At 37.2% G+C, this 144,179-nt stretch overlaps 1 protein-coding gene across 2 annotated transcripts; it reads left to right on the forward strand.

The window, feature by feature from the left end:
• The first annotated feature begins 38,728 nt into the window (after positions 1 to 38,728).
• On the forward strand, positions 38,729 to 118,680 carry LOC131161059 (protein GRIP). 2 transcript variants are annotated; one of them, XM_058116889.1, is made up of 22 exons: positions 38,729 to 39,433; positions 42,750 to 43,240; positions 43,592 to 43,707; positions 44,168 to 44,337; positions 70,742 to 70,835; positions 72,136 to 72,222; positions 72,358 to 72,438; positions 77,360 to 77,485; positions 84,920 to 85,028; positions 85,354 to 85,433; positions 105,889 to 106,017; positions 106,127 to 106,227; positions 113,817 to 113,950; positions 114,351 to 114,448; positions 114,537 to 114,656; positions 114,769 to 114,796; positions 114,928 to 114,986; positions 115,978 to 116,049; positions 116,118 to 116,165; positions 116,848 to 116,953; positions 117,105 to 117,163; positions 118,163 to 118,680. In XM_058116889.1, exons 2-22 carry the CDS (start codon positions 42,838 to 42,840, stop codon positions 118,277 to 118,279), a joined length of 2,337 nt encoding a protein of 778 aa, XP_057972872.1. In that variant the 5' UTR covers positions 38,729 to 39,433; positions 42,750 to 42,837; the 3' UTR covers positions 118,280 to 118,680. The 2 variants fall into 2 exon arrangements, with proteins under 2 accessions (XP_057972872.1, XP_057972873.1); XM_058116890.1 differs by having other exon boundaries at positions 38,772 to 39,433; positions 118,005 to 118,680.
• The last annotated feature ends 25,499 nt before the right edge of the window (positions 118,681 to 144,179 follow it).

Consider the following 144,179-nt stretch of genomic DNA (forward strand, 5'->3'; position numbering starts at 1 on the left):
ATTGTTAAATTTCTAAGAATGGACTTGATTAACATACATTCCCCCACACACAAATTCATCATCCCTTTTCTCTTTTGAAATTTTAGAAGTTTGAATTCCATGTCAATAATAATAATAGTTCGGTTCCAAAACAAAATGGTAAACTAGAGCACTAGCGTTACATATTAAAACAAAATTATAATATTATTTTAGATCTATTATACATTACAGAACTAGAAAGAAAAAAAAAAACCCTCATTATATATAAAACCTTATCTTTTAGATTGAATAGTTCAAACATCATTAAAATCTATAACATCATGCCCTCAAATCACTATGAATCTATAAATTAGAATTTATTATTGTTCATATTGCATGAAATCACATAAAGAGATGGAAAGGGAGAAAAAAATTTCAAACACTCTAAACAAAAAAAAAAAAATTACATACTCGGCAGTACCATAAAAAATCAAATTCAAATACAAAAATAGAAATACTCATCTTAAATAAAAGCGCTTCCGAACGAAACTTTCAACACTCTAAACTCAGACTTTCCGATTATCAAAGGCTTTAGATCAAACAAAATTAATTTAAAAATTTATGAACCAAACATTGAAAATGTGTCTTATCCCATCTCGAGTTTATATAGCCCTCAACGGTTTGAACTCCTCGTGGCAACAGTCACCTGCGCTCCAGAGTCCTTCAACGGTAACTTGCAACGCTGCTCCTCCCCTTTGCAAAGGTACTGCTCTGTTCGCGCATGGAAGGAGGAAGAACGATTGAGATTAGTCTGAAGCAAATCTTGCTACTTGGAGTAGCGAGATTTACCACGCATTGATAGCCAGGTGGATGGGTATTTCAAATCCGAAACAAATCTCGCTACTCCAAGTAGTGAGATTTGCCACGCGTCAAACGCGCGGGATGACCGAGCATTAAGTATCGATAGAAAATCTCACTACTCCAAGTAGCGAGATTTGTCATGCGTCGACACGAGCCCTTCAGTAGCAATTATCTTTTAAAAAATATATATATATATATATATATATTAAATAATACCCCTTTCTGAGAAATATTTCTCAAAATGACTTTGGCGTAATCTCGCTACTTGAAGTAGCGAGATTTACTTTTGACTGAAGGGCTCATGTCGACACATGGCAAATCTCGCTACTTGGAGTAGTAAGATTTGTTTCGGATTTGAAATATCCATCCACTCGGCTATCAACGCGTGGCAAATCTCGCTACTCCAAGTAGCGAGATTTGCTTCAGACTAATTTCAATCGTTCTTCCTCCTTCCATGCACGAACAGAGTAGTACCTTTGTAGAGGGGAGGAGCAGCGCTGCAAGTTACCGTTGAAGGATTCCGGAATGCAGGTGACCGTTGCTACGAGGGATTCAAACCGTTGATGGCTATATAAATTCGAGATGGGGTAAGACACATTTTCAATGTTTGGTTTATAAATTTTTAAATTAATTTTGTTTGATCCAAAGCCTTTGATAATCGGAGAGTCTGAGTTTAGAGTGCTGAAAGCTTCGCTCGGAAGCGCTTTTCTTTAAGGTTAGTATTTCTATTTTTGTATTTGAATTTGATTTTTTATGGTACTGTCGAGAATATGTAATTTTTTTGTTTAGAGTATTTGAAAATTTTTTTTCTCCCTTTCTATTTCTTTATGTGATTTCATACAATATGAGCAACAATAAATTCTAATTTATAGATTCATTGTGATTCGAGGACATGATGTTATAGGTTTTAATGATGTTTGAACTATTCAATCTAGAAGATAAAGTTTTACATATAATGAGTTTTTTTTTTTTTTTTTCTTTCTAGTTCTGTAATGTATAATAAATCTAAAATAATATTACAATTTTGTTTTAATTATAACGTCAGTGCTCTAGTTTACCATTTTGTTTTGGAACCGAACTATTGTTATTATTGGCATGAAATTCGAACTTCTAAAATTCCAAAAGTGAAAAGAGAAAATAAATGGTGAATTTGTGTGTGTGGGGATGTATGTTAATCAAGTCCATTTTTAGATGGATGAACTTCCTATACGCGTGACTCATTGGGAAGAATCCTCTGAGTTGAGTAAGGGGATGCTCTTTGGATCGAAAGATCATCTGATCGTCATAGTGTGAATAAATCACGCTTGCACCCACCATGACTTCCACGTCGTGCGATCTACCCTTGATTTATGGGTTACTAGGTGTAAGGACCACGATTCCGCGTGGAGATTGCGTGTCATGTATAAGATGATACATCGTTTATTCGAAATCATCCAATATGGTGGTCCGCACACATGTCTGAATGAACTTCTGTCGCAAGATCATAATCAAATCACGTCGTCCCTCATTGTTGGAGAGATAGTGAATATGATAAGGGGAGATTCGTCGACGTCGATCGCTACATTGAAGGAGTTCATAGATCGTCGATTCAGGTTTCAATTTCTTATAAGAATGTTCAGTTTGGCAAATAGAAGGCAATAACTCAAGTATTCGGTAATTGGGAGAAATCCTATAAAACGTTACCGAAGTAGATGGAAGCGATGCGCGCGTACAATCCTATGACTATAGTCAGGTGGAGGTTGATTCCTGTTCTAAGTAGTGAGAACAGCGCAACCTTCATATCTGTATTTTGATCATTTGCAGCATCTATTCAGGGTTTTCGTCACTGCCCTCCCGTTATATGTGTGGACGGGATACACTTGTACGGTAAGTACGAGGGCAAACTCCTTATTGTGACGTGCTCGGATACAAATAGGTAAATATTTCCCCTTGTATTCGCTATTGTGCAAGAGGAAAGCCTCGACACATGGAATTGGTTTCTGTGTTGTCTGCGTTCCATTACCGATAGGGACGACGTTTGCCTCATATCAGATCGGCATCCAGGGATTATCGCTGTGGTGCAGTGCAATCATAATTGGCAACCACCACGTGCGCACCACCGATTCTGCCTTCAACCTGTGGTAAGCAACTTTAATACGAAAGTGTGGAGTGTCAATCTGAAGTGAATGGCTGAGCGAGCGGGAAGGGAGCATCAGGTGAGAAAATTTGACAAGTGGATGGAGAGGATATTTGATAAGGGTGGAGAGCCAACCAAGTCGTTCTTCGATCAGATCCCTCCTCATTTGTGGATTCAGTGCCACGACGGTGGGAAGAGGTATGAGAACATGACCACTAACCTAGTCGAATGTTTCAACGCCGTCATAAAAGGCGCTCGTAGCCTTCCCATAACGACCCTTGTGCAACTAACATTTTATCGCGTTGCACATTATTTTAATAGTCGACGGGAGGCTGCTCGTAACGCAATATCTGGAGGAAATACGTTGACTTCACATATATTGCTAGCGATGGAAAGAAGGAAGCTAAAGGCGACCGAACATCGAGTCATGATGTTCAACCGGTCTAGGGGAACTTTTAGCATCACGATGGCGCAATTGAGACCCCATAAAGGAAACAATGTCCAAACTTTTAGCATTCATAGGCGCGAATGCTTCTGCGGGAAGTGACAATCTTTACACTATCCCTGCTCTCACCTTCTCGCAGCCTATGCCGAGACACAGCTAAATGCAAGCCAGTATGTTAAGCCATATTGGAGCAATACCAAGCACTATGCGACATATGCTGTGGATTTTCATCTGATTATGCATAAGGCATATTGGCCAGCTTCCTCATTGTCGAATTTGCAGGCAAATTCTGCATATGCTCGACATAAAGGTCGGCCTTGGAGCTCACGTATACACAACGAGATGGATGTCCAGGAAGGTTGGAAAAATATCACGTGTAGCATATGTCGTCAAGAAGAACATAATCGCACAAAATGTCCAAGAAGGACACAACCTGGGGATGCAACTGGACCTTCGCATGGACCTATCACTTATAGGTTCAATGACGTGTCCTACACATTTAATTGCCATAAGAGGGGCGAAAGAATGATTATGGGTGCTGTCATACTACTTCTATTTTTTTGTTTCACACACGTTCCATATGCAATAGATGAAGAAATTTGCCTACTTGTATTCCCATAATTTCAACAAGTTTTCAACTGTCATACTACTTCCTCCTTCTAAATAAGGCGATTATAAATAAGTCAGCCGCATCCATTTAAACGAAGATTCATGATCTTGGGCTCGGGTAAGGAGAGCCTTATTCTTAGATTCCAAATCTAAGATCCCCAGGTCGCCTTCCTTTTTTGGTGAACACATCTTCCATGCTATCGATTGCCTTTGAGCAATTTAGTCACTCTGTTCATCAATGGGGAATAGTGCATCTTGAGAAAAAAAAGTTAGGTGGGATATTTTCAGTTGTACACATCTAGAATAAAACCTGAGATTTTCGTTCGGTTCCACCGTACAAAGCAGCCGTGATAGATATTCAATTCTGATGATTTTTATGTTAACGCTTTAACTTTGCTGTCTTGTTTGCAGGATCGATCTAGGGCCGTCCGATCCTAGTATACTGACTATGGGCGATCGTCACCGGTTCAGTCAGGCGTGGGCTGATTCGCATGTTGACGTGTTATATTGCCGAGGGGGCGGTCTGAGCGTACGCAAAGGATAGGCGTGGACCCCCTCATTGTTGATTGGATACGGGACGCGAGCTTTTATGGGATATATTAGATTGGTAATATCCAGTTGGATCGACATCTCGTGACCGCGTTGGTGGAGAGATGGAGGCCGGAGACACACACGTTCCACTTGCCGCACGGGGAGGCGACTATCACCCTACAGGATGTCGCGGTGTTGTTTGGGCTACCGATTGATAGGTTGCCCGTCACTGGTTGTACTGCTGGAGTAGTATAGGAGGGAGGCACCGGTCGGGGGGGAGCACTCCGCTGCATGTGCGAGAGATTGTTAGGAGTGGTGCCTCTAGATGGTGAGCTTGTTGGTGTCCGCATTCGCATGCGGTTTCTTAAGGGCGAGCTATTTCGCCAGCTCCTGGCAGCTGCCGATGATCACACGGTAGCGTGCCACGCACGTGCCTACATGCTGTGATTGATATGTGGGACGCTGTTTTTGCGACCTTTCGGGGAGTTACATGCACTTGATGTTCCTTCCACTCCTCGCGGAGCGAGTAGAGATACGCCAGTATAGTTGGGGCTCTGCGACGTTAGCGTGGTTGTACCGGGAGATGTGCCGCGCTGCTAACGTTTCTCACTCACAGATCAGAGGAGCACTCCGCTTACTGTAGGTTTGGGCATGGGAGAGATTCACGTCGTTAGCTCCTACGTGCCGTAGTCTCCGACGTCTTATTTAGAGGGACGAGGACGGACGCCTGATTGACCCAGCTCCACTCGCGTGGAGGTTAGTAACTCCACTTATAATCCTTTCCTTGTATAAGTGCTATGAATATTGAGTTGTACTACGTACTAGTTGTTACACCTTTTTCACTTACATTTTATTTTGTACAGGTGGAGGGATCAGTTGTTGGCGCCTAATGTTGCACAACACATGCTGCTCTGGTACAGATTCGAGCTGGACATGCACCGAGAGCATAAGGTAGTCTCGGTCATGTGTGTTGACATTATTTTGCATTCGTTGCAGATATCCCTACCCACCTCTTACATTTACCATATGTTTACGCGCAGTTTGTATGGATGCCATACACGGATGACATTTTAGCGGACCTACTGACTCACTATGCAGTTGGGTCCGACCTCTGGGTTGCCCGAGTGCCACTCATATGTTTTCATATTATCGAGCGGCATCTCCCAAACCGAGTGATGCGCCAGTTTGGCTTTCTCTAGGGCATCCCAGACCGCTTCTCTACTTTGGGGGTCGATGTACGTGGGGACGACCTGCATGAGATTGATGGTCGCGGTCGGGGGAATACAGATTGGGCTGCCGAGCACGCGATGTACGTGAGTATGTGGGGACATAGGCGGGACTACATCGTACAGGGAGTGGAGGCGAACGGCCCAATAGGTCCAGAGGATCCGTATTACACGTGGTGCAGGTCGATCACACGTCGTTTCGTAGATAGGACCGCGGTGGTCTACATGAGCCTTGTATGCATACTCAAACACATACCTAATTTGTTACCATATGCATTAACAGTTCAATGTCGTAAACACTATTTTCGTATGCTGCAGGCTGACGTATTATGCCAGGTTGACGTACTATCATCAGAGCTCGCTGTGAGTGATTTAGCGAGAGCTGGTTTGGACATTGTCTACAAGGACGGGCGACGAATCCCTACCCCACGTCGGCCCCCGGCACCACGAGGTGGTCGAGCAGCTCTAGTACGAGGTGGTCGAGCAGCTACCTCCAGTCATCCATTGAGTCCGGCCTTCTTACCGCCCATTGTACATGAGGAGTACGTATTCGGGCCGTTCGCACCGTATGCCCCATCGACAGACGCTGATATTGCAGGACCCTCCGATAGACCGGCGGATTATCAATCTGACTTTGCCGCGACCCCATCGATGTCGTACCTACTAGACGACCCTCTGGATGCGAAGGGGGTGGACGCACTCTGGCTGCCACCTTGGACTCGTCCAAAGACTACATACGACATAGCTCCTTGTTCGCTTCACCTGGAGATAGATTATCTAGTACCTATGGGCGGAGATGACATACATGCAGCACATCGACGTGACCGGAGGCTAGACAGGGACGAGCAGGTAGGTGAGGGCAGATGCAGACGGCAGCCACCCCGACACCGGAGACGACCTCCCTACGGCACCGAGTAAGGGTTGATCGTCGTATTATTTCACTTCTACAGCATGTATATGTTCATTCTTTGATTTGTACATCATATATATGTTTACAACTTCATTTGTACATAATGTATTTGTTCATTACTTCATTTGTACATAATGTATTTGTTCATTACTTCATTTGTACATAATGTATTTATTCATTACTTCATTTGTATATAATGTATTTATTCATTACTTCATTTGTACATAATGTATTTGTTTAGAATATATCATTTGTACATAATGTATTTGTTCTTAATTCTGAATCAATAGAGGGCCCCTATGTAAAGTGCCAATACTGGTATCAATTATATTTGAAAAATGTTTTCTTTGCACAGGTGCGTGTATGAATATGCTCAATTTGTAAACAGAACTTTGTCGAAATTAGTACAGTATTTTGATGGGTTGAATGCATACGAATCTTGTGAATGTAACATTGTGAACATACTGGTATCAATTTTATTTGAAGAATTTTTTCTTTGCATAGGTGCGTGGATGGATATGCTCAATTTGTAAACAGGACTCTGCCGAAATTAGTATAGTATTTTGATGGGTTAAATGTATATGAATCTTGTGAATGTAACGTTATGAACATATTGGTTCATTTAAATTTGAAGAATGTTTTTTTTCTACAGGTGCGTGGATGGAAATGCTCAATTTGTAAATAGGATTCTGCCGAAATTAGTATAGTGTTTTGATAGGTTGAATGTATACAAAACTTGTGAATGTAACTTTGTGAACATACTGGTTCCATTAACTTTTACTGCAATTCCATTTCATGAGTCATAAACATAATTGCAGAGTAATTAGTACAACTGTAAATATATTCTTTATTTTTGTTGATAGGTATTAAAGTGTTTTCCTCTATTTGTTTGATATCTTCTTGATTTTTATAATTGTGTTAAGTAAATTAGATAACATATAATTTCATATCATCTAGGCGTTTCCAAACTTCGATGTCTTCATAATTAATAATCTTAGCTACCAAGTCCATTAGTTTCCGATGTCTTCATGTTTCTAAGCCTCTTCACTGTGTTGAGAAACATCCTATACACAAATCAACAAACATATGTTTACCATCTAAACATCCAAACACAATATTGTCTTTTCCAACGACATAGGCCTCTGCCTGTCCAAAGTACCTAGGAACTTGAATGAAATAGGTCTTAAAAGCATGGTCCAAAATGTTTAATATTACATTACTAGTAGTGGAGCTACTGCTCCTACACCTTAAAATGTTGCTCGAAATAGACCAACTACTCTTCCACATGGCTAATCTTGTCATTTGATGGGATGTTATTTAGGGCTTAGTAGTGCATATACAGACATCAGTCACAAATATGTGCATATATACACACAAAGACTCATTCACAAAAACATATATACATAAGTATAAATATATTGCACTAGTATAATCATTTAAAACGAAATGAAAGGTGCATACTCCCAAGGAACATCTCATACGAGCATCAAGTCCCCCTCCTTATCTTCACAAGTGAGCACAAATTCAGATGATCCATTTAAAAGCTTGGTGGCCTTTCTTGATTGCTCACTCTCTCCACTCGAACCTAGTTACACAATCATAATTACATTTTAAAACTATAAAGGAATTACTATGCAACTCATTACTGTCTTAGTCCTACTAATTTGACCTTGATTATCAAAATGTTTATGTCATCTTAGACCACTTGGTTCTAAAAGTTAGTCGTTATATTGAGGTGCAACAATGATTTAACAGTAGTTTCACATCAAAACATTTAAGATCGAATTTATAGAAAATAAGTAAATTATACATTACTAATAAAAAAATATAAAAAAGAAAGATTACACTCACGAATGGAAGTGATGCCTGTGGTTGGATTATCCAACATGTCCTCCCGTGCTTGGGCTAAAGTAGCATATATAGAAGAAGCATTTAGATCCACTTTCCTCCCTATTGACAATCCATCCATGTTAACCTTAAGAAACCCAAGATGTCTTTTTTTCATAGCAACAATATTGTTCTTATTGCTACCATTGTACACTTTTCTTTGAAGTTTGCTTCAATTTATCATCCTCGCACGTCTCATCTTCCTTACCTGGTTAGCCAAGCAAGTTATTCATCCTATAAACCATATAGACGGTCATCCCATAACCTAACTGCTCCCAAGGAACAAAATTAATTATAGTAATGACTAATGAGTAACACATTAGTTGACACATGGAGACACAAAATAATGGAGGCACCCATGATCCAAATCCTTTAACAATCCAAATTAATGGAGGCATATCCCAATCTTTTAGTTATCCTCATGATCAACATTTTATTCTTGACTCTTCATCATTCCAATTTAAAAAAAAAAAAGCGATTAACCCTTAACAGAAAAAATCGAAACACCCACATCAGCAAAATAAAAATTACGTTAGAATTTATAGGAAAAAAATGGTGGAACAGAAACACAGAGAGAGAGAGAGAGAGAGAGAGAGAGAGAGAGAGAGGATAATAAAGGAACAAACACAAAATACGAAATGCCAGAAATGCGGAAATTAAAATCTTAACTCCATCAAAAGGAACAGTATGATAAATTGATAGATCATCGACTCTCTTTGTGCTACAGATAGTGGCAACAAATGAAACATGTTAATATTTAAATATTTCCTACTCAATAAAATATATAAAGATTTCCCTATTTAATTAAATATAATTAGTGTATATTTATAGTGTATGACTGTTATATTTTTTTTTTTTTATAAAAAAACATTTTTAACTAAATTACAAACTGTAAATTATAAGTAAAAATTTTAATTAATAATTGATTCTTCACTCAAATAATTTAGAAAACAATTTAATTAATAATGAAAACCTAGTGCATAGAAAATCTCGTTACTCCAAGTATGCGTGATTTAACTAAATTAAAATATAAGTGAAAATTTAAATTAATAATTAATTCTTCACTCAAATAATTCAGAAAACAAAATTAGGTGTACAACACAGAAAATCTTGCTAAAGCGAGATTTAAGAAAATTTCACTACTCGGAGTAGAAAGATTTAAATGTCAAGCCCATTCTCGCAAAGACGCGTGGCAACCAAATCTTGCTACTCCAAGTAGCGAAATTACGTCAGAGTCATTCTTGAAAATATTTCCCAGAAAGGGGTATTATTTAATATATATATTTTTAAAAAAAGATAATCCAGGAAAAAACTCCACATTGTTGAGCACATTGTTTACACACTTATACAGGCAGCAAAACACACCCTTAAATAAACAATAAAACACCACACGCCACTAGCTCACACCCACACGCCACCAGCTCACACTTGAACACACTGTTAATACACTCTCACACACACTTTGTTAATACACTCTCACACATACTCTGTTAATACACTCGCACTTACACACACCATCGCACACACCTGCAGACACACACTACCCACACACCCATTAACACAACATCACTATACACACACATGCAATGATTGGTTCTTGCATATATCCACCTGCACACACCAACTCATGTGCACGCACACACGACCCATGCACTAACTCTCACACACACATGCATGCACATGCACTCACGCACTCACACAAGTACATCTGTATTTGTTCATACATTCTAACACTCACAAACATGCAACGTTTTCATAAATTCAAACATGCTCTCACACACACGCTCATATATCCATACACTCATGTATGTACACTACAGTCTTGCACACACGTTCACCCGCTCGTGCATGTACATGCATGCAACATATACATTCACACACTTATGCACATGCATGCTACGTTCATTCATGAACTTGCACTCGCACCATCCACGTGCACATATACACATGCATGCAGTTTCACATAGGTGTACCACTCATGTTACCGCGTGTGTGTGCGGGCATTCACACATACCCACACATTCATATTCATGCACATGCATGCATGTACTCACACTCGAAAGCACACATTCACGTAGTCATGCACTACATGCGTGTCGTCTCACACATACACACTCACTTATGCACTCACGCACACCACGCCTGCATGCTCATTCATACAGGTGCACATGCTCATTCGCACGCTCATTCATGCCCTCTAACATACACTTGAACATACAACCCACGCGGAAGACAACGCATGTTGACTTGAGACTGGTCTTGACCAAGACCTTAAACTAGTTTTCCCTCAAACCGGTCAACGTTTGACCAGTTCATCATTCCAGGAACCGGTTCACCCCTGTTCTCTCCATTTCACCTGTATACTACTATATATCGAGAAAATTCACAAAAATAATAACATTCTCAAAAATTCCAAAAATATTTCAACACTTTGATTTCCATTGATTTTATTTGTGTTATTTTGAAGTTTGGGAAAAATTACAAAAAATCACCAAAATGTTTTCACACTTAGGAGAAGTCACAAAAATATTTCTTTAGGCACAAAAAATCATTTTCATCCCGAACAAACTTCGAAAACCTCTCAGAATAATATTTTCCTACTTAGAAAAACTTACAGATTTCAAAACCCCCGAGAGCGTATTTTGCATCCTTTTTTTTATTTTCCTTCCTAATGATTGCAACTAAGGGCACGAACTCTTTGGAATATTGATTTGCCCTGGTTCTGAGGGAATACCTATATGGTATTTTCATTCTTTTGATTTTTGAAAGGGAGTAATTTCGACAGACTTATTAAGTTTATTTCAGGGGTAATTTTTTATTAATCTGGTACCGTTCGTAAGAACGGGCGCGTAGGGGGTGCTAATACCTTCCCCTCGCGTAACCGTACTCCCGAGCCCGACTCTGGTAGCGTAGACCGATTCTATCCCTAATGGGGTAGTAATCAAGTGTTCTAACCACACTCCAAAAGGTTAGTGGCGATTCCATCACACATTGTTTTTCCAATAAAATCACATTTTCAAAATCATACATCCATTTTTTCCCCTATTCGCAGTCGTACCCATTTTTTGCCCAAGAGAGAGCGGTTCTCTCTGCTCCAGGTTTGGGACATCGCGACAGCATGCTTGGCGACTCCGCTGGGGATGCTTGAGAGTCGAGGCAGTGATTAACTGAGAATCATCTCGATCTAAAATCTAAATAAGTCTTCCTGATTACTCCCTTTCATTTTCATACAAATTGATAACTTGGTTGCATATACATGAATAATTGTGAATGACTTGCTTGCTTTGGTACATGAATAAGCATGTGTTTAGTTCCGCTTGTTTTAGCTAAGCATGTGATTAGCAGTACTTTGAATAAGCATGATGTTTTGTTTCCCTTGCTATTTTATTAAGCATGTGTTCTGAATAATGGATGGATGTGGGGTAAAGGGTATAGGCTGAAATTGTTAAACTCACACACTCTCACAGCTCTATACCTGGACTTTCCCTTATTAGGATTAGAAAGGAGTGTAATAGTGTCAGTTCCCATGTGGCATGACCTATAGGGACCCGCGAACCACTCCGCTCAGTGCGAGCTTCGTCCGAACCTCTGCAGTCTGAGAACCTTTTTCAATACGGATTAGAGCTCAACCACACATGATTTTCCATAATCCCTTGCCTAGGGTAGAGCCTCAGAGAACCCTATGTACATACTTACCCCGGGGTTGGGACAGGAGCCACATCCTTCTCCACGGGTGATAACTTATGTCTGTTGTACATATGTCTAGAAAAATGCTGTGTATTGTACATCCTGCATCCATGTTAGGCATTTGTATCACTTGGCCAATCTTTCGGAAAGTGCCCAAATTATTTTTGGAAAGTTAAATTTCGTAAAGTACCCTGCCAAGGGGAAAACATATTATTCCCGAAATCACTAATCAATGTGGTTTTTTCCTAAAACCTTGGCCAAATGATTGTGTAGGTTGCATTACATGCATACATGCATGCATGTTCTCCTCCGATAAGCCGGTAATCACGTTCCGATTTCCTGTAAAAATCATATGGCGGAACACATAGAGGCCACTTCTACCCACCCTTACAATACTAGAGGCAAAGCAAAAATCATATGGCGGAACACATAGAAAACTAGGTCCTAGGCATAGAGCAAGGACAAGAAGAACTAGGCAATCAGATGAAAAGAATATTGGACTTACTGCTAAACAAAGGAAAGACAATCCAGAATTAGGATCATGAAGAAGAAACATATCCTATCCATCCATCAGGCTTCACACCGATTCATGGGCAATCATCAGGACCACCACCATTTACCTCGGAGAGAGCACCGCCTGACGTGCCCCCCTTTGTTCCAGCAGTGACGACTCCAGAAATAGGAATGCCTTCATCAGTAGTTGTGGGAACAATCAAGACTACAACAAAATACCACTGCGATGAGCTTGAAAAGCGGTTGAGGGCTATAGAAGGGACCCAAACCTCCAATATCACTAAACCCTCAAATTATTGCTTGGTGCCCAATGTTGTACTCCCTCCAAAGTTTAAAATGCCAAACTTTGAGAAGTTTGATGGGACTACATGCCCCCGGACCTACATGCGCCTATTTTGCTAGTCAATGGCCGCTTTCATTGACAATGAGAAATTGATGATGCATTGCTTTCGGAACCGTTTTACGAGAGCAGCAGCTAGATGGTATGTCCAACAAGACAGGGCCCGAATCCGCACGTGGGGGGATGTGGCAGATGCTTTTGAGGCACAATACCGCCATGTTCTAGAAATGGCCCCTGATAGAATGACTTTCTTCGAAATGGAGAAGAAACCCACAAAGACCTTTAAGGAGTATGCCCATAGGTGGAGGGATGCGTTGATCCAAGTGGACCCTTCGGTAGGTGACCGGGTAGCTATTATGATGTTCAAAAATACATTGAAAGACCCCTATCGCAGGCATCTTCAAGGAGCAACTCCCAATGACTTCATGGACATCGTGGCCGCGAGAAGTAGGATTGAAGCCGACATCAGGGTAGACCTGGTCAAAGACAATGAAAATGAGACTGATTCGGACAAGATGTGGACTAACAAGAAAAAAGACGAAGAAGCCCACATGGTTCAGGGGCGTTATCACCAAGGCAACCAGAATAGGGAATTGAGGAGAGATTTTGTTGCCAAACTCACCATTAATCGGCTTCCTTTCCAAAACCATTGTCGGTTTTCTAGTCCCTCTAGAAAAGCATCGCCAGTTTTCTCCTCTTCCAGCCAAAAACCTCTTTTTCTAAATTATTTTTATTATTTAATTTTTTCGAATCTCTACACTACACATGCACTCTCTCACTGTGACTGCTTTACTTGCATTATCTAGAGAGTAGTTATGTAATCTTCATTGAGCTTATAATATCGTATCATATTGAAGTGCATTGGTTATATTGGTACAAATCTGCTTATTAGAGAAGCACGTATATTTTACACAAAATTTGTATTTCATTATCTGTTGTATTCTAAGCATAGCCTAAAGGGGTGTTGATTTAGCCCGTAAGGATCAGGTTGTAAAAGTTGAGGTCAGCCCTGGTAATTTAACCTGGCGTTGTAGTCGGTGCCGCTTCACCCGTTAAGTGAGCATTAGTGGAATCCTCGGACTTGCGAGCTAGAGGTGAGGACATAGGCGGTATTCATCGAACCTCGATAATATATCTTGTAGAGACCCAAAAAATTTAATTAATGAAAGTAATAAAAGAAAAGAAACGAAAGAGAGGGGAAAAGGAAAAGGGGGATCAGTAGGGATTCGTCAACGAACCCAGAGTCTTCATCGACGAACGTCCCCATAGGTCTCGTCAACGAAGTACACGTGTCTCGTTGATGAGAAGATACCGAAAGTCAAGAAATTTTAGGGAATTTTAGGTTCATCAATGAATCAGCCTCCTCATGGACGAAGTGATTTCGTGGGCTCATCGACGAATCACTTGAACTTGTTAACAAATCACTTGAACTCGTCAATGAATGTTGGCCTATAAATAGGCAAACCCTCATTTTTAGCGAGTATTTTCTCTCTCCTCTCGCTCTCTCTCTTTTTTTGCCCTACGATTTTTACTCTCTCTCTCTCTCTCTCTCTCTTCGATTTCGGCTTCGTTATAGCACGGATTAACGATTAGGAACTTCCACGAGGTTTATGGGGAGATTCTCTACAACTTAGCCGGAGCAGTTTTCAATTTGGAGTTCTGGGGCACCATCCCAAAATCAGGGTAAGTGAAGTATTTTAGGGTTTAATTATTTGGAGTATTTAGGGCCTAGGAAGAGTTAAATGATAATTATTCTAGGAGATGAGTTGATTAATATGGAAAAAATGTGATTTTCAGGGTTTTGAGTTTTGGACGCTGTGGGCGTAGGATTTAGGTTTTTATTGGACGACGCTGTGGGCGTAGGATTTAGGTTTTTATTGGACTTCTCAGTAAGTTAGGTAAGGGGAATAAATTATTACAGTTATTTTGAGAACTACTGGTTGAATTAATATGTGAAAATGAGAATATGATATTTTGTCTGAAATTATTATGATACAAATATTAGATAAATTGTGTGGCATATGGGTAATACTGAATTGTGATGTTTTGGAGTATGAAATATGATTATAGAAATGTTTTCTATAATAAATAAGAAAATATGAGAATATGATATGTTTTATTGAGAAATGTGGAAATTTGCAAAATGAGATATATATATATATACTATTATGAGAATGGAATGGGTATTGAAAAAATGAGAAAGAAACAGAAAATGATGCAAATATTGAAATGTGATATATACCATTATGAGATGAGATATGAATACTAAAATATGAGTATGAAAATGTGTATATTACAATGTGAATACTGCAATGAGAATGTTGAAATGTGAATACTGAAATGCGAATATGAAAATATGAATTTTGCAATGTGAATACTGAAATATGAATATTGCAATGTGAATGCTGCAATGTGAAATGTGAATGCTAGAATATGAATATTGCAATGTGAATGCTTAAAATGTGAATACTAGAAATGTGAATATTGCAATGAAAATACTGTAATGTGAATAATGAAATGTGGAAATAAGAACCCTGATGGACGAATGTTGATAAAAAGCACGATATCGTTGCTAGTGAGGTGTTAGTGCAACCACACGGTCTCATGGAGAGTGTGGCGTGACAGTAAATTGGGCCTTCGAAGAGATGTTGATTCCCCCCTGGGTCCAAACCAGGGATAGGCAGGCCAATCGTATTATAGACAGACAGGTAGAGTTCTTATTTTGATCTAACCGGGTCGGCCAACCGCAGTTAGATCCAGCCTTTGGGCTGCACAACCTCGACCATTGGGGGAAGCATGACTTGGAGAATATCCTCAGGGCAGCCATAAGTTACAGATGTGGATGTATTGGTTACCGAAGACACTTATGTGCTAGATGATAAATGGAAATGAAAGAGAAAAGAAAGAGTGTGAGTTTTTTAACATAAATAAATAAGGCGAAGTAAAACTCTCCACCTGAGGGCTTACTGAGTAAGATGAGTGCGCTAATAAGTATCAGTTGTAGTCGTACCTGAGTTAATCGGGTAGGGTTACAAACGATATCAAAGCTGAGGGGAGCTACATGTATGGGTGTGTAGTCTCCCCTATCCTCAGGAACTTTTGTAGATAAATATGGGTTGCATGTGAATCGGTTGAAAAATGAAATTAAAGATTATAAAATCTTGTGTTTTATATCTATATGCTTATGAGTGTAATTGGTATATTTTTCTCATATGGTATTATCACTGAAATGAGGATATTATGATATAACGAAACTCTTATTGTCCCACACTGTAAATAATTTATTCCGTCTTACTGAGATATGTCTCACCCAATATCTAAATATTTTAGGGAACTGTGACAGACCAAGAGATAGAACTCTGAGATAGAGGGGAGTTGGTACCCTGATAGACAGGGTGAGTGTTTTGACCTAGGGATGTATGTTTTCCCTAGAGTTTTGGTTGATTTTTTTGGGGATGTGTTAGATATGTATGTATATATGAATATTAATGTTTAGTACTCTGGTTATTTGTATTCTAGATGGTTTGTAATTATTAACTTCCGTTGTTAGGATTGTTTATATAAGTTTGACTAATTACCCGATACCCGTTTCAGGTCGTGTTATGCTGATACGGTATCAGAGATTTCTGATGTGGCCGATGTTTGAGTATTATGGATTATATATATATATATGGTATGAAAATCAGGACGTCACATATCTGGTGTCAATTTTATTTTTCGCAATTTACTTTCTGCACCTGTATGTTAATATTTATTGTTTTGTATGTTTGATATACTAAGATCGCTTTAAATTGATTATATATCTGCTTAGTAGTTTATCTGTTGAATTGGTATGTGTTTTAGACAAACCCTAGGTTGTTGTCTATTGTTGTTGGATTAGTTATACCTAGGAGAATTTTTAAAAACCCAATTCACCCCCCTCTTGGGAAGACACCAATTTCAACATAAAGGATGTGATAGATACAAATACTCTTTGGAGTATAAGAGCTAGCTCTATTAAAAAGATAGCCAAAGTGATTTTAGGTGAATCAAGGAGAAGATTCTCAAATAGTAAAGAAAGTTGGTAGTGGGATAAAGATGTACACAAACCATAAAGACAAAAAAATTTGGTATAAAACGTGGCAAAATGTAGAAACGGGGATAACTTTGAAAAGTATAAGGAGGCAAGAAAAGATGCAAACAAGGCCATTAATGAAGCTAAATATAGATCATTTAATAGTTTGTATGATAGATTTGGTACAAAATAAAGGGAGAGAGATATATTTAAACTTGCTAAAGCTAAAGAAAGGAAGAGTAAGTTAGAGTTATGGTGTATTCTTAAGAGGGGGGTGAATTGGGTATTTTAAAATTCTTAGGTCAAGTATGTCCTATTTATAGATACACGACCAATATTACACAACCTATGGTCTTTCTAAGCAATCATAAATCCCAACAGATATTCATGTATACAAATATTTAAAACATGCTCGACACATCAACTATAAATTTAAGTGCGAAAAATAAATAGCGATGAGAGAGAAAGAGCAAACACAATATATTTTATGAGGTTTGGCAAACCCTACCTACGTCCTCGTATCAAGACAACCCGCTTGAGGATTCCACTATTCTGCTCACTTAACCGGGCGGAGTAGAAAACCTTTTTCAACTCCTTACAGAGTGGAGTCCCCCTAGCTCACTTAACCAGGCGGAGCCAAACCGTTACAAGTTCTCCTTACAGGGTGGAGTCCCCCTAACTCCCTTAACATGGCGGAGCCAATCCGTTACAATTGCTCCTTACAGGATAGAGCTCCTCCTAACTCCTTTAACTGGGTGGAGCCAAATCGTTACAATCTGCTCCTTACAGAATAAAGCACCTCCTCCTCAGGCGATACCCCACGCCTAGAACACGGTTCACTACCTGAATCGCAGGGACACAAAATATGAAATAAATTTTTCGTACAATATGAATGCTTCTCAAAATAAGCAGAGATGTACAAGTTAAAACACTATATGCACTCTCAAACGATAGGATTTAAAGCTTAATTTAGTATGTGTTTCTTTCTAAAACTAATTTTCCAAATAAAATTGAGAGTGTTAGAACGATTTACTCAAATAATCTTTGAGGTATGAAATATGAGAAGCCTCTCAAGTAGGTATATATGTATAATGAATATATGCTCAGGGCTCTCTTCAATAACCCAAGGATTTTCTCAAAAATGATTTTCAAAATGAAAATAGGAGAAGCTAGTGTTTTTTCTTAAAGATAATTTCTTGCAAATGAAAAGAAGAACTCTTGAATCTTGCAATGGAATGCTCAAAGATTCACAAGCACTAAATGTTTCTCCAAAAAATATTTATCAAGAAAATGGTGGGAGAAACTCAAGATCAACTCTCTAAAAATATTTTTCAAATAAATACAACTGGGAGAGTAGTTGATCTTATGATGTGAAAAATAAATGCCCGAATATAATGTTTCTTCAACAACCCTTAAGAGCAATAAACTTGCAAATGAAGGGAGTGAAAGAAAATCTAAGCTCTCTTAAAAATATTTTTCAAATGAATGAGTAAGAGAGTAAGTTGCTTGCTTGTATGTGTAAGGATGAGAGAAATAAAGCACAAAATTTTCGAAAGAATTTTCAAGATAATCAAAAAGTTATTAAATGAGTTTTGAGTGGGTTATTTATAGAGTCTCTCAAAAAATGACCGTTAAGGGAACTATTGGGTAATTATTAATTTATTTAATTCAAAATTAATGATTGTTTTAGACTTAAAACTTGCCCGACTCAAGAGGTCCAGTTGACTAGGGACTGCGCTGGTCGACTGGCCTTAGGTAATTTTCAAATTCCAGAGAGGTTCGGTCGACTAAGGAATGCGCCAATCGACTGGCCTTTGGGCGATTTTCCAAAATCGCGAGAAACGGCATGTCGGGCCTGATGATCCGGTTAGCTGGGCTTGAAGGTCAGTTGACTGGGCATTTGCAATTCATTTAGAGCTGGTCGACTAGGCATTTGTAGTTCATTTAGTGCTGGTCAGCTAGGGCTACTCAATACATGCCAAATGAATGGGCCGGTCAATTAGGGCTTATAAAACATAAAGGTGTCGGTCAACTGGGCCTTTGTAAAATGAGGTTTTGGCTATATAGGCAAGGTCGGTTGACTGAACCTTATAAAACATGAAATGATCAATTGACTGGGCATAGTTAAAATCATGATTTTGGCCCTATTTTTACTTTAAAGTCATTTCAAAAACCTTCGTGTGAGTTTAGCTTTTATGTAAAAGGTTTTTCATTAGAATATTTGTTCCCTAAGGTCTTTCTACGGTCCATTAAGCTTTAGCAATCATATCATGTAGAGCATGCATTTACATTACAAAACTAAATGCAATGATAATTGAAATATATGTCTTCTCTTCTTTGCTCTTCAATCTTTTATGGAATATGCCAAGTTGAAATGGTTTTTAAGTCCCTCATGGCTTCCATTTTCCTTTTCCTTATGTGTGAGCTGAATTACGAACTTGTGCAAACACTAGGCACACACATGAGATACTTGTACTTTGTCATTATCAAAATAGAGATTGGACTCAAAAGGTCAATAGTAAGGACTTAGGAAATGTAAAATGTGTAAAAAGTGAGGATGATATTGTCTTGGTTAAGGACGAAGACATTAAAGAAAGATGATGAAGTTACTTTAGTAAGTGGTTTAATGAAAACCAAATAGAAGACTTAAATTAAAATTGCAAATGAGGAAAAGACTAAAAATATGAGATTTATTCGCAAAATTAGAGTTAACGAATTTAATTTTGCACTAAAAAAAATATGAAAAAATAGGAAGGTTGTGGGACCAGATAACATTCCAATTGAAGTTTGGAAATGCTTAGGTGATAAAGGAATTATATGGTTAACTAATTTATGTAATACAATTATAAAAACCAAGAAAATGTCAGATGAATAAAGGAAAAACATTTTAATACTTATATACAAAAATAAAGGAGATATTCAAAATTGTAATAACTATCGTGAAATTAAACTTATGAGTCATACAATGAAACTATGGGAAAGGGTGGTTGAACAAAGATTAAGGTTAGAAACGAAAGTCTCAGAAAAGCATTTTAGTCTTATGCTTGGGAGATCTACCATAGAAGCTATTTATCTTTTAATAAGATTAATGGAAAAGTTTAGGGAAAAGAGGATAGATGTAAGAACTCAAACCGTGATATATGGATTAAATAAGTAAATAGAAGGGTAAAATGGTAATTGAGCAAGCTTTGTCGATGAAGCCAGAGTTCGTCGACAAAGGCCCTTTTCTACTCGGCAATGAATTTCGGTGCTCGTTGACGAGAAGAAGCCGAGAGGTTTCGGAAAATCGAGAATCTCAGGCTCGTCGACGAGGTCACTGTCTCGTCGATGAATTGTCTTTAGTTACTCGTCAACGAGGTTGACCGAGTCAAGGGGCTATAAATATCAAATTTCATTACTTCTCAACTAAGAAATCTAAAATCCTCTCTCTATCTCTTTAGAAACTCGAAATACTCTCTCTCTCTCTCTAGATTTCTTCGTCGTACGTTGCTGGAATCATCGATCCGACCTTACCATGAGGATCAGGGAAGGATTCTCTACAAGATTTGCGGATCGGATCTTCGTTTGGGGCGTTTTCGAGTTTTGGCTCAAAATCGAGGTAAATCTCAGTTTTCAATTCTGTTCTGGTAGTTTTGTAGGGAATGGAATTGTGAGTATTTTCTATACTATGATTTATAGGTTTTGAGAACTCGGTTCGCTATTTAGGGACCGTAGAGTTCGAGATTGGTCATTTGGGGAAAGGTAAGGGGATTCTGTTTATGTCGGTTATTTTCGAAATTGGGCTCCGTAGAATTATGGTTCACTGTCTTGTGTGTGTTTTGGTTACTCATTTGTGGAAACCTGAAATTCGTCGACGAGGGTTGAAGTTCATCGAAGAACTTTCTATAAGACTCGTCAACGAGATGACATGGCTCATCGACGAATCTCACAGTATAAATAGGGTTAAATGTGATTTTCACTTCATTTTCCTACACCAAATCTCTCTCTCTCTCTCTCTCTCTCTCTCTCTCTCTCTCTCCTCACACGGTTTCTCTTCCTTCTCTCTTCGATTTCGAGTCGGATTTCCGCTAGTTCGAGGATCTAAAGCCACCACGACGCTCCTGGTAAAGTTCTCTACAAATCTGTCGGAGCGGATCGTCGGTGGGACTAAGGTGGAAACCATCCCAAATCCAAGGTAAGACTTTCTACTCAATATTTGGATTTTTGACAGTTGAAGAAAGTGTAGTATGCGTAGGAATACTTAACTTTAGTTTTATGAAATTCCGTTTTCAAGGTGTTGAACGGGGAACCCTGAGGGTGCGGGACATATTTTCTTAAGGGTTTTTCAGGAATCAAGTAAGGGGATAAACTAAGCTAGTATTTTATGAAAAATATGTATATTATTATAGCATTTGATTTCAGGAAAATAAATGTATTTATATATATGATTTATATTTGGGAAAATGCTGTTGAAAGTGATGATATGTTAAATATACGAAAAACCTATTTAGTGTGGCATGAGTAGAAATTAATATGAAATACTGTTTATGGGAATGTGTTAATGATATGGATTTTTATAATAGAAAATCGGCATACGGGCCAAGATTTTTATATGTTTTGTAGGTGTATGAGTCGTGCTATGTGTATGATTTGCCAACGTACAGGCTGAGCTATGGATATATTGTACCAACATACGGGTCGAGCTATGGATGTGATTTTCTAGCATACGAGCTGTGCTTTGCTATGATTTTCCAGTGTACGGGCCGAGCTATGGTAAAATGTGAAATACCGACGTACGGGCCAATGATTTTTCATGATATACGTAAATATGCAAAATGATATGATTGATCTGATAATTAATGATATGAGATATCCATGTATCACAATTTCAGTATATGTTATATGATATCAGAACCTGGTTGGCTTGGTCTAGGCTAGCACTTGCACGGTACCGTTGCTATGTGTCCATGGTCATCATGATCATGATATTTGTGTTAACGCTACTGTACGGAGTGGTGTGAGATTGGATGGTCGATGTGGCTTTAAGAAGTGTGTGAGCGCCCCTGGTGTACGGACTAGGTCAGGCAGACCCATCAGACTTACAAACTGTACTTTTGACTTGGCAATGGTCGGCCAACCATTGTCAGGTCCCACCTTTGGGCCACACAACCTAGTCATGTGGGGGTAATACATGACAATAGCCAGCTAACCTACCAAGAATGTGATTGTATTATTATTATATGAGATGATATATGTTTATGAAAATGCAGTATGTTCTACCATGTTTTGATGATATATATGTTTTCCCAGATCTAACATAACAGTTTACTGAATATGTTTTGTACGGTATATGTATAACACGAAATACTCATGTTGCCACACACTAGTATTAGCTTATTTCCCTTACTGAGAGGTGTCTCACCCCAAAATTTTATAAACTTTTCAAGAGCCCCTAATAGGAGAGCGGGAAAAGCCTCGCTGATCTAGTGTTGTTTATCTGCCCTCTTTGAAGGGTAAGTTTTAGTAGGGACAGTTGGATTTTATGGGAAATGTCCCTAGATCTTGTTTTTGAGATATATATACTGCAATACAGTGGAAATAGTGACTCTGGTATTTATGGTAACGTGATGGATGTTTTCGTTATTATGATATTGTGATTGTATGTTTCCTGCTGCTTAGGCTTCCGTGATGTGTTTTTGATGTATCCCTGGTATCCACAGGTCTAGGTGAATTATGATATGCTGAGATTTGTGATATTGATTTTATTATATTTTAGAAAAAAAAAGAAAAATATGGGGAAATTAAGCAAGTCGTCACACATTGGGTTGCATCTCTAGTTTTGTTGGAAAACAGTGAATATATTGTGATATATATTGTGTTATGGAGATGGTCGTGCCTTGACTTGTTTAAACTGTATATATATTTGGAAAATCATGGTTTTAGATTACCAAATGGGTGTGGTTTGTTTGGTTATATAAGCATGCATGGTTGTGTTTTGTTGAAATGCAATAGGAACTAGGTTTCGAATTATTTCAGGTACTAAAAGAGTGTCTGACTCTATATCGGAGGGCGTCAAATATCGTCTGCTATGTTTGGGAAGAGTGTCCGGCTCCATATCCGAGGGCGTGAGCCTTACCGGCTGATCACTAAAGGGTGTGGATCCACCAGTCGTACCGGTACAATGCCATGGGAGCCTGGGGCTACACCATGTGCCGGGGACGCTGTGTAATGCGGGCCGGCTTCGGGCTGAAGGGTGCGACGACACCGGATTACTTGATCATGTGTGTGTGCGTGTATGCACTATATTGGAACTATTTTGTGAAAATACTGAAATTGCATTTAACTGTATATGTTTTGTGTTATGATAACACTCAAATGCCACACACTGATATAACTTGAATCTGCCTTACTGAGAGGTGTCTCACCCTTACTGTATGTACTTTTTTTTTAGGTCCTTCGAGTAATCGAAACTAGTGTCCTTGTGTTAGGAGCGTAGTGGTCGGTGTACTGCGGGAAGTACTTGGGTAAGTACTAGAACTGTATCGAGTTGTCTTTTGTGGTTTTGGGCGGACACCCGAGTTTATGTTTTGTATTATGGAACCTGGATTCCTTTTGTATAGACTCTAGTATGGTATCGAATATGTATAGAAAGACCTTTTTTCGCTGTGTATCTATAATGTATATGAATGTGTATAAGGTGTACGGGAACTTCACAGGGTCGGACCCTCATTCATTGTGTTGTGTCATTGATGATTGTATGATACATGGACGAGTTAGGTTACTAATTCACCCCTAGGTCCCATTTCTGGGTTTGGGGCATGACAATAGACTTGTATATGATATTTATTGACCTTAAGAAAGCATATGATAGGATACCTAGGGAAGTTCTATGGTGGATTTTAGAAAAAAGAAAAGAAAAAAAGGTGTATGTAGTAGGTATACCGATATCATTAAGGATATGCACGATGAAGTAATGACTAGTGTAAGGACTATAGATGGAGAAATTAGAGAATTTTCAATCACCATAGGTGTACATTAAGGATCTGCTTTGAGTCATTATATTTTTGCTTTAGTAATGGACCAATTGACTAAGAGTATTCAAAAGGAGGTTCCATGGTGTATGTTGTTTACAGATGAGGTAGGTTATGTAGGAGATCAGACGGAGTGTTAGGATACGCGAATGTTCTCCTACGGCTACAGAGTGTACCATCGAGAGGTTCACACGTATGCACCCTCCGACGTTTTTTGGGGGACCCGATCAGATGATAGCAGAGGATTGGGTCGAGAAGACCGAGAGAATTTTGGAAGTCCTCCACTGCACAGATAAGGAGAGAGTTCTCTACGCTACCTTCCAGCTGTCTTGGGAGGCGGGGCGTTGGTGGACTGCAGTGAGTCTGCTGGAGAAGCAGAGAGCCGGTGTTACAGAGATGACATGGAGCCATTTCAAGGAGGTGTTCTTTGAGAGATACTTCCTGGCCTCCACTCGCGATGCTAAGGCAGATGAGTTTTCTGCTCTGTCATAGGGAGATATGACGGTGCAGGGGTATGATGCTCGGTATATAGAGCTATCCCGCTTCGCGCCGTGTTTGATCTCAAGCGAGTATGAGAAGACTCGGAGGTTCGAGAAGGGTTTGAGAAAGGATATCCTTAGGCTAGTGGGTATGCTTCAGATTCGTGAATTCTCAGTTTTTGTGGATAAGGCTACGATGATCGAGAGACATCCGAGAGGATGAGGTGGATCAGGAATCGAAGAAGAGGTCAGTACCTTCTGGTCCTCAGTCGGGATCTCATCAGGGGTCATGGAATAAGAGGAACAAGGCCTCGAGTTACCATCAGAATACCGAGCATTAGGGTTCTCAAGTGAGCCAGTCGAGCGATCGTTGTATCAGGTGCCACAGATGGCATAGCAGTGAGTGCCAGTCGTTTGGGACTAACTGCTACAACTGTGGCCAGTCAGGTCACATGGTTCGGGATTGTCATGCACCAAAGATGGGTATGCCCGTTTCGAGTTAGAATCAAGGAATTAATCAGGTAGCCCAGGGAACTTATTAGGCGAACACAGCTCCGGTAAGGGTATACTCACTTACTCTAGTGGATGCTGAGCATTTGGGGAATGTGGTGACAGGTACTATGACATTACTTTTAAATAGAGCTGTGGTTTTATTTAATTCGGGTGTGACCCATTCTTTTATATCTGCTAACTTTGTAAAATTGTGTGGGGTTAAGACTTGAGTTATGAATGAAGAGTTGTCGGTAGCTACACCATCTGGGAGTGTATAATTCTGTAAGAGGATGTTGGAAGACTGCCCAGTAGTAATTCAGGGAAAGTTGCAACCGGCGAATTTTGTGGTCTACGATATGTCAGGGTTTGATGTCATACTGGGGATGGACTGGTTGTTCTCCAATTATGATGTGATCGACTATCGTGGAAAGGTGGTAGTATTCAGACCTCTTGGGGAGCAAGAGTACGAGTTTGTAGGGTTGTGTGTGCGTTCGACACCACAGGTTCTATCGGCATTATAAGTGAGGAGGCTATTCTTGGACGGATGTCAGAGGTACCTAGCTTGTGTGAATGAACCACCGTGGGATGAGTTGAGGATCGAGGACATTCGAGTGGTTAGCGAATTCCCGGATGTGTTTCCAAAAGATTTACCTGATTTACCTCTAGATCGTGAGGTGGAGTTTGCAGTAGAGTTGCTGCCTGGTAAGGCACCAATCTCTAAAGCTCCATACCGGATGGCTCCAGTAGAACTTCAGGAGTTGAAGGAGCAATTGCAAGAATTACTGGACAAGGGCTTTATCCGACCAAGTGTTTCGCCCTGGGGAGCTCTAGTTCTATTTGTGAAGAAGAAGGACGGGTCGATGCGTATGTGCATTGATTACCGTGAGATCAACAAGGTGACGGTGAAGAATCATTACCTTTTGCCTCGTATTGATGATCACTTTGACCAACTACAGGGGATGCAGGTCTTTTCGAAGATCGACCTACGATCAGGGTATCATCAGGTGAGGGTTCGATCAAAAGATGTTGCGAAGACTGCTTTCCGAACCAAGTATGGCCACTATGAGTTCTTAGTCATGCCTTTTGGGTTGACGAATGCTCCAATAGTGTTCATGGATTTGATGAACAGGGTTTTCCATGAGTACCTGGACTAATTCGTGGTGGTGTTCATTGATGACATTCTAGTGTATTCAAAGAGTTTGGAAGAGCATGAAAACCATCTAAGGTTGGTACTACGGATTCTGCAGGAGAAGAAGTTGTATGCCAAGTTGAAGAAGTGTGATTTTTGGTTGAATCAGGTCTCGTTTTTAGGCCATGTGGTGTCTAAGGGTGGTATCTCAGTTGATCCTAACAAGATTGAAGTTGTGGTCGACTGGGTGAGACCGAAGAGTGTTCAGGAGGTTCGGAGTTTTCTAGGACTGGTGGGTTACTATCATCGGTTCGTGGAGGAATTCTCTAAGTTGTCTGGGCCTCTAACACGTTTGACCTAGAAGGGGGTAAAGTTTGATTGGACAAAAGATTTCAAGTAGTGTTTTTAGGAGTTGAAACACCGTCTGGTTACTGCTCCGATTTTGACCATTCCTTCGGGGGATGGCGGTTTTGTGATCTATAGCGATGCGTCTCTAAAGGGTTTGGGATGTGTGCTTATGCAACAGGCTAAGGTAATAGCTTATGCTTCTCAGAAACTTAAGGATTATAAGAAGAATTACCCTACGCATAATCTGGAATTAGCTACGGTAGTTTATGCTCTGAAGATTTGGTGACATTACTTGTATGGTGTGCAATGCAAGATTTTCACTGACCAAAAAAGCCTCAGGTACTTTTTCACGCAGAAGGAGCTAAATATAAGGTAGAGACGGTGGCTTGAGTTGATTAACAACTACGATTGCACCATTAGCTATCACCCGGGGAAAGCTAATGTGGTGGCTGATGCATTGAGTCGGAAGTCAGAGCATACGGTACTATCTACAATAGTAGCTCAGCATCACATCATACGGGATCTGGAAAGCCTTGGTATTGAGTTGGTGGCCAGTGATCATCAGGCTTTCATTACTAGCTTGGTGGTCCATCCAGCTCTGTTTGAGAGTATTAAAGCCGCGCAAGCTAGTGATGCGGAGTTAGTTGAGATTGTAGAGAAAGTGTAGCAGGGGTTGGTTGTGGATTTTAACATCTTTGAGGGAGGTGTGTTGAGGTTTGGAACCAAGTTGTGTTCCAAATGATGACGAGATCAGAAGGGCAATTCTGGAGGAAGCACATCGTTCTTTATATATGGTAGATCCTGGTAGCATGAAGATGTATTGAGATTTGCGTGAGACCTTTTGGTGGACTGGTATAAAGAGGCAGATTGCTCAGTTTATAGAGCAGTGTCTGATGTGTTAATAGGTGAAAGCTGAACATCATAGGCCGGTAGGGCCGTTATAGCCCTTAGCTATTCCGGAATGGAAATGGGAGCATATTTCCATGGACTTTGTGACCAAATTGCTGCCAGCGCTTCACGGACAGAATGCCATTTGGGTGATCATGGACATGTTGACGAAATCTGCTCACTTTTTACCGATGAAGGTTAGCTACCCTTTGAGTAGGCTAGCGGAATTGTATGTGCGTGGGATGGTGAGAATGCACGAGTACCGGGGTCCATTGTGTCAAATTGAGACCTGAGGTTTACCTCTCATTTTTGGAAGAGCGTGCAGGAAGCACTGGGGACGAAGCTTACTTTCAGTACAGCGTTCCACCCCTAGACAGATGGACAGTCAGAGAGAATAATACAGATCTTGGAGGATATGTTACGGGCTTGTGTGCAAGATTTCGGTGGTAGCTGGTTGCAGTTTATGCCACTGGTAGAATTCGCCTATAACAATAGCTTCTAGACTAGTATCAAGATGGCACCGTTCGAAGCTCTGTATGGTCAAAGGTGTCGATCTCCTCTATATTGGGATGAGGTTGGTGAACATCAGGTGTTAGGACCTGAACTTGTGTAGCAGGCATCTGAGAAGGTGGGTTTGATCTGGGATAGGATTAAATTGGCTCAGAGTCGGCAGATGAGTTACACAGATGTTCGCCGCCGTGAGTTGGAGTTCGAGGTGGGGGAAGGGTAAGATATTCCTGAGAATCGCTCTAATGAAAGGGGTGATGAGATTTGGGAAGAAGGGTAAGCTGAGCCCGAGGTACATCGAACCATTCGAGGTTCTTGAGTAAGTGGGTCCGGTAGCCTACAGGATTGCACTACCCCTAGCACTCTTGAGGATCCACGATGTGTTTCATGTATCCATGTTGAGGAGGTACATGTTGGATCCATCACATGTTATTAGTTACGAGGACTTGGAAATTAGGGATACTTTGGCGTATGAGGAGGTACCTGTTCGGATTCTGGACTGTAAAGTTCAGAAGTTACATACCAAGGACATACCACTAGTAAAGGTATTGTGGCAGAATCATGAGATTGAGGAAGCTTCTTGGGAATTGGAAGCATAGATACACCGGAAGTATCCACAATTGTTCAGAGTATATGTGTATTACCCTACATTGTATGGAATAGGTGGTTGGTTTTGGGAGTGTGTGTTATTATGAACTCCTGAGACAGTTTATGTATGTAACTACGATATTCCTTTATCATAATTGAGGGTATGTATATGTATTGTGACGAGGCTGCGTTATAATAACCACTGGTTCTTCCTAAAGTCGAGCGCGTGTTTAATTATTTGAATGAATTCATGAACGAGAGATTGCAAATTTTGAGGACAAAATTTTTGTAAGGAGAGGAGGTTGTAAGAACCTGAACCGTGATATATAGATTAAATAAGTAAAGAAAAGGGTAAAATGGTAATTGAGCAGGCTTCTTCGATGAAGTTAGAGTTTGTCGATGAAGGCCCTTTGCTACTCGGCGATGAATTTCAAGTGCTCGTCAACGAGGAGAAGCCAAGAGGTTTCGGAAAATCAGGAATCTTAGGCTTGTCGACGAGGTGTTGACAAGGTCACCATCTCATCAACGAATTGTCTTCAATTACTCGTCGCCAAAGACGCCATCTCGCCGATGAGGTTGGCCGAGTAAAGGGGCTATAAATATCAGTTTTCATTACTTCTCAACTAAGAAATCTAAAAACCTCTTTTTATCTCTATAGAAACTCGAAATACTCTCTCTCTCTCTTTAGATTTCTTCGATGTACATTGTTGGAATCATCGATCTGATGTTACCACGAGGATCAGGGAAGAATTCTCTACAAGATTTGCGGATCAGATCTTTGTTTCGGGCATTTTTGGGTTTTGGCTTGAAATCGAGGTAAGGCTCGACTTTTAATTCTGTTTCGGTAGTTTTGTAGGGAATGGAATTGTGAGTACTTTATGTACCGTGATTTATAGGTTTTGAGAACTTGGTTTGCTATTTAGGGACTGTAGAGTTCGGGATTGGTCGTTTGGATAAAGGTAAGGGGATTCTGTTTATGTCGGTTATTTTTGAAATCGAACTCGGTAGAACTGTGGTTCACGGTCTTGTGTGTGTTTTGGTTACTCATTTGGGGGGGATCTAACGGGTAAAATTATGGGGTTTTCATATTACAGTTTTGGGAAAAAGGAGGCATTAGGTTGCATATCGAGTTTTGTTGGAAAACCGTGAATATGTTGTGATATATATTGTGTTATGGAGATGGCCATGCCTTGAATTGTTTAAACTGTATATATTTGGAAAATCATGATTTTAGATTACCAAATAGGTGTGGTTCGTTTGGTTATATGAGCATGCATGGTTGTGTTTTGTTAAAATGCAATAGGAACAGGGTTTTGAATTATTCCAGGTCCTGAAAGAGTGTTCGACTCTATATCTGAGGGCGTGAAATATCATCTGCCATGTTTGGTAAGAGTGTTCGGCTCCATATCCAAGGGCATGAGCCTTACCGGCTGATCACCGAAGGGTGTGGATCCACCAGTCGTATCGGTACGATGTCATGGGAGCCTAGTGCTACACCATGTGCCGGGAACGCTGTGTAATGTGGGCCGGCTTCAGGCCGAAGGGTGTGACGACACCGGGTTACTTGATCATATGTGTGTGTGTGTGTGTGTATGCACTGTACTGAAACTGTTTTGTGAAAATACTGGAATTGCATTTAACTGTGTATGTTTTGTGTCATGATAACACCCAAATGCCACACACCGATATAACCTGAATCTGCCTTACTGAGAGGTGTCTCACCCCTATTATACGTTCATATTTTTCAGGTCCTTCGAGTAACCGAAACTAGCGTCCTTTTGTTGGGAGCGTAGTGGTTGGTGTAGTGCGGGAAGTACTTAGGTAAGTACTAGGACTGTATCGGGTTGTCTTTTGTGGTTTTGGGCGAACACCTGGGTTTATGTTTTGTATTATGGAACCTGGATTCCTTTTGTATAGACTCTGGTATGGTACCGAATATGTATAGAAAGACCTTTTTTCGCTATGTATTTGTAATGTATATGAATGTGTATAGGGTGTACGGGAACCCCACGGGGTCGGACCCTCATTCATTGTGTTGTGTCATTGATGATTGTATGATACAGGGACAAGTTAGGTTACTAATTCACCCTTGGGTCCCATATCCGAGTTCGGGGCGTGACAATAGACTTGTATATGATATTTATTGACCTTAAGAAAGCACATGATAGGATACCTAGGGAAGTTCTATGGTGGATTTTAGAAAAAAAAAAAAAAGGGTGTATGTAGGTATACCGATATCATTAAGGATATGTACGATGAAGTAATGACTAGTGTAAGGACTATAGATGGAGAAATTAGAGAATTTTCAATCACCATTGGTGTACATCAAGGATCTGCTTTGAGTCCTTATATTTTTGTTTTAGTAACGGACCAATTGACTAAGAGTATTCAAAAGGAGGTTTCATGGTATATGTTATTTACAGATGATATTGTATTAATTGACGAAACTAGGGACAGAGTAGAGACTGAGTTAGAATTATGGAGAGAAGCTTTGAAGTCTAGAGACTTTAGGATAAGTAGAAAAAAGACAGTGTTGACTTTGGTGTATTCCCAAGAGGGGGGGTGAATTGGGTATTTAAAAATTTATCTCCTAGGTCTAATTAACCAGCAATAGTATTACACAAACTTAGGGTCTTTCTATATAATCATAAACTCAATCAATACATATACAACATATAATGAATTAAACATAAAACATACATATGCTAAAAATGAAAGTACGGAAAATAAATTACGGAAATATAAAGTACACGCACGATATGTTATCGAGGTTCGGCCAATACTGTCTACGTCCCTACCTTTAGCTCGCAAGCCCAAGGGTTCTACTAATGCTCACCACCGTTTACAACTAGGTCAATTAATGGGGTTGACCTCAACCTATAACCACACCTTATCAGGATGGTGCACCTAGCTTTCCTAACCGGGTCTAAGTCAATCTGAGACTATTCAACAAGGCTAGTATCCCTCTTCAGGCCCATGCATGGAGTACAAAGGATATAAAAATTTGCGTACAAACAAATGCTTCTTACACAAGCAAATATGTATCACTACGTACAAGCACTAATCAATGCACTTCAAACAAATAGGAACTATAAGCTCCGTGCAATAAGTATCCAACTACACTCTTACAATTGTCAATATGCAATAATCACAAAGAGTGTACAATTAATCTATCTTTAAAACCAAGTATCAATATTGATCAATCATAGCAAGGGTTTCAAAGATTTGCAACAAGAGTGTTCAAAATATCTCACAAATGATTTTCTAAAAAATATAGCTCAAGAGATATTTGAAAAGTATGCTTGTAAAAATGTATTTGCACAATCAAAATACAAGCTTAGTGAGTCTTACAATGGTGATGCAAAGACCCACTAGCTACAAGGTTTTCCCACACAAAGAGTATAGATTATACTGGGGAAAAAACCTTAGCGAAAACTCTCCAACAAAATCAAACAATCAATCTCAAGTAAGGAGAATTTTGAGCAAGTGTAGCTACTCAAGATCACTCAATAACACTCTCAATAAACTTGGTTTATAAAAAAAAATAACAATAGGAAAGTGTATTGGGTTTGTATGTGAAAAATAGGCACTTAAAATTTCAAAGGATTTTCAAGATAATCTAAGTGCTAATCCTATCTTAATTTTGCAAATGAGCTTGTATATATAGACAGGCAAAATTATAACTGATGGAGACTCAATGGGTATTATTAAAAATGTTTAAAAAGAGTTTAAGAATTTAACCCTATTTAACCCCAAATTATCGAGGTAAAATTAAAAATAACCTATGAGTTTTAGGTGCTCAAGCTGAAATTCAGCCGCCCGGACAGACATAGCATGAAAAGGTATTTTTCGAGGTTCGGGTGTGTTAGCTTTGGTGTATTCCTAAGAGGGGGGTGAATTGGGTAATTAAAATTTCATAGATTGATTTCAATTCCACAACCAGTAATTCCCAACCTAGGGTCTGTCTAAACACATACCAATACCCCAACAGAATAATACTGAGCAGATATATAAAACAGATGCGGCAGACTCAGTATTTCCAAATCATTCACAATATTTAAAGCATGCACATCATTCATATAACTATTCAAATATAAGCATACATGTGCATAAATTAAATTACAAAAATATAAAGAGTATAGGGAAAGAGAAAGCTGACACAGAATATGTTATCGGAGTTCGGTTAACTGTGCCTACGTCCTCGCCTTGGCTCACCAGCACAAGGATTCCACTATAAGCTCACTTCATGGGTGGAGTGGCACCAGTTACAATCAGGTCAATTAACGGGGCTGACCTCAACCTACACCTTACCAGAATGGTACACTTAGCTTTCCTAACTGGGTTTAAGCCAATCCGAGACTATTCAACAAGACTAGTCTCCATCTTCAGGCCCACATCTGAAATACAATAATCAATATGAAATTTGCGTACAATTTAAATGCTTCTAACACAATTTGATATGTACCACAATATAACACAGTAAACAATGCACTCACATATGATAGAGAATTAATGCTAAAGTGAGATTTGGTCTAAACAGGGTATCTACTCATAGTAAGATATATATATATATATATATATATATATATATATATATATATTCAATGTGTATACGTGTGAGTGAGTAAGGTCTTTGATTATAGAATATGTTATTCACAATATAAGCAATCACGGAATCTAAATAACCTTAAGCTAATACCTCAATAATATTTTTCACAAATTAAGCACAATAGAGGTGTTGAATTGAAGCTTGCAAAAACAATATCAAAGCTTATATGCAAGCTTTCAAGTCTTGCAACTTGAATGTCAAGACTAGCAAGCTAAAAATAAGATCATCTCATCAAATATTAATATATGAAATATTATGGGAAAGATCAACTAAGCAAGAACTCTCAAAAAAAGTTTTCAAAAATGTATGAATATGTGAGAGTGTTTGCCAAGAAAATAATGTGTAAAAATGTATACAATGAGCACAAACAAACTCCCTTCAATCTTGCAATTGATTTGCAAGAGAGGAAAATAAATAACACAAACTCTCTATTTTCAAAAGGACGTTTGCTAGTGAGTATCTAAGAGAGATTTTGAAATATATGCTTGGAATGTGAAAGATGTAACAAAAAGGGATATGAAAATTTTGAGAGAGAATTCCTTAATCACTTTTTGCCAATCATCACTAATTGAGACAAATGAAATGGTATATATAGGTGGGACTCAAAAAGTGACTGTTGGGACACAAAATTTGAGATTTAACCTCAATTTCCCTTAATTACCGCAGTAAAAATAAAGCAACCCAAGAGTTTCGATCGACCGAGCTATAGGTTCGGTCGCTCGAACACTCACATACAAAAAAGCTACTTTTGAAGTTTGGGTGCCCAGGGTTAAGTTCGGGTGGCTGAGGTCAAGGCGATTTTCCAATCGCTCGAGGTTTGGTCGCCTGTACATATTTTCGGTAGCCCAAAAAACAACATTTAGTCGCCCGAGGGCATTTTACAGGTGAAGGTTAGGGCGCCCGAACAATTGGGGAAAAGTCAGAAAGGAGTTCGGTCGACCAAGGAAGATATGCTCATTTCAGTTTGGTCACCCAAAGTTAGGTTAAAGATGCTGACTTTCCACAGTTCGGTCCACCAAGGCAAATAAGCTTTGCCAAGTTAGGTTGCCCGAAACCTCATGGTTTTTGGGCTAAGGTCCTGATTTCATTTCAATTGTTTCCCTTGATAATATAAGTGATTATGTGGACTATCCTAAGTGCTTGTGTAAGGATTTAGGGTTTTTTCTAAGGCCTTTTTGAGCTAACCCTAAAAAATTCAGTGTCGATCGACCGAAGGGAGATCCCTAAGGTCATTCTATGGTTTTGAGCATTTAAACCCTATCATGCATGCAGATGTGTTATTACAGACCATATTAAATATTACATACCCAAAAGAATAAATGCAAATACAATAATCAAATGGTCTTCTTTCTTTTTTGATCCTCAATCTCTTTGCTTTTCAAATGCCATATGTGATGTGGTCTTTGCGTTCCTTATGAATTCCTTATGTTCTTACCCTCAGTGCATGCAAAGGATGATCATGTTTCAAGAGCTCAGTGCACAGGTAAGAACCATTAGATTTGTCATAATCAAAACGGGGAAGGACTTGTAGAGTCAACAGGGTGCCTGAATTATAGTTCGGTTTGCTGAACCGGGTGATTCTCCAAAAGACCGCGATTCGGTCGCCTGGTCCTGAGTTCAGTAGCCTGAGGCAAATTTGGATGTGGGAGTTTAGGCTGTCGAGTTGTTGGGAAAAGTCAGAATTGTGGTTCGGTTGTCCAAGGACGCTACGGTCATTTTTTGTTCAGTTGCCCGAAACCAAGTCAACTTTCTAACTAGTTAAAGGTTCGGTCGCTCGAGGTGTTTTGAACACCAGGGGTTCGGTCGCCCGAAGCCTCACTAATTTTGCCCTATAAGTCCATTTTTACTTCAATTAATTCCCCTAATATTATAAGTGATTTTGGGGACATTTTATGTGTATGTGTAAGGACGTAAGGTCATTCTAAGGTCTTTGAGAGTACGCCCAAAAACCTGGTCTCAGTCGACCTTTGGTTGATTGAAGTCTTGTCTAAGGTCTCTCGATTTACAAGTGATGTGTAGAGACCTAGGGTCGTTCTAAGGCTTTTGAGCTTGTAGTTCCTACATGCATGATATGCATATTATTACAAACTTTGAAATTATAATTACAGACCCGAATAAAGCATAATATAAATTTTAAACTTGACGGACATTAAATACTAGAGTATTTGTCATGATCAAAACAGGATATGACCTATAAGGTCAACAGACAGAATATATGAAATGTAATTTTAGTAATGATAGGAGGAACATTGGAGACAAAGTTAAACTTGATGATGAAAAAATAAATAGCACTTGTAGATTTTGATACCTTGGATCTATTATGCAAACTGAAAGAAAAATTGAAGATGATGTAATGCATAGAGTTAAAGCAGGTTGGGTAAAATGAATAAGTGTTTCAAGTGTACTATGTGATCGTAGAATACTCTTAAAATTGAAAGGGAAGTTTTATAAGATAGCTATGAGACGAGTTATGCTATATGGATCAGAATGTTGAGCGACGGAGAAACATAATATCCAAAAAGTAAAAGTTGTCAAGATGAGAATATTTAGATGAATGAGTGGTATAACATTGAAAGATAAATTGATGAATGAACATATTCATGATAAGTTAGGTGTAACTCTTATAAAAGATAAGGGAGGGACGACTCAGAAGATATGAACACTTGCAACGTTGGCCACATAGAGTACCTGTGAGGAAGAGTGAGTAAGTTACTGTGGGGGGCAGTAAAAGGAGTAGGGGTAGACCTAAAATAACTTGAGAGAAGATAATGAGTAAGGATTTAACATCCTGAATCTATTAAAAGAAATGGTCTATGATCGTATAAATTAACGAAAAAAGATTCATAGAACTAACCCACCTAGTGAGACTAAGGCTTGATGTTGTTGTTGTTATTGTAGTGATGCACAAACCATTTAAACTCTTCCTCTCTTATCTTATGTTTTATAAGAATTACCCATAATTTATTATCAATATGTTAATTTCTTTAGTTATTTTTTAATAGTAAAATATTATTTATTTATTTATTGAATCCAAAATAGTATTTTATTGTAAAAATACTTAAGAGTATGAAAGTTTTTATACAAAATTATATATTAGAGAAGTAATATTTTATTGAATAATTAAATATATATTTATTAGTAAATCTAAAATCAAATTTAAAAAAACAAAATTAAATTTATCACTTAATTTTTTATAATTACAGTTCTCTTTCATTTCACAAAGTAAACATGACACAAATGCTGCAACCTAAAAACTTTGAGTTTTTTCTCGTTTTATTATTAAAAAGAAATAAAATATTAAATAATACTCTTATTGGGAAAAAATTTCCCAAACTGATGGCTACATAATCTTGCAGCACCAAACTGCGAGATTTAAAAGTCCAATAAGTGAGAAGCTGACGCGTGATACGGTTGTAGAGAAAATCTCGCAGCATGAAGCTGCGAGATTTAAAGGTTTAGACCAATAGGGTGGTGACGCGTGGCACTGAACAAATCTCACAGGTTAGTCCTGTGAGATTTACGACTATATTTATAACATAATATTTGAACTTTCCTTCTTTACAAATTTAAATTTAAATAATATATTATTGTGATATTAAAAAGTACTTATTAATTACAAACATGTATTTTATTATGGAAGTGTTTGTATACATTTAATTATAAGAAAAGTGATTATCCAATAATTAATTATTGCCAAATGCAGCCTGATCAATAAAATAAAAAAGCCCCCAGGGCTGAGCTCAGTTGGCAGAGCGGACTTCGGGCGTTTCCTTTCACGAGGTGAGCCTAATCCTGGCACCCCGGGTTCGAGTCTGCTGCTGGGCGCCTGAAATTTACATCTCTGTGGTGTGTGGGGCCGCACTGCAGGGCGTGGGATTAGTCACTGGTCGGTGCGACGGACCGTAAAACGGACGTCGTTGACGGTAGGTGGACACCCGGGACGAACCCAAAAAAAAAATAAAATAAAAAAAATCCTCACTTAAAAGAAATTATTGATTATAAACAAGTATTTTGTCATAAAAATTTGGATAAAATCCAAAAAAAATTTCAAAATATGACTTGAACCCCTAAATTTTCAAAAAAATACTAAAATATTTCTTATAATTTAATTTTATTGACGGAATGAATATTTTGTTAGTTAATTATTAAGTGCATGTGGAATAACAAAATTTGTCCTTAATAGAATGATATTTTAAATTGACATTAATTTAGTAAATAAAAAAAAATATATGATTAAAGTCAAATAAGTGGATTAGGGACCGAACAAAAATTTCGAATTGACTGCTTTGATGTTTTGGGTCATCTAATTATATAAGTATGACAAAATAATTTGTATTATTTCAAAATTTTTTAAAAATATAATTGGAAAAAATAAAATTTCTCAATAAATTCTAAAAATGCCTAGTAATTATAATGCTGCAAAATGTTTATTGGATCTAATATTTAAAATTAACAATGTGTTTAATTGTTTAATTGTTAATTTTAAATATTACATCCAAAAATATTTATTTATTTTATTTATTTTATAATGTGTTTAATTGTTAATTTTAAATATTACATCCAATAAATATTTTGTAGCATTATAATTACTAGGCATTTTTATAATTTATTGAGAAATTTTATTTTTTCCAATTATATTTTTAAAAAATTTTGAAATAATACAAATTATTTTGTCATACTTATATAATTAGTTGACCCAAGGCATCAAAGCAGTCAGTTCGAAATTTTTGTTCGGTCCCTAATCCACTTATTTAACTTTAATCATTAAATTAATCATATATATTTTTTATTTACTAAATTAATGTCATTTTAAAATATCATTCTATTAAGGACAAATTTTGTTATTTCACATGCACTTAATAGTTAACTAACAAAATATTCATTTCGTCAATAAAATTAAATATAAGAAATTTTTTAGTATTTTTTTGAAAATTCAGCGGTTAAAGTCATATTTTGAAACTTTTTTTGGATTTTATCCAAATTTTTATGACAAAATACTTGTTTATAATCAATAATTTCTTTTATGTGAGGATTTTTATTTTATTTTATTGATCAGGTTGCATTTGGCAATAATTAATTATTGGATAATCACTTTTCTTAAAATTGAATGTATACAAACACTTCCATAATAAAATATATGTTTGTAATTAAAAAGTACTTTTTAATATCATAATAAAATATTATTTAAATTTAAATTTGTAAAGAGGGAAAGTTCAAATGTTATGCTATAATTATAGCTATAAGTCTCGCAGGACTAATCTGCGAGATTTGCTCAATGCCACGCGTCACTACCTTATTAATTTGAGCCTTTAAATCTCACAACTTTATGTTGCGAGATTTTCTCTGCAATCGTATCACGCGTCAGCTTCTCATTCGTTGGGCTTTTAAATCTCGCAGCACCAAGCTGCGAAATTACGTGAGCAAAGAAATTAGTATTATTTAATATTTTATTAAAACGGGAAAAAACTCTAAAAATTTTAGTGTCCTTTCTCTCATCCTATTTTGCCACGTATTTTCTTCTTTCTTTTATTTATTTTCATTTTTCTTTTTTCTTTTTAAAAATTGCAGCCCCGGTTCCGAATCGGTTCTGGAAATCTTTCAGCCTGCATCTTCTCATCTTCTGGATTTTGATAGTTGAGACTTGAGAGAGACAGACGAGCACTTCGGCGATTCTCTCGTGGACACCGACTAATCGCTCTGCGATAAACACCCTCCGCACTTCGACTTACTTGTGCCACTGCTGATTAACGAACACTTAGGATTGAGAATCGCCGGCAATTCTGTCGCCGACACCGTGCAATCACCCTACGGACAGACCTTCTTCCACCGTCCCACAGGTCGATGCCCCGATGGCCGTCTGATCATAGAGTTCTAGGGGTTGAGAGGTGAAAGCGGGAGAGGGGCAACACGCGCGGGTCACGGGGTGGGGGCAGCACGTGCGGTTTACCCCGCGCCCGTGATTCTCCCGCGAAGAGTTAGCCCGTGATAGTTGATAAACAGCATTTTCCCTGAATGAAATACGCGTCGTTTCACAGGCGGCGGGCTGCGCTTGTTCGTTCGTTCAGTGACCTTGTAGGCCGTAGATAGAGAGATCATCTCATCTTCGCGACATGCTATCTCTCCTCTACATTTTCATCGGAATCTGTAATTTAGATTGGGGACTTATGATTGCCCTCGGATCCGCTCATATATCGGAGTCGATAGATCTCCTGGTTTCCTCTATTCTTTGATCACGTGAATTCGCAGGTCAGTCATTAGTTTGGTTTTCTTCTTCGTTGTTAAAAGTATTTATTTAAATTTCCATCAATTATTGGCGGTTGATGCGACGCCTGCTATGAACTTTTAGTGAATTTTTTTTGTGCTGCATAGTGAGATTTACAAAAATGTCTTCTGGTTCGCAATTTGGATCCCAAGATCAAAATTGTGAGTTATATTCGCTGAAACTAAACATTACTTGAACATGTTGCCATTAGTTTTAGTACTACTGACTAGGGTACCCCAAGTTCTTAGCTGAAGAATGTATCTTTACGGTGCTTTTTAATGGCGAGGTTCATGCTGCTTGAGGTAGTGTTAGTTTCATGGGTGGAATTAGAAAATCTGAACTGGAGTCATAATTCATCAGATTTGGAAACAGAATGTTAGATATTCCCTCGAGTTTGGCTCCACACAGAATCAGAATGTGAGTTGCTCCGTTAGTGTTTCATTGTTCAAATTACTATTACATATAGTGTAAGACTGGCGGCATGTGATTAGAATCCAGAGCTAGTTTGGACTCTGTAAAAATAAAAATTCAGCTGTTTTGGGTTTTCCTGCTGAATGTTGTTGCTGTCATTGTAATGTGCAGTGGCAAAAATTCTGAAGATTAGAACTGTGCCAAATATGCCCCTCCCAAAACCTTGGATGATTAGACCATCACTAGCTAATGGCCTTTAAGCAAGATGAGAAATCAAAGAAAGCACTGCTTGTTTGTTGTGGATCATTTCTAATGGGCCCCATCATTAAACCCAGATTGCCATTTGCTGAAATCTGGGGAATGCCAATCTGGGTATGCCTCAAAATGGCAATATCAGTCTTTGTTACAATTATGAAAATAAAAATACCTTGTACATCACAGTGAATTTGATTCCTACTCAGATGATCCAAATGGCGAATGCATGAGCAGAAATAAGCCATTCACATTCTAGAGAATGAAAATGAATTAATGGTTATTGTGATAAAATTGAGCATTAAGTGATGATTGCTGAATGAAATTAATGCAGTGTATATCTCTATGAAGCTTGAACCTATTTCCATACTTATTTGGTTTCTAACTTCTGAATGTATCGACAACGTCCATTTAACCCTCTGAACTAATGAAAAGAAAACTGTTTGATAAAATGTTGGTAAAAAACAAAATAATAGCTGAAAGGTTTTTTTTTTTTTGTAAAATATCATCTTTAAAATCATATGGGAGATGCTTCATTCTCCTCTTTTCTCTCTTTCTAATGAAATCTCTTCTTTTGTAAAATATCATCTTTAAAATCATTTTTACAAAATAATTTATAGCAAAAGAAGAGATTTCATTAGAAAGAGAGAAAAGAGGAGAATGAGGCATCTCCCATCAAAATTATGGAAAAATCCAGAGAAAAGAAACTAGAAGCACAGAAAAAATACATTGAAATGTCAAAGCAAAATATTCCTCCAATCTTGCTGAATTTCTGAAAAGATTGCTCCCTTAGAACATCCAAAACCTACATGCTGTGAAGAGGCCAAGTAATGAATCTTTTCCCAAACCAGCTAGCTATTTAATTTTCTCCCTGAAAAAACCAATGCATTGTGCTTCAACCATAAACACCACAGCCCTTCAAATATTCCACATTTCCAAAGAGCATCCTATCCTTCCATCTTTAAAATCCTTTTAAAGAAAATTAAGAATTATAAAGAACAAGAATTTTTTTAAGAAAAAAAGAAATTTGTCAAAATCTAAAACTTTATCATTAAGAAAAAAAGGAAGAAACACAGAGTAAGGAATAAGGATTTAGGTTCATTCTAAAACCGTCAGGTAATGCACAAAGCATTTTTATTTTGTATACAGCATTTTTATGGTAATTTTAGTTGTTCGTTGGGGTGATTTTGCCTATAGATTTCATTTCTCTTAATGGAGTTCTGACTGAAATAAGAGGTGTCTCCCTCTTAATACATAAGAGATAATATGAGTACATTAAGGTGTATAAGACGTATTATTGACTGGTCCCTTAATTGGTTCAGGATCAAGATATTGGTGTCCATTAAGAGGCTATTAAGAGAAAAACAAACTGGCCATAGACTAGGGATTCTCAATTCCATTAATTCCCATGCCATGTCCCAAATGGGCTTGTGATTCAAGTGTTGTATGACAAGCATTACTTTAGGGAAGTGCAGCTTGGTGATCTTAAGACCTTTCTTGCTCTTTTGATGTGTTAGAACTGCTAATGTGCTACAACTTACCAACAAGGCATTGGCTGGAGTGCTTGACTATTTTTGTTGTTTTCCTCCAGCAGTAGAACTATTTAACAGAGCATTGATCATAGTTGTTAGATTTACAGTTTGAAATTTGATTCATATGGTATTTGTCAAATCTGCACCAAATTGATTCAAATCTTACTAGCGAATTAAAAAGTAACCGAATCATTTTTGAATATATTGATTCGTCCCATAAATCTAATGAATAATATCCATCAATTGACACGATTCTAGACCTATGATACCCTCATTGATCTGACTGGTTTAAAACACTGGGAGCAACATTTCTTTTCTTTTGTTTTTTTGTTTTTACATGATTACCTTCTATTCCTTGTTTATGTCAGTTTTGTGCTAAAAAAGAGGAAAAAATAGAGATTTGGGTCATATGTTGCCTTCATAGAACCATTCTTCACTCTAGGAGGAATATAGTGTTTTGCCATTAAGAAGAAAGGGGCAGAACACTCATCAGCTAAGGTGGTACTGATCTTTCATTGTGTCGTTAAGATTCAAAAGTTTGTTTTTTTTAGTATTCAATTAATATCAATTTTTAAGTTATTTGCCCTTTTTTTTTTTTTTCCTTTTTGAATAGAGAAATATGATGCTTTTAAGTTATTTTTTTCTTTTTAGTATTATATGATATTTTTCAATTGTTGATATCACCAAAACTTCAGTTTTTTTATTATTTTTCTTGATTCCTGCCACTAAACAACATAAAGTTTATTTTTTTTAATTAATTTTCTTGACTCATTCCCTTACTTCTGCTGTCTAGGGAAAGCATACACGTGAAATATGGTTTTTAATTGTCAAAATTTTAGATGCATTTTACTATTGTGCTTGTTGTTCACTTATCTATATAAGCATGTCATTTGGAATTGACTTTGGGAATTTGTACCAAATCTTATGATTGGATTTAAATTTTGATTCTCGATTCCAGAAGTTGGAATTTCAATCCACGATTGGAATCTTGATTTGACAACTTTGGTATTGATAATGTTTATTTTTGCACTTATAGTTGGTCTACCTTCATTGCGCAGACTAGTCATTGAGCATGTTTTTATGCTTTTCTTTGTGTGTTTATCAGTTTTTGGTTGATGGGAACCTCATAGTGATTCCAAAGAGTGGCAAAGTCAGCAGAGGGAGTGGTTTTTAGTGGATTTCCAGAAAGTCTAATGGAAGATTCTGAAGAGCCCAAGGAACAGTCATTTAACATGAGTGAAGAAAATGATGGAAATATTGTCAAAGAAAATGGTTTTTCTGACAAAAATCCATCTTCTAATTGTACTCATGATCAACTTGTACAAATGGTTATTGAATTAAAATTTCAGAATGAATACTTGAAGTCTCAGTTTGCTGGCTTGGATGATCTTCACTTGGAAAAAGAAGCCTTTAGACAGAAAGATGGGGCGTCTGGGGATGCAAAAGCTCTCCATGAAAGTATTGAATCCCTGAATAAAGAACTTTTTCAAGAGAAACAAACACGTGGTGCTGCAGAGGAGGCACTGAAGCATCTACGGGCTGCATTTTCAGAGGCAGATGCAAAAGCACAAGAGCTTTCTGTCAGGCTGGCTGAAGGTCAGATATTAGGTGTTTCTTGCCACATTTTGACTTTTGTTCACTCCATCAAATGTTGGTCTTGCATGCATCGATGGATTCCATCTTATTGTTTCACACCAAAAAAGTTTTTCTTTCTGAAATTTCAAAAGTAGTAAAACTTGTTTAATCATATTCAGAAGCCAATGCTGCTTCTAAAAAGCTCACGTTTCTAGCAGTAAACTGTGGATCTAGATAGTTGGTTTGACTTGTGAATATTGAAAATGAATCAAATGATGTATTGCATTTTGCCTTTTCATTCTTATCTGAAATTATTTTTGTGTATTCTATGAATTTTGTAATTTGAACATATTATATGATTTATTTTTGTAGCTCAACAGAAAATGGATCTAGAATTAAAAGAGCGTGACGAGAAGTACTCTGAACTTGATTCCAAGTTTAGTAGGCTTCACAAAAGAGCAAAGCAGCGTATTCAAGAAGTTCAAAAGGTAAATTCCACCTTGGATTCCTTGTTATTTTGTTACCAAATCTTATGAAATTTTGTTGCAGATAATGCAGAGCTGCAAGAAATATTTACATAACATAATAAAATTCAAGTACCCAACTTAACCAAGCCTTTTTCTCAACAACTTGGGGTTAGGTAGATGACTTTTTTTTTTACAAAGTGCAATCATTATTCAATCCTTTTTTCTCTTTTCTTGCATTAAAATTCATGTACCTTTTCACATTGCACTTGAACTAATTTATTTTATTTTATTTTTGTAAAAGACTCATTTTTTGAATCATGACATAAAAGGGCAGTAAAATCCTGCTTGGAATTTTCCTATTTTGACTTTTAAATATATTTTCTTTCATATTGTCGACTTTCATTTTCTTTCTAGAAGAATTGAACTCCTGTCCTTAAATAGAGATTAAGTTCAAATGATGTTTCAAGATTGCTATCTTCAGGAAAAAGATGATCTTGAAGCCCGACTTCGAGATGTCAATGAAACTGCAGCGCGTGCATCATCTCAACTGCCATTGTTGCAGCAAGAGCTGGAGCGCACACGACAACAAGCAAACGAGGCATTGAAAGCAATGGATGTAGAGAGACAACAATTGCGAAGCGCAAACAACAAGTACAATCTTTGACTGATTGCATATATGAATCATTTTGTAAATAAATTTGGACATTATACTGCATTACTTATGCATAAGGTAAACAACACAAGGTATTATTGTTAGGTATATGCGCTAAAAATGGAAGTAAAAGGGTAACTTTGATCAATGTCAGAGAATTAGGTGGTGGAACTGAAAGGTAGAAAATGGAATAAAATTTAAAGATAAAATAATCAAAGAAGGTGGTTTGACAGTGGGAGATGACATAGACACAAACACTCTTTGGAATAGGATTGCTAGTCATATCGGAGAGATGGCAAAAGTGGTATTTTAGCTGAATCTAAAGGAAGTGAATGACTAGTAAAGAGATGGGAGATGGGATGAAGACATAAAAAAAGCTGTTAAAGGAAAAACAATTTGGTTTAAGACACGACAACAAAGTTAGAATATGGACAATTTGAAATGCATACAAAGGCAATAAAAATGGGACCAAAAAAATCTATTAGTGAGGCTAATCTTATAGCCTACAATAATTTATATGCTAGACTAGGTACTGGAGAAGGGAAATTAGTCATATTTAAACTTGTTATAGCTAGAGAAAGAAAGAGCGGAGACTTAGGTAATATCAAATGTAAAAAAAGTAAAAGAGAATGTTGTTGTTTTAGCTAAAGAAGATCTTTAATGAAAGTTAACTAGAAGGCTTAAACTTAGAAACAGCGCTTGAGGAAAAAGCTAAAAATTTTAGATTTGTTTGTGAGTGAAATCAAAGTCAATCAAATTAAGTATGCATGAAGAAGTGAAAATGGTAAAGCTATAGGACTAGATGACATCCCAATTGAACTTTGGAAATGCTTAGTAAATAGAAGTAATATAGTTAACTAGTCTATTTAACAAAAATAGAAGGGCTAAAAAACGTTAAATTACTGGAAGAAAAGCACTTTAATACCGACGTATGGAAATAAAAGGGATACCCAAATTTCTGATGAAATTTTTAGGGCTAAGAAAATACCAAATTAGTGGAGGAAAAGCACTTTAATAGCTACATACAAAATAAAGGAAATATCCAAAATTGTCACATCTATTGAAAAGGTATGAAAACCATTCTTACGACCTTGCCTAAAACCTTAATCTTTTTGTTGAATCGGTTTTTTGACCTAGTAACAGAGACTTTATGACCAAAAAGTTTAGAGTTTGTACATCACTACCTCCATTCTTCTTACTAAAATAAAAATTATAGCACAAGGTGACATGGGCCTTCAAGCACAATGGGCTTTCAAGCTCAAGGGCATGATAGGGAGATTAAAAGTTAAAACCATTTTGGGGCTTCATCTACAAGCTTTTGCTTTTAGCTGAAACAGTTTCTTGACTATAATAATTGTGAAATAAACTTGTGAGTCACACAATAAAACTTTGGAAAAGAGTTATTTAATGAAGACAAAGAATAGAATCAACTGTTTATGAAAATTAGTTTGGTTTTATGCCCAGGGGTCCTATCCCTTTTAGGTTTGAAAATATGTGGTTGGACCATGCGACCTTCTAGCCTTTAGTTAGGGATTCTTGGGGAGAGGAATTGGAAAGGGGTTTGAGAGGCTTTAGATTCATGTGAAAATTGAAACGGTTGAAGGAGAAGTTGAAAGTTTGGAGTAAGGAGGTGTTTGGCAAAGTTAGAATTAGAAAATCAAACATTTTGGGTGAGTTGGCTTCATTGGATAGGAAAGAGTAGGAGTTTAACCTTTCAGAAAGTGAGGAAATACAAAGAGTTTCCTTGAAAAATGAGTTGGAAGATGTGATCTTCTAGGAAATGAGGAGTTGGAGGCAAAAGACCAATTTCAAATGGGTCAAGGAAGGTGCTTGCAACTCTTCTTTCTTTCACAAGCTAGATAATGGGAAAAGGAGTAAAAATTTGATTGGCGAGTTAGATGTGGGGGGTCGGAGAGTAACTAATAACCAACGCTGGATTGCTTCCTTTATTACTAACTTCTTCTAGAGTTTGTATTTGGAGGAGGGCCACAATAGACCGTCTTAGAGGGATTAGATTGGAACCTTATAATTGTTGATTAGATGCATTGGTTAGAGAGACCTTTTGATGAAGAGGAAGTGAGGGGGGTGGTTTGTGGGATGGAGAGGGATAAGGCTCTAGGCTCGGATGGCTTTAATGTTGCTTTCGTCCAAAATTGTGGGAAGTAATAAGGGCGATAGGGTGAAAGTTTTTACTAAAGTTCTTTGGAGATGAAAATTTGAGCAAGATCATTAACTCTTTTATAGCCTTGGTGCCTAAAAAGTCCAGATTTATTAAGGTTGAGGATTTTGGAAATATTAGTCTTGTCTTTAGCGTGTATAAGATTATCACTGAAGTTTTAGCTATTAGGTTGAGTGCAGTGCTTGTTGATACTCTCTTTAGCGCTTAAAGTGTGTTTGGGTTGGGGGGGAGGCAAATAGTGGATGCTAGTAGGAATAAGAAGAGGGATTTCTTCTTTAAACTAAAGTTTGAGAAAACCTTCTGTAGAGTGAGTTGGAGCTTCTTGGACTTTGGGGGAAAGGGATTCGGTGAGCTTTGGCGTTATTCGATTAGAGTTTGTTTGTCTAACGTGTGGTTCTTGGTGATTGTGAGTGGTGAACCAAAACCATGGTTTAGTGCTTTGAGGGGCATTAGACAAAGAGACCCTCTACCCTCTTTTATGTTTGCTCTTGTAGCAAATGTTTTGAGTAGGATTGTGGATAGGGCAGTGGAGGGGGCTGGTAAGAAAATTAGAAGTGGGGAGAGAGGGAGTGGTGGTATCTTATCTCCAATTTGCTGACAATGCCTTTTTTTTTTTTGTCGATGATCATAGTCTATCTTTTAGGAGAATCTTGGGTATTTTCTATATTTTCTGTAGTGTGTCAAGGCTTAAAATTAATAGTGGCTTTGAATGTGCTCGTTGAGCATGTTAGGGAGTGGGCTATTGAAGTGGGGTGTGGTATTCTGGATTGGTCTATGACTTACCTAGGAGTCCCTTTGGAGGGCAACCCTAGAGCTGCGGATTTGATGTGGGACGGTATTAGAAGTTAGGGATAAGAGAGAAGAAGAAGAATAGAGATGGGGAAGGAAGAAATAGAGGTGAGAGAAAGAATTAGAAGAGTGATAAGAGAAGAAGGAAGAAGAAGAAGGAAGGAGGAAAGAGAAGAAGAATAGCAAGAACTTGTGGGAGGGAAACTACAATATGATTCAAACAATAACTGTACATCAACTTGCGGGGAAGGAAGAAATAGACGTGAGAGATAGAATTAGAAAAGAGATAAGAGAAGAAGGAAGAAGAAGAAGGAAGGAAGAAGAAGAAGAAGGAAGGAAGAAAAAGAAGTAGAAGAGTGATAAGAGAGGAAGGAAGAAGAAGAAGGAAGGAGGAAGAAAGAGAAGAAGAATAGCTGGAGCTTGTGGGAGGGCAACTACAATATGATTCAAACAATAATTGTATATCAACTTGTTGGGAAGGAAGAAATAGAGGTGAGAGATAGGATTAGAAGAGAGATAAGAGAAGAAGAAAGAAGAAGAAGGAAGGAGGAAAAAGAAGATGAATAGCAGGAGCTTGTGGGTGGGAAACTACAATATGATTCAAATAGTAATTGTACATCAACTTGCATGTCCAATACTTAAACCAATAAAGCTATAGTTCATACTTTACAACCAACAATCCACATGTACAATTCTTGTTTGTTTAATATGATAGACCTCCTGATGTAGGATATCAAAATCTATATATATAGATAGAATTGAGAGAATTAGAAGAAGAGGGAAGAAAAGAGATTCAAACAATAGCTATACATCCACTAGCTTGTCCAACACTTAAACAACTAATACAACTAACGCATATTTACAAATAGGACCCTACTAAACACATAATTATAGATACTGAAAGAAGTCTCTAAAAAAATACAAAGAGGTCCTCTATACACATCTTTCCTAAACCTACGCCTAAAATGTGTGCTGAATGGGCGGCCTAGGGGGTATAGGTGGGCCTTTATTCTCCCTCGTCTGAAAGGAACTCTGCTCCGTAGGGTGGGACAGCAGATATGACTCCAACAAGTCAGCAGCGCTGTCACAAACATCATCCTTGGCAAGTCATGTAGCATCTGACTCGGGGCAGCCTCTCAATTGAACCAAGTAGTGATGAAAACCATCATGAGGAGACATCACGAACTCGTCATCCAAGATAGACTCCACTGTTTCATGTAGTTGAGAAATAGAGGAAGGTTGAGGAGTTGCTGAACCTGCATGGGCATCAAATGCCAAACCAAAAGGCTTAAAAGTGCGTTGGTAATGTGTCAAATCCTCTACATTAAACACTGGACTAATGGCCATATGAGTCAGTAAATCTAGTAAATATGTATTAGGTCCAAGTTTTTTAAGGATGAGGAAAGGGCCAATGGCACGAGCATGGAGCTTTTTAATTGAATTTCTAGGGTAGGGCTCATGTCTTTTGTGAACCATGACACTAGATCCTGCATTAAACTCTTTAGCTCTATGATGTATATCTACAGCAAGCTTATAATCAATATTACTTAGCAAGTTTTCGCCTAACCTCAGCATGCTACTCATGAATGTGATGGAAAAAAGACTCAGTAGGTTCAGAAATACAGGCATTTGGTGGCAAAGGAACAAGATCAATGGGTGCACAGGGTCTGTAACCAAATAAGCGTTCAAAAGGACTCTTACCTGTGGACCCATTCACATAATTATTATAAGCAAACTCAATAGTAGGTATCACCAAGTCCCAATTGCCCTGTTTTTTTCCCATAACACACGTAAGTAGGTCACCAAGACTATGATTCACAACCTTAGTCTACCCACTAGTTTGGGGGTGGCAAGCAGAAGAAAATAGTGAGTGAGTTCCACACGCTTTCCAAAGTGTCTTCCAAAAGTAGCTAGAGAACTTGATGTCCTTATTAGACACCATGGATGTTGGCAACTCATGCAATTTGACAACCTCTTTAAAGGACAATTTAGCTACATGAGATGCATCAAAAGTCTTATAACATGGAATGAAATGTGCCAGCTTGGAGAATCTGTCAACAACAACAAATGTGGAATCATGTCCCCGTATAAAAGTCTTGGGCCCAACTTTGGTGAGGTATTGTCTGCTTTGACCCATTGGCCTCACGAGTTTGTCTTATAAAAGGCGCCTCACATATTTGGAGCCCAAACTATCCTTACGAACTTAAGATCTCCCTAATACACATTCAATGTGAGACTATGACATGCTCTCCCGTTCGATCTTTGATGCCATTATCTGAGTGGTTTACACCTCTATGTCGGATCCACCCACATGATAGTACCCCTGGGGTGACTTTGATACCAAACGTAATGGTCTTGAGCCCAACATCGGTGAGGTATTGTTCGTTTTGACCCACTCGCCTTATGGGTTTATCCTATAAAAGGCGCTTCACATAGTTGGAGCTCAGACCATCCTTATAAGCCTAAGATCTCCTTAGTATACATCTGATGTGGGACCGTGACTTCCTGAGCTATTTTGGGGAGCCCAATTTAAGGAAGGCCAATAAAACATATCCTCAACTAAGGCAATGGTTTTATCTCCCTAGGGGACCAGCTAACCTTTTGGCATGCAATTTCCAAACTAAAATATCTCTAAAGGAAGTATGGGGAATGCATATCCTAGAACCTTTAAATAGGTATCCTTCCTAGATGATGAAGTTTACAACCATCCTACTGTGGTTCTCACTCACTTCTTGAAAGATAATCCCAAAATTAGGATAAGTGGAGTACTCATCCTTTAGATGATCAAACCCAATGACCTCGACTCTCAAGATATGAAGAATAAATGCTACCCTACTAGGGCTATTAGCCACTTTATTCCAAAACACCGGAACGATGCTTAAGAATAAAAGTGTACTTGTTGAGGAACTTTGCCCAAACAACATGTTTCGTACTAAACTTCTTCTCTGAGCTCAGATATTGCAAAGCAAGGTGGTCAGAGAAGAGTACAAACTCTTAGGGTAACAAATAGGATCTCCAATGTTGGAGTGAATCTCATTACAACATAAAACTCTTTATTATATGTGCTATATCATTGTTTGGTATGTGTGAGAGTTTTTCACTGGAAAATGTTATAGGATGTCCCTCCTGACTCAAGACCCCACCTATACCTATCCTAGAGGCATTACAAGCCACCTTAAAAACTATACTAAAGTCTAGATGCCTAAGTATAGGTGCTTTAGTCATCTTTTGTTTGACCTCTTTAAAAGCTCTTGCAGTTGATGGGGTCTAATGAAACTCTCCTTTATTTTAAACACTCAATTATAGGAGCCATGATGGTGCCAAAATGCCCTATGAATCACCTATAGAAAGTAGCGAGGCCATGAAAACTAGGACTTAGTAATAGTTCTAGGCTTAGGCCACTCTCTAATACCTTTAACCTTTTATGGCTCGGTGGTTATTCCCTACAAAGAAATCACAAAACCACGAAAGAGCAGACTAGGCTGTAGGATGCTGCAGTTCTTGAGGTTAGCAAACAACTTTGCTTTCCTCAAGGTGGCAAAGACCTCATAAAGATGTATCAAGTGCTCCTCCCTTGACTAACTGTAAACCAGTATATCATCAAAGTAGACCACTAGGAACTTTACTATGAATGACTGCAGAATATGTGTCATAAACCTCACAAAAGTGTTGAGCGCATTGGAAAGTCCAAATGGCATGACCTAACACACAAGTAAACCATATCGGGTCCTAAGGTCGTTTTCCACTAATTTCTTGGTCTAATTCTAATTTTTTGATGCTCACTACGTAGGTCAATCTTGGAGTACCAACTAGTGCCAGCTAGCATGTCAAGCATATCCTCAAGTCTATGGATAGGGAACCTATAATTGATGGTGATTTTGTTGATGGCTCTACTATCCATGAACATCCTCCAAGATCCACCTTTATTGGAGTTAGAAGAGCTGGTACAGCACATGGACTAAGACTATGTCTTACAAAGCCCTTGTCAAGGAGTTCTCTTACCTGCCTATTCGATTTAGCATGCTTTTCATGGTTCATCCTATATGTGGCAAGTTAGGTAACTTTGAACCTGGAATGAGATATATGGCATGCTGAATGTCTCGCATAGGTGGTAGCTCACTTGGTAATTCACTAGGTACAACATTAGTGAACTCAACTAGCAACTCTCCTTACTTAGGTGAGCATTCACATGAAGATTCTTGATCCTCGGAAGAAAACTTATGACTGATGATTGCTAAAATGCACCTCTTTTTTCTAAGCTCTCTAGCTCAAAAGTCCTATGATCAAGCAAGTGAATATTTCTTTGAACTGGGGCTTGACGAACTATCTTGTTCCTTAACTTAGTATCTTTGGGGTTGGGCTTGGTAGAGATCAAAATGATGATCTTATCTTTGTGCCTAAATACTTAAGTTGTTTTCCTTACCATGATTGGTTACATCATGATTAAATAACCATGATTGCCCTCACAAGACATGGGCCACATCCATCGGAAGTACATCACAATAGACCCTATCCTTATCATCTCCCATTTGGATGAGTGCAATGCACCTCTCAGTAATTGGTAGATTTGTTTTGTTTACCCAATTCGCCTTAAAAGGCTGAGGGTGTTGGTCTCCTTTAAGGTTTAATCTTCCTAGAGTAGCCTTGGAGATTACATTCATGCTACTACCCCCATCAATCTCCACAACATATGAAAGTGTGGAAAATAGTGGCTTGTTTCCACTTCTCACTCTCCATAGTGGATAAGACACACCTAACCACACTAACGTGGTGGTCATCCTCCCCAAAATCATCTACAAGCTCAACCTCATCTCTTGAGTACTCAACAAAATCTGCAGCCTGATCCTCACAATTGGGCAGATCATCAGTCTTATGCTGTAAAGCTAAAGTTTGTTGGGGACAACGGGCAGCAATTTGACCTCTAGCATGGCAATGACGACCCTGCATAAATAAGCTACTAGCTTGAGGAATACTAGGTGTTTGGGTCCACTAGAGCGAACAACATAATGTGACTCTATCTGCTTCTCAAAACTCTCTTTAGGGGTAGATTGAGGGATGGTAGGCCTAGGGTGAGGAAAGGATTTGGATTGACGTGATTCACTCACCTGAGATGAGGACCTATGAAAGCTCTTGAGGTCCTTTCAATGGCAAGTGCTTTCTGATGGTCTGTCTCTAAAGACTAAAGAGAACAACTCAACCTCTTGCCTAACATCCTCCTTAAGACCATTCACAGACCTAGCTATAGTGTGATTTGTGACCTCAATGACATCACTCCTAAGCATCGATTCCTTAAATCATCAATGGAGCTGGCTACATTAGTGGTCTGTTTATGGTTCGAGAGCTCACTAAACAAATGGCTCTTAAAGGAAGGAGGGATGTACTTTTCTTTCAATCGTTGTCTCATCACTGCCCACCGGGTAATAGGAGGTTAATCCCTAACCGTTCCAGAGTTTGTTGTACAGTTTGCCAATATTTCTTTTTTGGTCCTACAAGTTTCATCTTGGCAAACAAAACTTTATTGTCTCCTTGGATACGTTACCAATTAAAGAAATCCTCCATCTGCAATACCCAATCTAAAAAAAAGCTCGGGTCGAGTTTCCCATCATAAGCACACACATCCACCTTGACCTTTTTTGTAACATCCCATAGTCTTCCCAACCCTGCATAGGGGAATGTGGAGCAGGCCTAGGGTTAGGTTGGTAGCCTACATCATTAAACTCATCAAGGTTACGTTCCTCAAACCTAGACTCTTAATTAACTTGAGGCTGCAGGGGCTGAACAGGTCTACCTGTCTGTTTTGGAGCTTGACTCGTATTGTTAGGTACTAGAGGAACCTCGGGAGTAGGAAGGATACCTTGGGCTGACCCTACTGAATATGGGGGGAGTCATTAGGGCACCTAACAGATGGCTCTCTGTCTTCCATAACAGGGCATTTACCTAACTCTTTAATACTTGGTCAAACTGCTGTGTAAGGTGCTTAAACTTTTGGTCCATGGCATAGTAGTTAAAAGTGCGCCTAGGTGTGAGGTGCACTAAGGCGACCAAGCTAGCGCCTCATTCTTGTTCAGGCGAGGCAACCTTCAAGAGGAGCAGGTAGGTGCACTGAGGCACACTGATTCTCCAGGCACAGTGAGTTGTGCCTTGAAAGTTTTGAAGTTGTTAAGAAATAAAATGTAGCCAGAACCAGCCCTAGCCCTCTTTCAGCAATCCAGCCTTCAACAGTTCGACTCACACCAGTCCTAGCCCTTTGTCTTCAACCCTTTCGAAGCAGCACGAAACCAGCTGGAGCTGTCCGTCTTCGACCCTTTGAAGCAGTATGAAACCAGCAGGAGCCCTTCGTCTTTGACCCTTTGAAGTTGGAACCAGCAGGAGCTCTTAATCTTCGACCCTTCGAACCAGCAGGAGCCCTTCGTCTTCGAAGTTTGAGCCTTAGTGAGTCGTCAGGCTGCTTTGATTTTCAAACTAGTAAGTCGTATTCTTCTTCTTCTTCTTCTTCTTCTTATGCGTCTTCTTTTTCAGTTCTTCTTCTCCTTCTTCCTCTTCTTTTTCAGTTCTTCTTCAATTCTTCTTCAGTTCTTCTTCTGCTTCTTCAGTTCTTCTGCTTCTTCTTCTTCTTCTTCTTCTTCTTCTCTGCTGCCTCCTGCCAGCTGCTTCTTCTTATAATATTAACTTGCATTAAGCCTCTAAGTTAATATTATATAATGTGTAATTAATTATGTAGTTTAATGCAAGTGAACTCTTGAATGTCTAATCACTTATGTTGAACTATGTTTGTTTCACTTGGAACTTGGTACTTGGTTGTCATTATTACTATTGAATATGTTGGCATTTTAAAATTCTAATATAACTATTGATGTGTTATTATATCAATTACCCACCAAATAGGCATTGTACACAATTTTAATAGTTGTGCACCTCACAACTTCGCCTTGGCTCCAAGTACCCTCTGCGCCTCGGTGCGCCTTGCGCATTTGACTACTATGTTCCATGGTCTCCTGAAGAGTGTCTAATCGTGCAGACAGGACTGGGTGTCTTTTGGTGCAAATTCAGTGGAATTGGGGTCAATGATTTTGTTGGTGACCATGGTTAATGCAATATGCTGCAATGATGCTGAGGAAGACTAAACTTGACTATGAATGATATAATCCTAAAATTACTACAATGCACAAACATGAAGCTACAGAACATAATGCATATGAATGGATATGGTCTCACATGACATGGCAACATGGGATTGACTATGTATAGGTATGAACAAGGATGCAATGATGAGTTAGGTAGTGAATTTACAGAACAAAGGGAAGATTTTGTTTTGTTTTTTTGTTTTTAAAGGGTAATAAGAAACTTGGAATTATGCAACTACGAGTTTTCCCTAGTCATACAAACAATAGTCAAGAAAATGTGAGTTTTGGTCACCTTGCCAAAGAATTGGAGCACAAATTAAGTTTACCATTGAATTCCAATGTAAGTCCAGCAGTTTCTTAAGTCCCTACTTTCAGATTCTCATGAAACAGCCGTCAAACAGTAGTTGTTGGAACTTGATCTAAACGTTGACAATGCTTCAAAATCCTGAAATTTGCTCGGGCAGCCCAATATTAGTCTGTATTTGACCTTAGGAATGCAAACCAAGCTTGATAATTCAACTTTCCCTCAGAAAGCTTCAAAATATCAGGATAAAGTTCAAATTGTCGAGGCAGGAAGCAATATTTTGCAAGTCTGGGCCACACAGGGGAAGTCCAGCAACTTGCCCACATTTGTGGCTGGTGCGTGGAGCCCGTGAGCCGCTGGCGATGGACCTCCAGTGATGGGGTTCCGGCTGGTGGTAGATCTGAGGGTAAGGATTCCAGTCAGGGTGGAGGTGTAGCAAAAAAAATGCAGGAAATAGGGGATTTAGAGGGGCTGCTGGCTGGGGTAGGTTCTGGTGGTGTGTGGGGGCCACCCCCTTGTTGTATGGAGATGATATTGAGGGGGAAGGGGTTTCAGGAATGTCTGCCTGTGATGGTGAAGGAGGTACTGTGAAGTGCTGCCTGGAATTTAGGGTTTCGAAAACCAGTGGCATGACTGTACTTTCCTGGAAAAGTTGCAGGAAGAAGAAGCAGCAGCAGTAGGGGAAGAGCAGAACAGAGGTGAGAGACAGAATTAGAAGAGAGGTAAGGGAAGGAAGAAGAAAAAGAAAGGAGGAAGAAGAAGAGCAGGAACAGCAGCAGCAGCAGTAGCGGAAGAGCAGAACAGAGGTGAGAGACAGAATTAGAAGAGAGGTAAGAGAGGGAAGAATAAGAAGAAAGGAGGAGGAGGAGAGAGAGAGAGAGAGAGATACAGAGGGAAATTGCAATTGATTCAAACAATTACTGTACATCTTCTAGCATGTCCAGCACTTAGCCACTAATACAACTAACACATATTTACAAATAGGACCCAACTAAACATATAATTACAAATACTAAAAGAAGTCTAGAAAAATACTAAGAGGTCCTCCATACACACCTTTCCTACACCTTAAACCTATGCCTAAAATACATGTGCGGAATGGGCAGCCTAGGGGGTATAGGTGGTCCTCCATCACCTCCCCTTAGCTTATAGTTGGATTTCATGAAATACTTTAGTTGGAAGGACTCTCCTATTATCGGAATTGATAGATAGAAATCTAAGGGAAAACAACTGCCTTGCACTACCAACTAAACACATCACTACAAAATATTAAAAGAAGTCACAAAAAAGACATAGAGGTCCTTATAAAAACTCTATTCCCCCTAAACCTCTTTAAACCTGCACCAAAAATATGTGCACTAAATGCGTGGCCTGTGGGATGATGATGGTCCTCCATCATGCAAATTTTTGGAATTTGGTTGTGGAAAGGGTAATGAGCAGATTAGATGGTTGGAAGGGAGTCCTTTTCTCTCTTGGGGTAGAATAACTTTGATCTAGGCTTGTCTTTCTAACTTTCTGTCATACTTTCGATCTGTTTTTAGGATTCTGGTGGGGAATGCTAGCAAGCTTGAGAGGATTATGAGAGACTTTTTGTGGTTTGGTGGGGGGTCATGAGGACCATTTCGTGAGTTGGGATGAGGTTTGTAGGTCTAAAGAGGAGGGGGGGGGGGGGGGGGGGGGGGGGGGGCTGGGTCTTGGTAAGCTGGTGTCTAAAAACACTGCTATTTTAGCTAAATGGTTGTGGCGTTTCCCTCTAGAAGAATCATCCCTTTGGCATAAACTAATAAGAAATAAGTTTGGGTTGGATGATCAGGGGTGGATACCAACGTTAATTTTAGATGTTCTTTGGGAGTCCGTGGGGGCCCATTTTTAGATTTGTCCTTCATTCACCCCTCACACTAAACTTGAGGTGGGGAGGGGTTCTTATCTGTTTTCAGAATGACCCTTGGCTGGGAACTGCTTCCTTTTCCACTTCTTCCTCTTGTCTCTTTCATATGAGTTACGAGCAGAATAGAGCCATATCTTTCTTTGTTGGTGACTTGGGCAACTCTTTGGTTTCCTGGAATCTCCACTTTAGGAGACCTTTTAATGATAGGGAGATGGTGGAGTTGTCATATTTGTTATCTTATTGAATGGGAGTAACCTTTCTTCAGGGAGTGATGTTCGTTCTTTGTCTTTGGATCGCTCAAGAGTGCATGATTGAAAATCTTTCTTTTTAATTTTTTGATTTGTTCAACTCTTAATTTCTGCTCTATCTACTATTTGGAAGGCCAAAGCTCCCCCTAAGAATTAAGGCTTTCACTTGGTTGGTTGTGCTTGATAAGATAAATACTATCAACTCGCTGCAAATTAGGTGACCTTTGAAGGCTCTCTCCTGATATATGTGTGTTCTGTTACAAGAACTCTGACACAGCTTCTTCCTTCTTTTGGGCTGTGAATTTTCTTGGAGGACTTGAAATAAGCTTTTTGGTATCATGGGAGAGAGCTGGGTTTGTCTTTCTTCAGTGAAAGACTTGTTAGCCATCTCTTTTGTAGGCTTTGGCAGAAGAAAGGATAGGACAGCATTGTGGAAGTGTGGTGTTTTTGCAGTTTTATGGGGAATATGGATGGAGCGTAATGCTCAGTTGTTTTTTGGAAAAAATTAAATTGGGTGCTAGTTTGGGAAAAAATTTCAGTACTTGGCCTCACTGTGGTGTGTTGGTTTTGGATTTTTCAGAGGGGCAAGTTTTCTGCAGTTCAAAGATTTGGAGGAACATCCTGACTTCTTGTTCTCTCCTCCCTTTGTTGTTTTTAATTGTTTATTTCTGATTTTCTGGTTTGTCCTAGTTTTCCTCAGGAGCTGTCTCATTTTCCCTCGTGTAAATTCTCTCTATTAATGAAATGTTCTTTTGTTATAAAAAAAAAAAAATCTATGATAGAGATTAGTTTAAAAGTTTAGGAAGAAAAAGGACTTGGGCATTGTCTTTATTGACCTAGAGAAAGCCTATTGTTACAAAATCTATGACAGAGATTGATTGAAAAGTTTAGGAAGAAAAAGGACTTGGACATTGTCTTTATTGACCTAGAGAAAGCTTATTGTTACAAATTTGAAACAAATTGAAATTTCAAAGAAAATACAACACTTTGGGTTTGAGAGGCAAAAGAGAAAGAAGAAGAGATTACAGGGGAAAGACAGTCGGTAGGGGTCCCTTGTAGCTTATGTATAGATCCAGGTCAGTGCTCTTTATATATTAAATTATTAATAATTATTAATAGTAGGATGTGAAGGCCAAAAATTTCCCCTTCTCATTCCACCTAACTACAAAAATAACATATTCTCTTCTAACCCTCCCTCTTGGAGGTGTATAAATATGACCTAACCCCCGCTTGTTGCAAAAATTAGATAAGGAGGTGATGTAGGACAAGAGGCAAGACCTTGGGAAGATCCTTGTTGGAGGTCAAGGATTGTCGGGTTTAGTTAGTAGTTTCTTATGTGTTTAGTTTAATTAGTATAGTATTATGTGTATTTTGGGGGCTTGCTTGTAATATTTGTGTATTCTAGGGTTCTGTTTGTAATGTAATGTAGTTTCAGGGGTTTATAAGTAATTTCGTGTGAAGAGGTTTTCTTATAAATAGTGTGTGAAAGCTATGTTGTAGACAGTTGATGTTAAATTTGAATTGGAATTGAACGTGAGTTTCCCCCTTGTATCTCCTCTCTCCTCTTTTCCCTTTCCTTTCTCTCTTCAATTTCTTCTAATCCTTCCCATGGCTGCAGATCCTTGATGCTGCCTCTGCATCATTTGGTATCAGAGCTCAAATTCGATCTTCCTTCTTCCAATTTAAATTCCCCATTTTCAATTCCCCATTTTCCTTCCTATCATTCTTGTTCTTCCTTCTTCCTTCTTTCTTCTCCTTTTCTCCTTTTGTATGCTCTATTCTGTGACTTCTATCCAGCAACCTATCTGTAATTCTTCCTTGCTGGGTTTATTTCTCTTTCCTTCTTTGTTTCTTCCCCTCAAATTTGTCTCTCTAATCTCTTCTCTCTCTCTCTCTCTCTCTCTCTCTCTCTCTCTCTCTCTCTCTCTCTGCCATCCAAGAATCTAAATCCCACTCTTAGATTCATACAATAGTAGTCAAAGGCGCAAGGCGCACTGAGGCGCAAAAGGGTACTTGGAGCCGAGGTGTGAAGCCAGGGTGCGTGCCTCACGAAGATGAGGCGCAAAATTATTAAAATTGTGTACAATGCCTATTTGATGGGTAATTGATATATGAAATGAAAACACATCAATAATAATATTAGAATTTAAAATGCTGAATATTCAATACCAAAACATAAATGCATTGAAATTATGACAACCAAGTACCAAGTTCCAAGAGAAAAAAACATGTTCACCAAGTTCCAAGAGAAGCAAACATGGTTCAACATAAATATTTACGCATGCAAGAGTTCAAGCTTCAAATTAGAAAGGAAATGAAATTGCCAGGTTGAAGGTCTGAAAGACTTGCTAGTTTGAAGCAGTCTCACGAATCACGAAGACTGGCGATGCCTCTTGCTTGTTTGAAGGCTTTGGTGAGGGTTTTCTTGCTGGCGGAAGGCTTGAAGACTTGAAGACGAAAGTCGTGCTGCTTTGGAGGCTTGAACCTCAAAGACGAAGGGCTCTTGTGAAGGCTCTTTTGCTGGTGAAGGCTCGAAGACTCGAGGGCTTGAAGATGAAGGTGTTTTGTGTTGGTTTGAAGGCTCGAGGACGAAGGTTGTGCTAGTTTGAAGGCTTGAACATCAAAACTAAGGGCTCATGTGATGACTCTCTTACTAGAAAAGACTCGAATACGTGAACCCGAAGCTTGGAATGCTAGTTTCTTGTTGGTTTGAAGGCTCGAAGAAGCCTGTACCTGCTAGTTCGAGTCAAAGCCTCTGGTTAGGGTTAGGTTTGATTCGAGTTTGGCTATGTTTTCTTTCTTAAAAGGTTAAAAAAATGAAGTTAAAAGGTCAGATAATCTCAGGCATGACTCATTGCGCTTAGAGCCTTAATGCGCCTCTTGAAGGTCGCCTCGCCTCAACCCTGATGAGGCACTAGCCTCATTGCCCCACTGCGCCTCACGCCTTGACTACTATGATTCAAACCCTTTCTTCTTCTTCTTTTCTCTCCCCCCCCCCCCCCCCCCCCGCCCCCCCAAAAAAAAAATTGTTCTCTCTAATCTCTTCTATTTCTCTCTCTCAAAATCTTTCATTTTGAAACCATCCAGGCATCTAAATCCCACTCCTATAGTCATCCCCTTCAATCATCCTCTCTATTGAAATTTTAGTCGAAAAAAAAAAAAAAAAGCCCCATTGAAAAGCAATTCTAAACAATTTCAAAAATTCAAGTTATGTCCCCAATTTTTAAACACCACTTTCGAGACCCCTTCCTATAACAACACCCATCCCGTTGAAAACAGGACCCCTAAAACCCCACCCCTCAAATTTTCATGGTTGTTTGATCACTGGAGGACCCCCACAGACCGGCCAAAAAAATTCTAGCCATCGAGCCCCTTTGAATCCCTAACTTCCTGCTCTTTTCTCATCAAAAACCATTGCCAGTGCATTTCCTACCCATTGATTTTCATTTGACCTAGTTGTCATCATTGGAAAGTCTCTGTGGGTGAATCACATGCCCCATGTATTGGTGACGCGTGTGAGGAAACTTCCCAAACTACTTTGTGTTTGCCAATCTCGTGAAAGATTGCTTCAGCCACAATAGTTTGGGTTTCTTCCATGATATTTTCATCTGCGGCATGATGTTTTGATTGTTGATCTGCTATTTTGCAAGCAAGCATGATAATTTGACAAGAAACACTAGAAATTGAAGAATTAGTGTACCATTGGCACTTTAGAGCTGATTTGTCACTATCATCAATAAAAAATCAGTTTGCATCACTGTGTTTGTGAGTTTTCTTTGTGAATTTTTTTCATTTCAGCACGACAATCAATATCAAAGGTGCATTGAAGATAGTTTTTGAGAAATTTGGAGCAAGGCTTGTGGCCAAGTTGTGTTAAGGCTTTTGTATATATTAATAAATCCAACAATAGGGCAAGGACTTATTGGAAAAATAAATGGCCTTTGTCATATTCTGAGAATATTATTAAGCCATTCCACACCTTTCTTAAATTTGGGGAAAAAGTATGCAAATTCATTTTTGATGGAAAATGTCCTATGAATGTGATTCTAGAATTGGAGTCCTTTTTATGTAACTTTATCCGGAACCTCTTTCAAAGCCTTATGACATATCTTGGATTGATAACACTACCTTATATGTTTGTGAAGGATGTTTGATTTCTATCCAAATGGGTGCTTGTTTTGATAATGTTTGGTGTGATATCATATCAATGAAGATTAGCCTTGTATTCCTTGGTTCTCTTCGGTTGGATGATTTGGATGTGACTCAAGGACATGAGAACACATCTTCCACTATAATGGGAAGAAACTTGTTTTGGAGTCTGCTCTACCAATCAACCAAGACGCAGAATTAGCCACAATTACTGCTCTTCCAATCAACCAAGACAAAGAATTAGCCACAATTACTTAACTTGAAGACACTATAAGGAAATGAATGTGTTTGAAGACATCCAAAGTCCTTCAAGCATTCCAATTGTTAAGTTTGTTATTTCTGACGTGCTTATTGATGTTAACTCTCAATTCGAGTCTAATGCCGCCAAAGGATCGTGGTTTCGTGTATCACTCAATCATTGGCTTTCGAAGAGTCCAAGTTTTCTTCTTACTTTTGATGTAGGACAAGAAGCAAGACCTTGGGAAGATCCTTGTTGGAGAATACTTGAGAAGAATTGGATCGAGATTGTTGGGCTTAGTTAGTAGTTTATTATATGTTTAGTCTAATTAGTATAGTATTATGTGTATTTTGGGGGCTTCTTTGTAATACTTGTGTATTCTAGGGGTATATTTGTAATCTAATGTAGTCTTAGGGGTTTATAAGTAATTTCATGTGAAGTGGTTTTCTTATAAATAGTGTGTGAAAGCAATGCTGTAGACAGCTGAAGTTGAATTGGAATTGGAATTGAACTTGAGTTTCCCTTTTGTATCTCCTCTTTCATCTCTCCCCTTACCTTCATATCTTCCACTTGAAAGAGTGGAAAAATATTATCATGGATGAGACTGAGTGCTTGGATAGGAGAGAGAAGTGTGGAGTGGCTAGTGAAGAGGAAAAAACCAAAAGGGTCGGGAATGTATAAGTTGGAGGTAGAAATCTAAAGTGAAGTGGGTGAAAGAAGGGGATTGCAATACAAAAATTCTCCTTGAGATGGCCAACGGGAGAAGAAGGAAGAACATTATTAAGGAATTCGAGTTAGAAACAGAAGATGTGGTGTGGTTGTGTGGGACTCCAAACAAGCTAGGGCCGCAATCTCGGATTTTTATATGAGGCTATACTCTTGAGAGTGACAAGAATGGGTTGATGATTGAAGGCCTTGAGAGTAGCCCCGTAAAGAAAATCTTGCTAGTTGGCTAGAAAGACCTTTTGATGTTAAGGAGATAAGGAGGATCGTGTTTGAAATGAATAGAGCTAAGGCCTGTGGTCTTTATAGTTTCACCACAACTTTCTTTCAAGATAGTTGGGAGATTATTCAAGGATACATATTGCAATTCTTGAGTGAGTTTTGTAGAATGAGGTGGTGGGGAAAGAGTGTTAGTTCCACTTTTATTGCTCTTGTCCCTAAGAAGGAGCATTTAAAGAAGGTGGGATATTTCCATCCAATTAGCTTGGTCACTAGTCTTTACCAAATCCTTGCCAAGGATTTGTCAAAGAGGCTTTAGGAGGTGCGTGAGAGGACAATTACACTTGAATAATTTGCCTTCCTTAAGGATAGACAAATCCGTGATGCAGTCCTCGTAATCTAGTGCAGTGCTTGTGGATGTGGGGTGGGGCGTCTTGCTCAAATTAGATTTGAAAAAGCCTATGACATGGTTTGCTAGAGCATTTTGGACCAGGCGTTGGATAAAAAGGATTTAGAGAGGTGTGGAGAAAGTGGATGAAAGGATGTTTGACACATTATGGCAATTTTAGTGAATGGCCAACCTATGAAGTAGTTTAGGAGCTCATAGGGATTGAGGCAAGGAGGGTAGTTTAGGAGCTCACAAGGATTTAGGCAAGGAGATCCCCTTTACCTTTTCACCTTAAAATCGTTGTGGATATGTTGAGTAGTACGATCAGCCATGCTTAGGGTCTTAATGTTGTCTAGGGCCTTAAGGCGGGCATGGAAGAGGTTGTAGAATCCCATTTTTATTTTCCTAATGACACTCCTCTTTCTAAAAGATAGCGCCAAGGAATTTCGAAAGATTCTTAGCTTGTTGAAAATCTTTGTGAACATTTCTGGTCTTAATATGAACATGTTGAGGAGTGGGATGGTTGGCATTATCCTTGATGGATACGAGCTTGAGGGTTTGGCCAACTTAGCGGGGTGTTCCATTCTAGAGTGGTCTATGACATACCTGGGTCTCCCTCTTGGGGACAACTAAAATTCATCTTCCTTTGGGGATGAAGTGGCAATAGGTTGGGGTGGTGGAGGAAAAGGGCTTATTTATCTTTAGGAGGGCACGTCACCATTATTAGTGTTGCTCTTTCCAACATTCCAATGTATTATCAATCTCTTCTTAAAATTCCAATAAGGGTGGTAGAGGCTTTGGAAAGGATTATGGTGCGAAGTTAAGAAAGACCATCTTGTTAGTTGGGTTAGGGTTAGAAGACCTAGACTAAAGGGGGCTTGGGCCTCCGGAATGTGGTGTCCAAAAACATCTCTTTATTTGGAAAAAATGGCTTTGGAGGTTCCCCTTAGAGGTCGACTCTCTTTGGCACGTGATAATTAGAAGCAAGTATGGTTTGCATTGAAATGGGTGGGATACTAGAGGAAGTAACAATGCTTCTCTTGCTAGACGTTGGAAATTCATTTCTTAGGTAGCCCACTTATTCTATCTTCTCATTCATTTCCAAGTTGGTAAAACCTTATTCGGTTTTAAGAACACGTTTGGGTGGGAGAGGTTTCATTGGAGTCTTTGGTTCCTCTTCTCTTTAGACTTTCCAATTTACACAATTCTCTTTAGGTATATTTACTTCTAATTCTTTTCTACCTCACGTTCTGAAAACTCGTACTCCTAATCTTTTCCCTTGGAACTGCTTTCTTTGAAGGGCTAAGGTGCTGGGAAAGATTCGAGCTCTTTTCTATATCGTGATCATGGAAAGGATTAACACGCATGATTTGCTTCAAAGGAGAAGACCCTAAATGACTTCTAGTCCTGATGTTGCTTCATGTGTTGTGAAAAAAATGAGTCGAATGAACATCTTTTTGCGCATTGGAAGGTGGAATCACAACTTTAGAATGCCTTTTTTTCTTTGGTAAAAGGGAAGAGTGGGTGGCTCCAAGAAAGGTGAGAGACTTGCTTTTGGTTAATTTCATTGTTTTTGGAAAGAAAAAGGAATGACAGAGTTCTATGATGTGCGACTGTTTTATCCATTCTTTGGACCTTGTGGATTGAGATGAATGCTAGGATTTTTCATAAGTCGATCAACCTGCTCACGACCTTTGAGGAATAGAGTAAGTTTTCTTTTGGGGTCTTTTGTTGGATTCTTTGTATTGTATTTTGTTTTTACCTATTTTGGTATTTTCCTTCGTGTTTATAGTTTTTCGTCAGCTTCTCTAGCTGGTTGGGGAGGACTCCTTGTCCTCCAAATCATGTACTCTGTTTCTCAGTTTTAATGAAATCGCCTTTTTCTAAAAAAAAAAAAAATGTTTTCTATTCTTTGAGGGGGACTCTGGATTTCCATTTCTTTAAAAATCTCAATGAGGGAGAGGTAGATGAATTGACAACTTTGTTGGGAGTGCTTGATTCTTTCTCTCCCTGTACGATATATGACTTGGAGGATTTGGATAGGGGATATTTATGGCTCTTTTTCCACAAAATCTTCTCTCTCAGCTCGTGAAATCTCCAAACCCCTTGCTTTGTCCCCTTTTAATAATTTCATGTGTAAAGCGGAGGTTCCTTTCAAAACCAGAGCTTTCAAGTGGACTCTGGCATTTTTTAGGCTAAATACCAATGATTTTTTTGGTTGAGGAGACCTTTAAGGCCATTAGTCCAGATATCTATTTCATGTGTTCTAACTAAAACAAAACCATTCTCCATTATTGGGTTGAGTAGCTCTGGATCCTTCTATTTTCAGTTTTTGAGGAGTTCGTGGTGCTTCTTTGAATTGTTGATACTTTCTTGATGGTGTGCTTTAGAGGTTTTGGGAGGAGCATTAAAGGAGTAGCCTCATGGAGGTGCACTGCTTTTGCTTCTTCTGGACTCTATGGACCGAAAGTAACACTAGGATTTTTATGGCAGAAAAACCCTACTTTGCCTGCTTTGGGATAAAGTTGTTTTCTTGGCTGCATTTTGGGTTCACTCTTTTGGTTCTTTTTGGAGGAATGTTATTTTCAAATATTTAGAGGGATTTGAGGAGGGCTCTATTTTAATCCTTTTTAGTTCTGTTTGGAGGATTTACAATCCTCTTGTCATTGTAAATTCTTCTCTCTTTTCTTAATAAGTTTCTTTTTCTATATTAAAAAAAAAATGCAGAGTACCCAAGTTCTTGATTTGAAAATTTTATTGAAGTCATTGATTGACATTTGCAATCCCACTCTAATCATTGTCAGTGAAGACGATATCAACCATATAAACTACTAAAAGCACCACATGCATCCTTTTTGTGGAGAAAGACCAAATGGTTAGAGTAGCAGTAGATAAAATCAAATTTGGAGACGACATGCTACATTTGTAAATTAAGGGTACTTGAGACCATAAATGGTCTTATGCAATTGACATGCCCTTATTGCTCTCCCTTTGAGCAACATGCCCAAGGGCTCACTCCATGTATGCTTCTTCTTGCAGACCTCATACAAGAAGGCATTCTTCACATGCAACTCATATAAGGGTCAATCAAAATTAATTGGCAACGAGATCAATTCGTAAATAGAATTTAGCTGAGCAATGAAAGATATGCTCTAAAAATAATCAATATCATATGTTTGGATGTACCTATTTGTAATCAATTGAGCCTTAAGTCGTTCGTTAAAGATGTCAAAATAATATTTGACGGTGTATATCCAATGACACCTCCCTCACCAACATCTTACAAGGAGGGAGATCCCCCAAGTCTCATGTCCATTGAGTGTTCAAGGCATCCATACATTCATTGCATGCTTCCATTTAGGGTTAGCAAGCACTTAAATATGTGAGAAAGGGATAGAAATGAAAGAAATAGACAACCCAAAAGAACACATAGTAATTGCAAGTTGAAGAACTAGAACATGATGATATCAATGGATAAAGCAACTAATGATTGCTTAGTACAAGCTCGAGCACCTTTCTATGAGCAATAGGCAAATCCAAGCCACTGTGGCACGAATTTCGAGAGTCAGAAGTCAAGATAATGAAGGGTGAAAGAGGCGATTGCATGGTGGCAGTTATGCCTTGTCTTTCTTTTTGCTGTTCATAAATACTCAACCGTCTCTCTAGGTTAGTAAAAGATGGATTGGGAAGAGGAGTGAAAGTTTTCTCTAGAGGAAATAAGGGTAGAAACGAGAGGATCAACAAACGAGGGGGCCCAAAGTTTGTTGATATACTTAAAATAGATTCTCCTAACTAGGATTTGACACTATATAATACGTGTAAAGAAAAGGGCATCCTTGGGCCATAAGGCTCCCCACTTTGTGAGGGTAGGGGAAGGGTTGTCATAGTGTACGCAGCCTTGCCCCTACTTTTATGTAGAGAATGTTTCCTTGGACTTGAACCCGTGACCAGTTGGTCAAAAAGGAGCAACCTTACTGTTGATCATAGGCCCGCCCTCACTAGAGAAATTATATGTTCCCTAAAAGGTGACATCTATACCGGTATAGTTCCTGAGAGTTTGGGGATCATAACATCTATATCCTTTCTTAGTTCTCGAGTACCCAACAAAGACATTTTTTACAACATGAGGAAAGAACTTGTCCTGATAAGCAAGTATGTGGAATATGAACAAAACACGTGCACCCTAATACATGAGGTGCAATAGAAAACATGGATGTTTTTGAGTGCATGATGTAGAAAGGGATTTGCCTCTCGAGAACTCTAGAGGGCATCTAGTTAAGCAGAAAACATCATCCCGAAATGGTTTAGGAACTTGCATGCTTAAGACTAGAGACACTGCTATCTCTCGTAAATGTGTCTATTTTTCCTTTAAGCTAATCCATTTTGCCTTTGCTGAGGGGGTACATTACGATGTTTGGTGACTAGTCCCTTTGGCCAAGAAAAAGGACTCAAGATCATTTTGAACAAATTCAAATGCATTATTAAAAATTTGAATAACAAAGCATAGTGAATACATTAGACTTGTATTTTAACAAATAGATCCATGTCATGCATGAAATATCATTCACAGAGGACACAAAATATTGGTGGTCACCGTGGTCTATCAAATTCTTGACATTACAAGGATGCTAAATCTCTGAATGAATGAGATAAAACAATGATTTACTATGATACTTGACTATAGCCAAAAAAAAGTCTTGATGTGTTTCCTAATTGACAAGTTGAACAATCAAAATGAGAAATAGACTTAGAGATGGGAACGAGAAGCTTTATGAGTGGAGAATATTTCATTCCTAATTGCACCTCATGTTGTAAAATCTTTCTTTCCTAATTGCAGTTTTTGAAGGGATGGATTATCCAAAATGAGAATTTAGAGAAACACCATGAGAGGAAATTGAAGAAGCTCTATGACAAGAATTGGATCTACCACCACCACCACCACCATCTAAATAGTACGTGCCATCCTTCTTAGGCCCTTCACTAGTCCTATTCTTTGTATGGAGATTCCGAGCAACACAATGACAAGGAGAGATGGTTACAGAGTAGTTACGAAATTTAGTTAATTGACTATCTGTTGTAGGTTAGGAGTGGAAGGAAGTGAAAGAATATTGCCACAATGAGAAACTGGTGACCAAACCATGAGTAACCTTATAGAGTAGTAGGTTTCGAGGATTGATATAAATTTACAGTGTGTGTTGTATGGGAGGAGGCATTAGAATCAATAACCCAGGTGAGGAGGATGAAGAGGCAAAAAGCCTTGCTGTATCTGCTTGTGCTACACAGTAGCACTAGATGTAAAGAATGAGTTGGGAGTTGTAATACCATGTGGACAATATTGTTATACTCCTCTCGAGACACTATAGATGATGTACTCAACTCCCTGGTGACCAGGTGTCTTAAGTGTCAGTAGTAGAATCTCCTTTGACAAGAGGTTTATTGGCCCAAGTTGGTTTCCTTTGGAGATATGAGCAACAATAAACAATACGATTTTCCTTGCCACAATGTGTAAATGCAAGAACTCCTCACCCTGATACACTATGCCTGCGATGACCACCATCCAAACCTCATCTTCATCCTCTAACACTTCCCTTACCATAGTTAGAGGTAGGACCAACCATGGTTGAACTATCATGGAAAAAAGCTTCTATACCACAACCACATGAGCAATATATAATTCTCTTTCATCCAATCTTCACTGTCTTTGGAGTTTGGCGATGGAAGAGAATTCATCAGATACTTGGACTTCTTTTGCTTTAATAACTTAAAATACACTTGCACTGTCTAAGACTGCAAGTAGTTGGAGGATCCCACTAGTTTGGTGGCTGTAATTTGCACATTAACAGTATCAGCATGTTAACGGTATCCCACAAATTTTCTTTCCATCCCAATACACAACAATCAGCACACGCAAGTACCACGAGTGAACAAGATAACAACAATGTAGAATTGGGCAGCACATATTAGTACAAGACTCTCGAAATCTTCGAGATCCAGAACTTCAAGAGGCAGCTATAATCACAGGATTGAAGTTATTGTATCCTAGAAGGATTCAGAGACATAAAAGTCTCTCATTGCCAAAGTTGTCTTTGATCATACCAAAACAAAGCAAATCACAAATAAGAACGGCAGGGCACTTAAACAGCAGTGCAAACACTCAATAGACCAGCTGCCTCTGATACTATATTACAAAACTGAATTAAATTGAAATTTTAATAAAGAAAATATAGTACTTAGGAGGTGTTTTGTTCATGGCTTTTTCAACATTCTGAGGAATGTGAACATTTGTTTTGGGTTTGAAATCTGAATTCGCAGTAATCTCACATTCCTCAGGAGTGAAGAATTCCTACAAAACATGGGAATCCCATTCTCATTCTCCCCATGAATTAGTTTCATGGAATGCCATTCGATGAGAATCTTATTTTTGGACTAAATTAGTCCCACTATTTTAGCTGGTAGACAGTTGGACTTTAATGGTCTCATTATACTGTTAAAATTAAAAAGGGAAGTTCTGTAGAACGACTATAAGTCTACCATACCAACCATGTTATGTGTTAGAATGTTGGGCAACTAAGAAGCCAGACATGTGTTCAACTTCAACCACCACTTTACTAAAATCTTAAGCTGTTAGCTTCTTATCAAAAATTGTATATCAATTATTAAACCTTAACACTGCTGCATGTGCATCCAGATTGCACGTGAAGAGATAAACAAACAATTAGCAGCACCCACCATGGGCAACAGCATAGTTTTCTTTTCATGTACAATAAACGTGGGCAAAAAGAATAGAACCCATGACCTCTTGGAAGCCTTGCTCTGATGCCATGTTAAGCAATTGCCTCTCCTAAAATCTTAAGTTATCAGGCAAACAATATATATCCAGCCTTAGCAATCTCCAAAAAGTAAAACTTGTGCAAATGAGAATGCTAATATTGATGAGTGGTATATTAATAAAAGATAAATTAAGGAATGAACACATCATGGTAAGTTAGATGTAAACTAGGGAAGGACAGTTAAGATGGGTTAGGCACTTACAACACAGGCCAAATGACACAATGAGGAGTTGTGAATTAGTTGTTAATTTTGGAAGTAGGAGGAGGAGGTGTGGACCTGAATAATTGGACTGAGATAGTTAGGATTTGGGGGCACTTCAACTTTTGGAGGGCATTGTGTTAGTATGGAAATGGAACAAGAAGATTTATGTAGCCAACCTCACCTAGTGGGTTGGCTTGGCTGTTGTTTGTTTGTGCTTTGTTGTTACCATACAGCATCAGAATCCAAAATGAAAAAAATACTACAAATCAAAAGCATGACACTAGGTTTTTGCAGTTGCTGTAATGATCTGAAAAACTATGTGAGGACTATAAAGTGACAAAATGCCTTAAATTGAATTTATGAGTGAAATGGAAATGAGTTCAATTTTATTGAAGATTATGCCTCCCTTGTGAGCTCAGACATGAATACAGGAGTTGGGTATGACATGATAGAACACATATATGGGGATGTTAAAACTCCCTAAAAATATAGTATACGACATGGGAGGGACAAGATTATTAACTAATAATATTATACAAGTGTGTGTGTGTGTTATGCATTATTTTCACATAAACAGCCTACACTATATATATGCATTTTTTTTCTAAAAATAAAATTTCTTGAGATATCATTTCTTTCATTGTAAACCTAGTTCATTATAAATATTTAAAAAATCCAGCATGTTTTGTTATTCTTCTTTTGTAAACATGATTTCTATAATCAAGGTAAAAGAAAGTCATATTACGATGCGTAATTATATGTCTTAAGCGGGTTGAAGAAGTATGAAAGGGAAGTCTTAGGAGTGTCTGACATTAAAATGCACTTTGAAATTGTCAATATGTTTATGAAGTGTTCAATACACGTATGAGCAGTGTCCAGGCTAGGGAATGTTGGTGTCTGACACGGGTTTGACTCCCCTATAGAGGTTTTGCTACTACATAGTACCTTTTTAAAACAGTACCAATTCTTTTCATAATATGAATATTTTTTGTAGTTTCATATGTTTTATAGTCTTGTTTGTCATTTCTATGCCAAATGACTAAAAAGACTATCATACTTCCAAGGTATGCTTGGTTAAGTAATTTGCTATCATATGATTGTAACAACTGCACTGATGTCCAGACTTCGAGACAGCGTTGAGGAATTGCGGCATTCCTTGGTACCCAAAGACAATGCTCTTGAGGCATTACAGCAGTCACTATTGGAAAAGGAGCAGGTATTTTTAAAAAGTTTGAATTTTGAAGTGGCATTTAAGCTCTTAAATATCTTCTGTGTAATTCTACCAATTCCCCTGACCCCACAAAGCTTAAAGAATGTGGAAGAAATGCTTATCCTTTCAGAGGCTCGATAGTTTCTTGCACATCATATAGCTGAAATTATAGTTTCTCAGCATAACTTTGTATTATTGAAGGTAACATAAGAATACTGGTTTAAAAAATGTTCTTTTATTAGATTAGAGCTCTCCTGCAAGTGCTTGTGTGTATGCACATGGAATTCTTTTTTGCTCTACTAATGCTTAGGAGGCAAAATGGCAGAAGTCAAAAATTCAGCTTTTGAACCATGTCTCTATCTCATAGTAATAATATGCTGCAAGATTGATTTTTTTTTTCTGTTCTTGGTAGATAAATTTTTTCTGTGTAACTCAGCCCATTTATAGTCCTTTGAATACCAAGATCAATTACGAAGGAAGAAAAGCATATACGATTATTGATCTTGGAATTTGAAAGATTAAAGGACTGCTCCATAAGACCTGGTCTTTTGGTGTAACCTCCCTGCATAAATGGGTGTCAGAGCCAATCCCATCTCTTGGTTTCAAGTTGTAGGAATGCTGCTTTATGCGGCTGTCAATGATCCTAGTGTAGGCCACAAGGTGTGGACTCACATGGAAGCGTGACAGGATTGAAGGACTGCTTTATCACCGCATAGTCTCCCACATCAGATTCCCAGCAGCCCATGCATTATTAGAAGAATTCTTTGTTGTTGCTACTGCAGCTGCTGCTGTTGCATATACATAGAGCTACTATGCTACCCGTGATGACCTAAAAAGCAAACTACAACATATGGCATATGAATCCAAAGTAACTTGAAAATTGCTTGCAAATGCTCTCAGTACAGATAATACAGTATTGTGTTTTTGGACGTCCAGTGTGCATTTTTGATGATTTCATGTGTGAACTTTCAGTAACATTTAAACTGACATTTCATTATGAATGTTTTTAACATGTTTTCATCTTGGTTTCTCCATGCTCATTTTAGATTTTCAAATTCTTATATTTTAATTCTCCAAGTTCAATCATCAGTCATCAATCATCTCTATTTTGCTATATTTATATTGTCACTGCTCTTTATTTTTATTTTTTATATTTTGTATAAACACATGCCTAATATTTTTTATCCCAAAAACTAAGGACTATGTGTTCCTGTATGGATGTTTATTTCTTTTTCACAATTTAAATGAAGATGATGAATATCTCTTTCTGAATTTATCATGTCTATATGGTAACTTATATATTCAGAGGCTGGAAGACATGCGAGGGTTGCTACAGGCTGCAGATGATAAACGGCAAGCTTCAATAGTCGAGCTCTCCGCTAAACACCAGAAGGTAATTGGGATAGTGGTACCTTGACTTGAGTTTTTTCTCTAAAAAATTTAATATTTCTAATGTTTTTCTCCCTGTTGTTACATTTTACAACAAATTGTGCGTACCTGCTCCTTCCTCCTCCCTTTCTCTCTGCAGCATTTAGAAAGTTTGGAGGCTCAACTTGCTGATGCCTTGTCTGATAGAACCAAAGCAACTGAAACAATTTCTTCTCTGCAGGTGAGAGTTAGTGTTGTAAGTTTTGCATATTCTTTCACCTTTGATGTGCCAATGGCCTTCTTGCCGAACTTGTACAAAAACACTTGGGATTGAATTATATGTTTCATCTGCAATTAAGCTCTGCTGATTATCAAGCACAAACTAAATTCTAGAACTAATAAAATTAAGGATAATTAACTATGTTACTTTTTGGTCATGTCAGAATGATTATACTTGGTATGCCATATGATATAAGCATATGATGATGTATAGCAGAAAAGGAAGAAGATAAGGAGTAATAGATAATATAATGGTGTTTTCATATTTTTATTTACTTGGAATGTTCTATTTTATCCCTTAGATGTATGGGCCATGCTTCTGCATGCTTAAAAGAGTTCAGAATTTCCAAATGGTGTGTTTCTAAGGGGGAATTTGTTGGCCCAAAGGCAACCCAAGAGTTGGGGGGGGGGGGGTGAATTATGTTTAATTAAAATTTAAAGTGCTTGATACAAAAAATTAAAGCAAATTAAGCTAACAAGCCACGCACACAATATAAAAGCAATTAAAAAGAGAAGGGAAGAGAGATGCACAAACTTTTTTATAGTGGTTCGGCTATCCTTGCCTACATCTACTCTCTCTAGATCAATCTTCTTGAGGTTCCACTAATTCCCCTTGGTTTAATGGCAGCAAGGACACCAATTGCACTCCTTGTTTTTCGGAGACCAAGGAAAACCAAATCAACCTTGCTTTGATGGAAGCAAGGATACCAATTATAAGAGAGGTTACAAATCAAATATCCTCACAGGGAAAGGTTTACAACTTAAACCTCAAGACGAACTCTCAAGAAATAATCAAATATGAGCCTCAAGAGTTTTGGTGTTCTCCCAAAAGTAAGCAAATAAAACACAGAGAGATTGTGAGAGAATGAATGCAAAAGCACTTGGTTGGTCGTATGGATAACTTCTAATGATCTCAAGGCTTAGGAGTACATATATATAGAGTTTAGATGAGAATTAGCCATTTTCTATCCCTTGGAGCCTTTTTGGCTTTTAGATTGGTCGACCACGTACAAGGTCCAGTCAACCACTTACTAGTCGATAGAGACAAGAAGAATACCGTTGCAGGCAAAACTTGCTAGATTGGTTGCTGTCTTTTTGGGCTGGTTGACTGCCTTTGGCCTCTACTTGGGTCGATTGACCGCTCCCAATGGTTGGTTGACCACCCCTGGCACAAGGCTAGGGTTCGTGTACTTTTTGTTCTCCTTTTGCTGGTTTTGATCCTTTAGTGCTATGCCTTACGTTTTCTCATAGATTTACAAATTAAAGTACAATACAAATGAGAGAATAAATGTACAGATAAATGAAATAAACTCTTCAATAACTTCTCTCAAATCTTCAACTTTTCTCCAACTTAAAAAGTTTTAATCTTGTAGAACACAATTTAAGCTCAAATCCATTAGTCCATAATAATTTGTTATCATCAAAACCAGGTTGATGAAACCTTAGGGCTAACAAAATTATTATTATTTTTTTGATAGCAAAATAAAATAACTAGATAGAACAATAATGTACAATTAGGAGAAGAGACATCTCCTTAGCAAAGTTTGGAAAACCCTAGGGAAAACAAAAAAAGATGTAAAAAACAGACCAAAGAAATCAGCACATTCTAAGAAGTCAACAGAGAAAGCCAATCCCGCTGAATATCTGGGAAGCATATCCCCTTGAAATTACCATTACCCATACTCCTTAGAGAAGCCAAAAAATGAAAGTCCTCCTGCACCAACAAAAGTCAAATTTCGTCCCTAAAAATATACATGAGTTACGTTCCTTCCACAAACTCCAAAATACTGCAAATAAAGCTCTAATCCATAGCGCTTTTTATTCCTTCTTCCTACCAAACCCAACAAAAGATATTGTCAAAAACTTCTTCACTGTCCTTGGACAAACCTAACTTTCTCCAAAATAACTGAATAACTTGCTCCAAACCTTCCCTTCAAAATTGCAATGCAAGACAAGATGCAGAGCATATTTTGAGCATTTAAAACAAAGCATGCATATATCTAGAGAGAGAGCCTGTAAAGGCCTCCTAATCTACAAGAAGTTATTAGTATTTATCCGATTAAGCACAACCAACCAAATAAAAGCTTTGACTTTAGGGGGGGGGGGGGAGATTTTGGCCTTCCAAATAGTTTTGTAGAGAGGGAAGGAAAAGTTAGTGCTGACAAAAAATTCACAAATTTTCATTTCAAGAGTATTACCCTCGAGGGATCCAAGAGCCAAGATCGGCTATCAGTTTCCAAGGATACCCAACAATTATTCATTTAGATCAACAACGAGGATAACTCATTTGTTTCCCTATCGTTCAAGGATTTCCTAAAATGAAAATCCCAAGAAGCTAAAGGACCATTCGGATCAACAAGGAAAAAGGAAATGGAGTCATTTTTTCTTGAGGGAAAGAGGTGGACAAGACAATGTTCCTCAACCAAAGGTCTTTCCAAGAACGAATATTGCACCCCTAACTCAACAAAAAATGAGTATAGGGAATAAAGAGAGGGTAGATATAAGAAATAGCTTTCCACAGACTTTTCGAAGAACATCTAGAACCTGAATTGGTATCCCACCCACTTCGTGCAAGTCCAAACTTGCTATTACTAACTTTATGCCACAAAGGGAATCCTCTAAAGGTAATCGCCAAATCCATTTGGCCAAGAGATTTGTGTTTCTAGACACCAAATTTTCAAGACCAAACCACCCTCTTGTTTAGACCTACAAACTACCTCCCAACTCACCAAATGATCCCTAAAACCCCCTATCCCTGACCAAAGAAAATCTCTCATAATCCTCTTGATCTTAGTAGCAACACTCGTTGGAAATTTAAATATTGATGGAAAATACAATAGGATACTAGAAAGACAAGCTTGGATTAGAGTAATCCTACTTACCAAAGGAAAAAAAGCTCCCTTCCACCCATCTAGATGCTTGGACACTCTCTCAACAACTAAGTCCCAAAAGCAAACTGACCTAGGATTACCCTAGAAAGGAACCCCTTGATAGGAAAACGGCCAATGCAACTCAACGCACCCTATCTCCAAACATAACGCATTAAACATGCTCTGCAGGCATGTTAATTGCTGTGATACCACTCTTCCCCATATTAATATTAAGCCCTAAAATCCTTTCAAAAATGTGAAGAAACCCCAAAATATTCAAAAAAGAAGGCATGTGATCCTCCAAGAAAAAAATGGTATTGTCAGCAAACTGAAGGTGTGAGACCATAATCTCCTCCCTCCCCACTTCCAAACCTTGCACTAAACCTCTATCCACTGCCCTACCAACCAACCTACTCAAAACATTTTCCACTAAAACAAATAAAAATGGGGAAAGAGGATCACCTTGTCTAATCCTTCTCATGGCCTTAAACCAAGATTTAGGTTCGCCATTTACTATCACCAATTTAAATACATTAGACATACAACCTTTCATCCATCTTCGCCATCTCTCTCCAAACCCCTTCCTTATAAAAATCTTATCTAGAAAGCTCCAACTCACTTTGTCATAAGCCTTTTCAAATCCAGCTTAAAGATGAAACCCTTCTTCCTCCTCCTCCTAATGTCCTCAACACCTTCATTCACTATCAAAATGGCATCCGCAATTTGTCTCTCCCCCCACAAAAGCACTTTGGGCCTTAGAAATAGTCTGATCAAGCACCCCACTCAACCTATTAGCTAGTACTTTGGTGATTATTTTATTAACATTGGATACTAAACTAATAGGCCTATAATCGAAATCTTAATTGACCTACTTTTCTTAAGCACCAAAGTAATGAAGGTAGAATTAATACTCTTACTTAAACTTCATTCCCATAAAACTCGTTGAAAACCTTTATCAAGTCATTCTTCACTATCGGCCAACAATCTTGATAAAAAGCTAAATTAAAGCCATCCAGCCCAGAAGCTTTATCCCTCTCCATACTGAAAACTGTAGATCTAACTTTTTCTTCCTTCAAAGGTCTTTTTAACTAGGCTATCTTGTCAATAGATAAAGGATCCCACTCCCAACCTTCCACCATTAGTCTACTCATCCTCATCAGAAAACAAGTTGTGATAGAAATTAGTAATCTCGGAGGCGATCTTGGTAGTATTCGAGATAATCATCTGCAGTCCGCCTCCAACTCCCTAATTAATTTCTTTCTCATTTTTCCATTGGCTATCCTGGTACTAAGGGGGGAATAAATAAAAGCAAAACATGAGGCTCTCGTTGACCTCCAAAACCCCAATGTTAGTTTCTCGTAATTTTGAATCAAAAAGAAAATAAATTATATAAATCCAAAGATTTTTTGTATTATTAAATAAATAAATAAATAATATATTTATCATATGGCCCACACAATTTACAATACATATTTAATGGGCTCTTTTCAAAAGGATATATTCATTAAGCACATGAGTTGACTTAGAAATTAATATATGTGTGTGCGCGCGTGCGCGCGCGCGTCAAAATGGGATTAATAAATGCTAGTGTAATTATAGTCGCAAGTCAATTTTAACCGGGCACATGAAAATGAGGCCATGAATAGGCTTTATTTTGTCTATTATTTGAAAATGAAAAAGTTAACCATTTTGATGGGCAATTCACTAAAGCGTATGTATGTAGAAAGTATAATTTTGAGTGACTCTTTCAAGTCACTATTTTGATATTTAATTCTTCATTTATGATCTCATGCATCCTAAGATCGATACATCTATTAGTAGATATTGTAAATTTGTAATAGAGCATATTTTTAATAATTTATGCAAAAATTAATTCATCAAATTAAATTGAACAATTAGCTCTTGTGATCGAACAAGAGATAGCAAAAAAAACTACATTTACAATTTATTTTTGTTATATTTTGCATTATAATTGTGAATGGGTCTTTACTAGTATAATATTTTTTTTAACAGGTGTTGGTTGCTGGGAAAGAATCTAAGATTGCGGAGATGGATGCAGCTTCAAGTGGTGAAGCAGCTCGACTTAGAGCTGCTGTGGAAACTATAAAAGGAGAGCTTTTTCATCTGAAAAACAAACATGTATGAGTTGAGATTTTCAGTAAGATAAAAAATCTTCTCAAATTAGGGGCCTGAATTATGTGATTTTTAAAATTGGTTTTCTCAAGGTTATGTGACTGATTCTAGTGGGGAACCATAATATGTTGGGTAAGTCAGCTAATATGGTGACTTGTTCCTGCTAAATAAACTTGCTTGGGTGATGAAATTCTGATGATCATTTTATATCCAAATGAATAAGTCCTGTCATCATCATCACTGCAATTAATACTTGGCTCCTTGTCTCGTAGAAGAAGATTGTGTAATTGAAATGTTAGATATTATGAGAATTGGAAGTTTTCTTCTTGCAGAGAGAGAGATGGAACTTTTTTCTGGGTTTTCTGGAAATCATAGCTTGACAGCATCACGGCAACTCCCCAGCAAGATCCTCACTGAGCTAAAATTTGCACTCATCCTCGGTTGACTGCTTGTCAAGATTTTTCCTCGAGTTGGTTTTCCCTTTCAAGGAGGGTATGGCTGCCTCAGCAACTTATGAAAAGGGTTTTAAAAAGCTTCATATTTATTTATGTTTCATAGTATACAACAAAGATAAAACAGCAACCAAGCTGCAAGTCTCTCGCACTAGGTGGATCAGCTAGTGGCTGCATGAATCCTCTTCTGGCATTCTGTACGAGGGCTGTCAAATCCTTACAATCCCCAGTCCAAGTTATTCTAGATCTACCCCCCCTCCTACCGTCACCAACTTTAACAAGATCACTCTTCAGTACTGTGTTATTTGGCCTACACTACAAGTGTTCAAACCATCTTAATTGCCCTTCCCTCATCTTTACTGGTGATATGCCTAATTTACCATGAACTTGTTCATTCCTTAATTTATCTTTTAGATTCATACCACCCATCTGGCATTGACAAATTTTACTTGTTGGATATGTTGTGTCTTAGTTGCCCAATATTTGGATCCATATAGCATAGGTGGTCTTATAGCTGTCCTTTAGAACTTCCTTTAAATTTCATGGGTATTCTGCAACACGCCCAATCGCTTCTCCATTTTAGCCAACCTGTTTAATGCAATATATTACATTTTCAATTTCTCATTTAGCTTGCCTAACAGATCCAAGGTATTGACCATCAGGTTATAATCTTTTCTGCAATATTCCTCAACATTCATGTATTTTGTATTATTTCTCCTTTTATTAAAATGCTAGATTCTAAAGGTTTTCTCCATAATTCAAACTTAGATTCTACACCACCTCTGTTTTGATTGTTGCAGAGCAGCAATGCTTTCTATTGTCTTGTTATTAAAAAAAAAGAAAAAGAAAAAGAAATGATCAATCGAGACAATATCATTTGCTGACAAAATATACCATGTAACCTTATTTTGAATATTTCTAATGAGTTCATCCATTAGTGAAGTTAAAAGATAAGGACTCAAACCAAGCCCTTCATGTACACTTATTGTCATTGTAAATTCCTTAGACTCTCCATTTGTAGTCCCAACACTACTTACCCTATCATGCATATCCTTAATCACATTTTTATACCTACTGCTGCGCTGCATACTCCCTTTTTTCTAGAATCCACCATTGAACTTCATCATAGCCATTCTCTCGGTCAATAAAGACCATGTGCAAATCCATTGTTCTCTTCTTAAATTTTTGTTCTTAATAGATATGTGGCTTTTGTGATTGATCATCCTTGGCATAAAACAGACTGTTATTTTGAAACCCTCATTTGTAGGTTTCTAAACTTAACCTTCCCAAACTTTCATTTTATGATTCATAAGTTTAATTCCATGATGGTTATTTCAGTTTTCAATATCTCCTATATTTTTTAATGTTGGTATTTAAAGTGCATTTCCTCCATTCATTCTTACAATTTTGTTTTGGATAAGAAAAGCATATTAATAGAGTAAAAAAAGGTATGATAAGAGAACAAATGTCCTCCTAAAAGAAAAAAGAAAAACTACAATAAAATTACAGTAAAGCTGCCGCTCTTATCCCTTTGAAGGTTGGACAATGACAACCCCTAAAAATCCCCTGAATAGGTCTAGAAGGAGCCAAAAACATTACTCTATCCCGAGGAGAGGCTGTGTGATCCTTGAAGATTCTTGTATTCCTCTCAATCCAATGGGCCATAGAATAGCAAACTGCATGACTCCAGAATGTTCTTCCCTTTCAACAGGAGTGATGAGAGTTTTTGGGAGGGTGATTCCTCAGGTTTGTTTTCTACTAATTTTTTTCCCCTTCACTTCATAAAAACTCATCCCCACAAATAATTTTCCTTGAAGCCACATCATTTGGTGCCCAAAGATTCCTTTTAAGATTGGGACTTTCATCTGTGCTATGCTTCTTAGTTATTATAATTGTGTAAAATAAATTGAAAAACACCCAGGGCCTGAAACATGCCCTTCCTCCCTTCGCAACCTCTCCCCCTCTCCTTCTTGGTCTAGTGCGTCACTATGGTGGCTTTAGGTCATGAAAGAAGAGAATTGCAGACGTTCAATCCAGACCAAAGGGAGAACCCTTGATTTGAGGTTGGATAGTGTAGGAAAGGGTGAGTTTCTCTTTGTGTTGTAGCGAAACCCTAAAATGTAATTGATAGATGAGATTGTATTCGTCTATGGTGAAGAGGTTTCTAGAGGATTTTATGTTGGTGTTTGGAAGGTTGGGTAGGGTTAACAAAATTTAAGGTGAAATGATGGGAATGAGGGAAAGAATTGTGGAAAAGGTAAGGGCATTTTGGTAGAATAGAGCCAAAGTTTTTCAAGGAGGGATGCAGAAGGAAATTTATGTATTGTGGAAGATCCAAATGCTCAGAGGGCTGCAACTAGCAAGAGGGAAAGAAAACAATGGGGGATCTCTCGAATAACAATAGTGAAGTCCTTAGTGAATTTGACTATGATGGGGGGTTGCTTTTGGATAATATTTGGGAACAATACGGGTATGTTTCCAACTCTTTTGATTTACTTGGGGATCTATCGTTTGTGCCTCCATCTCCATCTATTGTGTAAGGATGGAATTTTGCCTACCCCTATGGAGGAGATTGCCGGGAAGGATTTAGAAGCACATCAATTGATGATGAGATAGGTTTACAACTGTCTAATCTTGGAGGAAACAAAGTTCATATTGATGGTAGTAAAAGCAATGCAAAGAAGGGCTAGAGAGAACTAGCAAATTTGATAGTGCTTGGTGAACTACGATGGAAAAGGCTAAAAAGGGGTTTTCTTGGGTATTTTTTTAAAAAAAATATTTATTTATTTTTTTAAGGCCTTCCTATCCTCGTATACGTTTTAATTTCTCTTTTCTCTGTCTATTGTATATATATTTTATAAAAACATGTTTATAAAATTGCGTTAAATAAATTAGTTAATTTATATTATTCTGTCATCAGCCATACATTGCCAGACTTCACTTGGGATATCTGGCCTCATAGCTTTTCATTTTTCATCTTCTTTAACACAATTTCATTGACTCCAATTTTTCTGATAAATAACAAATTTTAGCCTTTTCCTCATTTGTCAATTCTAAGGTTAAGCCTTCTATTTGCTTTTCATTGAATAGCTTACTAAAAATAAGTTCACCAAAAGGACTATCATTCTCATTTTTTATGCAATTTGATATTACCTAAGCCTTTACTCTTTCATTCTCTAGCTCTAGTAAGTTTAAATGTCTTTTTTCCCTTGTTTAGAATCTAGTTTAGTATATAAATTATTATATAAACTATGTTTAGCTTCACTACCTACCTTTTTTGCATATTTTTGTGCCTCCTAGTTTTCAAATTCTTCCATGTTTCTTTATTTTTGCCATGTCTTAAACTGTATTCTTTTTGTCTTAACTGCCTTTTGGATGTCTTAATCCCACCACCAACTCTTTACGAGTCATGTATTTTCCTCTAGATCCACCTAAAAGTTCTTTTGCATTCTTCTTTTTGCATCTCTTTTTGCATTTCTTCTTTTAGGTTCCAATACCTAGTTCTATTAGATTTCCCTTTCCTTTTCTGTTTTTTGAGGCTTATATGATATACTTAACACTAATACTCTATATTGTGTAGGTAAACGTTCACTTAGTATAACTTTACAATTCTTACATGATTAATGATCTACTCTACAAGTTAAGAAAAAAAATATTGACTTCTATCATGTCATTCTTGAAGGTTATTAAGTGTTTTTCTCTCTTTTTAAAGTGCATGTTTGCTGTTATAAAGGATCATATGACAAAGCAAAGTTTGAAGGGGTTTTAGTTAGGTATAGGGGATTAAGAAATGGGATCATCTTATTGGTAGAGATTAAGTTAGGAACTAAGTTTGAAGGGGGTTTGGCTCTTGCTAATGTGGTGTCCAGAAACATGTCTTTAGTTGGAAAATGGTTAGGGAATTTCCCTTGGAGGATAACACTTTATGTCACAAAGTTATTAAGAAATATATTATGCATTGTGATGATTGGGATAATAGAGGAATTGGTAATGCTTCTCACGTGAGCCCTTGGAAGTTTATTTCACAGGTTTCTCATTTCTTTCATTCTTTTACCCAATTTAGAGTTGGTGACATGAATTCCATTCAGTTTTGGGAGGATATTTAGGTGAGTGAGATTTCAAGGAGTTGCTGGTTCCTCGTCTTTATCTATTGTTTTTGGTTCATAATGCTCAGATTTGTTCCATTTATTCTTTTGCATGTGGCTGTCTTTCTTGGGTTTTTCATTTCTTTTAGAAATTCAATGAAAGAGAGATTGATGAGCTCGCTATTCTGTTGAGATTGTTGGATTTGTTTGTTCCTCGCGTAAGGAATGACTCAAGAATTTGGATCAGGGATTGGTTCTTTCACTATGAAATCTTTTTCTCCCATTTGTTGAATTCTTCTAGATATCCCTCCTTCCCGTTGAATAATGATACTTGGAAAACATAGGTTCCCTTCAAAATGAAGTCTTTCATGTGTGACTTTGGCTCTTAATAGGGTTAACACTAATGACTAGTTGTGGTAAGGAGGCCAAGCATACCTTTTAAGGCAATCAATCCATATATTTACAATATGTATTCAAATTCTGGTGAAATGGGTGAGCATCTTTTTCTCCATTGTCATGTAGCTAGGGAGCTTTGGAGGAATCTTGTTTCTGTTTTAGAAGAGGCAATGGTTTTGCCACATTAAGCATTACGATGGTGAGGTTTTGGGTTTTCGGCTGGGCTAAGAAAGGAATGGCATTATGGAAGTATGTTGTGTTTGGACTTTGTGGACTGAGAGGAATTCTAGAATATTTCATGGAAAATCAACTTCTTCCCATTTATTCTAGGATATATTTGTTTTGTTTTGTATTGTTTTTGTTTGTTTGTTTGTTTATTTTTATGTATTTTTTTATGCATTTTTTTGGTCTGTTCAATGGGATTGGTGGGCGGTTTTGTTGTTACTATTTGTTCCAATCACAGTAGGTGTAGGACTTTCTTTGAGCCCTTACTTTTTGCATTAGTGATGGATGAACTTATTAAGGGCATCCAACATGAGGTTCCATGGTTTATATTGTTTGCAAATGATATTGTCTTGATTGATAAAACTAAGGATGGAGTAGAATCTTAGTTAAAATTATGGAAAGAAGCTTTAGAATTCAGATGTTTAAAGATAAGTAGAAATAAGATAGAATATCAGTCATGAATATTTGAGAACAAATTAAATTTGATGGTCAGAAAATTAATAGTATTAGTAGATTTTGATACCTTGGATCTGTTATGCAAGTTGAAGAAAAAATCAAAGAAGATGTAATACATAGAGTTAAAGCAGGTTTGTAAAGCAGAAAGTTCCTTCAGGCATGCTATGTTATCGTAGAATACGCTTAAAATTAAAAGGAAAACCAGTTATGCTATATGGATTAGAATGCTAGGCAACTAAAAAATAACATCAAAAAATACAAGTTGTTGGACTGAGAATGTTGAGGTGGATGAGTGGTATAATGTTAATAGATAAATTAAGGAATGAACATATTTGCAGTAAGTTAATAGCAAAAAGACAAGATGAGGGAGGGGCGATTGAGATGGTTTGTTTGCTTGAAAAATTGTAGACCAAATACAGGGAGGAGTGAGGTAGTTATTGTTAGTGGCAGTAGAAAGGGTGGATGTATAACTAAAATAACTTGGAATAAGAAAGTGAGTAAGGATTTAATAGTGCTCAAATTGTTGAAGGAAACCCCACCTAGTGGGGCTTAAGGCTTGTTTTATTGTTGTTGCTGTTTCTCTCTCTCTCTCTCTCTCTCTCTCTCTCTCTCTCTCTCTCTCTCTCTCTCTCTCTCTACACGCACACACACACACACACATGAGGTCCAAGATTATATCACCACTCATTTTTATCGCCATATCAATGTTCCTCCATGTATCCTTTCATAACTTTTATTGTCTTTATTAATGTGATCTTTTAAGTCTGTTCCTACGAATATTTTCTCACTTCTTGATATCTTTGTATATAATATTATCCATGTCTTCCTGAAATTGTCTTTAGTTTCTATTAAGCTTATTTGAAGAGCATAAGAGAACTAGTGCAAATTTTCTTTCTCAATGTGTCGAAGTTCAATTCCTAATATTTTAGTTGCCCTATCTTTTTTGCCTGTTCACTTAGTTTCTTGAAGGCACATTGTGTTAATTTTTTTTCTAATCATCATTTTCTACTACCACCCGTGTTTTTACTATTAAGCGTCCATATGTTCCAAGTTGTTAATCTAACCCTATTTTCTTGAACTAGCTTATTTACCCGTCCATGTTTAGAATGATGTGAGAATCCTTGCATATTTGAGACTTGTTAGATTACCACTTTACGTAAGAGCTAAGTTGGTAGGTTGTGAGCCGACAATATATATCAAGCTTTTACACTCTGTCGCATGTGCAACTCAATTGTATGTGGAGAGGTAAACAAATGATAATTAACACCCATTACGAGGTATAAGATAATTTTTAAGCTCCAGACAATAAATGTGGGTAACATGGCTAGAACCCAGGAGCTCTTGGCAACCATAGCTTTGAGGCCATATAAGATGACCACTTTCCTCAAAGCTTAAGGTTGTGGGCGAAAAATTATAAAGCTTTAATGACATTGTACCTGAGTGCTGACATCGTGTGTTGCTTTGTTGTGATGACCTAGCCTATCCCTGTCCATTTTTCACTACACTGGAGTGGTAAAAGTGCAACACATGGCTTGTAGGGTATGCTTTGGCGAATAATCTGTAATGATTCATTTCATAGAGATTTGACTAGTTTGTGTTGACTGTTATCTACCTAACAAAACCATTCTCCTTTACCTCGGCTTGGGACTGGCTATGTTTCATATCATGTGTGGTATTTTTATTATTTGATGTTATACAATATCTTGGCTGCGTTTTGAAATGATATTAGTCTCAGCATTGTTAACAATATTGTATTTTCTCAAGTACATAGCTATTTTGGGTGCATAAATTTGAGTTTTATTCCTTGATGCTTGTAACATATTCAGGAGAAAGAAAAAGAGGGTTGGGAAGCTGCATCCCAGGCACTCAAAACGAAGCTGGAGGTTGCTGAGAGTAGCTGTATACGCGCTGAAATTGAAGCAGCTAAAATGAGAAGTATTTGCTCCTTCACTGCACTTTTCATATGATTACTTCTACACTATTATAGTAATGGAAGAGCGTTTTGTCTCTCCTATGATTTTATTCATTATAAAAAATTCAGTCTGTACTCCCTCCCTAAATTAAATTATCTATAGAAATGAAAAATGAAAGGTGCAAAATAGTAAATGCAATTCTTAATTGCTTAAAACTGCTCACTTGCTAGTCCAACTCTTCTTTCCCTTCTTATTTGAGATTTTTGATGTTTCATACATACACAGTTCATGTGCTCTACATTGAGCATGTGCAAAAACTGGGCCTTTATGCTTTTCTGCCTTGGCAGGTCAGCTGGAGTTGGAATTGTCTGTGCAAACCCAACTGCTAAATACAAGAGATGCTGAACTAATGGCTGCCAAAGAAGAGGTATCAATTTTTTCTATATTCCCCTCCTTGATCAACACCTAAAGGAGTAAACTAAAAAGGTCAATTTACCATTTCTTCATGTAACAGGGAACACTTGAATATATTTTCCACAGAAATGGATTTTTCCCCCTGTTTTCATACTTTCGTAATATAAAAATGTTTGGCTACATCTTACTTCTGTATCTTCAATTCCTCATGCTTGAGGTGGTTTTCCTAGATGGTCTTCAAAAGACTAAAAAAGTGTGCTCTTGTTTGTAAATGAATTGGCTTTCATATTGCTGGTATCTTAATGGTAAAAGATAATAACAAATTCTTATTGCTGTTGCTCCATGATTGGAAAGAGGTTTTCTAGATTGCCCAGAAAGGGAAAGGCTAAGAACGTGTGCTCTTATGCATAGTTGCAACAGCTTTCTCTCTTGGCTGTTGGGATCGAACATTTCTGTAAAATTTGTATTCCTGAATCTGGATCTGAGGGCATGGTAGCCTGCTGCTCAATTAGCGTGAGTGCTGGGGATGCATGTGAGGACACAAAATGAGCATGGTCTCATGATAACCTCTCTTTCAATCATTGCCTAAATGAAAATTTCCATTTTATTCTTATTTTTGTTGAAGAGCATTCTCTAACTTGCTTTTAAAGTCAGTTGGAGTTGAGGGCTACTATCATGGTTTTAAATAACGGCCGTTACGTAACGTAACGGCCGATACGTAACGTAAATCAAGGGCTCCGAAACCGATCCGGGCCGATAATGCGGTTCGGAAAAAATTGACAGCCGTAACGGCCGTTACGTCTCCGTAACGGTCCGTAACAGCCGTTACCCCTACGTTACACTCCGTAACAGTCCGTTACGGACCGTTACATACCGACAACTTGCTGAATCTGCTTTCTGCTGCGCAGCGTTCCTTTCCCCCTTTCCCGAGTCCCAAGCACCCATCTACCATTCAATCTACCTAAATCTAACATTCAAAGAACAAAAATACTTACTTGCAGTTTTGTTGGCCGAGCCGCTGAAGCTATAAGAAGGCTTCACGCCTTCACTCCTTCGAAGCCTGAGTTACTCATCTTCGCAGCCTTCGTTTCCTGAATCCTGAACCTAACAAAGTTCTTCGAAGCTTGAGAGTGGCCGAAGGCAGCTTCATCCGCCACCGCCAGTCGTCGCACTCGCCGCCACCAGCCAGCCCTCTACCAGTCGTCGGCGTCGTCACACTCGCAGCCACCAGCCAGCCCTCCGCCAGTCGTCGCACGAAGCTTCGAGGCTCCTCCATCCTCCGAGTCGCCTCCCCTCTCTCGGTCTCACTCAGAGTCTCAGACTCTCTGCCCTCTGCTCATCTCGCGTATGAGATAAGCTTTATTTCAGTAACACTCAACACCCACAACCACATCTTAAATATTTTATTATGTTTTTGTTTTTAATTATAATTTATTGTAAGTAATGTTTGTTAAATTGAATTAAAAAAAAAAGAGTAATTTAATAGAGTAAAAAGCTTTAAAATTTCAGATTCATTTAATATGCAAATTGGTTCCTAAACAATTTAAGCATGTCATATTCTGTTTTGATTAACATACTTTTATTCATTCTTTACGTATTCTTTCTTTCCTTTTGGTTTCATTGCATATAAAATATATATTATTTTAAAATAAATGACTATGACATGGCATTCCAAAAATATGGAGTGGACAATTTCTCATGTTCTATTTCTATGCTATTTTATATTTGTGAGTAAAACAACATTTTGCATAATTATTTCCCCTAACAGCATTTTTTTTGTTGTAAATTATTATATTCATATACAATATCAATTTCATTTATATGGTATCGCATTAACATTTTTTGAAAGCTGACACCGTTAGAAATAGACTAATAGTATTATGGTTACAGACTTCCAAGATACAACATTAGTACAAAAAATACTCTTTTCTAGTCTTATGCCTTGCCTATAGATGCAGCTCTTGTTTTTTTTTTTTTTCTTTTCAAAGATTAGAAATCTCCCACATCTTAAACTTTTTATTATGTTTTTTTTTTAATTATAATTTGTTGTAAATTATGTTTGTTAAATTGAATTAAAAAAAGAGTAATTTAATAGAGTAAAAAATCAAAAAATAGTAATAATTATGTAAAATAAAATTTTTTTAATTTATAAATATTTTAATTGTCTTATATTTTTTGAAAGGTAATTAGGAAAATTTAGTTTTATCACATATTTCCTATTTATAAATATTTTTTAAGTTTTAAAATATCATTTTGACGTTAAATTTAAAATTAGGTAAAATAAATCGTTACATGATCTATTTTTTGTTTTTCAGTTATCAAATAAAGTAAAAATTGATAACTTAATAAAAAACATTTTAACCTAATAGTTAATATATTAATAATTCAGATTTTTGCTAATTACTAGTTTACTACTGGAATTTGTACAAAAATTTTATTTTAATCCATAAATTGAGAAAATGCTTAAAAAATTAAATAGAAAATTTGTACTGTATGGATCTCTATTAGTGATGCTGTGATGTATATAAAAGTAGAGCAAGTTTTTTCCACCTTTAAAATTACAATGTTAATTTCTTATAGTTATAAATAAAAATAAAATCAAGTTAAAAAAATAATGAAAATGCCTTTTTAAAGATAAAGGAATATATTTTTTTGTAATAAAATATCTAATATTTTAATCCATATACTGAGAAAATGTTTAAAAAATTAAATAGTCAATTTGTAATGTATGGATCTCTATTTGTGATGCTATGATGTATATGAAAGTAGAGCAAAATCTTTTTCACCTGTTAATTTCTTATAGTTATAAATGAAAATAAAATCAAGCTATAAAAAATAATGAAAATATCTTTTTAAAGATAAAGGAATATATTTTTTTTGTAATAAAATATCTAATATTTTATAATTTTGTTTATTTAAATATAAAAATAATAAACATTACTTATTATTTTTAATCAAATATTATACTTATTTTTACGTAATAAGTATTTAAAATTAGGACTATTTAGTACTTATTATTTAATATTTACTAAATTACTAATTATATTATTCCTGTCATTGTAGGAAGGTTGTAACTTTGTATTTTCTTTATATTTTGTGTAGAGATCATCAAATTAAGTCTATCAATATGTCACGTGATAGAGGAAATGAAAACTTACCTAGTGAAGATATTGGATGGCATTTTGGTACTGCGGTAGACGGTAATAGACATGTTATTATGTGTAAGTTATGTGGGAAGATAATCAAAGGGGGCATTACACGCTTGAAACAACACTTGGCACATAAAAAGGGTCAAGTAGCTGGATGCTCAAATGTGACCACACAAGTAAGAGAACAAATGATGAAACATCTACAACAGTATGCTGAGAAGAAAAGAGATAAACAAAAAAGGCAAGAAGAAGCAAAAGCCCAAATTAGAGGAGATTTTGAGAATTTGAGCGATGAAGAAGACTTGGAAGAAGAAAGTATGAGATTTGCTCGACAAGAAAGCATGCGATCACAACAACAATGGGAAGAGAGACAAAGATTTCGAGCAAGAACAACTGGAAGGGGTAATATTTATGAAGAGGGAGGTGGCTCTGGCAGTGGTGCTACCAGTGGTTTCAATAGAGCAGGAGCTCGATCTTATAGTGGTCGAGAAGCTGGAGGTAGTGGACGACAATGGATCAATCCTGATGCCCCTGAAGCTAGACTAAAGGCAATGGATCCTATTTTAGCAAGAGTGCGAAACAACCAAAACTCAACACAAAGTTACGGAAAGGTTTAAGAAGTAAATTAGGAAAAGCGGTTGGAAAATTCCTAATTTATAATCGGATTCCAGCGAATGTAGCTGACTCTCCATTTATGCAGCCTATGCTTGATATTGCTGCAGAGGTTGGAAAGGGGGTGAAGGGTCCATCACCCTATGAGATATCTGAAATTTATTTGGAGCAAGAGTATCAAGAAATGAAAAATTATATAGCTTCTTTTGCTAGAATTTGGAAGGAAAGAGGTGTAACACTTATGTGTGATGGTTGGTCAGGACCAACTAGAAAACACATTATAAACTTTTTAGTTTATTGCGATAGAGGCACCGTGTTTCATAAATCAGTTGATGCCTCTGATGTGCCAAGCAGAACAGCTGAATATTATTTCAGGTAATTTTCTAATTTTAATTGTATATGCAAATAGTATTATGGACTTGCATGTTTTTAATTAAATAGTAGTAATTATTGAATTTATAATTTCATTTCAGATTAATGGATGAGGTGGTTGAAGAAATTGGAGAGGAGAATGTTGTCCAAGTAGTGACTGATAATGAAGCTGCAATGAAGGCAGGAGGAAAATTATTAATGCAGAAGAGGCCCAATCTCTATTGGACAGCATGTGCAGCTCATTGCATAGACCTTATTCTTGAAGATATTGGTAAGAAAAGTAACGTGAAGAAGGTCTTAGAAGATGCAAGAACAATAACCTCATTTATTTACAACCACACATGGACAGTGAATTTCATGAAGAAATTCACAAATAATAGAGAGTTACTTCGCCCTGCCATCACTCGATTTGCCACAAATTTCATTGCTTTGGAGACTATTGTCAGGCATAAACAAGCACTAAGGGAAATGTTTACATCTGATGCTTGGAAAAACTCAAGGTTTGGAATGGCAAAATCAGGCCCAGCATATGATTCAAAGAAAATTATCTTAGGCAAAGAGTTTTGGCAAAAGGCCTCTGATATAATTAAAGTGCAAGAACCCTTGGTGAAAGTTCTTAAATTGGTTGATGGTGATGAAAAACCAACCATGGGCTTCATATACGAGGCAATTGATAGGGCGAAGTTGGCCATTCAAAAAGATTGCCGGTTTTACAAAGACTATTGGAAAATTATTGACAATCGGTGGAGTTTTCAGTTGCACCAAGATTTGCACGCTGCTGGTAAGTGTAAATCAAATACAATTTCTTATTATTTTAACTTTTAAATTATGCATAGTTGCATTAGAAAACTATTGATTAATATGTTTCTAAATTTAATTGTAGGGTATTTTTTGAACCCACAATTTCTTTATGGTGCCCCACCCTCTCCTGAAGTTGCTAGAGAAGTCATGGATGGAGTTAAAAAAGTGATAACCAAGTTGGTACCCGATATAGATACTCAAATTCGGGCTATTAATCAAGTAAGTATTGGTTCCATTAAATTGAATAATGAATTGTTCTAGTATTTAATAATACTTTTAAGAATAATTATTAATATATCTAATTAATTAATTATATTTCACAATCATCCTTTTTTAGTTGTTGCTATATCGAGATAGGCAGGAGACTTTTGGAACCCCGTTGGCTCAAAGGGCAGTAAAACAAACAAATCCTGGTAAATATGGCTATATAGCTAAATAATAGAGAATTACTCTATTTTCTCTCTTTGTGTTCAAATTTGACTTTTGAAATACGCTATACTAACATAAAACTCTTTTTAATTATTCATGCAGCTGAATGGTGGATTCATTATGGCTTGTGTGCTCCTGAGCTCCAAAGAATAGCAATTAGAGTTCTTAGCCAGACCACATCAGCTTCGAACTGTGAGCGTAATTGGAGCACCTTTAGCCTCATCCATACGAAAATAAGAAATAGATTAAAGTACATGAGACTACAAAAACTTGTTTTCGTACATTACAACATGAGGTTAAAGTTAAGACGTACAATGAGAAGAAGCCAACGAGAAATTGAAGAGGGTTTCAATCCTATCAATTTGGACTACATTTTCGAAGAAGATGATCCTTTAAGTCAATGGTTAGAGGAGAGAGAGACACCACTACTCGACGGTCAGGACAATTCAAATTGGTTAAATGAAGAGGTTGGTGGTACTACAGAAGGAGGTGATCAACCACCAATAAACGCGCATGATGATTCAAGTTCAAGTCCTGAACGCACACAAAGTGATGACAATCTTGGTTTGAGCCCACCAAGTGATGATGATGGTAATAGTGGTGCTGGAGCTGGGGTTGGGGGGGGGGGTGGCAGTGGTGGTGGTGGAGGCGGCGGTGTAGAATATAATTATGGATATGATACAGGGACATCATTTGGAAGGGATATATATCCTTCTGATCCTTATGGACTACATGACATACCTGAAAATTATGACTTGGGTATTCCTCCAGGGAACCAATCTTCACAACCCAGGAGAAGGAGTGCTCGTGGTGACCCTAGCGATTCTACTGAAGATTCATATGGTGTGGTTCGTAGTTTTGGCGACTTTGGTTTAGATGGTTCATCATCACAATCATATGGATCTCATCCAGCATATCCACATTATGCATTTCGTGACTCACATTTTTATCCCAGTGGATCAGGAATCTCAGGATCTAGTGAGTCTTCTTCTACACACTACCCAGAGCCAGCCCCTGCCCCAACTTATAGACATTATTCAGGAGAATTTTCATCACCAGTACGTTTTCAAGAGCAACAACAAAATGACGCAAACTTGGGTTCATTTAACTATGTATTTCCACAAGGATGGGGAGATAATTTCCCATCCCAATCTCAAGATACAGATGCAAATTATGAAGACCCTCCACGTCATTCTTTTTGGTGGTGACATTTGTTATGTTATAAATTTGTAATATTGTATTCATGTATTTTCAACTATTTATTGATATTTGATATTAATCACTTTTTAAATTCATGTATGTGTAATCACTGTAATGTGTATATTGACTTATTGAGTATTAAGTCTATTGAGTATTGATTCATTTTTAGTAACTTTATGACTTTAATTAATTGATTCTTACATTTCTACATCTTTTTACTCATTAAACTAATGTAAAATATAAAAAAATATGCTTTTTTTTGTAAACAGCGCACTAAAATTAATATAAAAATCGTAATGCCTATTAAAAAGCATTTGTAGGGTGAATGAAAGCCTGCAAAATTCATTAAAAATCATGTATTAATGGATTTCATGCTTATTTTTTAATTTTGGCATGGTTGTGCATGTGTGAAAAAAATTCACGACCGTTACGCCCGCTTCCCGTTACGTAACACCTGCGTCTCCCGCGACCCGCAACACCCGCGACCGTTTCGCGACGTTACCCGCGACCGCGATTTCGAACCATGGCTACTATTTCTTAGCATGTCTCGTCCATCTCCTTTTTCTAAAAGCATCCGTTTTATAATTTTTGAGTTCTTTGGGATGGAGTGCAGTATTTGGCTTATCTTTGGGCTTCTACAATGCAGGCTGTTTTAAGGGTTGCTGTTTTCAGGATGTCACTGGTGACTGGGTGGTATTATTATGTTGATGCTGGTTTTCCCTTTTTCTCTTCATATGTTGGAGGACTTCTTGTTCTCCTTTATTGTCTTTGTTTCTCCCTAGTTTCAATAAAGCTTCTGTCTCTTTATCCTCTCTTTTTTGGCCCATGTTATAGTGTGCTTCATGGGGATGCTTCGGGGAAAATAAACGAAAGAAGGCAAAAATATCAACCAGCTTTGATTTAATGAGATGATTAAGAAGCATGTTTGACCTGGAAGCTGAATTGAATTTTAAGTTATACTGTTCAATGTACTGCAGGGATACAATTCACACAACTGCAGTACAAGTAATGTTCCTAGTATTGTAGTGTTAGGATTCTCAAATCAATTGGAATTTCTAATTAATGTGTTAGGGTTCTTAAATCAATTGGGATTTTCTATTGCATGATAGGATTCCCAAATCAATTGGGATTTCAAATTAATGTGTTATGATTTCCAAATCAATTGGGATTCTATTTAATGTCGGGATTTTTGTTTGATGCGTTATGATTCCCAAATCAATTAGGATTGAGTCCATTAAGGACTTGGATTGGCATATTTACATTCCTAGTTGAGTAGGGTTTCCTACCCTATATATCTGTAACCCTATAGGGCTTTTTGATTCAAGCAAATAACATAATTCATAGCGTTCGGCTAATTTGGAGGCATATCCCCTCAAAGCGATCAACCTTATTTTCTCTTACTATTTTCCCTTCTTTCAATTTCCCCGATTTCTTTACTATAAAATCCTAGGGTCTTATCATTTGCTATCAGAGTCGGCATTCTTGTGGATGCCGTTAACCTGCAAATGAAGGCAAGATCTTGGAATTCTTGATCTTCACTCATACGCAATGGCCTTAGAAAATTCAGCAGTCCCAGATGGAAGCTAGGCTAAAGGCTGAACTTAGCAATATTTTTAAGTCTCAATTTGAAGAGATCTAGGCATTGTTCTCTAAACTACTCATTACATCTTCTCATAAAGAGAGAGAAGATGATGCCTCTATGTCACCTAATCGTATGGAGTAGTTGTACATGCGTGAATGAGGTTACCAAGAAGAGCGTGATCATGGTCCTTCTCGTATGATGGTGGAATTTCCTAGGTGGGATAGTGACATCCCTATCGGCTGGGTTTCTAGGGCTGAAAAATACTTTCGATTTCACCACACTTTAGAAACATCTAAAGTTGAGATTGCTTCTATTAGTCTGGATGGTGATGCTATTCAATGGTATGATTGGTTTGAAGCTCGTTATGGAATGCCTTCATGGGCAGAATTTGTTTTTGGATTACTTGTCTGAATTTGGACCCACTGGATATGAGAATATTGATGGAGAGCTTTCCAAAATTCACCAAACTAGCACTGTCTTAGAGTACCAAACATGATTTGAGTGGCTTTCAAATAACACTATAGATTGGAATGAAATTCAACTTGTTAGTTAGGGGTGAGCATTTGGTTGGTTCGGTTAGTTCAGTTAATTAACCGAATTAACCAAAAATTTCGGTTAAACAATCTCATTAACTAAATCGAACCAAAATTCCATTTTGACTGAACTCAAAACTGACTGAACTAAATTTTGGTTAAATTGGTTAACCGATTTTAACCGATTTAATATTTTTATATATATAAAATATAAAATTTATATATATATAAAATATAAATAATATATATAATATAAAATATATATATAAAATTTAAGTATATATATAATAGAAAATATTTTAATATATAATATATATAATTATTTATTATTAATTTATACTATTCGGTTAATTCGGTTAACCGAATTAATCGAAGCCAAAAATTGAACTGAAAAACGAAAATCGAAAATGAAAATCAAATTGAACCGAGTAAATTTTTAATCGAGCTGAATCGACCGAATTACTTGATTAATTCCATTTTAACCGAATTATGCTCACCCTTATTGTTAGTACTTTTTATTGAAGCTCTCCTACTTGACATTTGTCGTGAGGTCAAAGTGCATCAACCATGGACTATGACTGCTGCAATTTCCCTTGCATGGTTAGAAGAAGAGAAGTTGGGAGGAGAACAACGTCACTCCAATGAGACCATTAGCAAGTAGAATGTTAGCAGCACTATCACACCACCTGCTCCTCGTAGTCCTCCTACCAAATGATTGACTCAAGAGGAACTTAAAGAGCAAGCAACAAAAGGTTTGTGTTGGCGTTGTCATGAAAAGTGGCATAGAGGGTAATGTTGCGAAAAAAGGACAGCTCCTGATGATTGAACCAGTGGAGGAGCTAGAAGAGGTTGAGGAGGAGCCCCCACCCCATTTAGATAAGGAAGGTATGGAATATGATGATAATGATGAATCTATCACTCATGCTTTAGCTGGCTATGCTAATCCTCAAACCGTGAAAATTAGCGGCTTCCTAAACTGCCTACTTGTTACTATCCTAATTGATACTAGTCTAGCACTAATAATTTCCTGGGCACTAAAATTGCTAAAGGGCTAGCCCTATGGAGCAATGTGAAAAGTTTGATGTGACGGTTGCAAATGGAAGGACCTTGAAATGTCAGAGCAAGTGTTTGAAGGTTAAACTTGCTATGCAAAACCATGGGTTGTATGTTGATTTCTTTTTGTCGCCACCAGAAGACTATGAAGTGGTTTTGGGTATTGAATGGTTAAGAATTTTAGGTGATATAACTTGGAATTTCTCTAAACTAATTATGAAGTTTGTCATGAATGGCCAAAGAATGACTCTTAAAGGAAAATGTTGTGGTAATGTCACTACAGTTTCAAGCCATTTGTATGGAGAAGCTCCTTAAAAAGGAGCGACATGGTTGCCTAGTACAACTTTGACTGCTAGAGGAGTTGCAATGTCAATTTGGCTAGGGCAAAGGGCTAGAATCTCTTATTTTAGAATTTTTTGACCTATTTGCAGAGCCATAGGGATTGCCACCTTAGCAAACACATGATCACCACATTCCTCTATTGCTAGGTAGTGTCCCTACTAATGTCTGTCCTTATTGCTATCTTTATTTTTAGAAAGCAGAAATAGTAAAGGTAGTGAAAAAAAATGTCATATGCTGACATAATTCAACCAAGTTTCAATCTATATTCTTCTCGTCTTATTAGTAAAGAAGGATGCTCTTAGCGGATGTGTGTTGATTATTGAGCACTGATCAAGAACACTGTGAAGGATAAATGTTCTATCCTATTGTGGATGAATTGTTAGATGAGTTGGGAGGTGCCCAATAGTTCACCAAATTCGACTTAAGAACAGGCTATCACCAGATTCGGGTACACGAGGATGACATTCAGAAGGCTGCGTTTAGAACTCACAATGGCCATTACGAATTCTTGGTTATGCCCTTTGGGTTAACCAATGCACCTTCGACCTTCCAAAGTCTCATGAATGACATTTTCTGACCTTATTTACGTAAGTTTAGTTTCATATTTTTTTGGATGATATCGTGATATACAACTCATCTCTTGAAGATCATTTAGGTTACTTGTGAACTATACTCACCACTCTTCCTGAGCATCATATGTTTATCAAATCTAAATGCAACTTTGCTCGACCACATGTGGAATAGCTTGGGCATATTGTTTCCTAAGAAGGTTTTTTAGTTGACCCTTCCAAAATACAAATGATGATAGACTGGCCTATTCCACAAATAATCAAAATGCTGCAAGGATTTTTGGGGTTTATTGGTTATTATTGCAAGTTTGTCAAGGATTATGGAAAGATTAGTGCTCCACTGACCATTCTACTGCAAAAGGATGCATTTAAATGGAGTGAGGAAGCTGAACAAGCCTTTGTCAAGCTTAAGCATGCAATGTCCACCACCCCAATTCTTGCCTTGCCAGATTTCAACATGGTGTTCATCATTGAGATTGATACATTAGGACTTGGCATTAGTGCAGTTTTAATGCAAGATAGGCGCCCCATTGATTTTCTTAGTAAGGCTCTTTCTCCATCCCACATTGAAATGTCTATTTATAACAAAGAGATGCTAGTCACTGTGCATATGATTACAAAGTGGAGACCATATTTCATTGTCCAGCGTTTCCAAATCCAAACTGATCACAAGAGCTTGAAGTATTTTTTGGAGCAACGAATCTCTTTCCATGGAACAAAAGAAGTGCGTCACTGAGTTATTGGGCTATGACTATGAGATTATTTACAAGAAAGGGACCAAGAATGTGGTGGTAGTGCATTCTCACAACTTCTTGAAAAAGTTGAACTTATAGCTATTTCTGTACCTACACGTACTACTCTTGAACAAACCAAGAAGGAATGGTGGCAAAATCTAGAGACTAGAGGTATTATGCAAAAGTTACAAAAAGAGGCATTTATAGTCCCTCCTTACTTTTGGGACTCTTTAAACTTACTGTATAAGGGGAAGATTTTATTAGTGCAAATTTAGCCCACAAGCAAACCATACTCCAAGAATAGCACGCTTCACCGGACCGGCTGCAATTCACCCTGGTTCCCTTAGAACCTACAAGTGCATTTCTCTGGAATTTTACTAGAAGGGAATGAAGGGTGAAATCAAGACGTTTGTGGTAGAATGTGATGTTTGTCAACGATATAAAGGGGAAACCATGGTGAGTCCAAACCTTCTACAACCTCTTTCAAGTCTAGAAGAATCTTGGATTAATATCTCCATGGACGTCATTGAGGGACTACCACCTTCTTATGGTAAGTATACTATTTTTGTTGTTGTGGACCGTCTAACAAAATATGCTCATTTTTGTGCCATAACTCACCCTTATATTGCTATAAGTGTTGCTCATACTTTTGTTGAGAATATTGTCAAGTTGCATGGAATTCCTCGGTTTATTATTAGTGATCATGACTGTTAAGATTTTGATTAAAATGAATGACCTAACTTGAAGATAGGTCTTTCCCTCTATTTATAATACAAATTAAGTACATTCCAATGACAGTAATACCGTTACTAACTCTCACTAATTAACATACTAACACACTTAATAATAATAATAATAATAATAATAATAATAATAATAATAATAATAATAAGAATACTAAAAGACATAAATAACCTCTTAACACTCACCCTCAAGTTGGAGCATAAATGTCATATGATCCTAGCTTGTTACAAATAAATTTAACATGAGCACCCCCTAATGCTTTGGTAAACAAATCAACAAGCTGCATATCAGACTTTGTATAAGCGGTAGTAATGAGCTTTTACACAAGTTTCTCTTGAACAAAGTGGTAATCAACTTTAATGTGCTTCATCCACTCATGAACGACCAGGGTTGGAGGCAATATGAAGAGCAACTTGATTGTCACACATAAACTTCATAGGGTGAGAATAAGAAATACCCAATTCTTCCAACATGTTCTTCAACCAGACAAGTTCACAGACAGCGTGAGCTATTGCTCTATATTTTGATTCAGCACTTCTTTTGACCACCACAGTTTGTTTCTTACTCTTCCAAGAAACCAAATTGCCACCGACCAAGATACAATACCTAGTTGTGGGTCTTCGGTCGGAAGGTGACCCAACCCAATCTACATATGTATATCCATGGATATAAATATAATTGTGACCTTGATCATGATAAAAGACCTCTGGTTGCACCTTTGAGATATTTAAAGCATGGTTTTAAATTGTATTCGTGGGTAACGTCGCGCAACGGTCGCAGGTGTTGCGGGACACAAGGGATGCGAGTGTTATATAACGGGAAGCAGGCATAATGGTCGTGAATTTGTTTCACGCATGCACGACCATGCCAAAATTGAAGAATAAGAATGAAATCCATTAATACATGATTTTTAATGAATTTTGATTGCTTTTATTCAACCTACAAATGCTTTTTAATAGGCATTATGATTTTTATATTAATTTTAATGCACTATTTACAAAAAAAGTCATATATATATATTTATATATTATAGTTTGCACTACTTTAATGGGTAAAAAAATGTAGAAATGTAATTAAAATGAAGAATCAATTAATTAGAGACATAAAATTACTAAAAATGAGTCAATACTCAATATACACATACATGAGTTTGAAAAATGATTGGTATCAATAGTTGAATACATGAATACAATATTACAATATAGCACATATCACCCCCAAAAAGAATGACGTGGAGGGTCTTCATAATATGCATCTCTATCTTGCGATAGGGATTGGGAATTATCTCCCCACCCTTGTGGAAATACATAGCTGAATATGTTCACGTTTTTTTGTTGTTGCTCCTAAAAATCTGCTAGTGGTGAAAATCCAACTGATATAGGAGGTGCATAATCTCCTCCTTGACCATATCTTGAATAATATCCATAAGTTGGGGCTGGGGCTGGGGCTGGGGCTGGGGCTGGGCCTAGGTAGTGTGTAGAAGTAGATTCACTAGACCTTGACCCACTAGGATAAGGATGAGATGCCTAATGTGGATCATAGTGTTGAGGTGGTGGATATGCTAGATGATAACTACTATCATGAGATCCATATGATTGTGATGATAAATCATGTAAACCAAAGTCTCCTAAACTATGAACCACACCATATGAATCTTCAGCAGAATCATGATCTCGATATCAGTGACTTCTAGTTTGTGCACCAGGATTCCCACTAAGGCCACCACTAGTAGCACTCCTCCTGGGTTGGAAAAATTGGTACAGTGGAGGAATACCCAAGTTATAATTTTTGGGTATATCATGTAGTCCATAACGACTAGGAGGATATGTATCCCCTACAAATGATGTCCTTGTGTCACACCCATAATCATATTCTGCACCACCACCACTATCATCCCTAACCCCAGTCCTAGTACCACTACCACCATCATCATCACTTGGTGGGCTCAAATCCAAGATTATCATCACTCTGTGCACGTTTAGGACTTAAACTTGAATCATGCATGTTTATTGGTGGTTGGTCACCTCCTTTTGTAGTACCACCAACCTCTTCATCTAACTAATTTGAGTTGTCCTGACCGTTGAGTAATGATGTCTCTCTTTCCTCTAACCATGGACTCAAAGAATCATCTTCTTCGAAAATATAGTCCAAATTGATAGGGTTGAAACTATCTTCGATGTCTTGTTGGCTTCTTCTCATTGTATGCTTAACTTTAACCTTATGCTGTAATGCACGAAAACAAGTTTTTGTAGTCTCATGTACTTTAGTCTATTTCTTGTGTTCGTATGGATGAGGCTAAAGGTGCTCCAACTACGCTCACAGTTCGAAGCTGGTGTGGTCTGTATAAGAACTCTTATTGTTATTCTTCAGAGTTTAGGAGCACACATGCCATAATGAATCCGCAATTTGGCTGCGTAAATAATTGAAGAAAAACATATGTCAATATAGTGTATTTTTTGAAAAATCAAATTTGAACATAAAAATGACAATAGATCCATTCATCCATTATTTAGCTACATTTATCGGGATTTTCTTGTTTCACTGCTAATTGAGCCAATAGGGTTCCAAATGTCTCTTGCCTATCGTGATATAACAACAACTAAAAAAGGAGGTTTGTGAAGTATAATTAATTAATTAGATATATATAATAGAAAATATTACAAAATACTAAAATAATTCATTTTTCAATAAAACCAATACTTACTTGACTAATAGCTCGAATTTGTGTATTTATATCGAGTATTGGCTTGGTTATCACTTTTTAAACCTCATCCATGACTACTCTAGCAACTTCAGGAGAGGGTGGGGCACCATAAAGAAATTAGGGGTTTAGAAAATATCCTAAAATTAAATTTACAAACATATTAATCAATAATAGTGTTTTAATGCAACTATGCATAATTTAAAAGTTGAAATAATAAGAAAATGTATTTACTTATAAAAAAAAAAAGGTATTTTATTTACACTTACTAGCTGTGTGCAAGTGTTGGTGCAATTGAAAACTCCACCAGTTATTAATAATTTTCCAATAATATTTGTATAATCGGAAATCTTTTCGAATGGACAACTTCGCCCTCTCAATTGCCTCGTATATGAAACCCATGGTTGGATTTTCATCACCAGCAACCAATTTAAGAACTTTCACTAAGGGTTCTTATACTTCAATTATATCAGAGGCCTTTTGCCAAAACTCTTTCCCTAAAATGATCTACTTCACATCATATGCTAGGTCTGATTTTCCCATCCCAAACCTTGAGTTTTTCCAAGCATCAGATGTGAACATTTCCCTTAATGCTTGTTTATGCCTAACAATGGTCTCCAAAGCAATAAAGTTGGTGGCAAATGGAGTAATGGCACGACGAAACAATTCTCTATTATTTTTGAATTTCCTCATGAAATTCATTGTCCATGTGTGGTTGTAACTTGTAAATAAAAGAGGTTATTATTTTTGCATCTTCTAAGACCTTCTTCACGTTACTTTTCTTACCAATGTCTTTAAGAATAAAGTCTATGTAATGAGCTTGTTGTGATGCTTGATATTGTTGGAACTTGGGATATTCTTCCTTTGACATGGATATAGTATGTTCCCCCCCACTTGGCCCCAAAGGTGAGGAGTTGGCGGTGGCTGCTTTGGCTGCCTCCAAAGGTGTGAAGTCAGTGGTGGTTGCATTGGCAACACGTGAAGGTCTACCGTGGAGATCCCAACACTGTTCTATGATTACTCCGTCCACAATGAGTGCACTTGCGAGGAGTACCTCTACCTCGTTTGTCTCTACCATCATGACCACTTGAACCACTTCGATAAATTTTGTGGATGTGCGATAGAGAACTAGAATCACCTTGTGTAGCAAAGACTGTCCTCTCAGAGCCAGATGCAAGAGCAAGAGAATGCATGCTAAAGGAAGCACAAAGGACGCGAGAATAAACATTGGCAAACGATGGCAGCTTGGCACTACTAAGTATTTGGAAACAAATTGCCTCAAACTCGGGTTTCAAGCTTGCAAGAACATGAAAGACTGTCGTTTGCTCCCTCTGCTTCTGCATCTCACGAACATTGGCAATTATAGGTTGCACGACATTAGGCCCCTCATGAATATGCTTCATCTCTCCAAAATAATCGGAATGTACTCTTGGGATAGATTATGCATACGTGTAATGTTACTCGAGTATAAAAGTTTGGCATAATCCCAAATCTCCTTGCACGTATCTAGATGCATACACATCCGTGCAATTTGTGGTTCCATCAAACTCCATAAGAGGAAAATTAGGGAAACAATCAAGGCATCTTCTTGAACCCACACTTCTTTTCTCTTCTCATCAAAAGGATCAGATTGGAGCAAGTGGTCAATTTTCCTAATTTGGCTAAATAAATTCGAAGAACTTTAGACCATTGAGCATAGTTCTTTCCATCCAACTTTTGAGTCATTATCTGAGGTAGCGATGTAGGAAATAAATTTTTGGGGTTCATAGATTCCATCCCAACACTCACAAATCAACAGCCACACCAATGTCAAACAAGATGAACAATCAAAACTAATTGGGACAATCATGAACTATGTGAAGCACTGACACAACCATGGACGATGTAAACGACTCTCTGGCGAATATAGCACTGCCACAGCCTCATAAATGGACATACAAATGCTGCCACTGCTCCAAACGAGTCTCAAAGAAGCCTTCACAAACCCTGAACAGAGATTAACGGAGTACTATGAGTGCATGGTTGAAAAAAGATGGATTTTTGAGCAAAAAACTGACCCAACAGCTTGATAATATAGTCTGGAGAAGTAATCAGAACATGGCAAAGGGAAAAACAAAAAAAGAAAAAGAAAAAGGTGGCCAGAAACTCACTCATGCACTGGCGTGTGGGGTTGGCACTGCTGGCATTCAGCCGGTATGTGGGAACTCCTCTGGTGATGGGGTTTTGTGGGGTTAGGCTTTGTAGGGTTTTGTTTTTGGGTATATGGTAGGTTTTGTGAAATAATGAGGGGTGGAGGTGGATCTAGGAAGGAGAGCTGCGGGAATGGCTTTTTTGTTGACGGCTAAGAGGAATAGGGTTTAGGTTGGATTACACTCTAATACCATGTTAAGATTTTGATTAAAATGAATGACATAACTCAAAGATAGGTCTCACTTTCTATTTATAATACAAATTAAATACATTCTAATTACAATAATTCCCTTATTAACTATCACTAATTAACATACTAATGTGCTTAATAATAAAAATAATACTAAAAAACATAAATAACCTCTAATAGTGACATATTCTTTGCTAGCAACTTTTGGAAGGAACTTTTCTGTTTGCAAGGAACACAATTGAATATGAGCATTTCATATCATTCAAAGTCAGATGGGCAAGCTGAAGTTGTTAATAGGTGCCTGGAGACTCATCTTCATTGCTTTGCTAGTGACAAACTGAAGGATTGGGTGTGATGGCTCCCATGGGCTGAATGGTGGTACAATGCCACTTATCATTCCTCCATCAAGTTGACTCCATTCGAGGTTGTTTATGGTCGAGCTCCTCCTGTTCTTGTTAGGTATTCAGTTGGATCATCCAGAATTGATCGGGTTGACAAGGAGTTGCATGATTGAGGCAAAGTTCTTCAGATCCTCAAGGAAAATCTTGTTGCAGCTCAAGCTCGTATGAAACAGCAAGCTGATAAGCACCATACTAAAAGGGGATTTTTAGTGGGAGATTCGGTATTTTTTAGGCTACAACTCTATAGACAGATATATGTGATTATTCATTCTTCAATGAAGTTGGCTCCTTGGTTCCATGGGCCTTATAAGATCCTGGAACGTATAGGCCTGGTTACTTATCGTCTTACTTACCAATAGGTCTTAAGGTACATCCAGTTTTTCATGTCTCTTGCCTCAAAAAGAAGTTAGGGGAGCAAGTTACTGTGCAGTGCCACTTGCCTAATGTTGCACCTACTGGTGAGGTTCAATGCAGCCACAAGTAATTTTAGATTACCAAGTGGTCAAACGTAGAAGTTGGGACATCATAGAAAGTTTAGTTCATTGGTCTCATTTACCATCTGAAGATGCAACTTGGGAAGCTTATCAATCCTTTGAGGAGAGATTTCCAGAGTTTATTGCTACTCAGCCTTGAGGACAAGGCTGATTTGAAGGAGGTGAGAATGTTGGGATTCCCAAATCAATTGGGATTTCTAATTAATGTGTTAGGATTCCCAAATCAATTGGTATTTCGAATTAATGTGTTATGATTCTCAAATCAATTGGGATTCTATCTACTTTTAGGATTATTTAATGTTGTGATTTTTATTTAATGTGTTAGGATTCCCAAATCAATTAGGATTGAGTCCATTACGGACTTGGATTGAGATATTTTACATTCTTAATAGGAGTAAGGTTTCCTACGCTATATATGTAACCCTACGGGGCTCTTTCATATTTAACTAATAACATAATTCATAGCCTTTGACTAATTTGGAGGCAGATTCCCTCGAAGTGATCAACCCTATTTTCTCTTACTATTTTCCTTTCTTTCAACTTCCCCAATTTCTCTACGATAAAACCCTAGGGCCTTATCATGTAGCAGCATTGTTTTAATGTTATTGTGGATCCTATTTTTAGGGGTATCTTGGGTCCTTTTATGATTATTTTTGGGGCTTCTTTTATTTTATTTAGCCAATCATATATGGTCAAGATCTGTTCATTTTGATGGTCAAGATTAATTATTCTTAGGGTTAAGCAAGCAAGGGTTCTGTGTAAGGTTTGTATTGATTTTCTCTGCAGTTTTGAATGAAGTATTATCATTAACATTGCTGCAAAGTGATTGCTGAAAGCCCTGGAGAATGTAAGGTTTTTCTCCTAGGACTGCTTTCTAGAACCTATTATTGTGGGACTAATATTTATTTCCTTTGTTATTTTTGGTATTCTAGTTACTTGGCTCCAAATTAGATTTAAATCCTTAATTTTTTATCCATAATTTCAGATATTCCCCAATTTCCCTCGCAAGTGTATCCCTAAATAAATTTCCCCAATTTCTTCTAATCATCTTGCGTCAATGAGTGACAATATAAGAAAAGACGAAATAAAGCATGGGCTTGTGATTTCACGGATCATCTCCAAGACCCCCACATGAATAGCCAATGTTTGACTCGGCATGGGGAGGTTTGTCATTTGTGTGTGTTTGTGTGTGCCCGCCGCATGTGTGCATGTGTGTGTGCGTTCACTTTCCAACAGATACAAAAAGGATTGAAGATATATGAAAACATTGCATAATGAGAGGTTGAGAAGTTAAGAGGTAGCGTCAATGGATGATGGGATGGAAAGAAATCAATTACAATGGCCTGGATATACATAATGGGATCATCTTTGTCGCACCTGTCATGAGGATGACTGAATTAAGGGCACTGCGAAAAAAATAAGAAGATAAAGATGAACATGGCTTTGGTGAGAAAAGACTTAATAAAATTTAATAGAAGAGGTGGTCCAAATTCAATCTAAATTGACAAGGAAGCATTTGTGTTGCCATTTACAATCCCAGGTAGTTGGAAAAAAAACTTTAAGTTGTGTTTGGGAGCATGGATTTTGGGCATTGAATTTGGACTTGTACGAAACTGAATACATTTTGTATTGTGTTTTGCTCCCATCTCCACAAATCCAAATCGAAGGTCTGAACTCCAAGCTGCCAAACACTTAGTTATTGTGGTGGGATCCCAACCACCATATTCACAATTGGGTTTACACCTCCAGCCTAGGCTAGTTGGTGGGAGGGTGGGGAATGGGACATTCTAGAATCAAGCCTTGTTACCAAGACAGAAAAAGCAAAATAATTAAAAAAAAATAGGTGGGTTATAGTATGATTTTCTGTCAAGAAATAAAGGCTTTCAAATATTCTTTTCATTTATTATATTTTCCATTTGTAGCAAATATATCAGCTTTGAAATATGTCATGCTTTGTCCACCATTATCCTAATCAGCTATTCCCCCAGAATATCTCTTGCGTAGACACATTGAATGTCTACTTAGTACAGTTTTTCTTGATAACCATCTCTCTCTCTCTCTCTCTCTCTCTCTCTCTCTCTCACACACACACACACACACACATGCACACACGCGCAAATGCACTCTCACCGACTCAAATGCGCACATGCATAAAGAACATGAACAGCAGCACAGACACATTTATGCACAAATCTGATTGCATTGACATTAGCATTTTATCATGTCAAATATTATAATTCATCTCTCCTGCACTGCATTGCCGCAATGTTGCTTTCTATTGTATGGTACTACTCCATATATGTAGATATTTTCGAGCCTATAGCCAGCAGTCTGTTGGTTCTAACCTCATGTTTCTCTTTCTCAACCTGCAGATCAATCGCCTAGAAAGTGAGTTCTCCTCTTATAAAGTCCGTGCTCATGCACTTCTCCAGAAGAAGGATACAGAATTAGCTTCTGCTAAGGACTCTAAACAACTTAGAGATTTAGAGGAAGCACTAAAAGTATGTGCTTAAACCTTTCCATGTCTTATATGATGAATCAAATTGTTGGATTGATATAATAGAAACTCAATATTTCTTTGCAACTTATCACATTTCTTTTATCCTATAGGAGGCTGAAAAAGAAATCATGTTGGTATCTGTGGAAAGAGATAGGGCCCATAATGATCTTCAGGATGCTTTAGCCAATCATGACAAAGAACTTGTGGCAAGGTAATGTTATTACTCAAAATTATTACTGTAGAATTTATAGTCCAAAAGCCATTTTAAGTGTAATTGCTATATTTTCCTTATGATTTCTCTCTTATTTCCTTTCTACCATGGGAAGTGTTCTTTAGAAAAAAAATGAAGTTTAATAGATTGCTTGAGATGGTCATTATTTTATGTAGTTCCAATGATCGCAAAATGCTGCACACAACTTCGAATGACAATATGACATTTAAGAAACCTTATTACATACAGACAGGGTGTTGAAATTTTTCTTTGCCTGTATAGCTTGGTTCACACTGAGTCCATTTGTCAAAGAAGATTTGAGAGCATAAAAAAACTCCAAATAGTTTTTCAAACTGATCTACACCATGTGCAAAGGTGAGAGTTTTCATTTCTCCCCTCCTCTCTCTTGGGTTAGTAAGGAGGCCCATTGGCTCCAGCTACACCAGCAGCAGGGCCATCTCTAGGGCTGCAAACTAGCCGAACCAAGCTGAGCTTCAGCATGTTCAGGCTCAGCTTGGAAAAAAAGTAAGTGGGCTCGGGATCGGGCTCGTTTCAATTTGAGCTCAAAAATCAAGCTCAGGCCTGGCTCAAAATTTTAATTTGCAGCTCGGGCTCGGGTCGGCTTGGCCTAAATCAAAAACCAAAACTAAATCAGTTTAATATTTAAAATTTTGAAAATCACCATTCAAGCCCCTATTGCTGGGCTTGCAAGAAGATGGCCAATTTAAATTAGCCCACTAATAACATAACGGACAAAAGGCCAGCAAACATGCAGGCCTGCCTGTGGCTAAGAGTGGAAAATGAGCAGGCCCATAATGAAGCCCACACATTTTGAGATGATGGGTGGATATGTAGTTGGGCAGCAGCTTTTATCAACTGTGGAGGAGCCAAATTTTCATTGGTTTCTTGATGTGGGACAATGTCTTCCCACCTTACAGCCCTTTCTATGCTCTGGCCATTGACTCTGCAGCCTACAGTAATTCGAAGGACAATCCAGCTAATTCTCTTAAGTTCAAAATCCCTATACCAACAATGCCAATAACAAGTCAAGCACCACCCCCCCTCCCCCAAAAAAAAGCAATGGCAATAACAACTAACAGTTGCAGTTGATTTCCTTGGAGTCTTTGTCCATCCAGCAGGAATGCCAGGAACCTGCGCAGGAGTATGATGAAATGCACCCATTTTTTGACACCAAGCATGTGGTTTTTTTCCGCTAACTCTCAATTCCCATGATTCCCATTTCCGACATTGGCAGATGGAAGTCTTCTTGGGTCTCTCCTAAATATAGGCCCCTTTTTTCCAATGTAGTTAATGAATTTATATAACTAATTATTTGAGAGTTTGCCTTTTGGATGATTTGTGCGAAGCAATATTTAATTTAGCAACTTAAATTAAATAAATAATACATTGTAAGTACTAAATTTAAAATCAAGTCCATTATCGAGCCTAACCGAGCTGTTCATGAGCCGAAATGAGCGAGCCCGTCTGTGTTCACACTCAGCTTGTTTACCGAGCCTGCAAATTGGGCTTGGGAATGCTCATTAAGATAATAAACGAGCTCGAATGAGCTCTTATTGAGCCGAGCTCCCTTGGTTCATTTGCAGCTCTAGCCATCCCAAAGCAAGTTTGAACTGTGGAACTTCTATGGTGGGAGTCCCAAGGTGAAACTATTGGTTGTTCCCTATGGGACCTTCTACTGTCATCTCTTGAATGATGATTGAAAATTTGGTTTGTGCCTTCTATGATGTAACCAGCCGAAAGATGGTAATATTAGTTTATAAGATCATTGCTAAATTGCTAGTTGATAGGTTGACATGGTATTAGATGATGCTATTTCTAAGGCTCAAAATGCATTTGTGGGGGGTTGGCTGATTGTGGATGCAATTTTGGTTGCTAATGAGGTTGTGGAGGAGTTTTGTAGGAAGAGGAACAAGAGCATTAGTTTTAAACTGGATTTTGAAAAATCTAGGGTTAGTTGGAATTTTTTGGATAAGGTGTTGACTAGAAAGTGTTTGGGGAGAGATGGTGGAATTGGATGAGAGGTTTCTTGTCTAATGCTTTTTTCTCTGTTGTTGTGAATGGAGAACCTAAATCATTGTTTAGAGCATTGAGAGTTGTTAGACAAGGGGATCCTTTATCTCCTTGTTTGTTTGTTTTGGTTGATGTTTAGAATGATGGAGAGGGTGATTTTTAAGGGTTTAATTAAAGGGTTGGAAGTGGGTAGGGAGGGGGTTTGTCTGTCCATCTTTAGTTTGCTAATGATACTATGTTTTTTTATTTGTGATCATAGATATTCTTTGTTGAACATTTTGAGACTCAAATATTTGAGAGGGTTTTTGGGCTTAAAAAATTAATTTGGGGAAGAGTGGTATAGCAGTCATCAATTTGGGGAAGAGTGGTATAGATCTACTAGACATCTAGTAGGTCGAGGGAGTTGGCTTCGTTAGTGTGTCTCTTGGAGGTCCTTGTCTTATCTAGGTGTTTTTTTGGGGGGTAATTCTAGGTCCCTGGCTTTTTAGGATATGGTGGTGGAGAGTGTTTCTAAGTGTTTGGATGGGTGGAAAGGTGTGTTATGCCCTTTTGGGGGTCTCATCACTCTTAGTCAGGCTTGTCTTGCTTGTATCCCTCTTTGCAATTTGGCTGTTTTTAGGGTTATGGTGGGGATAACCAGTGAAGTTGAGAAGATCATGTGAGTTTTTTTTTGCGGGGATAAGATTGATCATCTCGTTAGCTGGGAGACACTTTGTAGGTCTATATTGGAGGTGCGTTTGTGTCTTGGTACGTTGGTGTCTAGAAACACTGCTCTTTTGACTAAATGGTTATGAAGGTTCTTGTTAGAGGAGTCCTCTCTTTGGCAGAGTCATTAAAAGTAAATTTGATATGCATGTGAATCGTTGGGATGCCAATTTATGCTTACGGAAAGCCTGTGGACATGTATTTCTTAGGTCTACCCCCTTTGTTCCTCATTCTAAGTTTGTTTTGGGTAGTGGTTATCGTATTTGTTTTTCAAAAGACATCTGGGTGGTAGAGGCTGATTAATTGTTTTTTTCCCCTTTGTCTCTATCATTTGAGTTCAGGTCATAATGAGGATATTTCCTTATTTTTGATTTTTGAAGGTCATTCTTTTTCTTGGGTCTTCCATTTTTATATGACTCTTAATGATAGAGAGGTGGAGGAGTTGTCGGCCTTGTTGATGTTATTGGGAACTTGCTGCCCCTTGGGGTGGATAGATAGACCATCAAAGGCACTTTCTCCTGATATAACTGAAAGACTGTTTCATTTGTTTTTGACTGCTTGTTTGCTTGGAACAAATGGAATAAGCTTTTTGGTCTTTTGGGAGAAAATTTGGGTTTGTTCGAAGTCGATGGAGTATTTGTTGGCCACTTCTTTTTCTAGTTTTGGTAAAAGGTATGGTGTTAAAGCATTGTGGATGTATGCAGTTTTTGCAGTTACGTGGGGTTAATGAATTGAATGAAATGCTCGTTTATTTATGGGGAAAAAGCTGAATGTATCTTTGTTATGGGAGAAGATTCATTATTTGGCCTCGGTTTGGTGTGCTTCTGTTGGTTGTTTTAAAGGAGTGATGTTTTCTGATATCCAACGGGGGATTGCCTGGCATTGTTAGTCTGATTGTTTTGAGTTTTGTTGAAGTTTGATAGACATTGTTGGCTCACAACTTAACAGCTTTAGCTTTTAGGTAAAGTGGTAATCTGACATGGTATTTGTTAGAGGTTATGTATGTCAGTTAGTATTATTATCGCCGGAGGGCACCCCACGCGCAGGCCAAATGCCAGTAGGGCCAACCCTATGTGTCGGCGCATGAGAGCAGTTCAGGCCACTTTTTCTTTCTTTTTTTTTTCATCTGCCATGCTCCGATTCCTTCTTTGGACCATATTATCAAGCTGTTAGGCCAGTTTTTTGCTAAAAAATTCAGCCTTTTTCGACCATGCACTCACAGTATTCTGTTAATTTCTGTTTAGGGTTTGTGAAGGCTTCCTTGTGAGTTTTTTGGAGCCGTGGCTGCATTCGTATGTTCAGTTGTGAGGCTGTGGCAGTGCTATATTTGTCAGTGAGTTGTTCACCTTGTCCGTGGTTGCATCGGTGCTTCACATGGTTTGTGCTTGTTTTGATTATTGATTGTTCTTCTTGTTTTTGGTGTGGTTGCTGTTTGTGAGTGCTGTGGCAGCGCTATATTCACCGGTGAGTTGTTCACCTCGTCCGTCAATGTGTCGGTGCTTCACATAGTTTGTGATTGTCCCAATTAGTTTTGATTGTTCTTTTTTTTTTTTTTGGTGTGATTGCTGATTTGTGAGTGTTGGGATGGAATCTATGAATCCCAAAAATTTGTTTGCTACATCGCTGCTGCAAATAATGACTCAATTCTCTGAGTGATAAAATTCCCTACTCCTTTCTCTTTCATAATTCTCCTTTATTTTCTCTTCCTCTTATATTTGGGTGTGTTTCTTTTTTTCATCAACTAACTTTGGGGGTGGATAAGTTGGATCCTCGTGCTATAAAATGTGTCTTTTTGGGCTACTCTTATACTCGAAAGGGATATCATTATTATAGTCCTGTGCTGCATCACTTCTTTGTTTCTGCCGATGTTACCTTCTTTGAGTCTATACCTTACTACACCCAGTCACTGAGCGTTTCTGAGCTCAATGAGTCTCTTCCTTTGCCTAATCTTCTAGATTCTACGTTGTTGTCCTTGCCTAACCAACCATCCGAGTCTCTATGTAGTTCGAGAGAATTCATGACGGCGATTCCAAGGAAGAGAGTTCCCTCTAGCTTGTACTACCACGCCTTTGGTTTCCTTGTCTGAGGATCATACTTCCCATGATGTTGATCCTTCTGTTGTTGTTCAGAAAAGTAAACACACATTTGCTCAACACCCCATTTTCACTTATGTTTCTTATGACCCCTTGTCACCCTCCTATTATTGTTTTGTCACTTATTTGTCATCTGCTACCTTTCCTAAATCTGTTTTGGAAGCCTTTGCCTATGCCTATTCAGGGTGGAGGGATGCTATGGTTGAAGAGATGAATGTTTTACATGACAATGGTACTTGGGACTTGGTACCTCTTCCTCTTGACAAGTTTGTGAAAGTCAACCCTGATGGTTTTGTGCCTCGTCTAACGCTCGTCTTATTGCTAAGGGATACACTCAGGTGTATGGTATAAATTATTCTGATACTTCTTCCCCGATTGCCAAACTTACATCAGTACATATATTCATCTCCTTAACTACTACTTGTCACTGGCCTTTGCATTAGGTAGATATAAAAAATGTCTTCTTGCATGATGACCTTAAGGAGGAGGTTTATATAGAGCGACCACTTGGGTTTGTTACTCAAGGGAGTCAGGCTTAGTGTGTTGGCTCAAGAAGGCTTTATATGGTTTAAAAGAGTCTCCCAGAGCATGGTCTAGTCGTTTCAGTGTTGTAGTACTTGAGTTTGGTCTTCAATGGTGTGATGTGGATCATTCCTTGTTTTACCGTCAGACTTCATTGAGTAGGATCCTTTTTGTTGTTTATATGGATGATATTGTTATTACAGGAGATAATAAAGGTATTCAGAGTCCCAAACTTTTTCTACAGACTAAGTTTTAGACCAAAGTTTTGGGACCGTTGAAATACTTCTTGGGTATAGAAGTATCGAGATCTCGTATCAGAACTATTGTGTCACAAAGGAAGTACGTTCTTGATATGTTAGATGAAACTGGCTTGTTGGGATGTAAATCGGTTGATACACCCATGGATCCTAACAGTAAATTAATATTGGATATGGGTGATTTGCTACCTAATTCTAGAAAATATCGTAGACTTGTTGGAAAGTTGAATTATCTCATAGTTACTCGAATTATCTCACAGTTACTCGGCCGGATATATCTTTTGCAACAAGTGTTGTGAGTCAATTTCTAGATTCTCCAAGGACAAGTCATTGGGACACAGTAATTTGCATCTCGAGATATCTCAAAGGTGCACCTGGGAGAGGTCTTTTATATTGTGAAAGGGTCACACTTATATCCATGGATATACAGATGCAGATTGGGTTGGATTGCCTTCTGATAGGAGATGCACCACTGGGTATTGTATCTTGGTGGGCGGTAATTTGGTTTCTTGGAAAAGTAATAAACAAATTGTGGTTGCAAGGTCAAGTGCTGAATCAGAATATAGAGCTATGGCTCACACTACCTGTGAACTTTTCTAGTTAAAGAACATGTTGGAAAAATTGGGTTTTTCACATTCTCAACCTATGAAGTTGATGTGTGATAATCAAACTGCTCTTCATATTGCCGCCAACCTAGTCTTTCATGAGCGGATGGAGCACATTGAAGCTAATTGCCACTTTGTTTGGGAGAAACTTGTGCAGAAGCTCATTACAACAGCTTATGTGAAGTCAGACATGCGACTTGCTGATTTGTTTACCAAAGCCTTTTTTGAGGGGGGGGGGGGGGTGCTCATGTTAGATTCATTTGTAACAAGCTAGGAGCTTATGACATTTATGCTCCAGCTTGAGGGGGAGTGTTAGAGGTTATATATGTCTTTTAGTATTATTATTATTGAGTGTGTTAGTATGTTAATTAGTGAGAGTTAGCAAGGGTATTATTGTCATTAGTATATATTTAAATTTGTATTATAAATAGAAGGAGAGACCTCTTCAAGTTAGGTCATTCTTTTTTATAATCAAATCTTAACAATATTAGAGCTGGTTACTAGGAGGTCCTAGGTTCTAGTCCTGTTGCCTGCGTTTAGTGTGAGTTTTGTTAAAAAAATTATTGTCCACAATATGGGTGTTATTCGTTGTTTGTTTATCTCTCCATATGTTGTCACTTGTCGGGCTGCATGTGTGGGGGGGTGTTAAAGCTTGATATGCATTGTTGCCCACAAGCTAACAGCTTAAGATTTTAGGTTGTGGTAATCTAACATGTTCTATTGTTTTTTTTTATTGTCTCTATTTTCTTTCTTTTGTTGTGGAGAATTTCTTGTTCTCCATCTCATATGCTCTTCTTTCTTTAATATATTCATCTTCATTTGTTCTAGAGAAAAAATTAAGTTTCATTGCGATCAGTAGAACATGGAATCCTCACTCCCCCCACTCTTCCCCCCCATCGGCACCAATTCAACCCCAACCAAAACAAAAAAATTGTAAAGAAACTTAACAATCAGTCATCTCCATATCACGTGAGGACACTTCTAGTGGTGTTGATGTCAAGTAAAATTTATTTTTATTTTTTATTTTTTTCAAAACACTTGCTATTCTTAACCCTGATTTGCAGCTCTGGATTTAATCCAGCCAGTTTTAGTTAAATTTCACATATTAATTCGATTTAATATTAGTATTATTTCATACTTTTCACACTATTTTAATGTTTTCAAATATAGAACAATTTAGTTGTTTAGTTTTATCGGATTTAGCATGCTGTTTGTGTGCTAATTTTATCTTTCGCCAATGAGTTTACTTGTATTTCTTGTCTTTTAGGCTTTCAATATCCATGGACTGCTGTTCTTTGCAGAGAATACATTGAATTTTGTGATACATGAACTGTAAAGCTATTGTCTGACTTTTTTAAATGCCACATTCATTTCAGAGATGAAGCTCTTAGCTGTGCAGAGCAGCAGATCAAGAGCATGGAATTGAAGCTTGATTCTGCTAATGCTCACTTCCAGTCAGATAAAGAAACGTGGGAAATAAGCCTTCAGAATTTAGAAGAAACATGGCGATGTAATTTACACATGATGATCTATTGTTATTATTGCTGCATATTGATTGATGTTTAAGATAAGAACAATAATTTAGGTGGCATTTGGTTCCATTATCCTTAATGATTCCTGCGAATGTGATGCCTAGAGCATTCCATCCTCATGTTTGCTTTGGGGCCGGAAAGTGACGTGGTAATATCACATTCCTGGGAATCCTCTAATACAAACCACACAAAAATCTTCCCATTAGATAAGCATCTCATTCTCAGAAATAAGATTCCTGGGCTGCCTTAAGGGGGTGTCTTATATTCCACGAACCAAATGACATCTTAGAGTAGGATGCGAAACATTGAGAACTCAAGTACAATTTATTGTTACTGCTTATTGATTGATCTTTAAGTCTAAGGACAATATTTTTATAGTAAGATGTGAGGCATTGAGAGCTCAAGCGGAAGTGTCTTCTGGGCAAGATCTACAAAAAGAATTAGGGCAGCTCAAACTCCAGTACAAAAGATTGAAGGTTCTTTACTTGTTTTATTTATTTATTCTGAAGTTTTTATATAGTAGATTTAATGGATTCTTGTGCTAATTAGATTAAGAACTTGTAGGAAGAGCATGATTCATTCCGTGATCTTGCTGATAGAATGATCGAGGAGAAAGACCGAGAGATCTCTAAACTTTTAGATGATAATAAGAATCTTCATTTATCTCTGGAAGTGAGACCACCAGTATGTTTTCTTCTACTACTACTTCTTCAATATCTGGAACATTTGGTCTCTACTTAAAATTTTTACACAAAGTGGTTCAATCCTTGGCCTGACAATGTGGTACTAATCTCAGGCTGATCGCAGTGAAAGCTACAACGCAGGTACAAGTGAAATGCAACTATCGGACACATTTGCTAATTTCTCTTTTGGCTAGAAGTCATTGGGGTTGGTTGGCCTGGTGGGATTCTAACATTTTTTTTTTTTCATTTATTTTTCAATCTGGTACTGCCAGCCTTTCAAAAGCATGATGTGCCTAATTCAAGCTCATCTGCAGCAGAACAACAGATTCTGGTATATATCTTCTCTGTAAAATCCTGTCACGTAATATTCAATTTGTTCTGTCTGATCATTGATGGTAGGATGTCCAAAAGCATTCAAGCCAACATTGTTGGTTAGAGATGAGAGATTATCTTTGAATAATGAGCATAGAAATTTCAGCCATGACATACTAGTTAAATGGCTTATAGAGTTTGCTAGTTTCAAATAATACTCACATTGTTTGGAAACTCATCGATTTTTCGGCCAGTTCTTATGCTAGTTACTTTGTTATAATCTTGATATACCCTATCCTAACCTTCTTTTGCCTCAACCAAGGTTTTCTATATCCTCATGCTTATTATGTTAAGCTCTTGGAGACAATTTTGGAACCCAATTACAAAAAGTGCAGACGCTGGTAATCGTTATCAACCGTGTGTATGGGAACATGGATTTTGGGGCTTGTATTTGGACAATATGTGATTTAAAATTGTATTGAATTTCTTATAAATCTGCACAAAATTGAAGGCCCGAAATCCATGCTCCCAAACACTATCTGAGAGTGGAGTTCAATTAATTTGAAAACCTTAAACACAGTAATAACAATTTAGGTTACATGTTTATGATTTTAATAGTTAAAGCAAGGTTGTTGATTGTCATGGTACAGCATATATATCATTATATGTTTCCATTTCCAGTTATCATTACCTACTTTATTTTTCACATATTTTCCCCTGAAGTATCTCCTTGCCATTTTGTAAAAGGTTTTGAGAACAACTTCTATTCACTTACTCATAGTGCTCTGATAGTCACCATAGTTCAACTCTTCAACTGTTCAAGCTCAAACTTCAAATTAATCATTTGCAATTCCTAGGTTGCTTAAAGGTTTTCACCTGTTGAACTGAAAGCTGAAGTATAGAGGTTCCACATATTTATATTTATTATAGCTGTACTGTTTGAATTTTTTTTTTTGGGCTAAGAAGTTGTCTAAGTATATGTGTCTATAATTTTTCTTTTAAAATTTCAGCTTTTGGCGAGACAACAGGCTCAGAGAGAAGAAGAGCTAGCACAGTCGCAGCGGCATATTTTAGCACTTCAAGTAACACACATCTATTAGATTTTAACTATTTTTCTGCAGTGCAGTATCTGATAGCTGCTTTTATTCAGGAAGAAATTGAGGAGCTTGAGCATGAAAATCGTCTCCACAGTCAACAGGTTTGAAGAATGCTTGGTTTCACTTTCAGATCCATCACTACTTGTGATAACAAATGAGGAATGATATTCTTAGTTGGCAACTTTTGGTCAAATCCTAGCCTTCCCCCAACCCCCCACCCCAACAAAACCAAAAAAGAAAAAAAAAAAACAATAAATTTGTCACTCCCCAAGAAAGGAATAGATTGTGGCAACTTGTGCCCTCGTGGTTTTTTTTGGTAACATGTTCCATACAAAAAATAATAATAAAAGCGTATATATTTGCATGTCAAATGTAGGGATATATGGTGGTGACTATACACGGACCATGTGTAGTGCATATGGTCATTAAGCCATCCAAATTTTGTGTTTGCATGTGCCTTTTTTCTTTTAGGGAGGAAGCTATTTTTGACGTCAAAATGCAAGGTTCTGTGTACTGTTGAATCTAAATTTGTAAAATTGAAATGGTTTTTCTTAAGTATACTTTTGGTGAACCTATCATGTCTTGTCCTATCCCTCAAATTAGCATTCTTTTGTAACCATGATGTTTGTTCTTTTATTTGTTTCACTAACTTTTAAGGGGATTGTTAATTTTATCAACTACAATTATTGTTTTAATGTAATGATTTCAGTATGTATTTCTTTGATAGAAGGTGGTTTGGTCATCAGACATTATTGATTCTGGTTTTCTCTTTTTTGAATGCAGGAAGCCATGTTGAAGGAGGAACTTCGCAACATGGAAAGAATGCAGAAGAGGGAAGGGGTCGACATGACATACCTGAAAAATGTTATCTTGAAGCTTCTTGAAACAGGTATCTGTTTGAAAGACTTGTAATTTTGCACTAGTAGAAGTTCAGTTATTTATTTCTCTCTAGTTGATGAAGTATCAACATTCAAGAGGAAATGGAATTGCAATCCCTTATGCTTTTCTAAGATTAGTTTTCTCCGACCAACTGTAAACAGGTGAAGTGGAGGTGCTGCTACCAGTAATAGGAATGCTTCTTCAATTCAGTCCTGAAGAGGTGAAGCTCTCATTTTCCTTAGAATTTTTCATTTCTATGGGTTATTTCTGAGTAGTCGTAGTAATAAGGCTGTGGCGTGTGGCTTGTACCCAATCCCAACAAACCTGCCTTTGAGGGAACTTCTCTGGTTTGTGTGTTTGTGTGTGGTTGGTTGGTTAGGGTGCATTCACATACTAGAGAAAGAAGACAACAATGATGCCTTAGTCCCACTGGGTGGGGTCAGCTATATATACGTATTAGCATGCACGCTCACAGTCAAAATGTTGTGTTGCTATTAAATCATTGTACTACTCAATTGGAATATCTAAGAATTTGAGAATGCTTTAGTTTTTAGAGGATATTGAGTAGATTTTGGAAAAAATGATAAGAAAGGGATTCAGATATTGAAGCCCACTTAGTGTACTTAATGCATGGTTTTTGTTGTTTTCTATAAGCACATGCCCACAAACTCTAAACCATTTTTAATAGCATGGAAAAAAGGTTGATGCATGGATAGCATGCAAAAGTCAAACGTTGGAGTTTAGTTTGTTCTCCCCAAATTCAAAAATATCTATAGGGCTCCTAAATAAGCAATACGAACCAGTTTGGTCTCATTATTCCTTATGCAAGAGAAGACCCCTTTGTTCAAAATTTTTTATTTTATTTTATTTTCTTGTTTTTTCGTTTTATTTATTTATTTATTTTGAGAATATGTTTGTTCAGAAGAATATTTGAAAAGAGTTTGATCCCATTACTCCTTTTACAAGAGAAGACCCCTTTATTCTACTTTGTTTCCTATTTTATTTTATTTTTATTTTTTTGTTTTATTTATTTATATATTTTTGAGAATTTGTTTGGTCAGAAGAATATCTGAAAAGCATACATTGCAAGGATGAAATGGGCGGACTGGTAATAGGGAAGTGCAGTTTGATTTTATCAAGAGTAAGGTTTGGATGGGACATGAAGGATATTTGTTTGTTCTGTTATTGTAACCACTGCATTATTATGCAAAAATTTCAGATGCACAAGTGTCATCAGGCCTACCACAACTCGATCGATGTTCCGCCGAAGCCAACTAGTGATGCTGCGGGGTCAGGATCTGGTCTCTCTCTCTTTTCTAGATTCTCATTTTCATAACAGCTGAGAGGGCTGAGTATAGATTATTCGTTCATTGTGGGAAACTATTTGCAACTGCAATCGAGCTGCTGCAATGATATTGGCTGCGGAGGCAGGGTATATGATCACGTCGCATCTTGTATCATTACTTTTTTTTTTTTTCAAATATTGTAAAGAACTAGTTAGAGGCTAGAGGGGAAATGAAAGGAGTATTTAGAGTGGAGGGATGTCGTGGAATGATCTCATTTGGTTTTGATTGTGTTGTTTTTGGGTACCTGATTGGCTATGGCCAGATAAACGCATTTCCCACCATTTTTTTTTTTTTTTTGGAAGTGCTAGAGTGAAATAACATTTTTGGTTCTATACGCCCAGCAGCAGTAACAGGGATGTAATATTTATTTACCCATTGATTGGGTTCTCTCTCTCTCTCTCTTTGCGGAATTCTTTCACCCAGTTGATTGGGTCTGCATGTACTCATATTTATCCAATGTTAGTTCTTTTAGAATTGGTTCTTTACTTTTATTATTATTATTTTTTAAAAAAAGTTTAGCTTAATTGAATCCAAAACTACTTGCCATTTTTGAGTTTTTTCTCGGTTTAACTTTTTTAAAAAATATATATATATATATATTAAATTAAATAATACCCTATTCTGTCAAGTATTTCCTAGAATCATCTTTCCCTTGTTTGATATATTTGCATTTTTATTTCTAAATGCATGTTTCAATTCTGTCCCCATAAATTTTATTTGTATTGTTTTGTTTTGGCATGTGATTGGCGATCGGAAACCTTAAGTTCCATCATTTAAAATTTCAAGTGTAAATCAGCATCACTGCATCTAATAGAGCTACCTATTCCATACCATACCTCACTCAAGTCTACGTACCTTGGAGCAAGGCTAATTTAATTAATATGATTTGTATGGGTGTCCTTATATGGGCTTTAAGTTTAATTTCATGGTTAACAAAAACATCCTTATTTATTAAATTTATTTATGATAAAATATTCTTCCATAACTACTTCTAAGTATAGTATTGTACTTAATTGATTAAAGTATCCTTTAATTTTGTTTCACTAACTGGATTAAATTATTACATGGTTTTGTTAATGAGTATATATATTCTCTCCAGCAATGACTTTTCTCCATCTCATCCTCTTCATTTGACATATATTATTGGTTTGGTGCAGACATACTTGCAAGCAAGTTGTAGTTATCTAAATGACATTTTCGTTGGCGTATGATCGACCTTTCAATTACTTATATTTTATATATATATGTAGTGACATATATATCCTGTCTGTCCAAGGAAAAGATGCAATTTTTAACATGATAACTTGGAATTAATGTGTATTACAACATGATTGCATGGTTGCATTAAAGTTTTTTTAGAATCTAATTGCCAAGCATGCTTGAATGAAAAGACTATAAATATGAATATATATAGCTCTAAATAAGAAGTTTAATCGATTGATAATAATAATAATAATAATAATAATAATAATACTGAAATGGAATCAAAATACCATGAGTTTAGAAAATATAGTCAATCATAAGTGAAAATATAAATGGTTTTCCAGGAAAATGTGAAAGAAATATGTTTATCACACATCTGTTATTGTAACTAACACAGCAAAGTGGCTAAAGAAATTACATTTACTGAAAACACACGTGAAGAATAAACATTTGAACCAAATACAAAAATTACTCCAGATTTAGAAGAATCATTAAAAAAATTTTACCTGAGTTGTGGTGCGTGCAATTCCATCCCACTTATTTATTAACCTATTAATTATTAACAAAATATAATTAAATTATAGAACGAATAAAAAGAACCATCTATAAATTTAAATTAACATTTTGTATGATTCAAAAAATTAATTTAGTTATAGGTACTATTTTTAACATAAATTAATGTGATAATCAAATGTTATAAATACATATTAATAATAAGACTATTGTTATTTAATAAATAATATTATGTTATTTTAATTAATAGAAAATAATTAAAATTTCATTAATTATTAAAATAATTAGCTTTAAGTTTCTAATTATACAAATATTATTATTTTTATTCAAACTTTATTTAAAAATGACTATATATTATTTTACTATGTATCAAGACATATTAGTTATTATAGTAATATGCTGTAAATATACTTTAATAACAAGATTATTAAATCGGGAGTCCACTTTTTGATCTGAACGCCTCCTACATGGCTGATGTAGTGATGTGAATTGCATGCTGGTAGATATTATATGTTCTCGCATGGTCAGACTGAATTATTACATTACTTGCAAACATTTCAAGGACATGGTAAAAATGAAAAAATGTTCAAATTACAGACGATATGATGCTAAAATTTCGATTAAACTTTTCCTAGAAAAGTAACCATGTACTAAGATAAAAACAATTAAATGCATGTAAAAATATTTTTTAAAGGATGAGTGAAACATATAAGGAAGATTGCATGCTCATGAACGTACAGGTAAGATTGCACTAGTCAGATGATAAGATCTGAATAATAGATAACTAGTGTAGTTGCGTTAAAAGGATGCTTATACTGTTTCATATACTCGGTGAAATTAATTCTTGATTACTATAAGTAACATATATCACTTATACATACAATTTTATTTTACGTAGGTTTTCTTTATTTCTCGAGCGCCGATCTAAATGGTAGGAAGCTCAAGCAGTGCTCCGATGATGGTATTGTTATATATAGGGGGACATTATAACCGAAGCAGATGGTGTTAGTTATAGTATATCGCTAGTTCGACTAATTTGAATTGACCATAGGTGTAAATTAAATAAATTGTATACGAAGATATACAAATATTTGCATATTGATCAAGATCAATATGTATTGCGAGTGACTACAAGATACCCTTTGCGGTCATTCAATAATACAGTCCTCTACGAGGCTATTCCCATATTTGATGATTATGGTCTGCGCAATGTGTTGGAAGCACACTACGTAGGTCTGAGATATTTAACTGTGCAATTATATGTCGAAACCATTCCTCAAATGGGTGTTATCGTGGTTAGGCAATCAGAGGCGTCTGCCGAGCATTTGGATGAAGTAGAGGAAGACACCCAAAAAACACGTCATATCGATATGAGTGCGGAGGATGGTGGTATGCCTACTGTGAATTTCAACAAATACTCGGGATCGTCGTTCGAGCCTCCAACGTATGAAACACCTGTTTCCTAACACGTATTCGTTGGGAGGTTGACAAGAAGTCTTGGCAAAGGGTCCAGGATCGTTGTTTGCCATTGCAAACATTGAACGAGAGAATGAACATTATGAACGATGTTAATCTTCAAGATGAAGACATGTATGATCAGGAAACAAGTAAAATGGTTAAATGAGTTCCCCGATGATATGAACTCACCCGTCGTGAAACGGATGATGCCACGTTTGATGCCTAGTTCATGGACGAGCCTCCGATGTACGGTCATATTGACGTAGATATTGCAGATTTAACTATGGTGGATGAGCTTCCTATACGCGTGACTCGTTGGGATGAATCCTCTAAGCTGAGTAGGGGGATGCTCTTCAGTGCAAAGGATCAGTTAATTGCGGTAGTGCGAATGTATCACGCTCGAACCTACCATGACTTCCACGTTCTGTTATCCACCCTAGACTTATAGGTTGCTAGGTGTAAGGAGCACGATTGAGGATGGATATTGCGTGCAATGTATTAGATGAAACACCGATTATTCGAAATCACCTAATATGGTGGTCAGCACACGTGTCTGAACGAACTTCTCTTGCAAGATCATAACCAAATCACATCATTGCTCATTGCTAGGGAGATAGTGAATATGATAAGGGGAGATGCGTCGACGTCGATCACCACGTTGAAGGAGTTCATAGATCATAGCTTTGGCTATTCGATCTCGTATAAGAAGGTTCGGTTGGGCAAACAGAAGGTAATTGCCCAAGTATTCGGTGATTGGGGGAAGTCCTATCAAGCGTTGTTGAAGTGAATGGAAGTCATGTGTGTGTACAATCCTGGGACTATAGTCAGGTGGAGGTGGACTCCTGTTCCAGGTAACAAGAATACCCTAAATTTTGTATCCGTATTTTGGTCATTTGCAACATCTATTCAGGTTTTTTGTCACCGCCCTCCCGTCATATGTATAGAATGGACACACTCGTATGGTAAGTATAAGGGCGAACTCCTTATTACAACGTGCCCAGATGCAAATAGACAAATATTTTTCCTTGCATTTGCTATTGTCCAAGAGGAAAGCTTGGACACATGGAATTGGTTTTTGTGTTGTCTTCATTCCATTATTGATAGGGACGACATTTGTCTTGTGTCATATCGGCATCCAGGAATTCTCGCAGCAGTGCAGCGCAATCTTGATTGGCAACCACCACATGCCCACCACCGATTCTGCTTTCGACACGTGTTTAGCAACTTTAATTCAAAAGTACAGAGTGTCAATCTTAAGTGTATGACTGAGCGAGAGGAAAATGAGCATCAGGTGAGAAAATTTGACATGTGGATAGAGAGGATATTCGATGAGGGTGGGAACCAGCGAAGCCGTTTTTCGATCAGATCCCTCATCATATGTGACTCAGTGCCACGACGGTGGAAGAAGGTATGGGAACATGACCACTAACCTTGTGGAATGTTTCAACACCATCCTAAAAGGCGCTCGTAGCCTTCTAATAACGGCCCTTGTGCAACTAACATTTTATCGCATTGCACATTATTTCAATAGCTGAAAGGAGGCTGCTCATAATGCAATATCTGGAGGAAATGCATTCACTCTGCATATATTTCTAGCGATGGAAAGAAGGAAACTAAAGGCGACCGGACATCGAGTAACGAGTTTCAACCGGTCGAGGGGTAGTTTTAGTATCACAACCACGCAGTTGGGGCAACATAAAGGGAATAAAGTCCAAACTTTGAGCATCCAGAGATGCAAATGCTCGTGTGGGAAGTGGCAAGCGTTACACTTTCCCTACTCCCACCTTCTCACCTCATGTGCGGAGACACGGCTGAACACAAACTAGTATCTTGAGTCATGTTGGAGCACTGTTAAGCACTAAGCGACATATGTTGCGGATTTTCATCCGATTATGCATGAGGCATATTGGCTAGCATCCTCGTCGCCGAATTTGCAAGCAAATTCTGCATATGCTCGACATAAAGGTTGGCCTAGGAGCTCATGTATACACAATGATATGGACGCACATGAACGTAGGAAGAATATCACGTGCAACATATGTCATCAAGAAGGACATAATAACACGAGGTGTCCAAGAAGGACACAACCCAGAGATGCAGCTGGGCCTTTGCACTGACCTATCACTTATAGGGGTTTCGTATAGAGTCCTATTATTACCTTTAATTGCCGTACAAAAGGTGAAGGAATGCTTTGGGGTGCTGCCACATGTCCACACTTCCTTATTCCATGACCAAACTTCCTTTATTTCTCTACAAGTTATGGATTTGGGAAGAGCAGATTTGGCCATCAACCACCCACTGATAAAAAAGACATTCAGCTGCTCTTTGAATCCCACAATTCTGCATCAATTGGTTTTCAATTCAATAAAATTTTAAAACAAGGGAGAGTCTTCATGCCTTTTTGTTGCATCCTATAGGCTAATCCCATTTAGATAAAGAGTCCTTATTCTGAATATTCCAAAGAGCCCTTGTGATTAAGGCTATGTTCCAAAGGATCATAACTTCCTTTATTTAGCCTCGACACTGCAAGGGGAATTCCAAGATATTTGCATGGAAAGTCCATCATTTGAAACTCAATAATCTCTCTAATTTCCCTCATGTCCCAATTGTTATTATATTGACTGTATTTCATTGGTGCCTTTTTGCAGGATCGATCCAGGGCTATCTGATTCCAGTGTATTGACGATGGGTGATCGTCACCGGTCCAGCCAGGCGTGGACCGATTCGCACTTTGATATCTTATATTGCCAAGGGGGCATACAGGCCGTACACGACAAGATAGGCGTGGACCCCTGCATTGTTGATTGGATACGAGAGGCGGGCTTCTATGGGATACACCAGATTGGCCATATTGAGTTGGATTGGCACCTTGTTAGAATTGGTGTATTCCCAAGAGGGGGGTGAATTGGAATTTAAAACTTTTTCTCCTAGGTTAATCTATCCAACAACAGTATATAAACAACCTAGGGTCAGTCTATTCAATTTCCAAATGCGTAGATAAATATAATGTGAAAATTAAGTCATACGCATCATTCACCCATAACATACATGTGCGGTAAATATAAAGTGCGGAAATGTAAATGAACACACGATATGTTATCAGGGTTTGGCCAACTGTGCCTACGTCCCCGCCTCAAGCTCGCAAGCTAGAAGATTCCACTAATAGTTCACTTAAGGGTGGAGCGGCACCGTTTACAACCAGGTCAAATTAACACAGGGCTGACCTCAACCTTAACCAGGTCAATTAGCGGGGCTGACCTCAACCTACACGCCTTAACAGGACGACGCACCTAACTTTCCTAACCGGGTCTAAGCCAATCCAGGACTATTCCAGGGCTAGTCTCCCTCTTCAGGCCCGTGCCTGGAAATATAACAGTATTTGAAATATAATGAAATGGTACAATGAAAATGCTTTCAAGTAAAGAAGATGTGTACCCAAATACGCTCAATCACAAACACCACAGTATGATTTAATATGTAAGCTCAGTGTGGTTTATGATGTCTACTCTCAAATAAATTTACTATCGTGTAATGCGTACATGAGAGTGTCAATCAAGCAGTCTTTGTATCACAAGATATTTAGGCAAGATGTTCATACAAAGATACTAGCCAAACAAAATATATATGTATTACAATAAGCGGATTTTCTCAATTGTATTATGCTCTAGTAATGTATATGTTTGGTTTGTAAAAGATATCTAATCTTTGAATTCAGCAAATAATATGTAGGTCAATGAATATTGCAACAAAGATCAATATCACATAAACAAATATCTTTTCAAAGTTATATCAAGATAAATCCCACAAGATATTCGGAAATGTTTTGAAGAAATTTTGCAATCCAAAAACAAATACAAACTACACAAGATATTGCAATGAATGTGCAATACTTGGAAGTTTAATATAAGTCTTCTTAGGAGAGACTTATTAACAAAGTCCCCTAAGAATACTTGGGTTGGCTCTCAATTAAAATCGTTACAAACAACTACCACACTTGGAAGAGCAACCCTAGAAAACAACAACACTTAAATCATACTTACAAAATATATTTGAGTGGAAGATTTAGTAAGAATAAGTGTTGGAGACTCAATAAATGAGTATTATAAACTTTGGAATTTTCAGAGAATTTTTCTTAATTAGATATCTTAATCTCTCTTGCTAATTTTCTCAAATGATCTCATATATATAGACATAGGAGAAAATATGACCGTTGGGGATCTATTGGGTATTATTAGGAAATTTTAATGATGTTTAAAGCATTTTAACCCTGTTAAAAAAAATATTAACTACGGTAAAAATTAGGGCAACCCGAGAGGTCCAGTCGACCAGAAATGTTTCGGTCGACCAAGTCTTAAATGGTTCGGTCAACCAAAGGAGTTTTGAACTAAGTGGTCGGTCGACCGTATCGTTAATTCTGAAGCCTTTTTCATGGTTCGGTCGACCAGGACTGAAATGAACTAACTCGGTCGACCAGGACTGAAATGAACTAACTTATCGGTCGACCAGATGAGGCGATTTTTCATATGTCCAAGGTTCGGTCGACCGGGCCAATTTGAACTGGCTGGTTCGGTCGACCATACCGATGGGATTTCTCCCGAGGACCCTCAGTCGACCAGGTAATTGGAGTACAAAATCTCTCGGTCGACCAGGAGGTCAAAATGTTGACCCGGTCAGGGTTCGGTCAACCGGTAAGAAATGAACTGTGAAGTTCGGTCGACCGGGCCTTGGTCAAAATGTTGACCCAGGGCCGGTTCGGTCGACCAGGCCAAAGTGAACTGTGTTGGCCGGTCGACCAGAAAGTGCACCAAGTGTGCATTTCGGTCCCTTTTTACAACATATAAACCCTATTCAAGTGCCTATCAAACATAGGTGTAGGTGTATGTGTCCTAAGGTCATTTGGGGTCCAAAATTAAGACACCAAAAAAGTCCGGGGTCGGTCAACCGAAGGTAAAACCCTTAGGTCTTTCTAAGGTCACATTCAGTTTACGGTTTGTTTGAGCTTACGTAATAAATCAAGCAAGTGATGTGTGTGTGAGCTTATTACAAACCAGACCCTAATTACTATTACAGACCCTTTACATCAAAGAAATACAACAATTAAATTATAACTAGGGTCTTCAAGGTCTTCATTTTCCTCCAAGGGTCTCCGAGTGCCATCATATGATACCGCCAAGATAAACCTGTACATCAACTCAGCAGACATTAAATACATGAGTATTTGTCATAATCAACAATCCTGATGATCGCCTTGGTGGAGCAATGGAGGCTGGAGATGCACATGTTCCACCTACCGCCCGGGGATGCGACTATCACCCTCCAGGATGTTGTGGTGTTGTTCGGGCTGCCGATTGATGGGAGGCCCATCACTAGTCGTACTGCTAGACTAGTACAAGAGGGGGACGCCGGTTAGGGAGGAGCTTTGCACCCCATGTGAGGGAGATTGTTAGGGGTGGTGCCCCTAAGGGAAAAATGGTTGGTGCCCGCATCCATATGCAGTTTCTTGAGGGCGATATGTTTCGCCAACTCCCGGTAGCTGCAGATGATCATACAGTCGAGTGCCACGCACGTGCCCACTTGCTGCGATTGATATGTGGGACGCTATTCTGCAACCTCTTGGGGAGTTTTGCGCACTTGATGTTCCTTTCACTACTTGCAAAGCAAGCAGAGATACGCTAGTACAGTTAGGGGTCCGCGACATTAGCGTGTTTTTATCGGGAGATGTACTGTGCTATTGACGTATCCCACTCACAGATCGGAGGAGCACTCCGCTTATTAAAGGTTTGGGCGTGGGAGAGATTCAAGTCCTTAGCTCCTACGCGTCGTGGTGTCCAGCGTGTTATTGAAAGGGACCAGGAAAGTCACTCGATTGACCTAGCCCCACTCGCATGGAAGTTAGTAACTTCATTCACAATGCATTCGTGGTATGAGTACTATGAATATTAATTCATAGTGCGTACTAGTTGTTACACCTGTTGACTCTCCAATATTATTTTGTATAGGTGGAGGGATCAGTTGTTGGCGCCAAATGTTGCGCAACATATGTTGCCCTTGTAATGACCCAAATTTAGAATGGTATTTAAATAATAAAGAGTGGGAAATGGAGACCGAAAATAGAAGGAGGCCGTCGACTTCGTTGACGAACGCTTCATATTGACTTTGGGAGGAAATACGGAAAAAGGGGGATCAGCAGGACTTCGTCAACGAACACAGGGGCTCGTCAACGAGAAAATACCAAGAGGGATTTTTGAGCCAACTGAATTTCGTCGACGAGGGGTGGATTTTGTCGACAAAATTTGTGAAGGACTCGTCGACGAAGGACGGTCTTGTCGACGAATTCCGCTGTTTATAAATATGGAAAATGCAGGAATTTCTTCATTTTTAAGAAATCTCTCTCTCTCTCTCTCTCTCTACGACTCTCTCTCCCTTCTTTCTTCATTTTCGGCCCCACCAGTCGCCAGATCGACGATCCGAAGCTACCACGACGATCCTAGCAGAATTCTCTACAAGTCTGCTGAGGCAGATCGTCAGGAAAACGAAGTTGGATTCCATTCCAAATTCAGGTTAAGGCCTTCTACTCAATATTTGGAGTTGTGACAGTTGAGAGAAGTGTTATACACGTTGAAATATTAAAGTTTAATACTGGGGGTTTTCGTTTCCAGGGCTGTTGATTGGGAACGTTGGGAATCATCCCTAAGTTGAGGTAAGACTTTTTAAGACAAAGTTGACTTAATGATAGTTATAGGAAGTGTTATACGCTTAGAAATATTGAAGTTTAATTATGAGATTTTTCATTTTCAGGGTGTTGAGTTAGGAACCCTACGGGTGTGGGGCAGTTTTATTAGGGGCTTTCCAAGAATCAAGTAAGGGGATAAACTAAGTTAGTTTCGTTTTGAGAAAATGCATGTATAAATATATATAACATCTAATTTCGGGAGAAATAATTATATTTATATATATGTTTCATAATTGGGAAAATACTGCGAAAATGATCGTATGTTGAATATGTGAAAATCCGCTAGTGTGGCATGACTATAAAATGTATGAGAAACTTTTTTCTGGAAATGTGATTATGACACGGGTTTTTATGATGGAAAAACTGGCGTACGAGCCGAGCTATAAGATTTTCCAGCGTACGGGCTGTGCTATGTGATTTGCCGGCGTATGGGCCGAGCTATGTGATTTGCCAGTGTACGGGCTGTGCTATATGATTTGTCGGCGTACGGGCTGAGCTATGTGATTTGCTAGCGTACGGGCTGTGCTATGTGATTTGCCGGCGTACGGGCCGAGCTATGATAAAAGGTGTAATATAGCGTACGGGCCGATGATTTTATGATACACGTATATATATGCAAAATGATATGATTAATGTGACAATAAATGATATGAGATATTTATATATCACGGTTTTAGTATATGTATATGATATTATAACCTGATTGGCTTGGTTTAGACTAGCACTTGCACGGTACCGTTGCTATGTGTCCATGGTCTTCGTGATCATGATATCTGTGTTAACGCCGGTGTGTGGAGTGGTGTGAGATTGGATGGTTAATGTGGTTATTTTCAATAAGTATGCTATTATCGCCCCTAGTGTACGTACCAGTCTAGGTAGACCCATCGAACCTATATACTAGACTATTGACTTGGCAGTGGTTGGCTAACCATTGTCAGGTCCCGCCTTCGGGCCACACAACCCAGTCATGTGGGGGTAATACATGACAACAGTCAGCTAACCTACCAGGATTTTTTTATGTTATTACTATTATGATATGAGATGAGAAATGTTTATGAAAATGCAGTATGTTCTGTCATGTTTTGATATACATATGTTTTTCCCAGATTTGATGAACAGTATTGAATATGTTATGTATGGTATATGTAGAGCACAGAATACTCATGTTGCCACACATTGGTATTAGTTTATTTCCCTTATTGAGAGGTGTCTCACCCCTAAATTTCATAAATTTTTCAGGAACACCAAATAGGAGAGCGGGAAAAGCCCCGCTGATCTAGAGCAGTTGTTTACCCTCTTTGGAAGGGTAAGTTTTTGGTAGGGACAGTTAGGTTTTTGTGGGGATTGTCCCTAGTTATGATTTTTGGAATGTATATACTGAGAGATAGTGATTGTAGTAACTCTGGTATGTTGTAATGCATGTTATGATGAGTTGTATATGATTCTGTGCTTTCTGCTGTTTAGGGCTTCTACTGTATGTTCTGATGTATCCCTTGTATCCACGGGTCCAGGTGGATTGTGACCTGCTGAGCTGGAATGTGAGATGCGTGGTATTGATTTTATGATGATATTATTATAAAAAAAAATTTATGTGGAAAATGAGCAAGTTGTGACAGCCCTGGTACAAATTCGAGTTGGACATGCACCGGGAGCAAAAGGTATAGTTCGATTCAAGTGTATTAACTGTATTGCATATTTATCAGATAGCCCTACCAACCTCTTTCATTTTGCTCTTGTAAGAATACTCTAATGCACACCTAATTTTTTACTGTCTACGTTATGATGTTAATGTGGTAACCACTTTTTTTGTACGCTGCATGCGGACGTACTACACCAGGTCAACCTACTCTCTTCAGAGCTCGTTGTCTAGAATTTAGTGAGAGTAGGTTTATACATTTTCCATGAGGACGGGCGGTGGATCCCTACACCACGATAGGCCCTGGCACCACGAGGAGGTCGAGCAACTTTCTCCAATCGTCTGTCGAGTCCGGCCTTCTCGCCGTCGGTTGTACGAATGGAGTACGTATTTGGCCAGTTTGCACTGTATGCCCCATCGACAGTTGCCAATATTGTGGGCCCATCCAATAGACAGGCGGATGCCCTGTCTGACTCTACTGCCACCCTGTCGATGTCATACCTGCTAGACGATCCTCTTGATCCAGAGGAGGTGGATGCACTCGCTTTGCCACCTCAGACTTATCCAGAGACTTCATACGAGTTAGCTCCCCGTCCGCTTCGCATAGATATAGATGATGTAGTACCTATCGGTGGAGATGATGGACATGTAGCACATTGACGAGCCCAGACGCCAGATGCAGAAGAGCAGCCAGGAGAGGGCAGAGGCAAACGACAACCACCTCGATGCCGAAGACGACCTCCCTACGACACCAAGTAGTAGATCATCATTTGTATAGATCATCATTGTATTATTTCATTTGTACAATATCTATTTGTTCATTATTTCATTTGTATAGATCATTGTTGTATTATTTCATTTGTACAACATAAATTTGTTCATTTTTTTCATTTTTATAGATCATCGTTGTATTATTTCTTATGTACAACATCTATTTGTCCATTTTTACATTTGTATAGATCATCATTCTATTATTTCATTTGTACAGCATTATATATATTTTTTCAATTGTATAGAGCATAGTTGTATTATTTATCTATAATTATATGTTTTCTTTGAACAAGTGCATGGATGGATATGCTCAATTTTTAAAGGGAATTCTGTAGGATAGATGTTTTCTTTAAACGGGTGCATGGATGGATATTCTCAATTTTTAAAGGGAATTCTATCAAAAATTTTTTTAGTAATTTGATATGTTGGATGTGTATGAAAGTTGTGAATGTAACATTGTGCACATACTGGTATCCATTGTGTAGGATATATGTTTTTTTTTCAACAGATGCATGGATGTATATGCTTAATTTTTAAAGGGATTTCTGCCGAAATTTTTATAGTAATTTGATATGTTTGATGTGTATGAAAGTTGTGAATGTAACGTTGTGAACATACTGGTATCAATTGTGTAGGATAGATGATTTCTTTGAACATGTGCATGGGTGGATATGCTCAATTTTAAAGGGGGCTCTGCAAATTTTTACAGTAATTTGATAAGTTGAATGTGTATGAAAGTTGTGAATGTAACGTTGTGAATGTACTGGTATCAATTGTTTAGGATAAATGTTTTCTTTGAATAGGTGCATGGATGGATACGCTTAATTTTCAAAGGGGACTCTGCCAAAATTTCTAGAGTAATGATTCTTTATATAAATTTAGCCAACACTATGCTAAATGTATATCAAATTTTGAGTTCCAGTACTCAGATTACTATTACTCATATTATAGAATATTGGGTTAACAAAATAAAAAACTTAATATATCAGTCATACGTTATAAATATACACTAATGAGAAGATTATTTTTATGTAAAACTCTCCAATAACCATTATTTCAGTAGCTACAACAGTCCGAAATTGTCTCCTACTAAACATGAGTTTTTACAGTAATTTTCTACCTTTTGCCTTTACTCCTCCGCACTTTTCCTCCTTGTTGACTCTATGAGTCCAATCCTGTTTTGATGATGACAAATCACTTGATATTTGATCTGTGCATTGAGTTTGTGAACATGACCTATATTAAGCATGCATGGAAAGATAATGAGTCATGGAAGCCATAAAGTAAATCTGACACATTTTGGCAAGCTCCATGGAAATCAAAGAGAACAAGAATCAAGATGCAAGCAGTAAAGTTCAAGAACATCTTGGGAATGGGTATTAAGAAATTATGTATTTACATTGTCGTATGATTTAATTTGAAGCTCAACATATACTTAGAATGACATTAGGTTTCATGCATTTCATGAACATCATTAGGGGACTTTCATGGACTTAGAAATATTCTTAAAAACTTTGAAAGTGTTTTTATAAAAGAGCCAAGAAATAAAGTAAAATAGATTTTTAAATTAAAAAAAAAAAATTGAGAAAAAGGGGACTTCGGTAGCCTGAACTCAACTTCAGTCGCCTGAAGAGAATTTCTTCAAGAGCCTGAAGATTAAGTTTGGTAGCCTGAAGAATTAATGAGAAACACAACAAGTTGACCGAGGCACTTCGGTCACCTGAACTCACCACTTCAGGAGCCTGAACCACTCTTCAGTCGTCTGACCATGTATTCCAAATTAATTTTCCAAAGGTTTAAGGAACTTCGCTCGCCTGGGCTTCAACCTCAGTTGCTTGAACTTGCGGGAAAACTTAAAATTTTGATTTTCATTAAAAGAACTTGCGATTTATTTCTTTGATCCAACGATTGGGATCAATTCTAAGGATAAGATACTAGATATACTGAATATCTAAACCCTAGAAAAAAAAATCTAAGACACGCAACAAGAGAAGAACATATCTTATTGCAAGAACATAGAGAAACTTGAGATGATTGCTATACGATTGCCTGCACTTCATTCGTCATTCATCTTCTTTGGGCAAATCTACTCCAGAAATCAAAGGGCATTCATTCATTCAACTTTATTTCTTCTTGGTATTGAGGTTTGGTAATTCAAGCTATTTTTTTTTAAGAGCTTCTCATCTCATCACTTGCTATTGAATATCTTTAGAGAATTTGATCTTGAGCATTCTTACCCATATAGAGATTTTGTTTAACAAGTTCATTACTTGAAAAAGTTTACTTTGTCATTGAGATATATATTTTTCAAAAAACCACTCATTTAGAAATCGATAGTTAAAAGGTGCTGAGTGATAGAAAATAAGTAAACGTTATATCTAGATAATCTCACTACTTGGTAAAAGATTTATTTTTCTTCATTGGTTAAAAAGATTTGATTCTTGTATGTGGTTGTTAAAGGATCTACATTTTAGATATATTAACGTTCAATTAAATATCCTTGGTGCTTTATAAATATACATTTTTTTTAGGGATATTTTTCCGGACAATAATATATTCAGTTTGTGGGTGTTGAACATCATTATCTATATATATATATATATATATATATATATATATATATATATATATATATATATATATATATACATATTTGCATATGACAAAGATTGTGTTGAGATTGAATATTTGAAAGGAACTTTTTGATTGTCATTGAAATAATCTTCAAAGCCTTTTTATAAGTTCACAAAAGATATATTTGTGCATTTTAGCAAAGTGAACTAGAATCCTAAAATTTTCCAAAGTGCTTAAATGTATATTTATTTGGGAGATTGATAAGAGTATTGTATGTTGAAGCATAATCATTCATAAAACGATTGTATCGTTTTCATACATTCTGAGCTTCAAGTTATATCATATGTTAATGTATTATGAATTTGAATTGTACTCATGAGCTTTTGTTTGGAAGCATTTTTTAGTGTTTTTATAGATTCAGTGTATTCACGGTTCGGTGTGTGAACCAGTGTTTGAGGAGAGAGTTGTATCTCTTGTAAGAAGTGTAGTAGGAGGGAGTTGTGCCTCTTGTAAGCAGCAGATTGTAAGGGAAGCTCCATGCCAATTTAAGGAGCAGGGATTCAATGAAATCCTTAAGTGGTTGCTTAAGGCGAGGACGTAGGCCAAGTCAGCTGAATCTCGTAAAAACCGTGTTTGTCTTCTCTCTTCCTTTTACTCTTTACTTTCTGCACTGCATTTAAATTGTTTATATTGCATGTATAGGTTGGATAGCATTGCACATAATTAATTGAGTAATAAGAACTCATTGGTAAATATATAAGTAGGGATTAAGTGGTAAATAAGTTTCAAAGAATTTTCAAATACCTAATTCACCCCCCTCTTGGGATTACACCTAATTCAACAATTGGTATCAGAGCAGATTTACATAGACTTTATAATTAATTTGTAAAAAGATCACATGACACACATTGGTGTAACTCCATTCGGTGAGAGACACTCATCCACTAGACCACCCATTTTTTGTGGTGTAAATTACACCTATTGGAAACATAGGATAAGCATATATCTACTGAACGTAGATTGGAAGGTTTGGAAAATAGTGACTAAGGGAATTCACATTCCTATGAAAGTAATTGATAAGATTAATGTACCTAAAACTGAAGATGAATATACTGAAGAAGATTGGAAGTCAGTACAAATCAATGCCACTGCCATGAACTTACTTTTCTATGCATTAGTTGTAAATGAATTTAATAGGGTACATGTAACTCGACTAAAAAAATTTGGGAAATATTAGAAGTTACATATGAAGGTACTAAGGAAGTCAAGGATAGTAGGATTGACATGCTCACTAGTGAATATGAAGCATTTAAAATGAAAATTGATGAATCTATACAATCCATGTACACTAGATTCACACATATCATTAATTCTTTAAATGCACTTGGAAAGACTTACCCTACTTATGAGTTGATCAGGAAAATACATAGGGAATTACCTCTAGTGTGGGAAGCGAAAGTTATGACAATAGCAGAAGGGAGAAATCTCAAGGAGATGTCGGTGGATGAACTCATTGGATCGCTCATCACCTATGAGCTGGCAATAAAAGCAAAAGTCACTGCACTTAAGGCATCATCAAGCTACTCAAGTGAAGGAAGTGATTTCGAAATGGATGATGACATGACCTTGCTAACAAAGAAGTTCGGGAAGTTCTTGAAGAAGAACAAGAAGTTCAATAGAAAATTCTGAAACTCTAAATCGGAAAGAGGAGAGACTAGCATGAAGAAAAAGAAGGAGGATCCACCAACATGCTACAATTGCCGAGAAGTTGGACACATTAAGCCTGAGTGCCTCAAGCTCATGAAAGCCTCAAAGAAAAAGAAGAAGGCACTGAAATTCGGTTGGGATACTCACAACACTAGCGGTTCAGAATCTGAATCCAGCGACAATGTGGTTGTCAATCTATGTCTAATGGCAATGATGACCTTGAGGTACAATCATCTTTTTTATCATCTTCATATTATTCTAGTGAGTCTGAAAATGAAAATGATATGATTTCATATGATGAACTGAAATAAGAATACCTGTACACTATTAAAATGCTTGAGAAGAAAACAAAGAAAATTTCTGAGTTGAGAATTGAAGTCAAAGAACTTTCAAACTTACTTGAACGTCAAAATGAATCTCATGCATTTTTCATAAGAAATAAAGATTTGAAAATTGAGGAGTTAGAAAAAGATTTGAAAGATAAATCTGAAATTATCTATAAATTTACTGAAGGACAAAACAATTTTGAAAAGCTCATAAGATCTCAAAGAAATTCCCTAGAAAAGGAAGGGCTCAGTTTTAATGGTAAGGAAAATCTAAAGAAAAGACATCTTTATATGGGTTATTTTAGAAGAAAGTCAAAGTCATTTGTTCCAACTAAGAATTATTATAGAAATACTACATGCTTTAAATGTAGAAGGTTCGGTCACATACAATTTGACTGTCCTTTCAAAAATAAAGATGTCAAAATCAAGAAAGTATGAAAAGTCAAAGGAGAACATAGCACTAACCCCACTGGACCCAAGAAAATCTAGGTGCCAAAGCTTGTTATTTGATTGTGTTTTGTAGATATGTTTAAGATCAACATCCTCAAAAGATAGATGGTATATGGATAGCAGATGCTCACATCACATGACTGAGGATAAAGCAAAGTTCACATCCATCACACCCAAGGATGAAGGATTTGTCACCTTTGGAGATAATGCTAAGGGAAGGATCACAGGTGTAGGTAAAGTTGGTAATAATTCTTCATTAATTATTGATGATGTTTTACTGGTGGAAGGTTTAAAGCACAATTTACTAAGTATAAGCCAACTATGTGATAAAGGCTACAAAGTATCGTTTGAACATGACAAGTGCATAGTTGAACATAAAACTGATAATAAGATACTATTCACTGCTGAACATCATGAAAATGTATATACCACAAGCTTTGATAACTTAACCTCACAGAGTGTGACATACTTCTTTACTATAAATGAAATTAGCTGGATTTGGCATAGGAGACTAGGACATGCAAACATGGATTTAATCTCAAAACTAGTTAAGAAAGAATTAGTTAAGGGACTGCCTAAGACTAAATTTGTGAAAGATAAAATCTATGATGCATGTCAACTAGGAAAACAAGCAAGAACAAGCTTTAAGAAGAAGAAAGAGATCTCCACTAATAGGCCACTCCAAATGCTACACTTAGACTAATTTGGACCAAACCCAATTCAGAGTTTAGAAGGAAAATCATACGCCTTTGTCATAGTTGATGATTTTTCAAGATACACATGGGAACTATTCTTAGGTCACAAAGATGAAGCATGTGAACAATTTATAAACCTGTGCAAGAAAATCCAAAAATGAAAAGGGATATACAATTACTAAAATTCGAAGTGATAGGGGTAGAGAATTTAAAAATCAAGGCATAGAAGACTATTGTAATGCATTAGGAATTGCCCTTAATTTTTTAGCTCCTAGAACACTGCAACAGAATGGTGTAGTTGAAAAGAAGAATAGGTCTATATAAGAAATGGCCAGAACTATGCTTAACGAACATAAATTACCTAAGTACTTCTGGGCCGATGCAGTGAATACCGCCTGCTATGTTCTAAACAGAGTGTTAATCATACCATCACTTAATAAGACTCCTTACGAATTATGGAATGGCCATAGACTAAACATATCATATTTTCATGTCTTTGGCTATAAGTGTTTTGTGCTTAGAGACAATGAGCATCTAGGGAAGCTTGATGTGAAATCAGATGAAGGTATCTTCCTAGGGTATGCCTTAGATAATAAAGCCTAAAGAGTATATAACAAACGAACATTGACGGTCCTAGAATCTATTCATGTAGTGTTCGATGAGTCAAATCCCTTCAAAAGAACTGATGAAGATGAAATTGAATTAAACAAAGAATTTGAAGAACTATCAATTGAGAATGATTCAGAAAAGAAAAATGAATTTAAGGAACCATCCATTGAAATTGATCAAACTAAAAATGAGGTTAATCTACCACCTAGAGAATGGAAATATATAAAGAATCATCCTATAGATCAAATAATAGGGGAACCATTACATAGAGTAGCCACTCGATCCTCACTTAGGAATATGATTAGTCATTTCGCATTTCTATCTCAAGAAGAACCTAAGTATGTGAGTGAAGCTATAGAGGGTGAATCATGGGTGTTGTCCATGCAAGAAGAATTAAATCAATTTAAAAGAAGCAAAGTATGGACATTAGTTCCCAAACTTGAGGATAAGTCAATCATAGGGACCAAATGGATATATAAGAATAAGAAAGATGAACATGGAGTAGTTGTGAGAAATAAGGTTAGATTAGTAGCTCAGGGATATAATCAAGGTATAGATTTTGAAGAAACCTTTGCACCTATAGCTAGGATGGAATCCATACGAATGCTTTTAGCATATGCAGCTTTTAAAGATTTCAAGTTATATCAAATGGACATCAAAAGCGCATTTTTAAATGGCTATATAAATGAAGAAGTGTATGTAGAACAATCTCCAGGTTTTGAAAACCATAAAAATTCTGATCATGTTTATAGACTAAAAAAAGCCTTATACGGTTTAAAGCAAGTTCCTAGAGCTTGGTATGAAAGGCTAAGTGGTTTTCTATTAGAAAATGGATTTATAAGAGGAAAGATAGATACAACCCTATTCATAAAGTCTAAGAAAGATGATATTCTCCTAGTGCAAGTATATGTAGATGACATCATATTTGGCGCTACAAATAAAGAATTGTGTAATGAATTTGCCAATACCATGCAAAATGAATTTGAGATGAGCATGATGGGTAAACTAAATTTCTTCCTAGGACTTCAGATCAAACAAGAAAAACATGGAATATTCATAAATCAATCAAAGCATATTAGAGACTTACTTAAAAAGTTTAATATGGAATATGGAAAAATACTAGGTACACCTATGAGCGCTTCATTGAAATTAGACAAAGATGAACAAGGTATACCAGTAGATGTCAAGTTATATCATGGAATGATAGGTAGCTTGTTATACCTAACTGCCACTAGACCTGATATAATGTTTAGTGTATGTTTGTGCCCAATATTTCAGTCTTCATCAAAAGAGTCTCATTTGCTAGCAGTTAAACGGATACTTAGATATTTGATAGGAACCATGGAAGTTGGATTATGGTATCCTAAGTACACATCTTTTGAGATTATCAGCTATTCAGATGCTGATTTTGCGGGTAGCAAAGTGGATAGAAAGAGCACAAGTGGTATTTGTCATTTCTTAGGACATTCCTTAGTCTCTTGGTTTTCTAAGAAACAAAATTCAGTTGCTCTTTCCACAGCTGAAGCTGAATACATAGCGGTAGGTAGTTGTTGTGCTCAAATGCTATAAATAAAACAACAATTGAAGGATTTTTGATTAAGTTATGAAACAATCCCTATAAGATGCGATAATACGAGTGCAATAAATATCTCAAAGAATCTCATATTACATTCACGAACTAAGCATATAGAGATACAACATCACTTTTTTCGTGATTATGTACAAAAAGGAGATGTGATACTTGAGTGTGTATACCCAGATGAACAATGGGCAGATATATTCACGAAACTACTTGTGAAGGATAGGTTTATCCAAATTAGGCGTGAATTAGGTCTAATGCATAGTCGAAAGGTTGCTTAGAATTATATTAGATAGCATAATTCAGGGGGAGCAACGTCACTTAAGATGTAATTACTTGATATCAAATCAATCATCTTTTGGCATCACATTAATTAACATTTGATATCAAATCAATCAATCAACTTGTGTGCACATTCGACATAACATTCGTCCACAGTTGGTACCTCATCAATCAATATTTGGTATTCTTACATAATCATTGAAACTTATGCATTAGCATGGGAAATGCTTGATGTAAAAAGAGGAGTAGTACAATTTTTCCAAAATCTAATGGTTGAATAAGATTAAAACTCTAAACTTTCAAAGGGGAGTAGAACATAAGGTTATGTCCATTCATGACTTTTTATTTTACACCTTTTTGTTGCTATCAAAAGGGGGAGAAGAATGAGCAAAAATAAAATTGTCATTGAAATAGAAGAATGAGCAAAATTGTTATTGAGACATGCAAAGGGTGAGAAGGAAAATTGCACACACAAACTTGTTTTCACATTTCATTTGGATTCAGGGTAAACACCTTGTGTATGAACATGAGTATTAACATATTGTCATTCATTAAATATTTGATGCATTATTTGAGGGGGAGCCATGTTAGGCGTAACCCATTATATATTTTTGCTCGTGTATTTGTCATCATAAAAAAAAGGGGAGATTGTTGACTCTACGAGTTCAATCCTGTTTTGATAATGACAAATCACTTGGTATTTGATCTGTACATTGAGTTTGTGAACAGAACCTATATTAAGCATACACAGAAAGATAACGAGTCATGGAAGCCATAAAGTAAAGCTGACACATTTTGGCAAACTCCATGGAAATCAAAGAGTACGTGAATCAAGATGCAAGTGGCAAAGTTCAAGAACATCTTGGGAATGGGTATTTAGAAGTTACATATTTACATTTTCGTATGATTTAATTTGAGGCTCAACATATACCTAGAATGAATTTAGGTTTCATGCATTTCATGAACATCATTAGGGGACTTTCATGGACTTAGAAATATTCTTAAAACCTTAGAAAGTCTTTTCATAAAAGTGCCAAGAAAGAAAGTAAAATAGATTTTTAATTTTAAAAAAAAAAATTTGAGAAAAAGGGGACTTCGGTAGCTTAAACTCAACCTTGGTCGCTTGAAGAATTTCTTTAAGAGCCTGAAGATTAAGTTTGGTAGCCTGAAGAATTAATGGGAAACACATCAAATTGGCCAAGGCACTTCGGTCGCCTGAACTTGGGACTTCAGGTGCCTGAACTCGCCACTTTAGGAGCCTAAACCACTCTTTAGTCACCTGACCCTGTATTCCAAGTTAATTTTTCAAAAGTTTATGGAACTTCGGTCGCCTGGGCTTCGACCTCAGTCGCCTGAATTTGCGGGAAAACTTAAAATTTTGATTTTTATTAAAAGAACTCGCGATCTATTTCTTTGATCCAACGGTTGAGATCAATTCTAAGGTTAAGACACTATATATACTGAATATCTAAACCCTAGAAAAAAAAAAAAAAAAAACTAAGACACACAACAAGAGAAGAACATATCTTATTGCAAGAACATAGAAAGACTTGAGTTGATTGGTATACGATTGTCTGCATTTCATTCTTCATTCATCTTCTTTGGGAAAATCTACTTCGGAAATCAAAGGGCATTCATTCATTCAACTTTATTTCTTCTTGGTATTGAGGTTTGGTGATTCAAGTTTTTTTTTTTTTTTAAGAGCTTCTCATCTTATTACTTGCTATTGAATATCTTTAGAGAATTTAATCTTGAGCATTCTTAACCATATAGAGATTTTGTTTAACAAGTTCATTACTTGAAAAAGTTTACTTTGTCATTGAGATATATATTTATTAACGAACCACACATTTAGAAATCTATAGTTAAAAGGTGCTGAGTGATAGAAAATAAGTAAACGTTATATCTAAATAATCTCATTGCTTGGTAAAAGATTTATTTTTCTTCATTGGTTAAAAAGATTTGATTCTTGTATGTGGTTGTTAAAGGATCTATATTTTAGATATATTAACGTTTGATTAAATATCCTTAGTGTTTTATAAATATACATTTTATTGAGGGATATTTTTCTGAACAACAATATATTCAGTTTGTGGGTGTTGAACATCATTATCTATATATATATATATATATATATAGATATATACATATTTGCATATGACAAAGATTGTGTTGAGATTGAATATTTGAAAGGAACTTTTTAATTTTAATTGATATAATCTTCAAAGCCTTTTTATAAGTTCACAAAAGATATATTTGTGCATTTTAGCAAAGTGAATTAGAATCCTAAAATTTTCCAAAGTGCTTAAATATATATTTATTTGGGAGATATGATAAAAAAAGTATTGTATGTTGAAGCATAATCATTCATAAAACGATTGTATCATTTTCATATATTCTGAGCTTTAAGTTATATCACATGTTAATGTATTATGAATTTGAATTGTACTCATGAGCTTTTGTTTGGAAGCATCTTTGAGTGTTTTTACAGGTTCAGTGTATTCATGATTCGGTGTGTGAACCGATGTTTGAGGAGAGAGCTGTATCTCTTGTAAGCAGCGGAGTAGGAGAGAGTTATGCCTTTTGTAAGCAGTGGATTATAAGGGAAACTCCGTCCCAATTTAAGGAGTAGGGATTTAGTGAAATTCTTGAGTGGTTGCTTAAGGCAAGGACGTAGGCTAAGTTAGCTGAACCTTTTAAAAACCGTGTTTGTCTTCTCTCTTCCCTTTACTCTTTACTTTCAGCACTGCATTTAAATTGTTTATATTGCATGTATAGGTTGGATAGCATTGCACGTAATTAATTGAGTAATAAGAACTCATTGGTAAATATATATAAGTAGGGATTAAGTGGTGAATAAGTTTCAAAGAATTTTTAAATACCCAATTCACCCCTCCTCTTGGGATTACACTTGATTCAACACTCCTCTTAGGGCATGTAGCAGTTCCTATATTGTATCCCATTGAGCATATACCATGGTTTATGTCAAAACAATTCATGCCTGCAAAGTAGTTCAAGAACTGCATGCTTAACAATTATAAATTTAAAATATTTAACATTTAATAATTTATTAACTGAAATGATTGAAGACACTATAGTGTATTATATTAAAATTGTATAAGATAATAATAATATTATGTTTATTTAATAAATTACAAATGTCAATTAAAATGTTAATTAACATAAATTTTTACATTTTTAATAGATATTTTAAAAACAATTTATATTTCAATTAAAATCATGTATATATATTTTTTCTAATTAAAATTAATTAATATTAACGCTAAATATTTATTCAATTAAGATAATTTAAAATTTTCTCTTATTTTATTAAAAATTTATTATTTTAAGATAATAATAGAGTGTGATTATATTATCTTAGAAGGGCATCATTGTCAAAAAGCCAAAATAGTGAGGGCAATTTGGTACAAAAAGCATTATTCCTATAGGAATGGGATTCCTATGAAATTTATCCATGGAGGGACCAAGGGAGGTGAGAATAAGATGATTTCATGAGAATCCTTTCATCCCTAGCAATGTGAACTTTTATACTACACAAATACCCATACTCAAACAAACACGCGAATGAGATACCACGGGCATCACATTCCCGGGAATCTTGAAAGATGCCACAAGCCAAACATCCCCTAAAAATTATTAATAAAATGCTTGTTAAAGCTTATACCCAATAACATGGCAAAATTAACGAAGAGGGCACTTCTTTTCTACACAATTCAATGAGGTTACATTTGATTGATAGGATGTCTATTCCTAGGCATAGAGTGAAATAAGATGAGAATGTAATTTAAGTTGTCAAAAGCTTGTGTGATTCCATCCAACATGGAATAGGCTATGAATAGAAAATCAGCCATGGTTTTGGGTCAACCGGGCCAGTTAACTACAAAATCGGTGAGGATTTTGTGGATATAGGGGAAACCGGTGCCAGTTTTCCTTTGGGCCTACTCTCCTATGAATAGGTATGAGCTTATTTTTTTAGGAAATTTGAAATCTCTCTTTTTTCTCTCCTAGGGTTTCGAAACTTTTTTACCAAAAAGCTTTTTCGAGCTCTCCCTTGGGTCCCGATTGCCTCTCTGACCCTTGGTCTAGCAAGTATACATGTTTTCACCGGTTGGAAGTCCTAGGATATAGCTGTTAGGGTTTGTTTTTCCGTAAAAAAGGTAACGAGATTTGTTTACATCAGTTATTTTGGAAATCTAAACCGGTAGAACTGTACCTTATGTTTATATGTACGATATGACTACTTATTTGGAAAATTTTACTGGGTAGAATTGCCAATTTTTTGCTTTTACAGTTTTTCACTTATATGTATGATAGTCTGAAGGTATGTTGGAGCATTCAACTTTTATAAACAATAATGAGAAGAGAAAGCATATATATATATATGTCAGAAAGTGTTGCTCAACTTCTCAAGGAACAACCTGTGATTGTTGCGCATAGTGAAAATACCTTTGATGGATGTGGCATCAAGAGACTATTATCCAACAAGTTTGAATTGGATAAGGTCAGTAATCTATTTTTTGCTGATGTTGATAAAAAGAGGTTTTTTCTTACTTCAAGATTTTGGGTTCTTTGGTGTGATCTTACAACAATAAACCCTCAAACTATGTATATTACTTATTTAACACATAGAGACACTGACAAGGTTAGCACCAAATTGCTCATTGTCATGCAAATTTTATCTTTACAAAATTTTGTATATCTAAGCTTTCTCTGTTTAACTTTTGTATTAACATACAAGTCCTTAGGTTGTCTTGTAGGCAACCGAAATAAGATTTTATGCTATCTTAAATACTGAATTGATAAGAATACGTATAGTAATAACAAAAAAAAAAACCATAAGCACATTGTTAGGCATGATAACACCAAGATGTGCTGAAGCCTTTTAGTTTTGTATTTGACCTTGTTCCCAGCTATGAATACTAATAACAAAAGTTAAGATTTTTTCTTTTTTTCTTTTAAAAGTCATAAGCTAATCTTTTCTAATTGTAGTTGTTTGAAATATGTTTTTCAGTATTTTCAATGCAGTCGCTGGAGGTAGCTTTGAAAACGGTACCAAATGATCGAAATGGGAAAATGTCATTCCGGGAATTATTTTTCCAAAAAAGGTATTATTTAATATATATATATATATATTTAAAAAGATAAATCGGGAAAAAACTTGCGCTGTTAGGTTAGAAGTTTCGATGTCTTCCAAAATATCCCCTGCTTTGTTTTTAATTATGTTCGTGTCCTTGTCGCTGGCTGAGTTCAGCTTAGTTTAGTACCAACAAGGAGTTTAGGCAGGGTTGGTTAATTTACAACTAAATTTTAAATTCCAAGTCGTAATCAGAATG

This window comes from Malania oleifera, chromosome 1 (assembly GCF_029873635.1).
Source record: "Malania oleifera isolate guangnan ecotype guangnan chromosome 1, ASM2987363v1, whole genome shotgun sequence".
Taxonomy (NCBI): domain Eukaryota; kingdom Viridiplantae; phylum Streptophyta; class Magnoliopsida; order Santalales; family Ximeniaceae; genus Malania; species Malania oleifera.

Bases quoted from the DNA above. Each gene is read 5' to 3' on its own strand.
- LOC131161059 (XM_058116889.1), top strand. From the start codon at position 42,838: ATGGAAGATTCTGAAGAGCCCAAGGAACAGTCATTTAACATGAGTGAA. The intron at 43,708-44,167 runs GTAAATTCCACC...TGCTATCTTCAG, and splicing joins GTATTCAAGAAGTTCAAAAG to GAAAAAGATGATCTTGAAGC. The intron at 70,836-72,135 runs GTATTTTTAAAA...TTATATATTCAG, and splicing joins CACTATTGGAAAAGGAGCAG to AGGCTGGAAGACATGCGAGG.